We start from the raw sequence: 144,179 nt of genomic DNA on the forward strand, positions 1-144,179 counted from the left end.
AAAGGTACTTTTGTACCCTTTTGTACCATTTGTACCCTGAAAACTTTGAGCTGCCTGTTGTTACACAGCATGAATGGTGAATTTCACCTTAACTCCCGCCTTGGGGAAGGCAAATGACCAATCGTAGTTAAGAAATTGGGGTGGCCAATAATATTTCAAGGAGGGCCCATGCCAACGCTGGTCGCCCCTCTGGAAACGCCCCTGTTGAGTTCATATTTAACTGTAAAATAAAGTGTTGATCATTGAAACATTTCGAATCAGACACAAACATTTTATTGACTGATAAGGACACAAACTTATCGACAATGACGAGGACTTTTTTTAGCCTTACAACAGTTTTTTTTTTCATGAACTGAAAATACAAAGTTACAGTAAACATGCCTTTTGATAAAAATATCTTTACAAAAAAATGTACATTTCTATACAACAGTTGTCAGTTACACATCTCTACAAGCTCCAAGACTCTTGTTAAAACCTGCAACACGCCCAACAAACTGTCAGTATATTGTTTCAGATTTATTTAACTCAATAAAACCCTTTTATTTTAAAAGTCTTTTGATATTTAAAATAAAACAGGATAAGGACTATTTACACGGCAAAGTCAAAGCGAGTGTTTTAAGGTGACCCAGATAACAACAGTTAAAAGCAATGAGTTATTTTCTTGCAAAATGTTTGACACATCACCACCATACTGCTCATTAATAAACCGGCCACCAGCAACAAAAACGAAAAACAGAGACATGTAGCAGAGCCATTTCTCTTAGCGGTACTTTTGGGTACAAAAATAGTGCTAAATATTACACATTATCATCATACAGCAGACATTTATTTTCAAAGAGCTGCAGGACATTTGCTTTTATGTTTTGCTTCCCAGGAGCACCGCCACTGTTGACTTTTGTGTTCATGAATTTGTGCAAAATAATAAATTCTGTTGAAAAAGGTCAGTTTCATCAAATCAACGACAAAAACATTTAATTTTTTCTCCCCGGTGGTTTTGACTTATTCACTGAGGGGAAAGTGAGAATAAGAAGTAATAGGGATGAATACAATTATGTCTATTGAGTTCCAAAACAAATCAATAAAACCCAAACACTTTAAATAAGGTTAAAAAAAAAACCTCATTTAGGATAAATGAAATGGTAACACACGATCCCCCAGAGTAATGAAGGTGTTGCTTCTGACAAGAGACGCTGCTGTTGGATTTTCAAAACACAATTTAACACTTCAAGTGCCACAAATGAAATGTATTCTACCACGTTTGCACCTGATTGGCTTCTGTTCTCTGGGGCTGGAATGATTAAAAAAAAAACCAGTGGAAATGAATCCCCAACTATCTGCATCAAAACAAACCAAATAACTTGTTAAACTACCAAAAATACTGAATCCAATGAGTCAAGTTCCGTACATTTTGAGTTTCTACCGATGTTTGCTTAGCGTAAGAATTAAGGAAGTCCGATGTAAAGACGCCCGTGTGCTGTCAAAAAACATCCACAGGACGAGTAAGTGAGCGGTCAAAGTGAACGGAATCCTTCAAAGGGTGAAGTCGAGCAAAGGAAGAAGAGTTCAAACTTCAAACTGGGAGTCTCTCCAATCTTAAGCTCGTTAAAGAAAGACAGTTACACTGACTGCGTTGACTGTTTACATTACAGCACAGTGGAGTTATACAAGAGAATTAACTTGCCTGCAGTCACTGAATGGGCAATGATAACATCAGTGAGTGTTTGATAAGATGTTAAAAGAAAAGGTTTAGCATATCCACAAGCTTCTCAGCCTTGGGAACACATGGATCAGCAGACTGTTTTATTTGCTTTGGCTGATGCATCTGGTTTGTTCGAATTCAATTCCATCCAACCTAAATCAGGTCTGTGGGCGGTTCTAAACAAAACCTATGTAGCCTTAAAAGCAAAAAAAAAAGGAAGATAGCTGCCGCTGATTTGGAAGGTTCTGATGTATCTCTCGAGTCATAACAAAACAGGACGCTCAGAAGTTTTTGTATAAAGAGGAAGTCTTGATTAAGTACTAAACAATGATGTATTGTGTTGAACATCTAAATGAGTCGGCTGTTGGAACTAGCTACCTTTGCTTTGATTGGCTGCTGTATCCAGAAGTACTTAAGTCTACGCCAACTGATGGCGTCCCCTTGGAATAGAAAATGAACCGAGAGGTTCCAGACAAATTCCGTTGCCAAAAATTTGGGTGATAGGGACGCTGAGCTAACTAGCTTTCCGAGGTTCTTAACCTCATTAGTGCTATTTTCTGTCTGTCTTGTGTGCTTTCAACCACAAGTTGAGTGAATTTTGAGAGATTGAATCAAGTCAGACTGCACCTTTTTAAGGTGTTAGGAACTGCAGCTCTGATGTACCAGAGGTCCCAGCCAGGAATGAGAAACAGATGAGAAAAATTGGGACAGTTCTAACGTCCCATGATGACTGAAAGGGGCCCAAAAACTATCAGGACATTCGCCATTTTTCTTCCAAATATTATTTTTTATTTTTCATGGGGCCCAAAATCTATGAAGACGCCCTGGTCCCAGCTAGCTCAGACTCATTATTGATATCATCAGCCTAATTCATTTTACCAACACCTGGATCATTAGCTGAAGCTGAAAATATCCTTCCGAGTACGGCTTTAAATTAGAAACTGAGTGGTTGAAAATGGCAAACATGCCGGTTTTAACTGCTTGAGTCTGTTATATAATAGAAAAAAGGGCAAATGTGATGTGAGTAATGTACAGCAGAACGCACTGACATCCAGTCACTTGTAACATAATTCACTGTGAGTCGATGTATTTATAATGAGGTTAATTATAATTGTTCAGCCGAAGCTCAGGCTGCATCTGAAATGTTGGTGTGTTGGCAGCTCTACATGGAAGCAATATGAGCGACAAATGGGAAACTAGACGAGTGAAAAAAAAAAAAAACACCATTGACAGCCAGTTTGGCTTTGTGTGACAAGAGTTTTCTTTCCATTTCCACTTTTATTTATAGGATAGGGATAATTTTCTTTTCAATCTATCGCATATTATTTGTTATTCTAAGGCAGCAAGATCCAAAGTGCCGTACTAGATAATCTCAAAAATAATAAAAAATGGAATCAAATACCGTTTTTCAAAACACTATAAAATGAAATACATTTTCAACAGTTTCCTTAATGTTGCCTGGCGCCCTCGGCTACATAAGGCAGATTCAATTCCGGACGCCGAAGGAGATCAAGGAGTCAAGGAGGAGAAAGGGCGTTGGCTCCTGAACAGCAGCAGCGCATGTTGGGATGCGCAGGCTGAGCGGGGGAGCGGTGCATCGAGACATTAGGGCGCTGCTCCCTGGCAGGGGGCCTTTGCTGGTTTTGGCTCTCTTACTACGGGGAGCCCTTTTCTGCTTCTCAAACTTGGCAGGAGGAGGATTACATGATGGAACAGCCCCTCAGGGTACTCGTGTGATAAATGGATAAAGCTGGATAAAGTTATGCTCACAGCTATTGGGCTTATGTACGAGTCAAATCCAAAGTAGACGGCACCTATGTTTCATTCATTTTTCTGAATATCACACAGCGGGCACAGATTGTTCTGTCAGTTATTCTTTTTTTTTTTTAGCAAAAAAGAAAAAGGTTTTAAAATCACGGTTTGTGAAATTACAGCGCTAAACACATTTCATAAAAGCAGCAACGATTGATCAACGTCATATTCCTTTCCCCTCCGAATTCAACTCATAAATCAGAATAAAAAGGCTCTATTTTCTTCCAATCGGTTTTATTTTCAGGAACAGGATTAGTGAATGATTCCGTCAGTCTCTTGAAATGAAATAAAGATCGCACAAAATATCCATGAGGCAAAACTGCATTAAAATGGGTCTCGAATACATTTTCTTTAGAAAGCACATCACACTTGGGCGTCTAAATGTGATTGAGCGTCTCTTGAACACAACTTACAGTCCAAAATGGATGTCTCGATTTCCCTCAGAGATGCTTTTTTTTTTCTGCCTCTTGAAGGTGTAGATGAATTCTAATACCACCGACCGTGGGAGTCTGCCGCCTCGTCCTGCAGTGACAAAAGGAGAAAAACTGATGAAACACATCAAACATGGAGGCTGTTTATAATGCTGTAAATCTGATGAGGATTAGGCCGGGTTTGAAAGCTTGTCCAGTTTGAATGGACTCCGAAATATCTCGGGAAGTGCTGAAATATGTTGCTGGTAGCCTGAGATGCCTCTATAATCCTTCTGGACATGACTTATTGGACGTTCTATCCTCGGTAGGGCCGCGAGCAAAACATTCATACATTCTGTGCAACCTCGAGTGGGATTTTCTGGTTTTTAAATGTATGCGCTGTGAGGAGCTTTTGTGAGTTGGCTCCTGATAGAATTTCAAAACAGGCATACATGTGGAAAGGAAATGGAAAACTGGAGTGAAACATGTGGTCTCTGAGGCTACAGAGGACTGGACGGGTTTGGGGGGGGGGGGGAAGGTTTTGTGCTGGTGCTGAACTTTTTTTTGCTTGTATCTTAAAAAGAAAAATACTTTACAGCAGTGTTCATTTTGCAGACAAAAACGAGGACAAGAATATTTGTATATGATCTTTAACCAATGTGAAAAAATGACCAAGGAAGCAAATCAAAGAAATTCTGAATAAAATGATGTTAACTATTTCACTAAAGGAGTTAAGGCTAACAAATAGCATTAAATACTAACTCTAACTTCAATGCTAAACCTTTATTCACCATTGGTAATTATTATCAAAACTAATTAATATTAGTTTTAAGACTAAATTAAAACCAGATGCCAAATATAACACTGCCTTAAAGTCTTAGATCCTTTTTGGATTCCTTCCTCTCGCCCAGAAGCTAAAAATGAGACTGTAACAGAGCTTTACTCGTTGTTATACCAACTGTGTGTGAATCCTAAACACTTCTAAGCATCCCCGCTATGAGAAGCCAGCCAGCACCGAGCCAACTGATGATGTGGACTGCATCATTACCCACAACACCCTGAGAGGCCGGAGGCACAAAACTCTTTACCTTGGGCCTGGCCATTCAGACCGCCTTTCCACACAATTCAATTAAACGGAGGTTGTTTATGGACAGTTCTGGCCCATTTGAGTGCCATTATTGCTCCCTGTGTTAAATTCTGCATTAGCGTCCCTTCAGTGGAGCTGCTCTTTCAAATGTCATAGAGCTTATAACTAAGGAGATGATTAACGGATGTTTAGAGACGCTAAAGACACACTTCAGTAGCTCTGGCTTTTTAATGAAGACCGGATGTACGGCTTTATAACGAGCACTGGCCTCCAGGAGATTTAGCAGTCTTGTAGAAAACTGTTAAATTTGGCATTACGGACTCTTGTAATAAACAGAAATTTCAAATCTCTCACCTTTTCTCAGTTGTCAATATCTGATACGTGGTTCTCTATCTGTAAAAAGAAAAGAGCGAAAGTTTAATGCCAGATATTATAAAACCTTTTTTTAAACTGAGCATACAGGTCGTATTCAATCTTCTCTAAAGGTCACAGCTGATGTACGCTGAACAAGAGCAGCAATGCCAACCTGCAGAACTGTCTTTGTGCTACATTATCGCCACCTGTGATCATTGTGACCTTCATGAGAGAAATAAATCTCTCCCACCATGTCTCTGAAAAATAAGGTCTTCCATCAGTTAGGGCACCGAGCTTTTATCAAGGATAGTTTGCCCACGCTCACCCGGTTATTATGCTAATAAATAAAGCATAATAAAGACAGCATAGTCAAAAGCATGGCCTCACTACACAGCTGAACCCAGGTGAGACAGAGGACGTCAATACCTTAACATAAATTACTGTGCAGCATGAAATTCAGAATCAGAGAATATAATTATATACATTTTATACAAATTATGTATAATATGGAGCACTCGGGATGCTTTAAAGCCCCCACCTTCAGGGTTAACTTAAAGCTGAAATGTAAATTCAAAACCGTAAAAGGGCCATGTCTTTGAAAGAGGAGAGTAATTATATCATCAAGTTTAAATCCGACAATAGCATTCAAAATGCAATATAAAGCAGATACCTCTTCTTTTAAATTTAAAACATGGCTGGCCTTCTTCAGTCAATAATTAGTTTTCAACTTATTCCTGAACACAACAATTTCCAGCTGAGTTTCATATTAATAAATGAAGTCTCAATCTTCTTCATGTAAATGAGCTCAGGGAAGGTAGATAAGTTCTGAGTATTTTCAGGTTTTGTGCTGTTGAAGAAACACGCGAAGCTTCGTGATGACATCAGTGTGAACACAGAAATTGTGATGGTATTTTTTTTGGCATTTTAATGATTTGCGTTAAGTGCAGCTTTGGCATTACAAAAAAAAATGTTTCCATCCATTAACCCAGTGTATTCGGAGTGAACCTGTATTGTTTGAAGCTCAGAAAAAAAACATTACTTATGATTTAAGATGGCAAAATGAAACGTTAGAGTATTTAACTGTGAGAAAATGTGCTTGCTGTCTTAATGAAGGCCCGACAGATATGAGATATTTGAGGCCGTTACCGATATTAGGGAGAAAAAAAATCAGATATATTGGCCGATATCTTTCTTAGAGCAATCTTTGATCTTTAGAGATAGATATAAATATACACATTTATTGATCCTTCAAATGTTATCAAACACTTGTAGAAAAGATATTTAATGAGGACCAGATGTTCGCTCAACTGGAAAGTAACTGCAAATATGTATGAGTGATAATCGTTGTATGTAATTCATACAGCACACTTTGCTGGAGAAGGAGAACTGCTACAATGAAACTCAAAAGAAATGCTACTGGACTGGTGAATAAATCTGGTAATATTTGCGCATATCTGAAATAAAGTTAGCCGATACGGAAAGTAACATGATATGCTAATATCGGCCGAAAATATCGGCTGCACGATTAATCGATCGGGCTGTAGTTTCTATCACCTTCAAGAAATAACAGCAACATTAGCAACATTAGCTGGTCCTCATTTTTCTTCTTATGCCTCTGTACAGAACATGGGGCGTGCACCAACCGCTAGGCTACCTGGCTCTCCAAATCAAATCTTCACTAATTCAAATTTGCAATACCTTTTTTTTTTTCTTTTACTTTTTTCAACATTGTTTTAAAAGTAGTCCCCTGTTGGCTTTTTCTGAACCGGTGCTACTTCTTCAGTGACCTTGTGAAAGAAAACCTCTACAAGATATTCAGCATTTAAACTTCACAGTCAGATAAACTTAAACTTAAACGCTCTCTGCTTTATTTATAGCCTGTATGGGTGAGAGTGTGTGTCCGTGTGTGGGCCTGTGTGGAGCCACTACTGAGCTGGGGTGGACTGGGAGAGACTGTCAGTCCAGGCGCCCTCACCATTCACTCATGAGAAGCTGGGCTCTCTCAGATCTGTGGCCATGAATAATTCCGGAAAAAAATTTACTTTCAGAGGGCGAAGACTGTCTGCCCACTTGAGATCTCCCAGAGTGCCTTGCTCCCTGCCTCCCTGTCAGCGCTGTCAACTCGTTTTCTCTTACCAGATGGTGGCTGCCCTCTTCGTCGTAGTCGTCCTCGCCTCCATCGGTCATCTCTCCGGCCTCCACGTCCAGCGCCCCGTCGCCGGCCTCCTCCCCAGAGTTTTCTGCCGTCTCTGACACAGACTCCTCATGCAGCGAGTCGCAGTTGTCCTCGTACTTTCTCTGAGCCTCTGAGTGACAAAAGAGGGCAAAGAGAAAGTTTACTCAGCTGCCCTCTACTGTGCTACCCCGCTAGCCACACGCTAACTTAGCAGAAACAGGCCTATTTTAACCTTGGTAGCTTTTGACAACAGCTGCCAAGTTCTTGTATTTGACTCCGATTTGACAAATAACTGAGCAAAATAATAACTTAACAGCAACCCACAGCATACATGTATAGCTTTAAAATGAGCCTCAGCCTCATGGTATCATGAATCGAGTGTAGAGGGAGGACTGCTGCTGCTGCTCTGTAGGCTAGATGTTAGCTCACTATGCAAACAAAGGCTTATTAAATGCTAGAATCAGGGCGGGTAAAAGCGCACTTCAACAAACTATTCGGTCGTCCTTGGATGGAAAGCAAAGATGATGTTCACTTTTCATCATTAGCATTATTTTGAGGGTCAGACTGTTTATTTATTTTTCCCCAAGAAGCTAATGTTGGGCAGCAGTAGCTCAGTCTGTAGGGACTTGGGTTGGGAACTAGAGGGATGCCAGTTCAAGTCCTGGTACAGACCAAGAGTATAAAAGTTGCTTCAGAGAGGTCACAGGTTACATCTCGAGTACTGCAGAGGTTCCCTTCAATTCCACAATTCTACAATTCCTCCCCCTGAAACAGTGAAAATCTTCCCACCTTTGTTGGATGTGTTCTGGACTGTTTTCCTCGTATACTCTCTGACGTCATCATAAAACTTCTATCCACTTAAAAAAAGACTCAGCCGCCTGGATTGGATTTTTTAATTTCACTCATCCTGGCGTCGCTGCACTGCTTAGTCATTGTTTTTCGAACTGATTACAAAGAAAGATTAAGTTTAAAAACCCCGACAGATCATGCAATAAAGATTAGTGGTTCAGTTTCATTCTCACTTCGAATAAAATCCCTGAACAGTTTGTCTGGAGGACGACCGAGACGAGGCGTGATTTATTCAGAGCTCAGCTGTCAGGGGGGTAAAAGAAAGAAATCGCTCAGGTTCAAACAAACGATTGCAAACATTCACAATATGGTATGAAGTCTAAATGACCTTCCCACTGAGACTGAAGTGGAGGGCATCTATAACCACCTCTCATATGAAGTGAGTCAGCATGGCGTTGACAGCTGTCTGCTGTTATGACGGAGGGCTCTGCTGCTCTTATCTGCCTGTCTGTCACTGTGACTTATGGACACCGTTTGCTCTTCATTTCCTTCCCTCACTGCTTTTTTCCTTTTCCTTTTTCACTTCTCCTCTGCTATCCCCTTCTTCTGCTTCTCACCACAATCGGCTCTCTGCTGCTTCTCGATCTTCTCCAGGCGTCCCAGCAAAGAGTCGATCTTCATCTTGATCTGAGTCAGCTCCCGTTTGATCGTCTGGAGCTGGTCCGTCTTCACCGCTGAGGAACACAAACACAGAAACACGCATTTATAGCTACTTAAAGTTAGTTTCTCTTACTAACTTCATGTAATGACGATGCTTCATACAGTTGATCTCAGGCTGCACGCTGTCATCTGCTAATACTCTTAGTTTTGGGTGGCACATCGTCCCTTTGAGTCACACTTTCCTCAGGGAAGAACATCTCAGTCTGGCCAACTGCAAAGTTACTGAGCTAAAACTGAAGACCTGCTGCTTCCAAGTAGAAAGATGACTGCTTGGCTTACGTCCACCATGCTGTGCAGAGCTGCTCAAGTTTTACTCAATAATACCAATATCTGAACACACAAACGCTATGCTATACTTCAGCAGGTGCTAGTTAAATAAAACATCAACATTGTTTAAGCTTTAGGGGAGAGTTTGAAGTCAGCTGACTGCATCATCAATTCGAGGCAGACGGCATGTATCTGGAAGAGATTATACTTAAAATGTTCATGCCATAAAATCTTGATTGTGGTAATACTATTGCTCTCATCTTGTTCTAACATCTCTACTTGGTGGTTGCTGTTGTTGTTGTTGTCAAGGGTTGAGTTTGCAAATCTCTAATTGGATGCAAAACACAGGCATACAAAGTAAATGATGCAGTTTGTTGTCATGTAAAAAACTTTACTGGCTTATTTTAATTCCAAGACTTTAACCCTCACACTTTGTAACTCTCACCGAGGATTGTTTATCAGGGCGGGCTTTGATGTGAAAGCTTTTTATTGAGGGCTTTTTATTTGAAATGCAGGACAGTGGATAGAGTTGGAATTCAAAGAGAGAGATAGTGGGGAATGACATGCAGGAAAAGGAGCGGAAAGGTCGGATTCAAACCCAGGCCGCCCGCTTAGGAGGACTATAGCCTCTGTACATGGGGCTTGTGCACTAACCACTAGGCTACCGGCGCCCTGTGATGTTTCGTTTTATGGAATATTTGACTGAAAATAGTCTCAAAATAACAGTCCAGGTTGACGCCGCCTCACGCCCAATGACGTCCGCAACCCCGAACGGGAAAAGCGGTAAAGATAATGGTCTCAACGTGGAAAACAGTTACACATGAAGTGCAGAGAAACAAAGTGAGATGAAGTGCAGAGAAACAAAGTGAGATGAAGTGCAGAGAAACAAAGTGAGATTTAAATGTCAGAACAGCCGAACTGCAGAGAAAACAATACTTCTCTCTTTATTAAAACATTCTAAAACCTTGCTAAAGGTTATTTTTGAAGCATGAATATTAATCCTCAGTATGTATATACAGAGGTTTCTGTTCATTAGTCATGTGTAGCTAAAGACAGAGGACAAAGTCGCTGTGATGCTCAACACGTTTGATTAGAACTCTAATCTGTAAAAACTCAAATCAGAGAGTTTCAGTTGTATCTTTTTTTATGATTCATAAATGCGACTCAGCCTGATCGTTGCCTCAGTAGCTGAGAAACAGTGGGCGCATTATGCCCTCCCGCTGCTTCTGTTTACTGCCTCATGAATAATTGCTCCCCCCGTCCTCCTGCTCTGCTTCGGATCTCACCCTCGCTGTGTTCTTCACAATACGTATCTGAGATTTGGGTAAATGTGGCGTAACCGTATCATGTCAAAGTTTGAGTGGAAAACCTTGATATGCTAATGAGATCTGCTGTAAATAAACAGAAAAACACATCCCTCTGAAGGGCGTCACCATTAATTCAATCTGTCCCGTTCTCGACGGCTGCTGAAACGCGGGTGTGCTTCTTAGCGGCTTGAACGGAGCAGATTAAAAGAACTGAGTCCATAAAGTAATGAGATAATCTCGTTCTTTAACCCTGGGCGGCTGAAATGTGTCATCTTTTGAGCGGAGGAGGGGAAGAAAAAAAAAAAAGAAACCAACAAGACACCAGAAGTTGAGAGGGAAACAGAAAATTCTCTTTGACACCTCTCAGATTCTGTCAGTTGCTGGAAAGAGGACGTACAAACAAACCCACGAGTTTCTGTTCAGCATGCAGCCGGAGAAATGGAGACACACGGAGGCACGTGTGGGATAGAAACATTACTCAGTTTGAAAAAAATGAAGGCCAAGTAGAGTCAGGTGCATACTGTGAGGCTGTAAAACGCAGCAGGATGAATCACGTGTGCATGATAAGAACACGGCTCTATAATGTTGCACTGATGGCAGTAAGTCGGAGCAGGAGTCAAAAGATTGAGTCGCATGTTGTTTTGTGAAGCAGCCTTCGACTGTAAAGCTCCACAGAAGCAGAAAATTGACCTTCCTGGGTGGGGAAAGAGCAGAAACAGAGCATATACAATGATATCTGGACGGTAAGACACACTCCATCTCAGTATCACCTGCCTGCACTGTGTGTACAAACCATCAGCCCTGAATACACACACACACACTTCCTTATTCCAGCATTATCTGCGCTCGCTCTGGGCAGCTTACAACTCGTCCTTTGATGATAAGAAAGTGTGGAACAGTTTTTAATTTATCGCCGCCTCCAGGCACTTTTTTCCTTTTGTGCTATCAGTCCCCTAAGCTGCGGGGAGAAAACATACACATCCTAATCCACCATCGTTTCATCAGCGCTGCATCTTCAAATAGCTCGGGTTCAAGGAAAAGAAGGGGAAAGCAGCATTGTTATTCTTAATAAGCATCGAGGAAGATTTAGGGAACGAGTAATGGATCTGATTTTAGGACCTCATGATGAACTTTTCTTGACTCACAGGTCTATGAAGATTAAACCGGAGAAACAGGTTTGGGGATGGTGGATCAGACACAAATTAGACTCTTAATTGTTGTAGGAAAAGAGTGAAAAATAAGTGTAAACGAAAAGTCCAAAAGACGATGATAATTCATGATGATAACAATTGCGTTCAACAGAAAATATGCAAACCCTCTCCCTCTAAGGTCAAACCACGCCCACTGCAAATTACCGGAAATTATATCAAACCTGTTTAAAGGAGCAAAACAAAACAAATAATCAACAGAGGCAAAAATACACACGATGGCTCCTGCAGTCACGTTTGTTTAGAAACGGCAATAGATGAAGTTAGAGGTGGGAGGAAAAAAAAAAAACGATTTATGTAAAAATTGAGATTCTTCCCTTCTAAGATTCAAAATCATACCTTCCTTTTGATTTTTATGAAAAAAAATTGGGCGACATCAGTCCTTCCCTGCTAAGTGCTAAGGCTAGCTCTTTAACTCAGTAGAATGCAGAATAGAGCAGCAAGAAATTCAGCCAGTCTCACAGATGACTGGAGTATCTAATAATTCATAAATAGACTTTGAATCTCTCGGATCAATGAATCCAGAATCAAAAATCAATTCTGAATCGAGTCATGACCCCAAGAATTGAAATGGAATTGAACCTCGAAGATACTTTTCATTTTAAGAACATCATTACATCATTATGTACTCATATCAGCACTCGGTTTCAGTGAAGAATCAAATGTAGGTTCTTGTACTTGGTCCAAATAAAAGTGGTATCCCTAGTTAATGATTTCACTTTTCCTGCATTTGATATTAGAGAAGGAGTCACATGCATAATTTACTATGGTTGTCTCCAAATGCAGCCCGAGGCTTCGCAAACTAGAACACAACTCGCAGATGGATTCATCATTCATAATCTCTCTTAAACAGACTTAATAAGCTTGAAACCAAATCTCGTCTTCACAAACTGACAGCTGAGATTGTGTGTCGGACGGGGGCTTCATGTTGGGAAAAAAACAAATCTATCCATCCTTTTAATCCATACATCTCACTGCTGCTCTATGGCGAGTGATTACTTCAACAGCCAAAGCGGTCCAAATTGCACACACTGACCCGCCGTCTTGTTTGGACAGGCTAACCTTATTTTGCCCTCCAATCTATCTGGGCCAGAGCCAACTCAAACATTGATTTTTCACACAACTGGCAGGGCCAAATTAGTCTCCCAAACACAGCACAGACAGAGGAGAGAATTCATTGAGTTCGTCCAAAATAAAAGAGGATGGGAGATGGGTTTTTCTCCCCTTTCCTGTAATACCAACTGTGACTGGGTCCTCCTGACAGACCACACCAAGCTGCTCGGGCTGATAACACCGGCCCAGACAGGCAACAATGAAACAAACATTGTAGCCAATTACACACACGGTGACGGATAGAGACTAACAGAGCTGACCACAGCTCCGCAGAGATGGCCCCCAATCTTGCTTTAATTACATTTAGTGACGTTATAATGCATCACCAGTTAATCAGACAAACCCAATGAGATCCAGATGGATCGTGGATGACAGGAATAGCGCTGTTTGCATGATTGGAGCCGCTCGGTAAAGCACGGATTATATTTGTGTTTGTGAATTTGCTCTACATTGCGGTGTGGCTCGTTCTGAGCTGCTGGAGTGAATTAAAACGTGTTTTATGGTGAATCATACCACCGTTTTCTCCTCTCAGAGCTGCCGTTTGGAGATTTGCATTAAGCTCTCTCCTTCAATAAGGACGGAAAGCCATTAGCGTAATTAAGCGGTGTTCTTTTGAGAAATATTAATTAAATAAAGTAAAAACCGACAACTCCACACAAGACAAGTCATAAAAAAAAAGAACCTCATTGTACGTACGTTTTAGTCCAGAGGAGGATGATGTGGGAGGTCTGGAGGACGAAGAGGAGGAAGAGGAGGATTTGATGGGGAAGGAGGTCTTCCCACGGCGGGTGGAGGGAGCGAGCACCCTGGAACGTTTGAGGGGGATCACGGCTCTGGGAGGGGGGGCCACTCTGCCGTGGTAGTCAAAAAGCCTCCACAAAAGAAAGAAACGGTAATATTAAGACTTCATTTTGTTCACCTTTTCTTTCATTTGAAGCTGTGCAGAATTCAGTCCATCTCCTAAAGCTAAAAGGTTTTCCTCTTTCTAAAACCCATTATCTGGATATCCTAGGATTGTTATCCCAAGACAGATTTTTGGTTCTCTCTCACACAGTACACATGAAATAAAAGACATTACATTTCAAATCTACCGATATCCCTCTTCTGCAAAACTTTCCCAGCTATTTCCCATCCCCCTCCTCACATATCTTTTCCAAGTGAAGATGAAAGAAGAGGGTGCTAAATGTCAAATGAAGGTGTCAGCTCTGACCGCTCACAGTGACAGAGGACGTGTGTCAGGCCTATCAACAAGTTTGACATTTAGAAAATGTCTCCACAGATATGCTCAGTGATCACAGGCGGAAATATGACGGAGCAAACAAGTGTCCCCTCATTGTGCTTTGCGTGCTTGATCCGCTCAGCTGTGTTGATATGTTGACTATTTAAATGTGCGTCTGTAGGGAGGTTACTGGATTACATCTGACAAGGAGAAATATTTAATGAGGAACAGGAAGCAATGAATCAGGAGGGAAGTCCTACGTGCTGCTGTTTACAGCTAGCACACACGCAGTGTCAATCATAGCCTTGTTTACTTCCACTTAAGTTAAAAAACAGGATTTCTGTAATGTTACAAGTCAGCTGGAGATATTTAAAGGATTGCAAAAGATAGTGTTTACAGTGCTCTACTTTTATGTTCTTTGTGACCTGCACCAAAAACAAAGAAAAATCTTTGTATCATACTTGGCAAGAAACCTGTTTCTGATTAGCAAGCTAATTTTAGCTTGGCTAGCTAGTTTGACAATAGCTCAAAGATTTGAAAACCGTTTAACCTCCACCTCTGTCAAAAAAGGAACCTTTTGAGTAAAAAATATGATACTTTTTGGTCAATTATTTGGTAAATCCATCACTGTATCATCTGCATACAGTATGCATGCAGCTTACATACCCGGACAGGGGGGCTTATCTTTGATCCCAGCTCAATGTTGTCTTAGTGTCACACATTTCAAAGGGATTAATGTTCTCAGTTGGGTTTTTCCCATGAGTCAATATGTTAAAATTATCCACCCACAGTTCTAGCCTACGAATGTTATACTCCTTGACGCCTACAGTATAAGTTACCAGGAAATACATTGTTATAGACTGAAGACATGTAATTTGTAATTTATCTATTCTAACTCCATATCACACTTCCATCTCCAGTTGTGCTTTTTCTATATGAATTTGAAGAGCCATTGCCTCCTCTCCTACAATTTATTTCAAGCTATTAAAGGACCTTAGAAACAAAGGACTGTTGGAACAGAGGTAAAGCCCTTTACATGTGAAGGAACTATGCTAAAAGTGAAGTACTTCCTTGCTGAATCCCAAATTTCAAACATAAATGAAATGATACATACCTGCTGTAAAAATCATCCCTGTAGTACTCGTAATCAAATTCATAACCACTATGAGAGACAGACAGACAGACAAGGGAGTAAAAAGACAAAGACGAGTTATATTAAGAGCAGCCATATTGGATCAGTCAAGAGTAAACAGATCAAACTCAAACAGTTTTTTTTTTTTTAACCTGAATGGACACGCTCTGGTTTATGCCTATAGCTCAGTGCAGGTTAAGCAGCAGGCTAAAGCCAAGATGGCATGCGAGATGACAAATCAACAAAGAAGAAAAAAGTTTACAGCTGGAGATCAAAAGAAAAAAGTATTTTCTTAGACTCTGGAGAGGAAAATCAATGTGAAGTACATGCTCAGGATGGCAGCTTGTTTAGAATTCCGAGTAGAGACATAAAATACAGAGAAGCTGTTTTGAACTGTTGCTATTCCCACAATCATTTTAATTAGGATGAATGTATTACTATTTCAATTTAGGGCAGGGTAGTGTTGGTTTTTGCTTCTCCTGTGCCTGCTCCATAATTACCATATTACATCCTGGCTGTTTTTCAGCTGCAGCTATAAAATGCAAATGCAGGTTCATTTTACCACAATGCGCAACTAATAAATTAGTAAAATAGGACATGTAATGCAACAAAAAAACACACTCCTGAAAGGGATACATGGGAGGAGTATAACCTTTGTTTAAAGAAACCAATAGGTTTCACAAAAAGTGCCCAAAGCTGAGAAAAAAAATGTTCGTCACTCTGTCACATTAGACCTCAGCAAACAAGCGGTGCTTTGATCCGTTTGTGACCAGGAGATGTGTGTGTGTGTTTACGGGGCAGAAAATCAGGGTCATGCTTAATGAAGCTTCCACAACAGCTTTTCCTTTGAGCTTTACAAACCCGTGCCAGAAAAACCCCAGTCAAGGTTGGGGAGGCATCAAAAACTCAATTAGAAATTCAAAGTTCAAAAGAAAAAAAATACACAACAAGAATCCCGTTATTCAAATATGACTCCACATTTACGTCAGCCGCAGGATGTGAAAGATAGTGAATATTTATGACTGGCGCTGCACCTTTGCTTGTGAAGGAGTGCGTTAAGAGGGGCCGATCTTACCTGTAAACAGCTGACAGCGGCCGCTTGGAGCCCGCTTTAGGCCTGTATGGCTTCGGCTCACCCGCCATGTTTATGTCTGCAAAAGAAACAAACACAAAGCACACAGATACGTTACTTGTCAGTCACTGTTTAAAATACAATCTAAAAAAACAGATGAGTTTTTCACCCCCCTGTACAGTGTGTTCCATGTATGAACCAGACCATAAACATGTCTAATTTCCGCTGTACCAATGGGCATTTCAACATGGGACCTAAAGGGGGTTCTTGGGTCAGCCTCAAGTGGACACTCAGAGAACTGCGCTTTCTGTTACTTCGGCATTGGCTTAATTTTTCAACCCCAAGGTTAACAGCTTGGTAAGTAACAACACACTTTATCACAGTTGTCAGAACTTACACGCCTGTATTGACGCTATTATAGAAGAAAAATACAGAAACTTTTATTACTGGCTTAATGACCTAATATTGGATTTTAAACTGACAGACTGTATTTAAAACTAATACAAAATTCTCGATATTTCTTAAATAGCACTATCTGCAATACGACAACAAATAAAAATACAATTGTATCTCATAATTTATGATGGGAGTCAAATGTTTTATTCTTTGATTTTGATTCTTATCATTTAATCCTAAAATTCAAAATCTTAATGTTGTTTTTTTTGCTTCCATAAAACATTTAAATTGCACATTTGTCCGCATATGTGTTAGTCTTCAGATGTTATTAATAATATTCCATTTAATTTTTTTAATTTATGCAGAAATACTCTTCATGAGGACTGCCAAAGCTCTGTGCTCATGAGAGCAACGAGATGTGTTTGAAAGCTACAATATACAGTTAGTTATTGTTTCTTGAGTTCTGAAATCTTTTGTCAAACTACTTTCTTTAGATGCCCAGAATGAAGCTAGACTTGAACATCTCTTCATGACTTTCAAACACAACGATAAACATGAAGTCAGTGTTCTATAATTCGCGATAAGGGATTTGGCTTGGTAACTTGAAATCTGATGGCATCATTTACTTCAGCTCAGTTATAATTAAAGCTGCTGTGAGGAGTTTTAAAAACTTTATGCAACAGACTGAAATGAATAACGATGTCTTTATATGAACTACAAAAGCAAATGAGACCATCAGCATGAACAGAGACTGTTTTAGACAATCATTTTCAATGTTTAAAACCCCTTCAGCGAGGTAGCTGTCAGACGAGGAGATAAACAGCAGGGTGCAAAAAAAAAAAAATTTCCCAAGCAAAGATTCACAGTTAGTGGCACATCTGAGTGTTAAAAGACAGCAGTGTTAACACTTCTACAGTAAAACATCAGCAAAGAGATAAGAGGTAGCACTTGTGCATAGGGGGCGCCAAAACCGTCAAAAACAAAGTTTTTTACAGGAGCTCTAAGAAACAAACCACAGACCAGCTGTAGATCGCTCGTAGTAAAGTTGTTAAGATTTGACATTAAATATAAAAAAATGATGTTATATCTGCCGACAAATCCTCAAAGTAACTATTGAGTTTTTTTTTTAAAGTGCTTATTAATTCTGAATAAAAAGGTTAAAGGGAGGTTTAATTATTTGTGCTAATTCATAAATATCCTCTTCTCAGCATTACCCTGTACTGTTGGTGTTATAAAGGATTTCAGTTGAACACCAGAGTTTCCTTTCTGCTGCAGGGCGACCTCATTTAAGGGCAGAGCGCTGTCAATGAAAACGAATAAAACTTCCTCTCTTCCGAGCTCCTCGCACACAGCCACGGCTCACGATGGCCCTGAAGGTTCTGTGTGTAACTCAAAGCGCCGCCTGAACACAAGGGAAACATAAAAGCACTGCTGCATAATGAAGAGCGTGAAATATCAATTCAAGTTCTCAGGAAGCGTTGTGTGCTGTTTCCTCTGTAAAACTGAACTTTTCATTCTGCTTTTTTTTTTTTTGAAACAAGTAGCACACAAAGCAATCGTACTGTAGGATATATTCACTAATGTAGAGGTGCATTGTGGGAGCTGGCGACCTTGGCATGGTGCAGAGAGGAGATTAGAAAATGATATTCTTGCAGCAGGGTAGAAAAGAATCCTTGAATACATGAAAACAATGAAGAAAGCAATCAGAGAAAAACTGAAAAGCAGAATGATTTATAGCAAGCTGTGTTCGCAAATGCTACCATCGGGCGTTGCTTCTTTTTTTTTTTTTTTTTGACGGAACCAGTCAGTGATGCAGATTTTTTTCAAATCGCTATCTGTGCATTCATTGCCAAGGGCGCTGCAAGGTCCTCGCTTGTCTAAATGGCTACTGGGAGAGGAGCCAGGGGGTCAAAATGAGCTCCGTGTCCCTCAAAAAGCATTTCAAAACAGTCTAGAGACTTTATGGATGCGGTCATGATGCAGTGTACGTCTAAAAAGCAGAGAAAATCCACCAACACCTTTAACTGAACTTCCAATTTCAAAGCAGCATTCTCATCTTTATCTGAGGTCAGGGCAGAGCTATCCACACATTATTCTGAAAAAAAAAAAAAAACAGCAAGGAGGATTATGAAGACTATCGATCGCTGGGGGCAAATTGCGGTCAAAATATGCAGACAGCATTTTCTCAAAGGCAGCAGCATCTTCTTTTTTAGATTATCTTTGATATAATTTGCATTCATCTGCATGTTTATGAGCAGCGGCACACTTTGAGAGGCTATTTCACAAAACATCCAGGATAAAAAGTTTTACACTAAGAACAATAAAGCCATCAACGAGGTCCCCTTAAGAGAATAAACCCAAACCTCATCTGCATAAGTGCAAACAAAGATCACTTATAGGCACTTTCTCATTACTGTTTTTTATTTGCATGCAGACACGTTCTTGTGATCATTTCGTCCCCTCCAGCAAACACACATTGGCTCAAATTATAAATGCCTCTGCCCTCAAAATCCAAACACCAAATAAGTGGAAGCAACCCGGTCGCCGGGAGAGGAATATCCCCGGGGTGAAAATAAGCTTCTGGAAAAAGTCTGGCCTCCTTCTCCCAGTGGCTGCTCTCACGAGAAATAGGATTAAACCCCTGGTCTGCTTGTAGACTACCAACTCAGACATCTAAAACATGCGCTTTTTAAGCAGAGCTGCGTGACCAAATGAGTGAAGGAGCGTAAGTGTATACGAGTCTTCACTGAAACTGGAGTTGACCATGAACCAGGCTGCATGATAATGATGGTTTGAGCATTGATGGAAGTACTCTCAGCATACATGATACCAGAGTAAAGGGTGAATCTGAGGCTGATGAACGGAACAAGTGTAGTAAACCCTAGTTTAAACTACAAGATGCTTTGCCACCATCCCTTGAAAAAAAAAACCAAACATATATATTGAAAATACATATCCCTCCACTGCAGGCTTTTCTTTGTGTATGAAGTGTTTTGAAGGGACTAGCTGCACATCATCCTGTAAAGGCTCATCTCTGGTGCAGCTCTTAGTAGTATCCTTTGTTTCTGTGCAGCTCTAAGTGCTTAGAAAACTATTTCCATGGTCGGGGCCCAAAAACAGAGAGCTTTTAATTACCTCAGCTCGTTGGTTCTTATTTGCCATCCCATTTATTTGTGCTATTGGTTTGTCTGCTTGCTCACTCTGCAGCTCAGTCAGACAGCGTTAGAAGTGGAGCTCTCCGTGGTGCTGAACCAGTTACACTTTTTTCATATTTTGTTTAGGTCTGTTGCACTGCACTGTCTGGGCAGCGAGTAAACAAAAGGTCTCGACCTGCAGCGCTGTGAACACACACATGATACAATTTGAATTTTGCAGACGTGGAATTATTTATAGATGTGTGCTCTTGTCTGTCTCTCCTATACCATGCGTGTCTGTCTATAGATACAGAAACAAACACAGCCCAGGTGTGTCTGAATATTTAAAGGTAATAGTGTTATTTGTCTGAGGGATGGGGTGAAAGGGAAAGGGCGCTGGAGGTAAATTGCGGTGGAAAGACAGAGGCATGCAGCGTAACTAATCACTGAGGACAGACCTGTGTTCCTCCGTCAAGAAAACAAGGATCTGTGACTCCCAGAAGCAACCTGCCCATGTGTTTTATTGCTCTCATTTGTTGCCTTACATCTCTGTCTCCCTCCGACTCTCGCTCAGGCTTCCTGTTCTGCCCTCGGCCTCAACCTATTCCTCAACATCTTTTTCTCTCCCTCTCCATTCGCCTCACTCTCCCTCGCGCGCCACCCAACTCCCCCTCTCCATCCATCACTCTTGTCTCGTTTCCCATACATCTTCCTGTCTCTCGGTGCGCACCGAGGAAGCTCATTATGAGACATTTGAGGGCAGAGCATCACCTGTGGGGGCCTTTTTCTGTTTCGACACCTGTGCAGCCAAACGAAAACCTCGCTAGTCTTATTCCTCCCCTCCTTTCATTAGCGAGGGATGAATAACAGCAGAGCGCTGGAAGTCAAGCCGTTGAATAAGTCAAGGCTATAAACTGGGCCATATGGTGACATGTTGCAGGGGAATTGTGGGAATGAAAAAGAGGCTCCTTTTGAAAATCTACAGGACCAGAAAACATAAGGAGAGGGTGAGTCTGAAAGAATAGGAATGAACACCTGCAGCAGGCTATGAAACATTCTTGACGAGGGTTTGCAATCGAATGCATGTTGATTACTGTGATACATTTTAGAAATATTTATATCCCGATTAAAAAGCTATCATTGTGTTTAATTCTGGTGCAGATTAGCGAGGGTGACGAAATTTAACCGTTCGGCTAGTAGTGCCCATCCCACATAACAACACTCCTAAAGTTATAAAATAGATATCATGATAAACACTGATATTGAATAATGTAAAAAAAAAAATGAAATTGTCATGATGATGTTGTTGTGATTCTGAAACTGCAGCAGATAATATATGTCTCTCTTCCTCTTAAGCTGGAGCTGAAAGAGATGGTCTAGCTTCTCTCCCACTAACAAAACAGGAGGGAGAAATACAGCAAATAGCCCCGAGACTTCAGAGAGAAGCTAATAAGGGTCACTCAGGGTCAGAGAGAGAGATAGATTCAGACAGATTGTGTCACATGAGCCGAAGAACCTCTTTTTATTAGTGAGGGCACTGTGGTGGAAGATAGGCAGACCAAAAAAAACCCCATCTAGTTCAGTAAGCAGTGTTCCCATGTACTTTTGAAATGCTGACAATTCAATCACTCATATTTCACAGGCTTTCATTTCAACTGATGTCTACACAAAGACATCTATTGTCTTAACATGTGGATACACCTACATTTAAACTGCTTTGTTTATATAAAGACTCAACATTTCATTTTTGTAGAATAGACATTTGGTACAAACTCTTTAGACAAAAAGTTCTTTACAGTGACTGACAGGAACAAACTGTATGGCTGAATGCTCGCTAAAAGCTATAATCTGCAGGTTAGACTCTTGGCTTTTCCTCAGTTGTTGTAGAAGTTCACCAACCAAAACACAGCTGGTTCTGTTGCAGTTTGGACACCTGCTGCGATGAAGCACAAAGGCTGTAATTAACAAAAGAAAATCCCTTGATGTGTGTCAGTCATCACTTTTAATACGCTGGGGCTCTCACCAGGAGACTGACAATTAGCAGGTTTTCATTTGGGATCTTAACAAACGTGCCATTTTCTTATTGTAAAAACTAATACGATTGAGAGACTATCTTTTAGATTAGGGCAGTGCTTCTTAAACTGTGGGGCCTACTGAGTATAAGAAAACTTTTGTATGAGGATATTATCCACCTTTGTATTATAATGTGGAACAACGATTTCATCAAACTTGAAATTTGCCTGCCAGAACAAAGAAGTCTAGGCCTGTGAAGGCTGTTTCGTCATGAGCCGGGGATCCGGCCAAAGATTTCTGCCTTTTAATAAGGCAGTTTTTTCTTACCACTGTAACTTTTGCTGCTTTCTAAAGTGCTCATGATGGATAGGCCGGATCTTTGTAACATAACAATGAGTAAGGTCTTTTACCTGCTTTTGTAACATAACAATGAGTAAGGTCTTTTACCTGCTTTTGTAACATAACAATGAGTAAGGTCTTTTACCTGCTTTTGTAACATAACAATGAGTAAGGTCTTTTACCTGCTTTTGTAACATAACAATAAGTGAGGTCTTTTACCTGCTTTTTGTAACATAACAATGAGTAAGGTCTTTTGACCTGCTCTTTTGTAATGTTAACAGACAAAGAGTAAGGTATTTTACCTGCTTTTTGTAAAGTGTCTTGAGATAACACTTGTTATGAGTTGACGCTATACAAAATAAATTGAATTGAATTGAATTGAATTGAATTGAAATATCTCAAAATGATCTGAAGCCTTGCAAAAAGGGTTTCACTGGAAATATTAGATTTATAGGGCAGTCCTGCAATGCTAGAAAGCCATGCTGCTATCAAAGTGAAAAAAGTATTTTCTACCCCCAATTACCCAAAATGCTTTGGTGTTGCCTTTCTATTCATATCGCAGACGTGCAGCACGGCGACCAGGTGATTGACCGCACTAAACTGCCTCTCAGACGTATCAGCGAGGACCCTGGAATAATGAGAAACGCGTTCTTTTATTTTCCAAACAACAGAGTAAAATTCCCCTTGGACCAGAGCTGACGGCTCCGCACCACATTTGTCACCATTTTTCCCTCTGCGTTTCCTCTCGTTTCAGTCTCCTCTCGCCAACTGTCTATTCACTGGATGAGATAAAACATTAAAAAGGCGGAGATGGAGGAAAAAACAAAAAAAAAGGATGAAGCATAGGACACAGAGGGAGCCGTCGATCAACTCCTCATGGAACGAGAAACTCTGCCGCCAATCTCCCCAACGTCTTAATTAATTGAAGGAAGTAACTAATCATGCTAATTTTTTCCTCTGCCGGAGAGACGTAAAGAAAGACAAAAGAGATGGAGTGGAAGAGCTGAATCAAGCAGGCGATTGGACATGCAGAAGGTACCGGTTGGATGGTGGGAATTTCGACGTCAAAAATCTGTGCTGATTCCTGAAGTTGAAAGTTTGACATGAAGGAAATGCCGCGTCTAATAACTGAAGATCTGCAGATGAGAACCTGGCTGAAAAAAAAAAATCCAGATTGGCCTTTCATCTTTGCTTTCTGATATATTTCCAAGGCCTGATAAAGGTCATGTTGCAGGTGTGGACTAACAATGAAATAGACAGATTTCCCCCCCCAAAACCTCAGAGTGAATTACTATCAGAAATATGGCTCTGAGTGGATCCCTACTGTGAGCCAACAGGTTTCCATTTCCCCAGAAGCCTTCCTGCTCCATGCTGAATCAGACCATTTCATTCACTTTCAGACATCAGACTTGTTCTTCCTATTCTGTGCCCGGCAAGCCCTCAATCAAGGTCACAAGGCATTTCAGTCCCTTCAAACCGATACAACCCTTTATCTCTTACTCTCAGAACCGGAACAACTTTAGTTAGAAAAAGCGTTTGTTTACCGACATCTCGCAGCTGGCGAACGATGTGGACGATTTTGAACTCATTACGTGGAAAAAGCTGGCGATGACATGGGGGCCCATCTGCATATCAAAGGTGGGTGTTCTTTGAAGATCAAACATCAAAAAGTGGGGGCTGTTCTGTTTCAAAGTTCAAGATGAGGCGATGGAGCACTCATCTACATCTTTTCTGCTTGTAATCGAGATGTTTGTTTACAAACTGCATTCTCTCACATCAAATGGCGACATGATTAAACCTTACCTTAGTCACCTGCATGAAGTATAAGACCAGTGTGAGAAAAGTGCAAATCGATGAGCAACATCTTAACTACGATGTGACAAGTTCTGAAACTGTTTTAGGAATCAATTAACTCTTTTAAAGTAGTTTTTCTAAATTCCTCTTTTTAGATTTTATACATTTGTGACGGGCCCATGATGACCTCATACCAGCAAACACATATACTGTTAGGCGTCTAATCGTTGGCTGATCTATAACCCTTAAATAAAAGATCTTTGGTAAACCAGACTAGACTGTAAATATTAATGTACGAAGCCTGAGTGACGTCAGCCGTCTGTTCCTGCAGGGGGCTCTGAAGGCTCATCTGCAGCAGCCACCATGCTGGAAATCCTGTCTCAGCCTAACCTAATGACAGGCTGAGAGCTGGAGCGGGTTTTAAGCCTCTTGACGAAATATACAGAAAATATTACTTTAGTTTTAAAGAATGGCAAATCACTGCCAGTGATTGAAATGCTAAATACACTCATTCCTGCAAAGTAGAGAAAGAACGTTTTAGGAATTCAAATCACAAATTCCCAGATCCCAAGGTGAGGCGCTCGCTATAACTTATATCAGACTATAAGTCCAAAGCCAAAGGAGGAGGTTTCATTTATAATAATATTGTACATTTTTTTTTAGATTTTTTTGTGGCTTTTTGTGTCTTTATTGTAGAGATAGGATAGTGGATAGAGTCGGAAATCAGGGAAAGAAGTCATTTAAGGATACCTTTCCGATAGAACAGGACAGCTGTCATTAAAAGTAACGCATGAATACCAAGATTCCTTCAAGTGTTTGTGGCAGCGTCCGTCTGCCTGCACCCCCTCCCGAAGCTGTAAACCTAGGGGAAACACTGCTGTCCATGTTTTCACATTTGCTTCAGAATAAGGCATAATCGGGTAAGTGATTACAAAACAGTTTCTGAAAACTTGTCTCCGTTTGTTCTTCTTTTGAGGGATTTTCTGGCTTAATAAAAAATGCATGTGCTTCAAAAAATCCCATCCGCCTTCCACGCCTCTACTCTCTAACACAGACCAGTTGGGTTCACCAAACAGCCATTTTATCATTTGTGACTACGACATCTCAGTGAACATCCTGTAACAAAAAAACTGGAGCATCACTCGCTCTGTAAACACTCGAGTGTGACTTCCAGTCTGCTGTCCCGCCTCGCCGCCTCTTCTGTGTCTGCACGGACCAAAGTCGGAGGGGATCAGCTCATAATCCCCGGCCCCTTCAGGCACTGGCGGAACAGATAAAGGGATGGCATCGCTCTGAGATCACATCCCCCTGTGTGACCTGTAAAACCCGACAAGCCGTCTCACGCCAGTCAACAGCGATGCACTTCAAAAAGCGGGACGATTCGAGCCGCTGGACGGACGAACACAGGCGCAGTGGGGGAGGCTTAGCACGGCGGATCGAGGCGTGACAACAAACACCAGACACATAAATTAGAGTATTTCCACTGAGAAACAATCATGACAACCGTTCCTAATCAGGTTATCACCACTGACTTTGCTCTTCGCTAAAAATAGGCCCTTTTTAGCTCTTAAGCCTGAACCTACTACCGAAATTTTTGATTTGTCCTCACATCATGCTGCACTCAGACATTTATATTTCATTTACAGCATGAAATAAAAAGACTTTCTTATTGAGGGACATTCTTTATTCTTACTGCTGGACTACATGCATGAAAAAAAAGCTGTAATTTTGTACTCGTGTTCCAGATTTCTTGCTACACATCCCTGCATAGGTGTGTGAGAACTGAGTGCCGCGACAGAGAGGGAGATGTTGCAAATACTCGAGCTTTTCCCGCTTTCTTGCCACGAATCTTGACATTCATTTCATCCTCCCTTCAGACCGCTTCTGTCACATCTGTCGACTGATCACATTAGATCCAATTTAAAAAAACGCCATTCACCGGAGCCTGTTGCTCGAGATAGTCTGCTTCTTCGTGGTAAAAACAAAAGACAAAATCTGCCATTTTGCATCATCTTCTCTCTTATTGCACAAAAGGATCGTGGATAATAAGGTGCCATTTACTTCTCGGTGTTGCTGTTCTCTCTCTTTCTGCACGTGCAGATGTGTCACTGAATGCTCGTCTTTATTTAACACTGATTGGCTCTTCTTTGTGGCAGCAGTCCAAAAAAGCCCTTTTGCTCCCTGAGAATGTGAGCGGGGCGGCATGCTTGTGGGAGAGCCGAGGAGGAGGACTCAGGGGAGGGGGGGGGGGGGGGGCGACATCTTGTGACAACTCTGTCACATTATTTCATCATCGAGCATCGACACGGGAGGCTCATTAGGTCCTTTTTCTGACTGATAAAAATCACATTTTGAGGATGGAGTGAAGAGAGATGCTGCTAAACCAGGTTTGGAAAATTAAAAAAAAAAATCTTATACAGAAACAACTGCATCTTAGGTGGCAAATCTGAAGGGAATTCGATTGTGACGATTAATTCAAGAGAAGAGCCGAGCAGCAGCAGTTCAATAATGCATTTTGTTGAGGATAATTCGCATTCCTTCCCATGAACATGCAAACTGACATTTCTTTGGGGGAAATTGAGCTACAAGCAGGAAAGAAGTAAAGTCTGGAAAGCAGAGAAAAGTCACACTGAGAAACACATAAAACCACAACTGCCCTTGACATATGCTTTGAGGAACATGGAGGACATCTGACAGAAGATGTAACAGCCTGCCTCTTGTGCCCCCCCCCACCCACCCCACCCTCCCCTCCGTCGTCTTTTCAACATCAGCAGCACAGAACACACAAAGCAACATCTGCAGCACACACACATACACACACACACACACACACACACACACACACACATCCATTTGTCATGCGCTGAAGCTTTCAATCACGACAACAAGAAGAATCTGCAGATGAGAGCCCCGAAGAGTGTGTGTCTACAGGAAGTTTCTCTGTTGGAACAATCTTCTTTGTCACGTATCAGACTTCAAAGTCTTCCTCTTGCCTGGAGATAAAAAAAATCTCACAAGTGCGCGCCGCACACAGACACATTTATGACGCAAACAAACCTCTGTGGTGCAGAGGGCTGAAACCCCTTATGTGATATCCAAAGATTTTGGAGCTGCAAGATTGTAAAATATTTATGGACTTCAACTCAAATACTTGCAGGAATAGAGGCTGAAGGGTCTTCTTTACCCCCCCACCCCCCATTAAATTAATCACCAAAGACAACATCATGAGTTGACCTCTTCATGAGGAACAAAGCCAACAGAACAAAGATGAATTTCCTCGATGTGTATAACGGAGCTGGGATGGGTTTTTGCAAAGCACTCTCAACAACACAAGATAATTTCACTAGATCATTGCCTCCTTACTAATAAACTGCCATTATTTGTTGAATCTTGTCCTGTGTTACTTTTCCATCACGCCTATGCAGCACTGCTTTCAAAGTACTCAAAACAAGAGCTGCTGGTGCCAGAAGAGAAATAATACAATAGCTTTAGTCTCGAACTAACTCATCCAAAAAGTCACACCTACACACGCAGCTCTCCACAGTTTTATGTCACTAGCACATCCATTGTTATATGCTGCTGAAAATTCTCACTCCAACTGGTAGCAAAAAAAAATAAAAAAAGTACAAGACCTTATGTAGGAGTAAAAAAAAAAGTCTCAGCAGTTCTTTACAGTTTTGTTCTTCACCACCTCTTCCAGTCACATTCTCATCCACTCAGCAGCAAAATGTACACTTCAGGGTGAACCAGTTATTGCGAAAATGACTAATCAGGTCCAAGTCGGTCAGTAAGATGGAATAAGTAGAGGTCACACAACGCCAAGTGTTTTAAGTTATCTGTGTTTTAAGCAATGAAGGGCACATAAGGAGCTGACCAGGGTACTTAAAGTGAGATAGCTGTTGTGTTGAGAACATGCACCCGTGACTTTTAGTTTGCAAAGTAAGATAATATCTGAATCAAATTTCATGCACCAGTGAGTTCCTTCAGTGATTACACAGGCGTGGACCTGCAGACGTTTTGATGCTTCAACACTTGAGAATATCACGTTTTCTAAAAAAGATACGAACTCAGTGTTTTTCATGATCATTGGTTTCAAACGTCAGATTCTCAGTCATATTTTGTTCCCCAAACAAAGCGAGCAGAAGTGAGAGACAGCACTGTCAACACAAGGGCCTGACCGATGTGGGATTTTTGGGGCCGATATCGATAGTGTGGGGAAAGAGAAAAACCCTGTATCGATATATCGGCCGCTATCTTTCTTGTATCTAATTTTGATCTGTATAGGTGGATATACACATTTATTGTTTAAATCAAAGTCAGTGAATAAAACATTTTTGTAAAAGATATACAGTGTAAAACAGGCAAGATGGTCACTCAACTGGAAAGTAACTGCACATGCATGTGCATCACCGCTTGACACTCTGGAGAGTGAACATGCTTGTTATAATCCGTGTAGCGCCCTCTGCTGGTGACAGCCAGAAAGAGACCTGCTAGTTTAATACAGCAATACTCAAATGAAAGGCTATTTGACTGGTGAATAAATCTACTGACATCAGTGCATATCCGCTGTAAAATTGGCAGATACCGATAGTCACAGGATAAACCTAATATCGGCCGATATTATTGGCTGGCTGATTAATTGGTTGGGCTCTAGTCTAAATTGCACAAATAGAAAATGGAAATGCTGCCATGGTTTTTGTGTAATTTAGACAGTGTGCAGGAAATGCCTGCAATTTTAGGTTATTCAAATCAAGAAATTACCCAATATCCCCTAACCTGGAGCCACTGGCAGTACCTTGTAGTCTGCCAACCTTCCTGTGTTGAAAGTTCATAAACCTGCAGTTCCTTGAGTGTCCACTTGAGGCAGGCTGCACTTGCACTTCAGCATATGGGCTCAGAGGTTTGTCGCTTCGTTCAATCACTGACTCTTGATGCTAGAAATGTAAACCTCGATATGAAACTAGAATTCCAACAGTAGCGATACCTGTTTCAATACCACCGCGACAAAAAGTCATGTGCCAACCAATACTGGGTCATTTCTTGTTTTTCAAAAATGCAGGAAAACTCCTGCACACTGTTTGGGTTTGCACAATTACCTTGTTCATTTGAGACAGTCCTATTATACAGACACAATTACTGACCGTGAATTTAATTATTTTTTAATATGCTGATTATTTCACCCAACTACTTAATTAATCAAAGAACTCATTTTTCTTTGTAAAACAAGTAGAAAAACCGGTTCGCTCACAGACTATGCACATTTAAAGTGCTGCTTTTGTTCGACTCACAAAGATAATCCATTTACATTTACAAAGGGAGTGAATCTTCCCAATAGAGAGACTTGAATCAGGAAATACTTCAATAGTGCTTTTTTAGTTTCAGCAAAGACTATTTTGTCTCACATCAACCAAACCTTTTAGCGACACTGTCTAGGCAGTTTTATACATTTCTCTTCCTCATCATTAAAGTGTTAATTAATGAGATCCCGATGTGAATTCACTCCACACAAAAAAAAACAAAAAAAAAACATGCAAGTAGAGAGGCAGTAGGAGCGTTTTTACATGAAACAGCACTTTGGAGCACACGGCTTCTGCTTCTTTCAAGATGTAGGCTACACATGACTAAATATAAGATGATGGATGAACGTGAAGTGAACCTAAGACGACTGTTTTCATTATTTACAGCGACCTCGTAGCCCTGATGAGTCGACACATTTCTTGGTAATGTATGCTAACTTGAGCAGAATGAATACATTACAGCAGACAACAGAGCAGGTGCAGGGATGGCTTCACTGAGAAATAGCTTCGTGCAAACAGTAAGCAGTACAGCAGGTGACAGGACTTCTTATTACCCGGGTAAGAACACCATTGAAAGATGCAAAGACATTTTACAATGCCGAGAAAGAAAAAAAGAAATTAGGCGACGTATTTTTTTTAATTAATTTTTATTTTTAACTTGGCACCCTGCAACTGCATCTGCATTAAAAAAAACAAAAAAACACCTATCATTTAAATTGCAACATCTTTGTAGGGGCTTCAACCGAATCAAAGACCTCGAGAAGATACATTTTCATCCACGCATGAATTACCGCTCAGTATTTGCAACTTCTACCGAGCAAAATTTGCATAAACATAGCGTCTGTTGTGCGTTTTAAAGTCTTTCATGCGCTGTGTAAACTTACATCGATGGTTGCGACGCTTCCCCTTGTACATGGTCATTATGTACGGGTCCAGCTTTGCGCTCTTTCAGATTCGCCTTTCAGTCACCAGACTACAGAGACACACGGAGCGGCAGGATGTAACCGGGAGACTTTCTGACTGGATGTAATTTGGCTCCTCTGACGGGGGATCGGAGGCGCTGCTTGAGCGAGGATCATACCAATGTGTGAGAGGAGAGGGGGGGAGGGGGGGGGGGGGTTACAGAGCATCTCATCCACACACACACCAGAGGGGTGACCGACACTAATCAACTGGGATGAAGAGACAAAACAATCTGAAATGAGGGAGCCATGATCAATATGTGAACCAAACAACTGTGGAGTTTTATTTCATGACTAATTTTGATTTTACGCCCCCTCAATTTTTATTCGGCGAGTTTAGATGAAAAGAGCAGAATATGAAGCTTTCCACAGTTAGATGTTTTTTGAGAGCTTTTTTTTTTGGGTCAAAAATCATCATTTACATGTTTAAAATTCAATTTTTTTCAGATATTGGTTAGATTTTAAGTTAATTTAAAACTGTTTGAATATCCTCTAGCCTATGTGAACGTCATGTCTATCAAACTGAGAAAAAAACAGTCTGATTTAATTGAAGGACACCAGCCTAATCCAGGCTATAGGTTAATGATCTAATACTATTTTCTTGTCTAAATGAAGTTTTGTGACTTTTGGCCAAAAAGGAAATTCTTTCTAAATGTTGTCTCTTGTCATATTTCTTGATTGGAAAGCAAAAACAGTCTGTGGACTCGGGGATGGTGGTGACTAACTGCTAAGAACAGCAACATGCTCACCATGGCAATAGCAACACCAATTTCATCATATTCATTTAGCATATTAGCGCGCCAATAGTTGCTTTTTAGCACTTAAAATGGGCTAGAGCCTGGGTTTATTTAGGAGAATGTAAGGGACACAGAAAGAGAGAGCGGGCCTACATCCATGCATCGGACACAAGCCTTGCAGCAGCTTCAAAACTGGTTTGTATTGTTTCATTTACATTCAACAACAAATGTAATGAGCCACACTAAACAGAGACTCTGGGCCCTGGGCCTCCAGGCCCTTTGGGTCCCTGGACCTGTGTCCTGTCGGCTAGAAGTCCGGTTTAATAATCCCTTCATCCTTGACATGGGGAATGAATTACTTTTCAGGTCCTCCAATAGAAACAAAAACAATGTATGCATGTATTAATAATGTGGAATGTAACCTTAAAAAGTGAACTACACAGATATATATTCACTAAGTCAGTGTTTCTTCTGTGGGGACAATAAATGTCGGCTCACATTTTCATTGTAATCCATCAATATTTGGACTGGCAATGCCCCCCAGAGCACGGCTCAAATGCTAAATGAATCAGCTCTGATAGTTTTTCTGTTTTTTATTCAACTTACTATTCTTGGAATAAACGCCTCAAATGTATTCTGACTTTCTGCTTGAACTAATTCAACTGAAATCAATTAATTTCAATCCAACCTTAGAAAAAAAGACCAAACACTAAAAACAAGGGCTGTCTGTGACCTTCAAGGTGACAAAAGATTCACACGATAACGCAGCCACTGATACTTTCTGTGATACGACAAGAAGCAGATGGCAACCTGCAGCCAGCCACTCTGCAATACTCTGATTAATATCTTACCATAGGCACACAGGGACACTGGCTTAAAAATGATATTCCATTCCCTCTACAACCTCTGGGCACACTTGAGAAAAGGTGCATCTCATCTTACTTGCAAAGTTGATTGCGTTGCTAAGGAGACGGGGATAGGGAAGCGGCCTGGTTGTTGATTTTATGCAATTCATTTCACTATATTACATTATTGTAGTGTGGGTTGAATAACAACACTTCTTTTTTTTTTTGGCCCAGGATGAAGTGTGCAGTGGAAAACAAACAACTCTGAGAGTCGATTGCAGAAATTGAATCCATATTGCTCTCAGCTGCAGCAGAATGAAAAACGGCCTTTATGTTTTTACCCTGAGATCTAGAAAAGATGATCGCTGCTTATAAGGTCAAAGTCATTCAATGTTCAATTTGCTGGAGCACCAAAAAAAGGAAGGTTTGGATGCATTTCAAACATCAGCCACCAGCAATGCAAGTGAAGTGGGGACATCTGCTGTCCATGATGAATAAATACAACCACTCGCCTTCAGAAAATCAAAGTATTCAATACTAACGACATAAAGTAAGGATGGTTTAATCATAACTCATACTTTTATGTGCCAGATATTTTGATTCATTTCTGTCAAATAAGGAATAACAAACGACTTCACCTTTTTCCAACAGACTCAAGGATCTTTAGAGAACATCAAACATAATAAACACCTGAGCTTTTATGTTTTTAAGATATAAAAAGATTTTTCAATCAGACGTTTCTTTGTGAAGCGTTTTTTTTAAAAAGCCTTGAAGTTGTTGGAAAAAGGCAGCGCTTCTTTTCAGTTACAGTCCTCCCAGTCACACAGGAAATTTAACAGCAATGTATTCATGCTGGAGAAACACTTCTTCTGATTTTGTAGAGAACTGCAGAGGATCAAAGCAGAGTTTTCAAACTTGCTTTAATGTCTTGATCAGGACAGACTCAGCAAAGCAGATACTTGCAGAACAAATGTCTGGAACAAACTTGCTGTGATCAGGGGCGTCGCCAGGATGTCTGGGGCCCTTAAGAAGATATCACATTGGGCCCCTGTACCACAGCCTCAGGGTGGTTTCATGTTAGGGACCAGGGCCCGGATCCCCAGAGTGTGACTGAAATATGACTCTTAAAGCTGCTACTCAGTATTTTATGTCAAAAACAAATCGTTTGAACAAAGCATTATGTCAAAGGGGTCACTGAAGTGATTTACACGCAGAGATTTATGACATACAGGGATTTCTGTTGTGTCTTTAAACTCGTTTATTTATGGATTTCTGACCTTCAACTTTACACGTCAGTCTTTTACTTCACTCATGTTCAGCCCAAAAAGGCAGTTTTCTGACAAAACAGCTTTAAGAATATCTGCCATGCACCAAATGACACAAATGAGTAATGTGAATGCTGAACTGTTGTTTTTTTCCTCATAGTCCACTGCACAGCTCCTACATTGCACCTTTTGTACATTTTGTGTTTTTTATTGTTTATTTTTTATATTTTACATTTTTTTATTCTATTTAATATACTGTAATAGCTTCTTATACTGTATTATTTAAGTTGTTGCTAGTTCTGCTTTATCTCCTTGTTAATTGTTTAGCACCAATACACCAAGTCAAATTCCTTGTATGTGTAAATGTGCTTGGCAATAAAACCCGATTCTGATTCTGATTCTGACCAAGAAACAAATAGCAAATACTTGATGGAAAATAGCGCACTATTTAAAAGCTAAGCAAGCGTTTTGACCCCGCCAAGAATTGGTGGAGACAAAAAATGGAGATAAAAGAAAAATAAATGACTTACATTTGCTGGATGTCTATAAAAAAGCAGATTATATCATAATGTTGTGTTCATATCAGTGTTTCTCTGCTCCAAGAAGTAAAAGTTAAAGCTATTGCAGGTTGAAACACTGACTTTAGCTCGTTATTACACCACTGATAAATATTCTAAAGATGTCTGAGACACGGGTGAACACATCTCCCCCCCCCAAAAAAAAACATGGTGCAGTCAATGTTTCACAGTGACTTTCCATCATTTGAAAGCCTCTCGTTAGCAGCCAATGTTATCACCACCACAGGGGTAGTTCAACTAAATATTTTAGGTCAATCCATGTGCTGAATTTTCCTGTGTAAGGAGGGCAGGTTGAGGACAAACTAACAGCAAGAGTTAACTTAAAATGGACATTTTCCTTAAGTTGAATCTACCCTTTTTTTAAGCACTTTATGTACTCCTCAAAGCACTAAGCACATCATTACCATCTCTACGATACCTAGAACTCCTAAAAGATGTGCGTGCACTTAATCTAAAGTACTTTGCATTCTCTACTGGCATTTGAAACACTCCCAGCGTTAACAAATGACCCTCATTTAAAAGCAGAGGGATGGCGAGATGCTGCCGATGCCCAGGGGGAAGATTTTCTACATGATGGATATAAATCTGCTCAAGCCATCACATCTCATTGGTCCATGACTTACAGCCTCTCTTAGCTCATTAGACTGGGAATGCTTTTGGCACTGAGTAATTGCAAACGTATCTGCTGCAACTGCTTAGCAGTCTGTGACAGCAAGAAAACATTCTGTCCTTGCTAATAGTGGGCCTGCAAAGCCCGTACAACTCCTTTGTTTGGATTCGGTCTAATTCGATAGGCTAGTGTTGAGCTGAAGGTGTAAAAAATCTTCTTCTGCTTATTTCAATTCTCTTCATTTACAGAGAAAACTCTCTGGTGTTTTTGCATATTTCATAGCTTTCTCACTTTAGTTCTTGATATTGATGCATGAAGATTACATTCTCTCAAATGGGCACTATACTCAAACTAGGAAGGAGAACTAAGTGTCCCGTCCTTTAAACATGTTGCTACCAGCTACACATGAGCATCACACAGCAGACAACGAGCTTCAGCTGTGAATGCAACCCCAAATCTGGAAAGAAAGATTGCGCACTCTGGTGGAGAACAAGCAGCATGACAACAGGAGATTTAAAGGGAGCATCAAATTCTATTTCTATATTGTTGTTAGGTAAAATGTGTGTGTTTTTCATCACAAGCAGAACAACAGAGAGACAGACTGTAGAGATAGTATCATGCAGGCAGCCCCTATGCTGCTCTATAGACAGTGAACAATCAAACCGATGAAAGCAGCCGTGGTTATTTTAAATGCACAGGCGCTTTCTTCTCTTCAGTTCATTAAGCATTCACACAGACCTCCCCCGGATACTGTGCCTTTCACTAATCTTTTTCAGAGGGACAGCTTACTGGATGTTTTCTTTTCTCCTTTTTGCAATAAAAGATCATTATCTGTTTATCTGAAAATTATTGTCTGAACTTACAAGCAGCAGAACAACATGTTTTTGGCTTGTTTTGACAAAACACATTCAGATACCAGATAGGTTCAGAGACCTTTGTACTGTAATACATTTCCATTCATTTCAGGGTGATATGTGGCTGAAGTATCCCAGCATGCCTGTTTCCAAGAGAATTAAACACACCTGCAGAAATAAAAACGACTTAGGTTGGCCACATGTTTTAAAATGGTACAACCGATACACTCTTATTTTAATGATTCATAAAGAAGGAACCAAAGTGTTGGAAAACCTTCAGATCCTCAGCCATATATTTTAACCAAAAGCAGCTGCAAGAGCTATACTAGAGAGATCACTGTGTCAACCATGTGTGTAATTCAGACAGTGTCATGAGTTTTCCTTCATTTTTGGTAATAAAAAAAACAACAAGTAATCACCCTTGGGTGCTATAAGGACTTGTGTGATGTTGCGGTTTCTGTGGTTTCAAAACAGTTGTCAATCGTTTGTTTTTTACCAGAATCGTAGCTTATCCAAAGGTGTAAAAATCATGAATTGTGACAATGTGACAACCTTATTCACGTCTAAATTGGAGCTTCAGGTAAAGACATCTTTGGACCTAATAAACGTAAAACTGGAGGAGACAAATAGGCCAATAAATAAAAGGGAAAAACAGGAAAGCTTAATTATCAACACCAAAACTCCAAAGGGTTAATTTGACATCCTGCCAATTCAGGTCGTAAATGGGCAGGTCCACCTGACTACGTGATGATGGAACAGCCTACCTTACAAGGGGTTAATTGTATGACTTAGGCCACATAGGGCAGGTGTAGTGATACTAACACCCCTAACGCCGACCTCAAGTGGTTCGGCCAACTTTGTTTACAAGTAAAGCGGGAAATAAGAAATCAGAACAGCCACAGTGGAGACGAATGGAAAAAAAAAACACATGAAAGGATTAAAGGGACCGAAAAGTGGAGTGTATTGGGTCAAACGACAAAATCTCGCTGAAGCTGCAAAAATAATTCACAACATGGGCCTCTTTTTTTTAATCAAGGCACAAAGTCGTAAAACTGTCAAGGACGCCAATGCCATCTCAAACGGTCAGCAGGAAGAAGAGGAATTAAGAGGACAGGGAGAAACCCTGGACAGAAGATCGACTTTGGGCCAGAGAAGCTCCGAGGACCTTCAAACAGGTGAAACACAAAAGCAGGTTAGAAGCAAACTGCCCCTGCTGCAACAGTCCGATGTTTGATTTAGATGGAGGTTTTGCTTTACGCTCAGTTTTTGATGTTACGGTGTCGAGGGTGACCATGTTAACTGGCGACTTTCAGCTAAATGCAACTGTGGTTGTCGTGGTTACAGTGGGAATTGTTGGCTCTGGGGCTAGGTTAACACGGTAACAGATTAAACCCAAACACCTGCGCTGTAACTAGTCTTGTGTTCGTGTGGTGGTTAAGGTGAATTATTTCTCAGCAACAGTGATTTTGGATTTGTTTAATATCTTTGCTCTAAGCTCCACTTGAGATACCTTATTTCATTTTCTTTTCAAGTTTTTATGTAGATGTGCCCAAGAGCTCCTTCCAATAGTCGAAATGCACATAAAGCTGCAATTATTGCTCCCTTGTTGTCTAGGTGTTCACTTACTTGACCTTGTGCTTTGTTCTATAAAATATGAATGAAGCAGTCACTAGTGCTAACAAATAATACGTAATTGGTCCTGCATTACTTCACTTTGTCTTTATAGTTAATTATCTAAAAACTATTATCTTATTAGTCTTTCTTTTTTTACAGTTTGATGGCTCCAATACTCATCTCCTCTTACGCCTTACCTCAAACTACTTCAAACAAACAATTATCAAAAATCACTGATTTGGCAAACAGGTTTAATCAACATATTTCAAGCATTGGAGTTACAAATAAAGTAAATGGTTAAAATATACATATATATATGGCTACTTTAATGCTACTGAAGACACATGTAGCCATGTTGTGTGTGTAAGAAATTAGGAACTTTGCTGATGTGAAAGACGGTTATTTACCAGGTGTATGAGGAGTATACTGTCCAGAGGAGTCAGGCCACTTGTCTCTGATCCGCCACACACAGCAGCTAGCAATAAAGAAGGGGTTTGACTTCTCTAATGCACCTTGTTGCCAATAAAAAGAACTGCCTAAATGCAGCATGGCGGTACTCTTCCTTGTCATCTTCTGGCTCCTTTGTTTTGCCGAGCAATGTGACGTCCTCCCTGAAGTCTCTATGAAGTCGCAGCACACCTTCTTCAAGGCAGTATACAGAGAATGACGCAAGCCTGCTGATGCAGCGGGCCGGCTCCTCACCGGTTTCCACACACACACACCACTGTAATTCTTTCACTGCTGCAGGTGAGGTATAATCTTGTCGCTGCTGACGCGTCCTCCGGGCATCAAACAACAGCCCTGGTTGGCGTTCAAAAAGATCAACTGTGACTTCTCTCAGCTCTTCGGTAGACATCTCTTGAAGCTGCCTCTGTAAAAGATCAACACATTTAACTTCACTGTTTTGTAAAGCACATGTTATTTTTTAATTTATGGATGCTGAGTCAGTATTAATTCATACTATGGAGAAATATAGTGGGACCATTTACATAATTTAACTAGTGCTGGGCGATATATCGTAAAGCTCGATTCGATGCTTGACATGGAAAAGGGAACGTCGATTTTATTTTTTAAACTACTTCAAAGTTTTCTCGTGATAATTCGTTGCTCCTGCCGCTGAGTAGCCTCGCTCTTATAAGCGACCAACACGGAGGAGAAAGAGAAAGATGCGAGCGAGGCCGAATTACTTCCAAAAAAAAGGGTCTCATAACGCAGGGCTCGACATTATAACTGTCCCGCTGGCCTGATTGACAGAGTCCGACAGCTGATTGCACCTTCAGCTGGCGGCTTCACTGCTTCATTGTGAACTCGCACACAGATTTTTAGCGCAGGTTTTCTCGACCAAAAAACACGTTGGGTAAAACAGTTTTAAAACCATCATATCCCGACAAAAGCCGAGCTTAAATCAGCATTCAAAGGAAAAAAAATAAAATCAGCGGAAAAGTTGAGAGTGACAGCAGGACGAAAACAGAACGGAGGAAAGTTTGAGCCACAGTGACAGACAGCTGGAGGAGCTGGAACACGTTAAAGTTAAAGACTAGATCCTGGTAAAGATTAAAGTTATTCCCAAAACATCTTAGCCCTTAAGAGAGCTCCTAAAGTAAAGATCTGAGGATGAAGAGTTTCTCACAGAGAAGAAAGAAGGAGAGATTCCAGCTCTATCACATATTATTAATATGTGATAGAGATTAATATATTAATATCAGATTAAGTAGACTCTTACAGTTACCAGCATGGTGAATAAACATGAGTAAATATTAGAAAAATACACAATATTTTTTTATAATTAGAGCTCAATTAATGAAATAAAAGTTGTAATTGCCTTTTGCATCAGAATGGTTCAAGAGTAAATTGGTGACTGTTATTTTTCTAATCAAAATGTTCCTGGTCCAGTGATATATTTTTTTTATACAGTAGAGTTTTAGTTTTATAGGCTACATTTCTAAACTTTAATACGATAAATATCGAGTCATATCGAATATCGACATTAGGCAAAAAAAATATCGTGATATAAAATTTAGGCCACATCGCCCAACACTAAATTAAACCATTCTAAGCCTGAAGTGAGGTGGCCGGATAACTGCCAGCTTTCCTGTGGGACATATTTCTGCAAACAAAGTGTGATTAAACCCAATACTACGAGGATGGTACAAACCTTTGCCATCTCTTTTCTTTCTTTCCGGAGGGCCTTTACGCGCTCTTCCTCAGCTAGGATCCCAGCCTTCCTACTCATCTTCCTCCCAGTCTCCTTCCTCTTCGTCCCAGTCTCTGGCACTGGCCTCGTCAGCTTGAGCAAATTCACATTCAGGCTGTGAAAGTAACAGATGAGTCAAAGGGGGGTTTCCAACGTGTATAGACAACTACAGTGCCAACATTTACGCAACTTTGGATAACTCTTTACACCTGGGGAATAGTTTACCTCATGCTGTCCCTAGCGGCTAATACGAGTACTGCGCACTCAGCCAAAACAACGTGATAACTCTTTAACAACACAATTTTAATTACATTACTCATCACGTTTGCATTGCATTTTCCTACAAACTAATTACGAATATATTCACCGTTCACCAGCTTGTCATGCGTCTCTTAACTTACCTTATTATTCGACATGTCTTGCTCCTCTGCAGCGCTTCTCGTATTCTTCATCTTCTTCTTCTTCTTCTGCTAGTACTGTTTAATAGTGGTAGACAAGCAGCTTTTAGGTGCATTACCGCCACCTTCCGAACTGGAGTTACAAGGACTGCCTCTTGTTTAGTTTTTTAGACACATCTGAGTATAAAAAAAAATATATAAAATAATATAAACCAGGCATCTGTTAGGAAACTTTCCACCCTTAACATCTGTAGTAACTAGGCCAGCCACTGATGCATTTGTCTGAAATACACCACTTAACACGGTGACCGGTTAAAGTGAAACACATGCACAGTAAGTATTTTGTTGTGATACAGGTGAATTAATTCCCAGTTATAGTGATTTTGGTTTTGAGTCATCATATACTGTAAGACTATTTTTCTTCTTTAAAAAAACCAGTTTTAATCGAACTTTCAAACAAATGAGTTACAGATAAAGTGAATATTAAACATTGTTGTTTATAAATATGGCTTTGGAATCTTGGAATTTAATGCCCCTAAGATTCGTGTAGTCCTTTATGGTGTTTGTGAAAGAAGTGAGGGGCTGCTGCAGATGTCAAAGAGGACTGCTATATGTCAGGAATATAACGAGTGTACTGTCGAAAGTAACAAGGCCACTTGTCCTGGATCTGCACCACACAACAGCTAGGAATGATCACCTGGTATCTGTGCCTTAATAAACCATGTTGCCAACAGATAAAATTCTGAAATGCAGCATGGCGGTACTCTCCGTTGTCCTGTCCTCGCTCTATTGATCTGCCGCATGCTGTGAGGTCCTCCCTGTCTTCTCTATGAATGTGCAGCACACCTGCCTCAAGACAGAACGTGGAGAATGCCCGTAGTCTGCTGATGCAGTGGGCCGGCTCTTTTCCACTGCACTTACTCTCCAAGTATGTATACATGTCCCTGCAGTTTACACACACACACACACACACACACACACACCACTGTAACTTTTTCCACTGCTGCAGCTGGGGCAGAAACTTGATGCTGCTGATCCGTCTTTAGGGCATCATACACCAGCCCTGGCTCGCGGTCAAGAAGACCAATTGCAAGTTCTCTCATCTCTTCAATAGTCATCTCTTGGACACTCACTCCTTGGCACTGCTTCTTCTCTTCTTCTTCTTCTTCTTCTTCTACTGTTTATTGGCAGGTGGCAAACAGCTTTTAGATGCATTATCGCCACCCTCTGAACTTGAGTGATGATGGAAATTATATTTGTATAACGAATGGACTAAAAAAATGTCTAGTCTTTACCAAAAGTCTAAATAATCCCAGTACCCCACATGCCCCGAGTTAAATTGAAACTATATGTATAATATATAATTATATGTCAATGCCTTTGAGACAAGGAAAAAGTTTGCTGAGAAGTAAGGTACATGAATATTGGGACAGGAAATATATGATTGTGCACGGGCCTGCTCATAACAAATGCAAACAGAAGTTGCTCTTTAAGAACAACTTTTTGTTACAATTGTAATGATGGTTAGTGCAGTATTATTCTCAATATGAATGTGATGGATATGTAAAGGTTTGAAACAGACAGACAGTCTGATGCTCTAATGTAGAGCGGCCAGATTAACTTTATAAGACTGTTACATCGACCATGATTTATTAAAAAGTCTTACAGAAGAAAACAAGTCCAAAAAGTGTTTGGGAAGTCATTTCTTAGCTATATATTTACATAGAATATACAAGGTGTCTGCTATGTTAATGTTTGTTGCATATTGGAACTCTATCAAAGTCTAACAACAACTCAGAAACACTTTTACGAACTTCCTGGCTGCAAACACAAACAGTCTACCCCACAGAAAGTGTCAACCCCAGAAATAGAAACAATATCTAACACCTCCAAGTTTTAAACTTTCGCTGACTCGTTCCCACCGCTCTCTTTTTATATTTCTGATACTGATACAAACTGAAGAATAGGCACCACCTGTCTGTCTCCGTGTATGTGGGACGAAAAGAAAAGTTTGTCAAAAAGAAAACACCTCAAATGAAAATGCAACTTTTGAGTCACGCAACATGACTCAAAAGCCTTCGTCAAGAAGAGTTTTCATTTGTGTACAAATAACTCTCTTACAAGAATCAAAAATAACAATGGTGGGCCTTACAAAGCATTCATATTTCATTGCCTTCTGGGAAAATCCTACAGAAGTTACAGTCAACAAAAATAGAAGCAACAAACGTAAACCTAAAGGTGCTACAACAACACCCTCTGTGTGTCTCTTGCACGTTTTGTCTTTGCACAACCTGTAGCTGATGTAGAATCATCTCCTTTTTTTCTCCACAAGGGGTCACTGTTGATCAAAATCATAACAAAGACTTGAGTGAAAAATGAATCTACTTCAACACCTGCATCTCCAGTTGAGATGAAAACCTTGTTTGGTTTCTATTTAGTTCACTCTCCTTCACTTCAAGTGTACACAGACATTTGCTAGTAAAAACTGCTCGATAGTAAACGACTTCTCAGCAGGAAAATATTCCTAAAAAAAGAAAAACCCTTCATGCATTAGTTCAATATCAGTTGTCACCACAGTATTCAACAGTTCTTGCTGACTTCTGTGATCACCATTTAAATAAATTATCAAGCATTTAAAAGCTTAAGATGAAAACAGTGTTTCACAAAGAATAACTTAAACAGGCCCTTTACTTAGAAAAGTGGCTTATCCAACGCCTCATTATGCTATACGAGCTCATTTAACATTATGGGGCTGTTGCAGAATTGCAATATGAAAAGAGCTAATGAAACTTCAAAAAATACCTCTAAAAGATTGATAAATTCTCGACATGGACTTCTTTTTAATTTATCTGCCCTAAATCTGACAATGCTTTGTAAATGATAAAACAGACATAGCAGAATGAATATAGTTATTATAGTTGTACTTTAAATGGAATATTCTAATCTAATATTTGGCTGTTTCTAGGCTGTCAGTATGATGCATATTAAATCAATACTTGTCTCCAGTATTTAAAGGGTCACACTTGAGCACATTAACACCCAGCAATCCAACAAAGCATTCTTTCCACATAGGTAGTGAATGAATAAAGCAGACAGAGTTTGTCATGGCAGTAACAAGTGGTAATAACTGCTGTGTACCACAGTGTGGTGCTCAGTGACCACGGAGTGAAAACGTGTCCTCTTACACACACACACACACACACACACACACACACACACAAACTCACTAACACACACACACACACACTCCAGGATCCATGATCTTCATTGACTCCATATATGAGGAGTGGAGACCGACTCTGTCTTGACCTGTCATTTCAGACCAAATTAACACTTGATGAATTTCCCCTTTTGTTATAACAAGCGCTCGTCTTGGCCGCGGCTCAAATCTCTTCTGACAGGACGGCTCCCACAACTCAGAGTAATGAAGGCAGCCCATCTTCCCTTGTTAGATGAGCTGCATAAATACAGACACAGCTCATTAATAATTCTGTCACACAGGTATAGGCTGCGGAACAAACGGGGACACACTTTACAGCTCCGGCACTCCAAGTCCCAAAACTCATCGGCTGCAAAGGGCCTGATAGGCGTGTTTGGAAACTGTGCGCTTAAAACATAGCGCTTTAGATCTCGGTACTAAAACGACTACAGAAGAATCCAGCTTTGACTTTTTTATTCTTTGACTTCCATCTACTGTTCACCAACGTATGTCCCTGATTTATATAATCATTACTTTTGCAACTTGTTTACCACGACTTGCTTCTCCACCAAGGCTACAGGCTAATGAACAAGTGTGAACAAGCCGCAAGGAGTTGTCAAGGTCAGGAATGCACTTCAAACCAGCTGCTATCTGTTTAAGACAGCCCCTCCTTGTGTGTGTATGAAGCTCTCGCTTGTCAATTCTTCCTCTGAGACTCGGAGCGGACAGCTGTGTGTTGCTCTTCCAGTCTCCAAACAGCTGCAGTAGACGTTTGGTCATCCTTACCGGCTCAGTGTTTTCACCTTTTCACTGAGCTTTAAGAATTTGACTCTTGTGCAAAAAATGAGTGTCTGGCTGCTTTGTGTTTTTTATCAAATCTTCTCTGAATATGCAATATATTCAGGAGACCTTTTTATGAGGAGGTCAACTCAGGTAGAAGTCATTATCCCGTACTGATTCCCTCCTAATTAAATCTATAGCAGCCACAAAGGAGGAGGTGCAGATAAAGGAGGTGAAGCTGAGTTTGAGGAGAGATATTTAAGCTTTCAGATAAGTCAGATTGTGCAGAACAGGCGTTAAAAAAAAAAAAATCAGGACTACGGTATGTACCAGATGTTTTGTTTTTAATCACTGAATCTCCAATTAAACACATGTCCGCATGCGGATCTTTAGTCAGAAAGAAATGGTTGCCCTCTCAGCAGCAGCGTAATCCCTCTAACTGCTCCCCCACTGCCCAAAAATAGCACACAGGCTTAAGGTCTAAGAAGGCCAAGTGGCCACTTTTGTCATGCACCAGTGCTCTAAACTGTGCTCCGAGTACCTTGTGATGGTTATGGCCCGGCTGTGAACAGTATCTGGATGGTGTCAGAGAGGTTACTTGTAGCTGCAGCTAAATGCAAAGTGTTGACTGCAATAAACTTGAGGTAGTTAACCGGCCATCACGCACGGCGCGACCTTTACCGCACAGTGGAGCCCAAGGCTGGGTCCTGTCCTCCAGCTGTGAGTCAGTATTCCACACTAATAACACGACGGCATGAATCACGGGCCCCGCTTGCTCTGCGGCGTAATTGGCGAGGAGGCCTTGTGAGTAAGACGACGGAGGAGCGAGGAATGATGGGAGCAAAGTAGCGTGAGGGAGCAAGTGGACGGGAGGGAGGGAGGGAGAATAAAAGAGGAGTCAAATGAGGGAATGTGAAAGATAAACACATGAAAGAGCAAGAGAGCGCTCCAGGCGAGGTTATGGGCTGTTTTTAATGTTACTTTGTTTATACTGTCCATCTTCATTCAGGGGAGGGGGGGAGAACTCCCTAGTGAGTCTGTCACTGTGATTCTCAACTTGCACGCTAAGCAGGGGGGAGTCAGAGGGGTCGTGCCTCAGAGCCCTGCAGACATGACAAAAAAAAAAAAACCACCTCTGGGGTTGCGGTAATTATCACAGCATGTGCAAAAGTGACTCACAAACCATGACGCCCAACCGTCACTGTCTCGATTCCTCTACGTCCACCAGCCTGTGGTGCACATTGACGATTACAGCGCAAATTAAGAGACCATACGTGACCGCTTAGATCATTTAGTACGGAGTGTTGTAGGGCAGATTTCCCATTACGGAGGTCTGTGTCAACTTTGTTACACGGGTCTGTCTGTTTAGCTGATCGCTCTGTGTGCAAAGGTCGCGCTGCAGTGGTCTCTGTCGTAGCGAGACTGCACACCTGGCAAAAACACACAGCTTTTTTTTTATTGAAGTATTATCTCCCAGCATGCACAAGTCGAGCATCTGTACGAACACTAATCCTGCACAAAAGGCTCGTTACTCTTGATGCACGTCGCTGCGACTCCTACAGATAAAGTCAGAGTGAAGCCTCTTTAGTTAATGTGCTTATTTAAAATATGCTAATCATAGCAGGGAGGAAGTGCCGATACAGAATGTGCAGTTTTTTCTTTTTTCGGCTTTAGAAGAAAGTCTCAAATTGCCACCAATGATCTTTTCATTCAAACCCATCCTGTGTGCATCAGCATGCACTGAACGTGAACCTCTCCCATAGTAAACAGCCATCTCTCGATTATGCGAAGGGAACAATTATCCGACTCCGTTCTTCTTCACTGGGCCAAAGCCTCTCCCCCTCGCCGCCTGTGTCTCTCTATCTCTTATGTAGATGGATGTAATATTAATGAACACATCTTAGCCAGGATGCTTGTTAGGCTTCAAGCTAATCCTGTTAGTTTGAAGCCTCTCTCACTGTCCCCGCTGCTCAGCTCAGACCGGCCCCGCCATCACTTTATTTATTGACTGCTGTGAAAGGAGAAGGAACGGAAAGCTTCAGGGATCCTCGGTCGGCTAAAAGGGGGAGAAACGTAGCCGCAGACTCAGAGGAGAGGAGGCTGGCAGGTCAGAAGGAAGATATGAAGACAGGGATGAAGATGGATGTGTGTCTCTGCCTACTGACGCGTGACGGCTTCAGTGGCACATTCCAGATCCTGTCATGACCAAGGGTTACCTCTGAAAGAATTTATTACTCGATACTCGACTACCTTCAAAAACAAATTAGTCGTTTCAAGAATGTATGTGTTGGCTTGTGTGCTCTGTTTATAGGGCTTTACTTTCTCACAGATTAACCCAAACATGAACACACAAACACAAAGCTGTATGTGAAATATCAAGGAATAAAATAGATGCATTTTTCACTCCTAAAACCTAAAAGAAAAACCCAATATAAGACAAAGTATTAAAGGAAGAAAATGCAACATTTCACTCAAAAATAAAGCCGAATCAAGTCTGTAAATGTCTCTCTGAGTGAGAAGCTCGAGTCCCGCCTGCTGTATTGTTGTCAGGGCCGTGTTAACATCATGTTCATAGCCTCAGCTTGCACATTCACACTTGGCAATTTTCCTTTTCCTTAAATATGACGATATTTAAGGACGATATAGGAGTCTAGTGGTTAATGTGCGCGCCCTATGTACAAAGGTTATAGTCCTTAAAGCGGTTGAAATCCGACCAGTGGCTCTTTTCCAGCGTGTCATTCCACACTTCTCTCTCTCTCACCCTGATTTCTGACTCTATACACCGTCTTCCCTCAAAATACATAAAGGCATAAAAGGCCCACAAAATAGACCGTCTAGCTGATCAGGAGACTTGTTTATGATAATGACATGATAGGTTTCATATAGGTAGCACCGCCCCCTTTTATGTGAAATGAGCTGGGTGTATTCGGTGGATAACCAGTTTGGTATGACAGCATTACTCATGTCAGGATTAATGATAACAGAAAGATATCTCGGGTTATGTTGAACTAGCTTCGTAGTAGAGGCCCCAGATGGCTATCGATTTGATATTTTTGTTTTGGTTCTTTTGCTTGCGCTGAGGAGGCAGATTTCTCAGAACACATTAGAAACATGGCTTTCACTTAATAATCCAAATTGCTGCCTGTCAGACTAAAAGCCCTCCACCCTGCATCGCGAGAGCTTTTCATTTTTAATGATAAATATTGTTTTAACAAGCGTGGCGCTCTGTGGCAGAGGTGATGGAAAGTGCAATATGGCGAGAATTAATGATGATTCGTACATTTGTAATCAGCCTGGTAATAAACCTGAAGTGCACACTGTATCAACAACTGTGTGACAATAAGGAAACAAACCTGCAGGAAACAAAATCACACAAACCAAAACAAGCCGGTTTTCTGAATTTTAGACATGAGCATATGCACCCGCCCACGCACTCACGCACATAACTCAAACACACACACATACACGCTCACACACACACACACACACACACACACACACACACACACACACACACACACACACACACACACACACACACACACAGAGCTTTGAGGAGCCCACTGAGCCCTGCACTCTGACTCTGATTCACAGCTCAGTGTTTCTCTGTCTCCTGAACCCAGGTTTCTAATCAGAGAATTAGCTGCAGTTTCTCCTGCCAAAATCCACACAGTAATCCATCTCACTTTGTCCACACTGTGGCTCATGCCCCACTAAAGCATTTGTCAGAATGCATGAAAGAGAGAAAGAGAGAAAGAGAGAGAAAAGAGGGACAGAAAGAGATCCTGGCAGCCGGGGAAATGTGCTTTCCTGGCTTCCTGGGTGGCTTTATTAAAGCCTATTAAGTGCACAATGAGAATCTTTAAATTTCTTCTGTATTGTTCTCACAAAAGGAAACACAGTCTTATATTCTGAATACGCCACAGCCCATATAAATCCCCTAGCTTGGCTATACTGTTGATGTTACTGTATTTCCGCGCACCGCTCTGTACCTGCTGTTATGGATGTTTTTGTCGAATGCTGGGTCAGGCCAACTGTGCATTCGACGTCCGGCAGAGTCTCTCGGAGCGTGATTAATGAGGGAGGAGACGAACAACCAGGGTGCATTCTAATCACCCACAAGGACAAGAGAGAGATATGGAAAGGAAGGAAGAGAGAGAATAATAGAACAAAGACAAAAAGAGAGAGGGGAACGCGGTCATGTTTAGAAGTGTTGTCGCTCTGGTTCAAATCCTTTTTTTTAAACCGAATGAAGCACAAACCAAAAATTCTCTTTTGACATCTGCTAGCATTCATAGACCCCACATACAAGCACACACACACACACACACACACACACACACACACACACACACACACACACACACACACACACACACACACACACACTCGCACATGCTCTGACACGCTGAATACTCACACAGCCTCAGCAGCAAACACGAGGACATGAAAGACACAGAGGAGGCCTTTTGGGGGTTAGGGTTGGCACGGCTTAGTCCAGTGGATCACGAAGAATTGGCCCTTCTAGTCGCATACTGCAATACCCACAAGGCCTCTCCACCCCTCTCTCATGACTCTTCATGCCTCTGAACCTGGCTCTCAGAGTAAAGTTACTGAGCTGTGCCGTTATTGTACACATAGTTGGAATTATCTATGCAAATTTCAAAGAGAGAGAGCGAGCGGTGAATACTAATGGAGAGTGATAGAGAGAGAGAATTACAGCAGCCAGGTGGAGGAGATGCAGGAGGATAGGTTTGGCTCGACATTAAAGAAAAAAAATCCCCCTTGGGTATTCACTTATAATGTTAAGCCTGTGATATTCAGAGCTTTTAAGGACTCTCGGATATTTTGTGAGGAAGTGTTGCAATTTATGTTACAGCCTCATGTTTTCCTGAGTTCCACATTTCATTTTTTTATATTCAGAAAACTGGAGGCTCAACACAAAACAGCGAGTTAACAGGTCTGTGATCAACCCTGCATTTTGATATACAGGTATTAGATATGATGGTATAGTTTTACCTTTTTCATAATTATGATAAAAAACATTTGTCTGGCAGAGAGAGGTTTGCCTTCGTTTCCCCCCTTGTGTTATACTACCTTTTATTAAATCAAACAAGATATTATGTGCTTGGTTTTTAGCTTTTCAGGGGATGAATGGGGGCTTTCGATGGAGTGTTGCTAGCTCTTCCCAGTCTTTGTGCTAAGCTCAACAGAGCATACCAGGTGCTAACTCTCCATTTAACAGACAGGTATGACAATGATATTGATCCTCTCATGTAGCTACGGCAAGAAAACTAAAGAGAGTCTTTTCATTTTGACAGTAGGGCAATCTTCTTACACATTTCCATTCCTTTGTTCTCAGAAGCTAAGCTAACAAAGTCCGGGCTGCAGCTTTAAAGGAAGAATGTGTGACTTTTTGATCCAGTAGATGTCGCCCTAGAGCTGCAGCATTAAACCAAAACTCACCTCCAACCCCTCTCCACTCGCGTTTTCACAAAGTTATTAAACAGAGCGCACCACTAAGCACAAGTGGCGGATGAAAGTGTCCATTGCTCGACCTGCAGATGCCCGTGGTCTGCATTGTTTTGTTAGCAGGCTAATGTTAGCACACTTTGGCTAACTCATAGCTCCATATTGCATACAAATTAACACAAAATGACCGTGATCTGATGTAAACACAGCTCTGACAACAATACAACCGGTGAAACTCACACTTCTCACTCATTGTAGACAGTCATGACTCAGAGAGACATTTTTTTTTTAGGATAAACTTGATTTCTGCTGAATTTATGTGTAAACTATCGCACATTCTTCCTTTGACCAATCTACAATATGCTTTCCAAATATACAACAGAAGGGAATACAGCTTTAAATCAAAACACTTCTCAATATGAGGCGTGTCAGTGGATCAGTCTGTAGAGACTTGGGTTGGGAGGGTCGCCGGTTCAAGTCCCGGTGCGGACCAAAGTATGGAAGTTGGTCTGGTTGCTGGAAAGGTGCACGGCCACGATACGAGTACTGCCAAGGTGCCCTCGAGCAAGGCACCGAACCCCCAAGTGCTCGGGTGCTGTTTCATGTGCAGCCGCAGTCAATGCATGTCCATAATTTCTGTTTTGTGCAGGTGTGTGTATGTGTTCGAGAAGCACGTCTCTCAATAACAGAGTGTAAACCAGAATTTCCCTCCCGAGGATTACAATACAATTAACAGCACACATTTGAACATTATATCAGGCCTTAACAAAAAATGAAAAAACTGGGCATCAAATATACAAAAAGATGTTGCACCATCTGTTTTTGGCGAGCTATCAGTAAAAAAAAACAAATCTGCAAATACAACATATGCCGCCAGTAGCTGTATTTTTTACACTGCCAAGATTTCCAAGAACCAGTGTGGCGAGCAGCTCTCCCTGCACACTCTCCCTCTACCTGTCCCCTCTCTGCATCCGGTGCTCTTTGCTATGCATCATGTTGGCCCAAAATGACGATTGATTGCAGTGCCACTGCCTTTGTAATCCGCTTAGGACGGATTTTGCATCTAAATCACTTTATTATTTATGTGCCTAACTCTTGCCAATGCCATTTGGAGGCAGTATGATTGGTGATCCATCACACATTATCCTTCACTGTGGTCATTAATATTGTAATGGCACGGACCTTCAGCATGAAACTTTCAGGTGGAAGGGAATGCAGATGTCTTCTGGGAGAGCTACTCAAAGCAGGAGTCAATAGAGTGAAGAGTTTCAGGTGTGCTCGCTGCCACACGGACCCTCCAGAGATATTGTTAGTCTGCCCTCTCTCTGCCATTAACCTCTCTCTGCTGTTCTCCTCCTCCTCTAACTCTGCTTCCAGGTCGCACAGCAGCTAGTGTCTTCATACATGGCCTCTCAGAGAAATATCGGATTCTATTCTTCCATTGTCCCTTTTCCATCAGGACTTCAATCACCACCTGTCAATCACACGTGTGCTGCCTTCAGGCGGACACACACAAGCAATACCACACCAGGGCATTGTCGGAGAAAAATACAAAAAGAGATGGAAGCTCAACTAGCCACAAAAACATCAAGTATTGATGCTATCATCCTTTTTTGATACCAAGCTATTACAACAATACATCCACGGTTCATTTTACATTCATAGGACTTTGATACTTGAAGAAAACTCCTTAAAAAGCTCCTGATATTTCCAGGAGGAGATGTATGTGTGAACACACACTGCCACATTTTTCACTCTGACTTTACCCAGATTTTCACCTGCCAGACCCCTTGTATGCCAACAATTCCGAGCGAGCTGATGTGAACGCAGCCGGATATTATCTGGAGAAATTCACAGTATTTGAGCAGCATTGAGGACCAACATATACAAATGTTGATAATGAATTTAACTGACCAGTAATTCTGGTGATGACTAACAAGACTGACAACATTTAATTGCCTGATTTGTCTCTTTCTTTTATTTTTTTTATCTCTCCCTATGCTCATTTGGATACCCAAGCTTGAGTATCAGTCTCTTCAAGACAAATTCCTTGTATGTGTAAATGTACTTGGCAATAAAACCCTATTCTGATTCTGATTCCAATACCAACAGGCTTAAAAAAACCATTATTGGTGAAAACACATGAGTTCTTAACGAATGCTGTGTTGAGCAAAAATAGAGCTCATCAGTAGTTGACAGTCTGAGAATAGAGTGAAGTAAGTGATATGCATTAAGAAGAGGGGGAGGGTTTGAAAGGCCTTGAAGGGACACGTTGCAGATAAAAGTAGTTTTGCAAGTTCAACAGTGTGCCGGAGATTGCTTGCATTTAATTTTAGGTAAATGATGCATTCAAAAAAACAAAAAGTCTGGAATAGGAGAAATGAAACCTCATTTTGTGGTTGAATCACAGTGGTTTTGTTCTAAAGAACAAATTAAGACGCCCACACCTCCACACAGCCCTGCAGGAATGTGATGGTGTCTTATAGAGCCGCAGCACAGCAGAGCGTTTTCATTCCCAGGTCATCAAAAACCAAACACATAGTCATAAACCTGTGGTGTCTCATACAGATGCACAAATGACTCTTTAGACTCTCTTGCAGACGGGGTGAAAGGAGAGGATTGTGGCTAGAAGCAATATACAGCTCTGGATGTTCCTGTAGCATCTGTTATGTGGTGTCATTGTGTCGTATACATGTAGATCTGGAGACTCAGCAGTAACATGAGCAGGTTTAGTGCATGCTGGGACAGCTAAGGGCAAGAAATCTGTCACTCTTTGCGCGGATGGCAGCCCGCCGCGTCCTCTGAGGAGCAAGGCCATAGAGATTCAGCAGACAGATCTCAGTGGGCGAGGACGGAAACTGCTCGGATGCATTTGAGGTTCATGGATGCCAGTAATCATCATGTCACTGTGTCACGAGGAAATCCCCCCAGTCAGCTTTTAGCCAGAGGGAAGGAAGCACACAAGGAGACAAGTGAGTTGTAGACGTGTCGTGTGCCAAAACAGAGCAGCGACCTCAGATTGTTTGTTTGTGACTTTAACTCATTTTACTGTGATTGGAGAGAAATATTAACTATTTTAGCCGCAAATGAACAGAGACTGGTATGGTGTTCTTAATACAGAACATGCAATACACTCATTTTAAGAAGCATTTAGATAAACTTTATTAACATTAGATAATGCAACACAATAAGGTATATGTTAGAATTGTTTGTTATGGCTGAGTTTAAATGGAAAAGGTATCCGACCACCAACACGTTCCTTTAAAAGCTGTCGGTGGTAAGGATCTAGAAGCAAACATTTTGCTGACTTCATATGGTTAGGAGCATGTCTGGCACAATTTCTAGTACAAGTTATTTATTTCCTGCATACTGACTCCCAAGTCAGCACACTATGCACATTTTTGTACCTTATAGGAGTAAGTGGAACACAGTCTGCATTTGAATGTTTCAGCACCATGGAGAGAGACAGGCCAGTGTGGAATATAAAGAAAATGCGTAATGTATTAAATCTCTATGATTTTTCTTAAAGGTGATTTGTGTTATTTACACGGAGAAAAAACAGATCTAGCAATGTTACAGTTTCCTCCACTGCCAAAGCTTCCAATGAGTCAGCTAAGGTAATGCTTTTGTAAGTGGTCAGAATGATGGCAACCGAACGGCAACATGGGCTGCTACTTTTTACTAGTCTGTTGACTGTTTAATCCGCTGTAGCGGGTTTGACAAGGTTTCAATTTGGGGTGCCAGTCAAAGTCAAGTCTGACAAATAAAAATGAAATGCAAACAAAAAATAGTCAACCTGCTCAAAATATGACATAAAACATTCAAACAAAACAGCAATGCGAGATCAAATAAATATATTATCACATGTATCAACCACACTGCAAATAAAATGAATGTGCGCAATGTGTGTGCGCGTTTCACATTCTGTGTTTCTAAAGCAAAGTTCCGATTACATCGGTATAAAGTGATTTTTTTGCAATTTTAACACGACTGCTAAAACACTAAACTCTCTGCAACAGAATTAAATGGGAAACAGCATGCGTTTCAAGGATTCAGCACCAACTAGGGAGACATAAAGGCTTTAAAATCCATTTCTAAGGCTGATGGATGTTTAATGACTTTTTGTTTTAACTCACACCTGAAAAACATAATTGCTTATTTTATAAAGTGGTGATTCATCTTCACAAAAATAATCTAAAAAACAAAATCTGCTTCCACTTTTATAAATTCTAAATACCACAGAGACAGCTGTGGTTCAAAATCATTTGGTAAATGTTAACCTTTCAACTGTATACTTTGTAGTTTTTTATACTTAATTGCTCTTCAGACTCTTTTTTGAGTTTTGAATGTTTTAACACAAACAAAGGATAGATTCTGATTTCTGCTCTGCAAGACTCAATATCCAACATCTGTGTTCCTGTGGAGGGCTTTTAGAGAAATACATGTAGAGACACTGCACTTACAGTCTGCCAGAATTGCATTCACATAACTGCCATTTAGTAATGATTGCTGTTCTTACAATCGTAGATGGGATCTCATAAAGTCCGATTCAGATCTGATAGGGTAATGAAGCATCCATTTTTTCAACAAGCAGAGGGGGCTGGAAGGTGCTGCCAGCTGTGTTATTATAACACTTCTACATTCTTTCATTAGCTGTTCTTCATCCATATCCCCACCGACACACACAAACAAACACACACACTGACAGTCTAATCTTCTGTGTTGGAGCCAGGCTATGAACTCTGACACTAGAGTATCATTGAGTGCACAGATTACTCATCACCAGTGCGTCTGAGCTGCTGGATCCAGAGCTGTATAGCAGCAGCCATGATGTGATTATTCCACTGACCTCTTTTCCAGTGACCACTGCCAGCAGAAAACCCTACTTTACAAATGTTCCTCTGCCTCCACAACAACATGTTGGGCTTCTTATTTTTTGGGCTGTGCATAATCTTAGTAATAGTTGAAAAACGCAGTCACATTTGGATGCCAATTGGGCCAAAAAAAACAAAAAACAGCAATCTGAGCAAACCAAGAGAAGTCATCTCTGGAGTTAAGGTGGAATCAACTCACAGGAAAAAAAAACAAACCTTAAATTAAACGTTTCAGAAAGTAAAAGACCGATCCTTTGCAGAGGTGGTTCTATAACTCTAAATCATTATGTGTGACTGATTAATTTCTGTGCCATACTAATAGAAAAAGGATCAGCTTGGGAGGATAAGACGGAGGCTGTCTTTAATTGTCAATTAAGAATGTATCTCCCAGTCATACTCCCCGCCACACGGCTTGATTGAGTGATAACAATGAGGGCAGGATTGCCTTGCTGCAGGGTCGCTTTGAATTGAACTCTGGAGGATTAAAAATACCTCCGATGATGTTTGCTTTCTCAACCAAAAAACTTGCTGTTTGAAACGAGCAGCCAAACCATTTGCAGCGAGAGAGAGAGAACACATAAGAGGCTATCATTACGGATACGGGACAGTGCTCACTGATGGTTTTGGATCTGACTAGTGACCAGGTTATTAATAACTGAAGTGTTTTTTTTCTGTCCTGCTGCTGATTGCAACATCCATAATGCCAAATATCAAACTAATGGAAGGCTTGATGAGCAAAAAACACATTAGCCAACATAAATCAGGATAAGAGAGCTCATCATTGCATGCTTGTCTTCACCACCATGGAACAATCGCGATTCACGAATTGTTTAAGAAGGATATACCCAATGGTGTATAATCAGGAGATGTGTCTGTTCAGTGAAAGATCTGTATGTTAAGTACAAAACAGTAACATTAAACACCTTTCTTTGCAGGCAGACAACAGGCATGCAAAAGAAGAAACCATATAGTTCTGCTGGATAGCTTTTTCAAAAAGGCCTGGACAGTTGAGACAAAACCATTTGTTTGATTTTTAGGTTGATACATTCAGATTTTGAAGAGTCCTGCATTTGCCCCTCCCCCAAGTTTTCCATTTTGTACCGCACATAAGTCTTGTTAGTCACACCTAATGCTCATCAACACAGGAGGTAACAGTCAAGGGAATACTGTTTTTAGCTGAGGAATGCCCTTGAACCGGGTTTTGTTTCCTTCAGTTGTGTTCGTTATCTTGTATAAAACTTTCCTTCTTTCACGGCCAACGCTACCCGCCCCGAGGATACTGTATAATGGAGTGGCAGAGTGTATGAGCAGTTAGAGAGATCATCTTCAAGCCAGAGGACACGAGTTGAAGAATGCGTGTCTCATGGAAATGTACATGAAGACTTAATTTTCACACAGAGAAACAAAGGCCGACCCAACCCTCAAGCCTCCCAAAGATCAGACCAAATTAATTCAACAAAGATTATCAAATAACTGACTAGTGTAATGAAGTGATCCTTGCCAATGTACATCTGTCATCAAATGGCAACTGAACTGGCTACGTAACTCCCTGGCTCACTTTTTATTCTTTGTTCTGGGTTCTACTTTCTCTTAGGTAAGTGGGTTGCAGTTGTCAATTCCCATTTGCTGCTGTGTAAGGCTTGGAGATTGCTTCTAGGGGATACCACAGCTCTATAAAAACCTCTGCCCAGGCCCTTTGAAGTCTTACACAAAGACACAAGCATCTGATGAGCTTGTGTTTAAAAACCCTTAAGCATCTCGGAATCTAAAGCATTTGGACTCGGTCTCAGGCTGGGCGGACTCCAGATTTTAAATCAAGACTTGTCAAGACCAACACTGACCGGCTATTTTTCCACACTGTGGTTTCACTGTGATTAGAATGAAAACCTCTCTATCTAAAAGAACGAATAACTTAAATTAATTCCCAATATATTATGATTGAATTAATCGGTTATGACTGCAGCCCTCCCTGCTGTTACGGTCTAATTGAGCGACACGCCCACTGCACACAAGATGATGATTTTTGATTGATATTCATGGTCTTGGTCTTGACTGGACCAATCTTGCTTGAGAAATGTTGTTAATTTTGTGAAACCACCATAGTTTGTTTCAAGCGAACTGTGCATGTAATACCTCTGATGGGCTAACCCTTGAGTTGAGCACAGTGCAGATGCTAAAGATTGACTCGTGTGTCGTAGTAAAGCCAATATTAGACCTGGGAACTTACTGGAGGGGACTACGTCAAAGCTTAGATTCTAAAAAAATGTAAACATATTCTACATACACACAACAATTCGCTCCAGTTCCTAACAAACCTTCATCATCCGCTGCTCTCTTTGATCCAATCATTCTGGCAAGTTTAGGTTCTTATACAGACACGGTGATATTTCTACTCTTGACTATTTGGTACTGATGTTCCCTGGTTGAAAAACCAAACATGCTGCACTTCCTTGCACCTCCACCTCCACCCTTTGCATTCCTTTTTATGTTCTGAGCCTGCATTCCCACAGGCGGGATTATCTACTCTCCCCTAACCCTCTCTAGTTGAGCTCGGTGTGTGACTCTGGGATGTGACGCACCAGAGCCTTAATTCCAAATCTACTGTGCACATACGCTGCATTCATATAATAATATATTCCTTTCCGGCACCTTATTTCCATCATGCACTGCTCCTTTTGATCATCTCGTAGTGGTATTTATAGCGGTGTAACATACCAGAACCTAGTTATATATTTGCACTCTTTCAACCCCAGACCCCAGGATCTCTTGTGGAAACATACTGAAAGGATTCACTCAAAAGGTCTCTCTCCTATCTGCAGTGTCATCCAGTAATGACCATTTTAAAGCAGCAGGGGGTAAAACTTTGTTTTGCTCTTTCTTTTCAATTCAACCCTGGACTCCCACATATATTTTACTATGTAAGGCTCAAGACAATGCACTCGACTGACTAAACCTTACAACATAGAAAAAACATTTCACATTCAGCTTTTCAAAAAAACAAACCATTGCAAAATGCATGCACAGCAAAAACTCAGCAATTGCACAGCATAATGTACCTGTATCCCATGCCACTTAACATATTCTTCTCGGCACAAGCGGTGGTCCCAAGAACATTGACATGCTTTCCAAAGTTTCTGGCTGGTAAATGTTAAAAATCAAACTCAGCTAACATACACTAGTGCATGGGATTCAGTGGGGATTTTCTCCAAAACAGCGTGACAACAATTACAGACACTTCAGCATTTGGGAAGCCAAGGGAAGTTCTAAACTGAAAGTCTGAGATAGGCCTGAGGCATTTTGAGTTCCCAAGAGAGACAATCCATTCCTCTAGCACAGAACAGGCTTTAACAAAACACTGGATTTCAAAAGGAAAGTTTTTCCAAAGTGCCACATAGACTTACTCTTACTGGCTCTTCATGAGTGTCTCAGGTTTCTGCAATGCAAGCAATACGGACATTTCTCACTAAATAGATGGAAAAACAAGTGACAAAGCAGACTCACCAAGAGGCTGTCCGGCGATGATGCGCGTATTTTCTCCCGACACAGCAGCTCGGGCGTTCCTCTCGTTCAAATACTGTACGAAGGCGTATCCCTTGTGCACAGAGCAACCCACTATCTTTCCGTACTTGGCGAAGATGACCTCTATGTCGGTCTTCTTGACGATGGCTGTGTTGAGGTTGCCGATAAAGACTCTTGAGTTGAGGGAGCGAGGATCATTCTTGTTGGTCACGTTGCTGGTCTGGGTTTTACCAGTCATTCTCCTCCAGTTGCCCTCCTGGGACACAGACAGAGAGGGAGGGGAGGACATACCTTTAAAAGTTTTGGCCAGGCCAAGCCCAGGTAATCCTGCCAAAAACTCTGGAGCCCCAAAGTCTGTAAGACACTATGAAGTAGATTATCCTACTGTAAAATGTTGTACGTTTTGCTCTTACATGCTGTTAGAGGTCAGCTACTTAATAAACTCTGATTATACTGAACTTGGCCCTATGCACTTTACTGAACTTGTTACTTGACACCCTTTACATGTAATAATGCAATGCTTTAAATTAAAGCCTTTAATGATGTATTTTAGTGATAGATGTTACTATGTGCTGGTTGTTGATGTCTTTTGTCTCTGTTTTATGTTATCGTGCTCTTAGTGCCAGACAAATCCCCCTAGGGGCAATAAAGGTTTAATTTATTCACCCATTCATTTTTAAGAGCCATGAAATCCAATAAATGAATTTAATTTTTAATAGTTATTATTACTTATATCAATAGAAGCACTAAAGTTCTAAATACTTAAAGGGATAATCCAATACAACTCATTAGAACATTTTAATTATGTATTCTGATTTTCATATTGCATGCTTATAGCCTCTCAGGTGGGGTCAATAATCTTTCCATTTGGCTTTGCCAAATCCTGCTGTAGAGTGCTGTGATTTGCTAGTACTATCATGCTGGGATTCAAAAGGAAAGTCAATAGTCAAACAGACTTCATCCAGCGGACCACTGTTTGAAAAACCAACGCTGGATTAACATCTAAACCCAAACCATAAACCTTTCCAATATTCTTACCTCATACCTTTGGGATCTCTAAACCTAACCAAGTGCAAGGTTATTTTTTATAAATCAGCCTCAGTTGGGCTTACTTTGGATATGAATTGTACTTGGTCAGGTCTAGAAAAAAGATCATCAAGATCAAAGAAGAATTTGTGATCCAAAACATTAAATAAGCCACATGTAGGCAGGACGTTTTTGGGGAAAAAAAGAAAAGAAAAGACTATGTATTTGCTCTTCAAAGTGTTGACTTTGACAAACATCAGTTGAACCCCACTGACTCAATAACTTTCAAGAAGTAGTTATCTGCATACATTCATATTTAGTCTATGGTACCTGTTAGCTCGAGCACTAGTGCAACAACAATGTCAAAATTATTTTATCAAGCCAATCACCCGCTGCTGAAAATGAAAAACTATAGATATTGTCTTTAACTATGTCTGTATTATCTTTGCAAGGAACTTACATGAGACATAACGAGCCAACCAATTCATCTAGATGGTTTGTTAGCTTGGGTGACTTTGCGTTGTTGTGGGATCCAAAGATGTTTTTCATTGCAATCGCACCGCTCTGAAGAGCAAAGACTTGCAGTCTTAGTCTGTGGTTCCTCTGGACAACAGGAGCTACAATAGCTGGCAGTTCACAAGCCTGCTTAGATAAAAGTGGCCATTTTTGGGCTGAAAAAAAAAGCAATGATGGCATCTCTACTGCTCTTTTATCAGAGTAAAACTTACTCTGATAAAAGAGTAACTAATACAACAAACTGAAATATGGTTTTTGAAATAGGAATTGTATGACCAAAATAATGAATACATATTAGAACATTAAATAACACTCAGATTTCTGCAACAACCTGAAAAATGGCTGCATTTTACGCCATGATATCATGTTTATCGTAGTATTTCTTATTTATTTACCACTGCCAAACCAAATACTTTAAGGCTCCATAAACCACATTGTTAAACTTGAATCAATGAATTTAAATTGACAGAGTTTTGATGATGAAGGCTTTTCTTAATGAAGGTTTACCTTATCTCATTCTCGTACAAGGTCACTGGCCTGTCAACTGCTTACCTAAGCCACTTTTCCTGCACGGCCTAAACGCTACCAGTGCATGGCTGAGTGAGAGAATTAGAGAGAGCAACAATATGTGAATGTCGCAGCAGGCTCCCTCTGCTTTGTGAGAAAGCAAACACAGTGGCTGTCAGTGGGGAAGCGTTGCTATCTCAATATGCATATTGTTGCATCCCTAATGCTTTGTGTGCCATTTCACTGATCACAGAATGCGGAGGCTGTAATTCATGTTACAGCTTTATTCCGTTTTTTTTTTTTTGGGGGGGGGGGAGGGAGCTGTCAAGTTATCAGTGTATATTGGCCTCAGCTTTTGTAGGTCTCCTCTGCAATTCTATGCCCGTGACCTTTTCTTAACCTGATGTTAGCTTTTGTGAAAGATGAGTGGCTGCACGATCACGCAAGTTACATCTCCCAAGAAAAGGATGCACTGTTGAACAATTCAAGATATGCATTTAATTACAGTTATCACAAAGTAGATGGGTTATACATTTATGGATGTGTTTACAGATCCCACACATTCCTCTTTGCTTTCGCAATGATTTTGTTTTTTGTACTTGCACTATGTTTAATTTTTAAAGCTTTAAAATTCCGGTCTGTGTTACAATTGATTTTCCAAAACGTATAACATGGCAGTATTTAATACTTTGAAATATTGTGAAGAAAACACAGAATAAACAATATTTGCCTCCCTTTGGTGTCAGTCCCTGACACATGGTGATAACAATTATTCGGCTTTGAGACGAAGAACTTGAAGAATGGATCCAATCCTTGGTAAATAGGATTAGTAACCAAGGTAACACTAATGCTGTTGGAATACAGCGTAGATACACATGCACACATTTTTCCTGATCAGCGCCCCCCCCCCCCTCCCCATTTTTTCCATTCAAAGAGGATTGCAATCTCTTAGAGCCCAGCCTCCTTGATGTGAATCTGTCCTCTGTGTCTTTATAGTTTCATTCTGTGTGGAGTTTGCATGTTCCCTCCTGGTACTCCGGCTTCCTCCCACAGTCCAAAGACATGCTCGTCAGCCCTGTGGTTGACCGGCGACCTGTCCAGGGTGTGGCCGATACTCAAGTATAGGTCATGGAATCAATATCTGGGAAAACAATCTGTAGCTATAGTTTAAAGTACTGCACCAGCAAACGTAGTGTTGTTTAGCCAAAAATCAATTATCATGGGTTGTGCCAGAAGTACACCAAGATAGTTTATAATTCACAAACTGAGACGTGGTTTGATTCAGTCTCGAGGTCGTTGCTCTGCACACACAGTAGATAAAGAGGAAACCGTCCAGTCATCCAGGAAATAGGAGAGCAGCCATGTGATTTACAGTGCGGAGAATCTCTGTCAGGCATCTATTACACCTGAGACTGAGATCATGCTACACATTCAGCTGCTCATTCATGGATAAACAACATATTATTTCACTTGGCAGCACATGTTTTCAGCATTTACCTACAGTATGAAGCTATTCGCTTTCCCCCTCGACTGTTCCACACCCAGCATGATTGCCTGTCGATTCACGACTCTTTGGGCTCACTGTTTACAGTACTGCAATGCTGTGTGTTGTTTCTGCTGTGTGGGTGTTTGTGGGAATAAACCGCTGCTCGCCCATCTCTCAAGTGGCCTTGACATTTATCAGCAGCAGACAGAGAAAATGAACGTGGCGAGAGCACACACACACACATGTGCTAACTGAAAATTAACTCCAAGACAACCACCTAACGGTAGTTTAAACCCACTATGTGACACCCCTCCCATATTGACAAGTCAGAGGGAACGTGACAAATCAGTGGAGAAGCGTCAGATTGCCTCTCTGGTCAGATAAATCAGGAGCGGGTAATGGTCACGGATCCCTTTTACCGCTCCTGACTGTTATATTTCATGTTGTCTTCTCTGTTGTTTTCTTTAAAGCCGAACACTAATTTATTCCATCAGTGGTTTTCCTGCTGACCTTGCTGTTCAGTTTATTTACAGCCTCCATTAAGCTGCTCATCCTATGGGCAGATAGCGTCATGAGGAGAAACATGGGAAAACAACACAGGAAGTGATAGGCACCGGGAGTGTAATTGGCAAAATAATTGTTCCGAGGACCTGACATTTGTTATCAAAAAACGCACAAAGAAGTGCTTCATCCCAGAAAACGCAATCCGCAAACTGCTTTTAGAGGGAAAATGATGACCCCGGTGTTCAATGCCTGCTCTTTTAAAAATGATTACAGCTTCTACCGTGCTGCCTTTTTGTCAGTAAAGAGCAGAAGACAGATAAGTCTTCATTTTCGCTTTCATGCCGGGGTGGTCGTGTCAGAAGAGGTGTCACATTTTTCTAAAGGTGGATGTCTCCTTTTTGGAATGAAACGCCGCTCCTCCGGCATCACTAAAAATCCTGGCGTGCTTTGCCTCTGATATGAAATGAAAAAGCATCCAAATCTCATGCCTCTAATAAAGCAATAAGGTTGAGGTCAGTGGTAAAAAGCACCAAGGTTGTCGGGCTGACAGGCCCGCTGTGTAGGGATAGCGCCTGATTGAAAAGAAAAGGAGTAGCCGTATTAGCGAGCTGTACCTCGCTCTGAGAGTCATTGTGCCTCTGCAGACAGGCTTTTAAAAGGTTGTTGTTCGGGTCCGGCCACCTGTCTGATTTATAGACATTTTTTTCATGCAGGGGTGGGGGGGGGGACTCATTGAATTGATTCCTTTTGTAATTTCCTACCACTCCACAACTGTACATTTCTCTTCACCACGCCTCAGCCACTCTGCTCTGATTGTTGCCGAGGCAGCTTGACGGGCTGGAGAAGCTGCTCGCTGAGACAGAACAGAGGAAAGGTAGCCGGATACACCTCTTCCAATGCTGTTGCTGCCATGTAGCGCAGGGGTAGAATAATTGCTTCATGGATCCCCTCCATTTATATCTCGTCTCAAAATGTGTCTCTCTGCCTGGAAAGCAATGGCAACAACCAGAAAATAAATTCCCCTCTATTTGTAAATCAATGCCGCTCTTTGTATCGTGGGCTGCAGAGTATTTGCAGAGGTGCAGCCGGCCATAAATTTGTGCACTTGGGGAGGTTTGGTCAGAGGGCGAAACCCCTTCCACCTGAAAGAGACAAACTTTAGCCCCAACATTTTGTCTGATTTGAGGCTTAAAGGAAGAACATGCGACTTTTCACACTTAAATGCAACAATCTGATATAATGATGGTCACATAGAGGTTGCAAGAGATGCACAATTCATGGAGCTTTCAGTGGCTGTAAACTATTCTTTGTGATTACACCCCTCAGTGTTTATTATATTCCGTACAATACTTGGGTTGTTTACTGTATAGTCATGGTCTTGAGAAAAACACATTACCATATACTGTACCCCATAAGTTTTTTTTTTCTAACTTTATTACCCTAGCCCTTCTCAGCAGGGTTTTTCCTCTTCTCTGCAGCAAACCTCATTTCACTTCAAGTAGTGATGCTGTATGCTCTGCAGCTCCACCTCTCCTCGCTCATCCTCCTGAACTCGGTTCTCAGAAAATTCATTAACTATTAGAAAGCCCAGAGCAGTGATACAATTAGCTAGGATGCAAATGGAGCCATTTCTCAGTGGGCCCTCTTTCACCTGCAGTAGGGAGATGTGCAAAACTGAGGAGGAAGAAACTCCTCTGTGTGTCTGAGCATGGCGGACATGGCGTGATTGATATACAAGTGGATTTTGTCATAGAGCGGGGGGAGTCTGCTGCTTGTGACGGACAGGGGAACACTTCAACTGCAAAGAAATGATTTCATTTCTTTCCGGGGTAGCGTACATCTGCACAGAGTTGAAACTAATCTGGTCAAACACAACGAGTTGTCGGGCGCAGAATAGATCAATCTCTGTCTGCTCTTAATCCTATTTGATCGGTAAGGATAGCACCAGGGTGTTTTATGACATAAAACCCACTCTGCATGATTGTTTTGAAAGCTTCCCCTCCACTATAGAACATAGCTGCAGAGGAAATTTACTCTCTCTCTCTCTCTCTCGCTCTCTCTCTCCACAGTGCACTGAGATATTCCCCCTCTTCTTAAAGGCAGACAAATAGCATCTGTTTCTGTGTCACCAGGCTCAATTAGGGTGTTTACGAGCACATCGGGCATATGTCTTTAAGATTAAACCAGCATTTAGGCAGTGGTAGAAAAATGCTGCAATTCTTCATTTTGACTAAAAGCAACCAAATCAAAATTAAGAAACATACTTGAGGTCAGGTGGCATCGAGTGCATAACTACTTTATAAACTGTTTCGATTGCAATGCATCATGTTTTATATACTCTTCAGATGTTTCAAATGCAAATGATTTTTTTCAAGAGTGGAAATGAAGCATAAAGGAAATGCAGAAGTACATGTGCAAAGTGTTTTTAAGTGCACTCTCCCAGGAGTGAACTGTACTTTTCACCTCTGCGCTAACACTTTCCAATAATAACTGTTCCAATCCAATTTCTCACTACTACTACAACTACTTTCTCAAATGCAATTACATTCACTTTAACTCTCTAATTTCAAAGAGAAACCAATGCAGACTTTAGCCTGAGAGGCTGCAGCTCTGAATACGCTGAATACACTGACAGCATTTGATGTTCTTCTGCTGTATTTACTCTACAGATAAAGTTGTTTAGGGCAGCTGATATGAGCAGTATAATTACAAGTTATTTTGTAGCTAAAGCTATGAGTGCAATAGCTGTAACTACTCTAAGACTAACCTTAAGACTTAGGTCAAATTTGCTGCGCTCCTCTTGCAGTAACATATTTTTGGCACCAAAATTGACTTATTATTATCCTTCCATGACTTGAACTTTGCTTCTCCGCTGTTTGGTGCCAGGCAGGTAGTGTACAGTCAGTTTTTAAAAGCCTTATCACTACAAACAGCTGCCGGCTGCCAAACACAAAACAGTGAAGTTGCAGCTCCAAAAGCCAAGACAATAAACAGGAACACACTGTAAAGTAGAGCTGAGGGGAGCTGCAAAGTGGGGTGATGATTCTCTGTGGGGTTTATACAGGGAGACCTCTTTTAAACAGTGTATTCATAGGATCCTTAAATAAAACATTTTTGGTTGTAGAAGATTGGTTGGACTGCAAACACAACAGGCCACAGACACTTGCTGTGGGTAGAACTTTATATGTTTTGGATTTGTCAGTTTCTTTGGGCTCAAGCTAGAAACTAGACAATCATTTAAGTTCCTGTGAGGAAATTCCAGTTTCTGTTTACATTTCTTTGCAGATTTGTCCTGTACATCTGTATATAGTGTTTTTTTAAAGGTCACATATTATCCTCCTTTTCAGGAAGTGTAAGAAAAGTCAGAGGTCCCCAAAACATGTCTGTGAAGTTTCTTACCAAAAATCCACTCTGATCCTGATATATATCATGCCTTTAAACTCCTCTATTTCAGCCCAGCTCAGAGCAGACTGTTTTTTGTGTCTATAGCTTTAAATGCAAATGAGCTGTGTCTGACCACGCCCCCATGTGAGCTTACATTTTTTTATGATGTAAAGGCAGACACAGACAGCAGAACAAACACCTAGCTGTGGGAGTGTCCCCCACCTGGGGGAGGGGTTACTGCTCTTTGTGATGTCACAAAAGGAAAATCTCCAAACGGCCTGTTTGAGCACACATTATCTGAAAAGTGGAGCAGGCAGAAGACGGAGAAGTTGAACTTTTCTCATAATTGGGGGTTTGCAGACAGACTAGGGACACATGTATTTAGCATAATATGTGACCTTTTAAAAGTTTTTCTTTTAGTCATCTGAAATCTTTTGCCCCTCCCCCTGATAATCAAACTTGTCACTGATGGTCTCGTCTTTTTCTGTAGGTTATAAAGAGGCATCAACATTAATTACAATCTTTTTCATAACCACCTAAACTCTCCTCAGAGGGGCTTTTAATGGCAGTAAACTAAATATGTCAGTTTTGTTTCAATAAGGCAGGAGGGAACTTCTGCATCAGATTGTTATTAGTAACCAATACCTCACTTTCCTTATTCTGCAGAAACTTTTTAGTCATGATCACTAAACTTCATTATACATACAGGCATACCAAAAGATGCTGAATTATTGCAGAGGTATGCCTTGACTTGTTGGGTCTGTATTGTGTTCGGCCGCTGACCGTTCTGCTTTCCTAATTAAATCTGGACTTTTCATCATTAGCGCTCCAAGTAGCAGCAGCTGGGACCAATTTTTAATAGGGGCAAATTAACATTTGTTAACATCTTCTCTGCAGGAGAGGTTAAAAAAAGTCCCAACTCTTCATTATGGAGCATTAATCAGTAGTTAAAAAATTGAAAACACAAACTGCAGCCAAGGCTCATGGAGCTGAGCAGTGCTGTCTTTCTGCAGAGAGGAGGATGTTTCATTTAATCTTGTTCTCAGCTCCCCACAATTAACAGTTTGCAAAAGAATATTTCTTATTTATGGTCACCCCTGTGAGCCGCTCTCTGCTCAATAGGCTGTATTGTAAAAGGATGACAAGCAATTTTTTTGGCTTCAAAGGCTTGGCAACAACTCAGTGGAATTTAAATGACCTTAAAATTCACCAGCTTTCATTAATGGAATTACTCTGCAGAAAAGCCGGAATATTATCTGTATAATGTCATCAAAATAAGCTCATTTTTTGAAATTATGTGCACTTTGCTTATTCTGCACGCCATGCATATTAATGTTGTGTTTTTTTTTTCGTCCAATACCAAGAGGTTATAGGAAAGCGTTATTTGGCATTGCCCCCACTCTGGTGATGTTGCACGGAGGGGCTGGTCGGCCATCTGTAGCCTTCCCATCACCCCTGAATCAGCAGAGTTAAAGTCTAGCAGAAGCTGACCTTGACAGTGGCACTCATAGACTGTAAAAATAAGATGGACAAAACAACTTCCCACTGAAAGTGAAGTCATGAGATTTGGAGGTCTGCCTACTGACCGGCCGTAGTATACTGTAGGTCATCAACCCCACCTTTTGATGACACATTATTTCAGCCTATAACAGCCAATGAGAGCCTTTGTTGAAAGGAGGTGCCTCCCCATTTTCTGACGGCCAATTGCATGTGACTGTGCCAATGACTGGCATCTCTAGTAGCTAATGAAATTCTCTAAACATGAATATACTGCTTCTATCAATACTTCGGGGGGATTTCTAAGACGACTGATTTAAAGAGCAAATGATTTTTAGAACATCTATGAAAGTATTAATAAGTTGGTATTTATCCCAAGATGGGTTATGAGCCATGAATTGGCTAAAACAGACAAATCCATTTAAAATTAGACGTTAAACACCCCCATATAGCTGGAACGGAATGATCCTTGTGCTCAACTATGAGAGTGGCAGTCGACTGAGGCTCTGACGAATGAATCGTCAAATACTGATGTCAATGATTGGCGGCTTTGTTGACAATTGCAGCTCCTGCACTGTTCTTTTTTTAATGGATTAGCAGAGTTGAGGAAGAACGCCAAGAGGAAACGGAACGATGAATATGGCTTTCTGTGCCATTTGTGGTAAACAGACTGTTTAAAAGCAAGTGTTTAACCTTTTCATTAGCAATAATCCAGCACATACTATGGTTTTTAGTTATGGGCAATATGGCAGGTTAGGTTTAGGGTTAGGGTTAGGGTTAGGGTCAGCTGTTTCCCCTCAACATACCTGGCTTGTTAGCTTGTTCATTGTTTGTCATGCATTGATTTTTTTTGACAAACAGCGCATAGGAGCCAAGATTAGCAGTTGGTGGGTCAATAATCTCACTGTGACTACGTCCTTTACAGACACAGCATAGACTGCACCTTTCCAAGTACTGAAAAACCTGGTTTGTGTACAGATTTCTGCTTGTAGGGGTGCTTTGGATGCACATAGAGGCATTTTCTGCTCCGGGTCTGCTGTGAAGTGCAGCTGGCACGTTCACACCGCAAGCAACACAATCAATCAAGTCACAGGAAATCCATTAATTTCATATCGAGGCGAGCCGCCAGGGAAACTCAGCCTACACATGCAGAGTTGGCCAAGAAAATTTGGCCATGTCACTCCTTTGTGTGGCCATCAGGCTTCAATGAGCAGGTTTTTTTTTTTGTTCTGCTTTGCCGTTTCCAATGTCACTTTCATTTTTATTCATAATCCTTTCGCCTGCCAAGTGCAAGATGGATGAGAAGTTTATTCTAGTTATTCATCGTCCCCACAAGACAGGAATAAACATCTCAGAACTATTGTTATTTAGGGCAAGGGGTAAATTGTCTTCTACAATAGGAGTTTGTCAGACCATATGTGATAAATAAAACAAGGAAAAGTATCTGGGTTGCTCTCCTTTCTTTGGACTTTCACAGAGGGAGATGTTGATCACAGAAAACCGCATTGACAGTTCTGAGTAAAGGCCCCTGTACGATACGAATACTGAAGACGCTGGTTTGAAACACCCCTCAGATGGACTTTGATGATACAAATCTCCATCATGTTGTGTTTATGCTTCTGACTCTCTCCCTCCTCTTATTGCCAGGCTAAATGTTCAAAGGAAGCAGGAACTTTTTGTAACGCATTGACGAGGAGAGAGAGGGAAAAAAAAAAACTTGCATCGCAAACTTCAAAGAATCCCAAACACTTCAAAAAGCTTCTTCATGCTTCGGTGACTAATCTTCAAAGTCATGCCAAGGATTGGACTGATAGTGCCGCTGTGTATAGCAGGTACAAACATCCTTGTCAGTGCCACTGAGCTGTGAGGTGCAGAGAAAGGGAGAGGAGATAAAACGGAAGGCTAATTGAGACAAAGTCTGTCTCTCGCCCGTGTGAAATACAAAGCCCCTGGCTCAAGACATTTGGTAATTACAACTGCCAACAGTCAAATGAACACGTCATTAGAGGTTGAGACCAGACATTAAGGTAAACTCGAGAGTTATTGGTGATCCTGGAGGGTTGACTCCACTCATTACATTAGATCTATCCTCGCTGCCTTTTTGTTTCGCAGTAATCTCGAATGAATTATCTGGAGAAAGATGGCCTTGATGTTACACCCGGGGAGAAATACTTCTTATAGACATAAAATACTAATGGCCTTTCTGCAGTCCCTCCTTCTGCACCTGTTCAGTCAATTTCAACCTACTAATAGGCATTGAACGCAGCCTTCGACCAAAAGAGACTGAAATAACTCACCACCAAATGACTCTAGTTGTTTTTAGCACTCCTAATGGCTCTGTGTTTTATCCCTGCAGTAGGGTAGTGGTACAGCTCATAAAATCTTCTCTGTGACCGTCTGTAAATGGTGAGTGATAAGTATATGAAAATGGTGTCGATGAATGCACTGTAAAGATGTTTTCCTTAAGACTTCAGTAACAAACAATAAAGCCACCCACACTAAAAAAATGTAACAGAACAGAAACCCTGAAAGCTGAGATCAACGTCAGAACCTGCTTCTGATGTGATGGGACCATTACGGTTTTGTTATTATCCTTTGTTTTCACAATGGGTGGCTGTGGCACAGTGGTAAAGACGGTCGTCTCTCAACGGAGGTTGAGGGATCGATCCCGCGATCGAAGGTTGGGAGTTAGATCCCCAGCTCCTGCAGCCACATGTACGATGTGTCCTTGGGCAATACACAAGTTGCTCCAGCTGCTTCAGCGACTATTGAATGTGTATGAATGGGATTAGCTACTGATGACCACTTTACATAGCAGCCTCTGCCATCAGTGTGTGAATGGGTAGGTGTGCCCTGTGGTGCTTTGAGTAGTGAGAAGACTAGAAAAGCGCAATACAAGCTAGTCCATTTACCTTTTACAATTAAAGAGTGCTTCAAACAAGGCAGGTTTTTGGCAAGACAAGGCTAAATGATCTGTTTGTTCTTATCAAAATGTCCACAACAAAGGCATAATGTTACTGAATATTCATAGTCAGGGTAAAAACAAAAAACCCTGTATTGGTGTGAACTGTTCACAGTGCACTAATTAAATTACTTAGTAAGGTTTTGAAAAAAAACATCTTAAAATGTTAAGCAACACTGGAATGACAGTACGAGTGTGCTAGGTTTTTGTAAGTATCCAAGCAGTGAAGTGTTCTGCCTCAAGGTGCAAAGCAGATTCCAAGAGCGCTTTGTAAAAAGGAGGACGTGCCCTTTTGTCATCCTTGCAAATCTTTTTGTACGAGATAAAAGAAAGTTGAGATCTCGAATAAACAACCAGGAAATACTTCTACTCATCATGAAACCATGATCATACAAGGTTTACGACGAATATTAGGAAGGTGCTACATGATGGTTGTACATTTCTTGAATCCTGTGGCTCAATAGCAGTGCAATCTTCACTGAGAAACCAAGCCATTAATGTTGTTTTCCTCTGACCTTTCATTGCTGCCATCATCATTTCCTCCATTCTTTCCTCCCAAACATAAGCAGGCAAAGATAATGAATGTGCTGCAGTTTTACAGAAAAACATACAGACTGCATGTTGATGAAACTGTAGAAGGTCAAACATAGTACATTGTGTGCATGTTTGTACATGTATTCTTAGCTTTCCATAACTCAAGAATAATCAATTAACCTTCCTGACCTTCTTCTTTATTCCAATCTATCTGAGAAACATACAGCTACCGTATGTGTGGAATCAAATATTTCCTTGAACAGGGGGGAGTAAAGTCAAGACAAAAGGAGAACTCTCTAGGTGTCCGATCCAATTGATTTCTCTCAATTTAAAATGTACATATCAAAGTGGGCTCTTGTAGCGAAGGGCCTCTTGTATTGAAGGGCACAGTTCCCCAAAAATCAAAGGAGACTTAGCAGACCGGGCATTTAAGGGGCTGAATCTCAATAACCCATGAGTCCCCGTAGAGCTTCTACTGAGAATGTGACACATCTCCTATTCTCAAGTATGTTCCCAATCTGAATCCCAGACAGAGATTCAAAGTGTCATATAGATGGGGTTGTCACAAAAGCAGAATTTTAAATATGATGTGATGCTTTTAAGATAATAAGATATTGATACCTGTCAGCTGATATTTTGAAAATTGCTGACTCAATTACCAAATTTTGCATGCACATTTCTGCAGACTATGTCAATTGCACAAATAGATCGGCAACATTTTGAAACGTGTATTTGTTCAACTTAGTCTGTGTCATTACTCGTCCTCAACAATAGGGTATACACCCATTTTTAAAATGTTCCATCTCAAATATCGCTCATAATCATAAAGTTAAGATGGGTGGTAGTGTACATTTCTGCACAGATTCTGGCCTCTGTCTGCTTTCTCAGATTTTCCCATCATGTTGCAGTTCTTGTGCAGTGGTACGGAGCTCACAGCAAACAGTCCACAGGTCAGGACTCGATGCAAACCCACTCCCCCTGGTGACATCACTGTGACCTCCAGTGCTCTCTATTCATTTGTAAAAGGCATAAATGAAGCGTTTGAGTCTATATAAGACGCCAAAAGGACTTGAGAAACAGTATTTGATGACCTGTGACTTTGAATTGACCACTGCCGCTCTCTCTCTCTTTAGCTTGCAGAATCTTTGGATTAAGATGTGACTGGAGTTCTGTTTCTTTTTGAAAACACTGGTATACTATTCTATTGAATGCAAATATAATGGAGATTGAATCGTTGTTTAACAGTTAATATCAAAAAGTGTCCAAGTATTGAACATTTTGAGAACCTTAATACAGATGAGCGTAGACGCAGACAGAATATAATATGCCTGTGTGAGGGAAACTGAATATTCAGGAGCATAATTTTAATAGGCTGGCCTCATGTGGTGACTCCATTAAAAATGGCACCCAACCTTCTCTCTGTGTAACATTTCATCACGCCCACACATTTCACTTCCCATTAATTGAACAGGATTCGTGTTATAACAGCAAAGTGAAATTAAAGCCATCTCAATATTTGCAGACAGCCTTAATGTAATCCAGAATAAAGAACGTCGGAGACACTAAAATAAGCCTGATGAAAGGGGCCGATACCTCACTGACTCCCTTTTGTCTTCTTTTAAATGTGCAATACAAACTCAATTGCAGCAGATAGTAATTGATGCTAATTAAACCTATTCTCAACTAGACAAAAAAAATCACAGCTCACTTAGTGTGACCGGTAATTGCAGGGCATGGTTGCAGGTTTTTAAAAGCGTTAGCTAGTTAGAGCTCAAGGGAACCCTAAAGCGGCCTCCCTGGGCAATGAAGCCATCATAGTGCTTCATGAAGTGTAGCAGATTTCTTTTTCTTCTTCTTCTTGCCCCGACATATTTTTGCGTTCACCAAGTCTAGTGACGTGAAGTGTAAGAGCTGCAGACTTCAGTTAAATGGATCAGAGTCTGAGGTTTGACAAAAAGAAGCAGGTTTTTTGAACACCCCAACGTTCATGTGCTTTCACAGGTGTCAAAACACACTCTTAACAGCAAAAAAAACCCACTCTTGTACACAAATATGGCAGACATTAAAGCAAAGGAGAACCTCAGATGGCGGACTGTTGCAATCTTTGAAGTATGAGTTTTGACAGTTTGACAGCACATGCTGTCTTTTGTGCCGTGCAGGAGGCTTATGGAGTCTGTCTGCTGCCCTCGTCACTTCGTCTCCTCTTAGAGCAATAAAACGCACGCACCATATGGCTTCATGCACAACACCTCACAGGCTGGAGAGGCTCCACTTGCAGGAGACAAAACAAACAATATATATATAGAGAGACATTAAAAAAGAAATACCAGCTCTGTGGGAGGGGAGTTACATTATGAATATGAGACTGAAGAACATCTTTTTAAAAATAAGACCTCAAACTTGAGGGAATAAGTGACACCTCCTCTCTGAGAATGATTGATTCACAAAAATAGCTCAGAAGTTTCAGAAAGGAGGTTTTAAAACATCATATCAGAGAATTGTATTTGTGTCTGAGAGAATAATATGTGTGAAATATTGAAAACTTCAAGCACATGAGACGCCTGAAGTCCTTTGTGCTCTGTGGCACCGCGCTGGAGGACGTGTGAGGATTTAAAGCACAGAGCAGAGGCAGAACTGCATCATGCACGACTTGATTCATGACCGTTTTTATGAACGATGATATTGACAACAGCAGCACAGTGAGTTTTAACCATAGACTGTAAATATTAATGGACGAAGCCTGAGTGATGTCACCCATCTGTTCCTGCAGGGGGCTCTGGAGGCTCATCGGCAGCAGCCACCATGTTGGAAATGCTGTCTCAACCTAACTTTCAGTCAAACTAATGACAGGCTGAGAGCTGGAGCTGAGGCGGGTTAGTTACATCGCGTCCACCTGTCAATCAGGTCAGCTACACGCCTAACTATGGATAACATGTATCGTTTTCAAAATTAAAACTGAGCCGTTTTTTTAAAATCACCCCCCGTACAGTGTGTGCCCGTGATGTTAATGACTAATCAGACCTATTTCATTGTTGTACCAGTTGCCTCTTGTGTGAGTGTGTGGTTTCTGGTGTTCCTGGAGTCAGCTTCAAGCAAACAGTCGACGAATTGCAGGATTTTGCACTTCTGCATTGGCTTTATTTTTCAAGACCCGATGTTGCCGCTTGGGTTTTACGTCAAAAGCAAACAGATGATTTCTAGATTGTAGCAAACTCTGGACCGAAAAGATGGACATCATTTCTCCTTAAAAGAAGCTTATTAACACACACTTAGTGGCAGGTTTGAGGAACATGTTTTCATATTGCAGTTTCGTACCAACTAAGGTGTGGTATTACGTGTTGATTGAACCAATAGAATGATTTAATACGTAATGTTTTTTTGCTTATTTCTGTCAACTGTTGCTTATTATGATTAAATTGTTAACAGATTATTTTTTTATGACACTCCAGGTCATGCTCTCTGTTTGGTTTGTTTGTTTTAGCTGATTTCTTTCTTCTTTTCTACTCGCTTTTATTTGTCTCTCCTCTTCTATGCTGTGAGTTTGACGCCACTGTAAATGAGGGAAACCTCAGTGTCTTCAAATAAAGGTTTTGAATTGAATTGATGCTGTTGTACTGAATGTTAGCAATGACTGTCCTGATAACAAACACAGCTCATTGTAAAAAAAGAACGGCAGTCTAAACTGAAAGTCTGAGGAACTCAGTATAAAAATACTTATAAATATGTGGTTTGACTCAACCGAGTCTTCGTCAGGACATATTTTTTTCCCCCTATCTTCCTCAGCAGGGGTTTCTTTATAAGTAGAGAGCTGCCTTACATTTAAGAAATACCATCTGGTTGTGTATGTAAGTTGTGCTCAACAATACGTCGTTATGGCAACTATTTCTCATCCCCAAAGTGAAATTCATCTTCACGTCCCCCCACTCTGAATGAATATTTCTTAAAAATGACTCTTCCCGAACATCTCTATAAACAATAAAAAATGTTTTATGGGCTGTGGTGAAAAAATGTTGACGCATGAAATCTTATCCTCAAAGATTAGGGGCTCTCTCTCTGTCAAATACTAAAATAACTTGAGGTGAAGTGAACCGCTAAACCTCTGATCCTCCTCTCTCTCTGTCTCTGCCTCCCTCTCAAGCCTTATCACATCATCCATTTCCTCACTTGTTTGTAGCTTTGAGTGACACCTCGTACTCTGCCTTATACAATATCTGTCAGATTGCATTATTAATGCTGATAGAGCGCCGGATGAATTGTCATGTGCATAAACCGGTGCGGTGCAGGAGGGGTGGCACAGAGGTCACAAAATGATCAAAGAGTGGTGAGGAAGTAGATGACAGACGAGGGCGTTTGTGTCTCGCCACGCCAACCGCAGCGAGTTAAAAATACACAGATAAACAGCTTTTTTTCATGGCGGAGTGAATCCTGTTAATTTCTCGTTGCTGGTGGAGTAACAACAAGTATTACACAATTATAAGCTTCCCTTGTAGATTCTCCTTTTTGCCACTTGACGCAGCGTTTACAATCCTCAAATCACCACACTATGAATCACCTTAATTCAAATTTGTTTCCTGTTATTTGCCAAGTTATGATAATGAAACTATAAACATTCATGTGATAATCACTGCGCAATGATTCCCCTGCTCTGCCTCGCAGAGTTGAAGAGGATTAAGTCTGGGTTCCCTTCACAGCTAACCCAATAATATGTATGACAGAGCTGCAGGCGGCTTAGTGTTTACTGCGCTCACATCTCTCCGAGGAGCTCGGACGCACTGCACAGACAGGCCTGATGTTTTTCCCTCCATCACCTCTGCTCCTTCTCACTCTAAATCACTCCTGACACCTATACTGCACTGCACTGAGCCCCCTCCTCCACACTCAACATTACATCTCTACCGTCAGCTCCACCTGACTGCAGAGGTTTTTGGTTTGTCTCATAAAGTGAGTCAACACACACAAAGCAGTTCTTTGCCTCGGCCATAACAAGCACGATGCGGTCTCCTGTGGAAAGAGCAGCCAGGAGGACGCTTTAAAAGCCTATTGTCGCCGTCCTGTTAAAAAAACGTGACGTCAATTTTTCATGAGCTCAGACATGGTTTCAGCTCTGTGATAATGCACTGTTCAAATAATGCCCTCGGTTTCCAAATGGTTTATTTAGCTAAATTTGTGACTCTGTTTTCCCAACCCGTAATGGAACACGCAAGCCGGGGGTTTTAAAAATAGCAGCACTATAAATGTTAGAATCTTTTGACCTTATTATCTTTTCTTAAATACTGCTGGAAACTCTGGACCCTCTGCACCTTCATTAAAATACACTTAACCTTCATTTACTACCTCACAGTTCACGACCAGTATCATGTTGTCACCATGCCGATGTTGTCGTATCACAGATACATCAGTACATCAGTATGGACTTACATATACTTTCCATTATTTCATTAAAATAATTTTTTTTAAGAATGTTCAACTTTTTAATCCAGTAGATGTCGCCCTTGAGAACCATTATGAAACCATAACAAACGACTATTTAGCTGCACCTCCGCCACACTAAAGCCTCCGCTCTCCTCCAGCGATACCCCCTCCAATAGAGTTCACACAAAGAAGTTGAGCGCAAGCGGCGGACAAAATAGTCCTTGGCTCGAGCTGCAATTGCCTGTGGCCTGCATTGTTGTGTTAGCAGACAAATGTTAGCGTTCTTTAGTTAGCTTTTAGCTTCACATTGCATGTTAAATCAGCCCCACATTCAGAAAAACATCAAAGTAATGTGAATGCTTAAACTGTTCTTTATGCGTTACATTAACGCCCACTGGACTTTCCTTACATGCACTCTGTGAGTAGGTACACACTAAGATTTTTTTCTCATAGTCCACTGCACAGCTCCTACATTGCGCCTTTTGTACATTTTCTGTTTTTTTTTAAATATTTTAAATTTTTAAATTCTATTTTATATATTGTAATAGCTTCTTATACTGTATTATTTAAGTTGTTGTTAGTTCTGCTTTAGTTCTTTGTAAATTGTATAGCACCAATACACCAAGTCAAGTTCCTTGCATGTGTAAATGTACTTGGCAATAAAACCCAGATTCTGATTCTGATTCTGATTCTGATTCTAATTCACATGGAATGATGATTTAAAAACGCTAACGTGACATCAAAATAAGCAGTGAGTATGTTATTCTTCTTTTCTCTAGTCCTTGACTAAATCAGCTTTAATACACAAGGGGAGGAGCCGGCCGGCCGTCCTGTCCACGTAAACATGATGGAAACATGGCTCCAGCATCAACACAGCCATCAGGACTCAAGCTTGAGATTCCAAATTGGTCGGGTCCTATTAGCTTAATTATTTGTAATGATGGATGAGTATTGCTTTTAAACATGAGATTTTATACTCAACGATAAAACATTTGGGTTAGGGTTGTTTTATATGCAGTACATTTTGTATCTGAACAGTAATGGTTGGTGTTGACAGCGGATTCTTGGCAGCACTTCTCAGGCAAGCTTTGTCTGTGTTTGTATTATAGACCATTTAACACTTTGGGAAAAAAGGTCAAATCACGTACCGTAAAAGGCCAAATAATAATATTTATAAGTTTATAAAGAACTGACTTTATCTAACCCACTCCAGACTGAACACAAAGTGTAACTGCAGCAAGTCTTCCTGCATGTCTAGCTTGCTGAGGGAGTGTTTGGGTTGTTGTCTGTCTTCCAAGTTAGTCATCACAAGTCGATGGTTACATGACATACATTTTCAAGTCCATCACTCCTGACAGCAGCACGGTGGTTATTTCAAAAGACAGTGACAGTGCACACCAACTGAAGCTTGAACATTTCTCCTCTGCGTGACAAAAATACGATGCTTTTTAATGAGTGTTGAGGACGAAAAAAAAAGGAAGTGCGGAGTGCACTTTGTCAACGTCTGACGTATGCCACAAGCACACAAACAACACAAGAATTCAGACTTTGTCTACAGGGACTAGAAGTTGGATCGATTTCTGCTTACCTGACATAATGGAACAACAACAATGGATGATTATGGTCTTATCACAAATGCATCAAACTCCAGAGAATGTCCTGATTTTTTTGGGGGGGTGAGCTGCATGTATGAATACAAACAGCTGCAATTTCCCCTCCACTTTACCTGGACTTTTTTCCTGTCAGCCCTCCTGTAAAAATGTCCACGTTATATCAGGGTGAGCAGATGTTACATCTCATCAAGAAGTATTCAGGAAAACTCACAGGGAGCGAGCGTGTGGGGATGATAAAATTAATATTATTACGGTGTGCGTCAGGTGGGATCGTCCTGCAGCAAAGTAGCTTAATACCCTTTTTGCTAGCCAGTATGTTCCTCTCTCCTTGTTTGTTCACACTGTGAATACATCCTAAGACTTATCAACGCTGCGTGTTTGGACATCATTCACAGAAAAGACTTCCTGCTGTGAGGGACGTGTGAACAAGCAGGTCTGGAAGATTTCAGGGGCAGGCTGTCCTGAAATTCTCTCGACATTTTCAGGAGTGCATGTGTGCAAACATCTTAAAAGATTTGTTCTTGGGGAAGTCCTTTTTGTTCAGGTACAAACTAAGAGTGTCCTAAAAAAGTAAGAAAACACAATTGTGTGTTGTATGTGTTGGAGGATTAAACCATAATCAAAGAAAAAATATAAGAGCTTCAATTAGCAGTTTTGGCATAGAAGTCTCAAACTCTCTGCTAATGCATCATTTCATTCAGTTCTGAACACAAGGTGATGAGTAGAGTGCTTTCACAGAGACTTTTCACTGTTCTTGGAAATGCTGAATCTTGGTCATGAACATTTTTAATGACAAAGACGACTGGCACCCCGCTTTATTATTCAGTATGCAGAAGACATGTAATGACTTTCTCCTTCCACTAATGACTCACCCGGGAGCTTATTGATGAAAGTGTATTTGGATGTAATAGACGGGAGATGAAAGAGAATTCGATGAGAAATACTCTGCCTGAAATTGAATGTCACTTTGACAACAGCATGAATAACATAACAAAAAAGTGTTTTTCCTTTTCCATTATTAGTTTAGCTTGCTGTCTTTGGTTTTGACAGCAAAAAAAAAAAAGTGTTTATTTGTTAGCTTTCCCCCACTGAGGGAAAAACCTGATTTGATATCTAATGGAAATGTTCGAGGTGCTTTTTGCATAGTTTTGCATCCAGATTTCCATTTTGTGGAAATATATTTGGTACCTATTTTTGAATACTTTGCAGTACACATAATTGCTTTGTTGTGAATGGCCGATAAAAGGCAGACGACAGGCAGCTTTGAACAGAAACTGTGTACAGTATGTTGTCAGATGTTTACAAGGCAAATTGTAGAGTTGGTGTAACGGCACTTCAGAACAATGGGAAAATGTTTTTAGATGTGAAATTGCCATGCGCTAGGCAAACTGATGCTAAGACATATCCACACAAGTAAACAACATGGCTTCGACTAAATTCTTCTTTGAGAAATTCTTTCCTCTTTGAGGTGGCCATCGGATTTCTATCCCCTGGCTCCACCCCTCAAACTCAATGTCAGAGTTGCTGCTAAAGCACAGTACATGTTATTGGTTCACTATAAATACTCAAACCAGCAAATTTGTTCCACTCAAATAATAAGTAATACAAATTAAAATAAGTAAACAAATAATTAATGGGTTGAAGGTAACTTCATATTTAATTGCTTTTTATGAAAATGATCACACAGCAGTGCTTTTTATTTGGAGATACTAGTCAAAGAAATACATTCAGCAGATATTTGAATTAGCATGTTTAAAGTTATCTGTTTGACGTCAGAGCAGACAGAAACAATAAATAGCCTTTGGAGCAAAGATAACCTTTTTTTCTGCACGCTTCTAGGGCCTTTCTGACGTCAACTGGATAATCCTTTGCATTCCTGACCTACGACTCCTGCCGGATGAAGACCTGGGAGAAGACAGGAGCTGAAAATCGTCACCTTCAACATGTGTGGTGTCACATATCCAGGTAATGTCCTTGTTTTCCTCAGACTTGGCCAGTAGGGGAGTTGGAGAAATGCCAGTGTATTGATTTTATGGTGGTTGTTAAGAGTTGTAACAGAGTTGTTAGGAGCAAATTATTGTTTCGGCAGCCATTCAGCCTCCAGCGTGACATACTGTACAGTTTGTGTCCTCTTTTTTTTTTCTAACATTTTGTCATTGCAGTCAGTTGAAAATATTGAGTTTCCTGTCCTTTGTGCGGTTGCTTTGAGTCTGGATCGTATAGATTTTTCTTCTCTCTGATGTAACAAGGTTGCAGGAATTTCCACGACATAGAAAATGTTTCTTTGCTGGTGTTAAGTTTTGTCACTTTTGATATCTTTGCATGCACGCTTTGGGAAACCTGCACACTCTCACAAACTTTTAACTTAAACTTTAAGAAAACACAACTCCTGCCAATTAGAGATGGGAATAAGAGTAGTGTGATTTCTCAGTTTGTGTGATGCACAGATGCATTTTGGGTATTTTTGCTCTCTGTCGACCTTGTTTGCAGCCCAGACAGCAAACTGTATGCTTTCAGCTGCATTCTGGGTTTTAGCTTTTGTGTTTGCTGCTAATGGTGTCTCGTAATGGAAGGTTTGGATTACACCCAGTGTGTGCTCAGAAAGGATGGCGAGAGGCTCTGAGGTGCTCGTGTGTGTGTGTGTGAGTGTGTGTGAGTGAGTGTGTGTGTGTGAGTGTGTGTGTTAGGGGGTCTGAACACCTCAGTGTCAAGGTTTCTCTCTTCACTCCAGCAGATCCAAAGTGAAATGAGGTCATCTTTGAGCGTTGCAAAAATAAAATTCACTGTAAACATGACAGTCATGTCTGAACATGTCTCAGTCAAACATACTGACAAATAAGGAACGAGCTTTGTTCTCCAGTGAAGACATCGTGTAGTTTATGTTTGGAAACAGTGAGACTCGTTTATTTCACAGATATTCTATCTGGACTGAGATGTGTCACCTAAGCATTATAGATTCAGTAAATAATAAAGGAATATACAGACCCTTGTACTTTATGAATGTGTAACTCATATGAATCCAGTCCATGTAAAAGGTTAGTAACATTATGTTAAAAATAAATCCTTGTTTGGTTAGTCACAGTAAAAATATAATATAGATTGTTTCAGCTGTTCTGGGTCTGGTTTAAGTAAAAAGCCTCGAGTGTCCACTTGAGAATGGCTGCGGATTTTTACTTCAGAAATAAACATGTTAGCAGCCTGGTACAAAAAACAATGTTGGTGTCTATAGCTCTTTTCTTTATGGGTTACATCAGCACGGAGGTGAATTTTGGTTATAACCCATCTGCTTTGATTACATTAACGCTTAGAGTTATGCATACATTTGCATAATTAGGGGCGTGTCTGAGTTGACTGACAGGTGGGCGTGTTGTTTACCAGGATATTTAACGCCTGCCTCAGGTCCAGCTCTTTATCTGTTATTAGAATGACTGAAAGTTAGGTAAAGAAAGCGTTTACAATATGGTGAACACCGTATTGGGATTCAAAACTCTGCCTCAGAAACCAGTAGGTGATATCACTGACACTACGTCCATGTTTTATACAGTCAATAGAATGTTCCAAAACTAACAATGAATGTCTATTTAGAGCTGAAATAATAAAGTTTACCCTGCAGTCCTAAATTTGGGAGTTTTGGCTCCTAAAAGTAGAAGAATAATGAAAGACAATCTGTAGTTATTTTCACTTTTCCCTCAATTCAGTGCAAATCAAACCACGTTATCACTTTAATAGGACATGATGTGGATAGGAAACTATTGGCTAAGCTGATGCAAACACAGCCTGCTCCGACCTCCACCCCAGCTGCAAGGAAGTGTGGACAACAGGAACGTCAGGAATACAAAGGAGAAATCCTTCCTGCATCTTATCCCATCTCCCTTTATCCCATTTTTCTCAACAATGAGAAAGGTCTTTAAACTGCTCTTTTGTAAAGCGTCTCGAGATAACACTTGTTACATAAATTGATTGATTGACTGATTGATTGACTTTAGCAAATAGTTTTGCAGTACATCAAGTATATTGGAAACTATAAGAGTCCTTAGAGTAATCCCTCCTGTGTCTCTTTTAAATGTGAACTACCACAGGATTTCCACTGGAAGAAACAATGAACCAAATCATACTTTTTAAAATATTTAAGATATCATTTAAAATGGATGACAAAAAACATGTTTTTAACAATGCTACTTAACAGTGGAAGAGGAAAGGTTTGAATATTATTTTTCTAATGAATTTAGCTGTTGGTATCCAAAGGGGACGTATACGCTCGTCAAAACCCAGCTGTGTCTCCAGATGCTACGATCTTTATCCCACAGTCAGTAATCAAATGAGTGCTGAAATATGCTGTTTTTTGTGCCGCTGGGTCATGTTTATATGCAGGGTATATCGTAGACTCAAATATCATGGTTGCTGGAGTAAAAAAAATATTTTTCTCAGACAGATACTGATGCTGATGAAACCAACCTTCAGAGCTGGAACTCTCCTGTGCGAATTTCATTTCCTAATGATACAACAGAGCACGTATGTGGGAACACACGACAAAGTTTGGAAATGAAATATGAGAGCAGAATGATTTTTAAAGGGCAGAATTATGCCACCTACATATTCCAAAATTTTCAGTGATTACAATGTGAATGTTGCCAATTTTGATTCCTCACAACCTGATTTGAACTCTTCTTGCCTACCAGGGGCGTGTCCAGACTTCTTTGGGGCCCACTCTGGGGCACTGACTTACTGTATGCAAGGATGGCATGAAAACACACTTAAATTAAATTAATTTTTTACTCCCTCTATCCCCACTAATAATATGTACTTGTAAGTAACACAATTTGGCAACATATAAATCTTCTCAGCTTGATTCTTTCGGGACTTAAAGATGTACGTGCAAAGTCACAATTTTAAGTACTTAAGTAAACTCTTGTACGCTGTCTCAAAATTTTACTACATTTACATTTAAAGAAAACTACCAGCAGCCTGTTGGAAAGCTCAACAGAGTAGTTTATTTGGACTGAAGTCCTGCCTCAAATTAAGCTTACCAATTATAGATTTGGAATTTGGGTGTGGCACCTGGGTGTCCTATCAGATTTCAAAGGGGGGCCATGCCACCCCTCTAAACACACCCCTGTTGCCTACAGGAGAAAGATATGAACCATTGAGGCTTTGACTCGTGTTAAAAGGCAGGTGTTACAGTGTTTGTGCTCGATAGTGATGATAGTTTGGTAATGCTTAAACATCACCTATCACACTTTTAACTTCCTTTAGCATTAGCTGTGTCTGTCAGTTTGAAGCTGAGTCTGAGGTCAAATGTATTATAAAAATGTTTTTGTTGCACCATGTAATGCCTCATTAAATCCCTATTTTCCTTGTACTTCTTTCATTTTTCTACATTGTTATTCAAAGTCAATGCAGAAGCTTCACACTGAGCTGTGCGTTTCTCCTTAAAGAGATCATCAGTATTAAAAGGCTGACTGAGATATTGACTCTGCAGGAGAACGCCCTTGGACATCTGAGTTTTCTCTGCTGGGTAACTAATACAAGTTGAAAGAGTCAAGTCAAGTTAAAAGTTTGAAAAAAGTTTTCTTATTCCTCTTTTGTCAAGAGTGCGATTACAAGATCAACATCAAACCCATGTGTTTAAACTTTTGGACCAGAGTAGATTCGCGTAGCCTTACTTACCCTAACCTATGCGATAAGAACATTGATAACATTGATAACATTTCATTTTGCGTCTAATCAGCTTGAAATTGTTTCCTAGGAATATAGTAGGAATGTGGATTGATTCATATTCATCAATACTCACTTGGGATGGCGTTGTCTCTGTGCTTTAGAGATGTGTGGTGTGTATGATAAGGTTTGTTCATCTTTAGCAATAATTCGGTGAAGTTTTTATGAAGAGTGCTTGACGAAAAATAACTTTTTAAGAGGCCCTCTGTGCAACAAAGATATTTCAATAAAAGCCACAGAGGTTTCCAAAACAGGATCGAGTGAGAGCAGAAAATGTTGACTCCACGAGAAGTCATTAGTATTTTATAACGATGATAGCAGCAGTCATTTTCTGCTATGAGACAACAAAAATCTCTCTAATTCCAGGATAGGAGCTCATGAAATATTTATAAAGCCAGGCACACAACAGGATGTGTAATTATCATCAGACACAAGAGTACACAATGGCTGCAATCAAGCCACTTCTGTCTTTCTGTCAGTCAACCCCGAGAAAGGTTAAGTTCCCCCTCCTACTCCATTAATTCCAGCTGACCTTTCCGGGGATGATGTCTCAAACGCTGCAAAGTTTCTCCACATTTCTAAACACTTATTGAATCACTCAAAAAACAATCAGTGCCGGGCTGTCTAAAAATAAACGTTCTCCTGATGTTGTGTGTGCAGCGCTTTGCACAAACAGGGAGCCCTCTGCAGAGAGTGTTGAGCCCGGATGAGACGATGAAACATCCTGACACGTTACTATGACACTGGCAGGGATCCAAAGCAGGGGAAGAGACTTGAAAGCCCAACAAGGCCATGGAAAACCATCTTGAGAGTTTACATGGAGTATTTCTGTTCCTTTTAATGTGTTTATTTCCCATATGAGACAGCGTGATTCAGCACTGACTCAAAAGTGTTTTGCATTTTTCAGCTCGAGCTGCAGAGGCAGTTTGTTGGGGGAAATGAGGTACGGCTTTGTGTTACAAATTTGGACTGCAGAAATGCCATCTCTGATCAGAACTGTAAAATATGCATCACTGCATATGCAACGAATGCCTGATATATCGCTTTGTGACATTGTGTATGAGTCTACAGAATATGGAGGTCAGAATTTGAAAGTTATGTAACAGCAAAGTTTTTCGTTCAGAGCACAAACATGGTTGTAGGCCTGGTTATAGACTGAACAACTGGCACACTCACAGATGGTGAGAAGGAAACTTTTTCCATTTATATTTTTCCCCATGGGCCAAAGCAAGATATGGGATACATAATTCCTATAAATATATTGTAACTTGAACCCTAATGACCTCATATGTATTCTGTTTTCAAATCCAATTCTTTTTAAAGATAACAGAAACTAGGGGTCACCTCAGTGCCTTACCTTTGATTGTACCTATGGATTTGAGGCTTTATCTTATCTGAATGAATAGGAAATCTTTATTATAATGTTAATCCTGACAAACATTTATCTTACTGTATGGCCAGGATAGGTGGTCCGCTGCTGCAGTTGAATCTGGATCAGTTGCCTCAGGAATTGGGGAAAAAAAAAAGACTTGTCAACCTTGCAAGCAGGGGCGTGTCCAGAGGAGTGGGGCGGCATGGGCCCCCCTTGAAATCTTATTGGCCACCCCAGGTGCCACCCCAAAATCCTTACCTATTTTTGTCATTTCTTTTATTTATTTGGATTTATTTTTTCAACCAATCAGATTTATTAATAATAATAATAATAATAATAACTTGGATTTATATATTTCAAGGAACACAAGGCCGCTTTACAATGGTAAAAAGGAGACAGCAAAAAAACACATACACACACACACACGCACACGGACACACTCAATGGGGAGGGGGATGGGTATTAGCTGAATGCTTTGGTGAAGAGGTGGTGTTTCAGAAGTTTTTTGAAAATGTCCAGAGATGCGGCAGTGCGCATTTCGGCAGGGAGAGAGTTCCAGAGGGTGGGGGCGGATTATTGAATGAAAATTAGTGCAGTTTGGACCTCAAATGGTACGAAACATGTGACAGAACAAAGAGAAGGAACAAAATCAGCAAATTTAAGAGCACTTCATAGACTTTTTACACCTTTTTTTTCCAGTCACATGCTCGTGACCCATTAAAAACGGCTCCGCGACCCGCTTTAAGGTCCCGACCCACCAGTTGAGAACCACTGCTTTAAATTGTGACTTAGGATACACATAATGTTTTGATTCCTCAAAGAATTGAGCTTAGAAGATGTATATGTTGCCATGATCTTGTGTTACTTAAGAGTAAGTGTGATTAGTGCAGACAGAAGGGGTAAATAAATGTTCTTTATTCATATGTGTGCACACAAACTCCAGGCCACCCCTGCACAAGTCAGTACCCAGTCCAAAAAGTCTGGACCTGCCCGTGCCTGCAAGAATTGTAGAAGATAATTTTTGACGATTTTAAATACATCAGCCATTCTTTTTTTTAGTTTGAACCACTGGTATGATATCTGTATAAAATGGTGGCCTCCAGCTTTGACTCAAAGGACACTGAGGTCATGTCCTCAGTGGTTGCTATGATTTTGGGGGCCGTTTTGTTTTTTCCCTTTATTGACCGAAGATGGAGTCTACCTTCTGCTGTTGAAAATTTAGAATTACTTGCTTTTTTGGGTTGATTCTAACTCTACTACTGTCTTCCGCATTTGCTCATAAATAGAGAGATGAAAGCTCCAGATTATGTATTCATGGTAGAGTGGGAAAGCCTTAGAAGCAGTATTTTGTCTTTCATGTTGGGAAATAAAATTAACATAAAGATTAACTACGAGCAATGCCAAGAAAAAAAAAAAAGAATCTTAAAAGCGACAGAAAAACGGAGACTTAATGTTATGCATTCTGGGTAATATCATCTAAGGGTGATTGAGGTTGTGTCTGAAGTGGCATGCTGCCCCAATATTTTCGAGATCATACTTTTGACCAAATAATTTTTGCAACATTTGTGACTGGCAATCCTTGTTTACCAAGCACATGATTTAAAAGATGCTCGTGCAGGATGTCTATTGGGAGAAATGCAGACTGATATTCCATCAGCTCCGTCAGTGTGCTTTATTTAATTTGTCAGGGTGCTGGTTTCTCTGAAGAAAAACGATTTGTCTTTGGAACATAACAAACAATATGAATACAAAAATGAACATAAACATCATTATCATATCATATCCGTTTCATTTATCACTTTTACAAAGTATTTAAAGCAATTTAAAACAAAAAACAAAAAATAAAGGAATGAAAGAGAAGCAGAAAATATAAGATTGCTTAAAATCTGTCGCTAATAACTTTTGGTCTTTATTGATTTTGGCGCCCCCTGTGGTGAAAGCGGAACATCTCATCTCTGCAGGTCTTTTAATGTACTTGTTAAAGTAATACTTTTAAAGGCACAGTATGTCAATTCTACCATCAGGGGGCTCTCATTCAAAACAATAACAAAAGATGACATCGTGGCTCGCAGGGAGTCATGGGAGTTCTCTCTGCTACTCCAACCCAACCCCCGATGAAAGCGAACTCCGAGTTGATCAAAGTCAGTATGAACTGGCAAAACAGACCTGAGGAAGGACTTTATGTTTATGACGTTTTTATCACAGCAGCACATCGATTTTTTACTCAAGTTGAAAAGAAAAAAAAGAAAAAAAAAAAAAAAAAAAAATATATATATATATATATATATATATAATAGATTGTCAGCTGCACTTTTATCCAGACGTCTGTTAATAGCCATGAATAAATCATTGATAGAGTACCACTGATTAGAGCTGGTATGTCATTAGCGCGGCTAATGTTCCTCCTGTTTCTTGCTGTCCACATGGACTGTTTCTCCGTTAAACATCAAGACCTGCTGATACTCTGCTTTAAGTCTGAGTAAAACAAACTGTATTGCTGAACAACTTTAATCCAAAGAAGATAACCTCTGCATGTATGTGAGGTATGGAAAATCCCAGGAGCCCTTCTGGCACATTTCGAACATGCTCATGGTTATATAACTCTGCCCTGGGTAAAACCACTCTCTATTTAGTACCCACACACCACTCAGAAAACATAATGACTCTCCATTTGATCTGAATTATTCCTTCATAGTGCTCTCAAGCCTTCGAGCCTCTATGTTAAAGGGCTTTTCTGCTCATTTTTATGACATTATAATAAAATTAGTCACAAAAGAAAATCAGAAAAGAATTCCTCTTTTGAGCTCCCCCCTACTGTCTCATTTGCATTTGTGTTCTTTCAGTTCACTGCGTTCCTGTCACTGCTATGAATTGTGTTTTTCTGTGCTGTAACGTCAGAACAATTTGATTAAATATTTGGAGTCTGATACAGAAAGATGTGTTTCAGAAATTCTTCACCATCATCCTCTCTCAAGCTTAAGTTTTGTTTTCTTAAATAATATGCTTATTTAGTAATACAACTTAAGAAAACTGTAGCCTCTGCTCATTGGGAGCCTGCATGCTCAACCAACTGAGCTAAACCAAAGCCAGTGACCTACTACACAAACAACAGAACTTATTGGGTGCCGCCAACAGAAGCAGCAGGCATGTGAAGAAAGCAATAACACTATGGCAACACATTAGGCTTGACGTTAAACTCTTTCATTATGTGCATGTGGTGTGTGTCCAGCTCTGTGCTTCAGTGCCCACACAGCGTTTCATTATCACCACAGCAGTAAGTTAACTTACATGCTAAGACACTGGCGGCCTGATGTAATACAGGTGTTTTGTTGTTATTGTTTGGGAAATGGGATGTTTAACATGCGTCAAGTTTTGGAAGAATAAGCGTAAATGGGTGAAAAAAGATTTTAGAAGTATTGTAGACTTTAGAGCGTGACTGATAAATCGATCGGCTGATATTATCTGCCGATATTGTCCTATCACAGGTAGAATAGAATAGAATAGAATTACTTTATTGATTCCAAACTGGGAAATTGTGGCGTTACAGCAGCAGGTTACCAAACATCGATATCGATATTGGTATCTGCAGAAAAGTTTTCTGATTTGGGTTAATCTAAAAGCTTCTTTTTTCAGAGAGTGTGTAATGAGAAATACAATGCTTGGGTTTATTTATAAATGGTGTGATAACGTAAGATTTCCACCAGAGCCACTGAGGCTTCATATTACCTTAGAATTATCATAACGCCCAAATTCAGTGCAAAATAAACTTAACAAAAGGTAAGTTTTGAATCTCAGACCTAGTTGTAAAACATTGGTGGATTTCCCACCTTAAAATCGGTATCGTTATCCGCCTCTGAAATCCAGTAATAGGTGGCTCTGTACTAGACTCCCACATCTCACCATGTGTTTCTTTAAACACATGGTGAGAGACACAACCGCACCACCTTCATCTTTTCATCCCTGCCATTAACACTCGCAGCTACACCTCACTGTAACAGCATCTCGAGACACATTCAACCTCTTCAACACCTCCTGCAGCGCCTCACTGCTCGTCATTGTGCTGCTGGACACTAACAATCTAACACAGGCGGCTGATGTTGGTAGAACTGTGTTAAAAAAAAACTAATAAAGCGCTTCAGGAATGGGTTACTCACAGATGGAGGAGGAAAAGTTGGAAAATGTGCGAGGCTTCGGCAGATGACAGTATGCACAATATGTGTTTTTCTGTGCATGTATGGCAATGAATGGAGTTAGAATTGGTTGCTGCTTCGCCCCATATGCAAAACCATCTGTTGACTTTGGGATTTAAAGACAATAAAGGAAAGGGAAAGCAATTTAAAAAGAGCCCAAAGACATTAGTTCTTGTTTTTCTAAGAACTAACTTTATGTTTTCACAGTAAACATGCTGTGTGCTGAATGTATAGGTTACAAAATCTGATTAATTGCTTCAGCTTACAAAACAGCGTCCTCCATATGTCACTGTTTAGATCCTGCCCGCATTGTATTGCTAATAAATTCATTACATCTAATGCTGTTAAACACTTTGGATTTGCTTGTCATCTGTGATAAAGCGATTATCATTTTTTCTTCGAAGCAAAAAAACCACAAACCCTAAATCTGGCAGGTCAATCACTTTCCACTCTTCTGATTGTTTCACACGGGCAGGATGATGTTTCTGGATGCCATGTCTTATCTGTCCTGCTTTCCTGAGCGCCTGATTCACAGCTAACACAGGGAGAAGTCGCTTGCCAATAGATAAAGAGAACGAGACGGACAGCTAAATAATCAGCGGGCAAAGACCTGGCAGTGGAATGTAATTACCGAATGAATGGACAAAGCATCTGTCTTTCCGGAGGCTTCTGGTGGGATCACTGAGGAGACACGGAGGGGCAGCGCTGTGGGGAGGCTGTAACTGAGAATATAGGTGATGTGTTGGGAAAAAGGTGAGAGAACAAAAAGGAACAAGAAATGGAGAAGAGGACTGAATGTTTCCCTGAATCACAATAAATATAATAATATGCACAAAAAAGTACAAATATGTTAAGTCACCAAAGTATTTTGATTTAGATGTGGGCCAGAAGTGGATCCCCTATTAAAGAGGTCATATTATGCCCTTTTTGGGGTTCGTATATTTAATCTATGTACCTACTAAAGTATGTTCACAATAACTAAAGTTCTAAAAAAGTGTCTGTTTTCATGTCCTGCCGCTCCACGCACCGGCTCGCTTCTGACTCTCTCTCTAAGGCTCTGAAGTGCCCACGTTCAGAGTCCCCATGTGTGCCAAGTCTGGTCTGATTGGTCGGCCTGTCGGCTCTGCCGTAATTGGTCAGTTGCTCAGCACGGTTCTCAGAAATGTCACGCCCCTTTTACCATATTGGGAATGCAGCCACTCTGGCTCCGAGGGCCGGGGAGCAAAAACATTAGCACCTTAGCACTACTGTGCTACCGCAGGCATATCATGGGCGTGCTACAGAAGTTAATGGGCGTGCAACATGAGCTGCTGGGATTGCCACAACGAGCCAATGGGCTTAGATCAGTGATCTCACACTGACAAGATGTCACACTGGCAAAATCTTTTCGAGGGGGGCTAAAACCGAGCGTTAGATGCAGCTAATGCTGCAGTTAACAGGAGGACGTAGGAGAAGCTGCGTTTCCGCGTACTTGCACATAGATGTGCCTAAACATGCACAGGACACTTGGAAAAGACACTAAAGAGCATATAAAACCAGAAAAAGCATAATATGGGACCTTTAAAAAAAAAGGTTGTAGTCATTGTCTATGTTGAATAGTTTTACTCTGTTATGACTCATCATCTGTATGATGCAAACGGTAGATGAACAGCACTTCTGACCACATGCCTCCCACACAATCAAATGCAATGCAAGGCCACTAACAGGCTAAGACATTGGATCCCAACCTAAGTGGCGGGTCCCACGATAGGGATGGGAAAATTGATCGCAACTTTAAAGCGTATATGAACATTTCCTGTAAAAAACACAGTGCCAAAGTCTGAAATAATTAAATGTAAACAAGCAGTGCTTTTAATTGTATTGGCTGGAGGCCTTATGGTATGAATTATATGAAGCTCAGCTAGCTAATCAGCAACCCTCAGAGTAGTTGGTGACTTTTTAGAGGTGAAAGAAAGCTGCTTTTTGGATTTACTTTGGTTTCAGGAGGAACATGTAACAAACACAGGTGTTCTGTAAAACGTGAAAAACAGCAAAAGTCATAAAAAGTACAAGTTATAGCTGATATGCTTAATGAGTTTATGTATGACACTTCACTATGTCAATACTGAGCAATGTTATCACACATCACATATGTCTCTCATCATGCAGGCCTATTACAATAAACCCTAACATTTAATCATGTTTCTAATCCAATTTTATAACCTGATGTGTGTAGAAATCCTAAGAGTTAAGTAATTTGTTTGTATTATGGTCAAGATTCTGATAAATAGTGGAAACAGAACAGCGGTTCTTAAATGCATTGTCGTTTAAGGAGGTCGTGTTTAATTTAAGAATTTTAGGATCTATTACGAAACACGAGTAATGTGTTCCTAACAGCTCCCTGTATAAGAGTTTAATGTTTCATAATTCATACTGCAGTGGTGAGAGGTCCAGAGGAAAATTAAGTTGGTTTTAAGCGATCCTGATGATTAAGTTAAAAGCAGTGCTCCCCTGGGGCTCTGGAGGATTGAGACACTGAACAGCAGTGTCCCTGGTTGGAGTTGGGCTGTGACCCTTGTTGCATAAAAACTGCATTAGTATTTAGATTTAAAATATGCTGTGTCAGTGTTAAAGGAGCCCAACAGTTATGTTATAATAAAGCCGTACTGGATCTAATAAAACGCTGTCACTGGGTCAACTTGACCTTGTATTCCTTTGGTGCATCGACACACGCTTAGTCAATCTTAACCCACTGATTTATTTACTTACTTAGACTACTTTGGGTCGCACACTGGGAAGCGCCCCCCTTGGCTTTAGTTTTTTTTAACTCCTCCCTTTGTGCTGAAGGAAAAAAGTCCTGAGCTCATTATTTTGAAGCAGTAAGATCAGAAGTTATATCATTTCTAACTAGATCCATGTACATTTAAAGGAAGAATGTGCAACATTTTATACATAAATCCAGCAGAAATCAATTATATCCTCTGTGAATGTCTCTCTGAGTCATGACTGTCTACAATGAGAGAGAAGCCGCTGGCTGTATTGTTGTCGGAGCCGTGTTTACATGGACAGGATGGTCGACTTCTCTTCTTGTGTATGAAGCACATTCTTCCTTATAACAACAATATATAATGTTCATCATATGATGATGTGTGTGTGTGTGTGTGTGTGTGAATTTGGATGCAATATAACTCTCAATGAAGTGTTTTAATGTTTGTTATAATGGGGCAAAGAGGGGAACTCCAAATATTTGGATCCTTATGTTATACTAATATTTTGGTTTCATCAGGGTCGACATTTGAAAGTTCCACAGAAAGGCTTCACAAACTCGAGGCTTTTATCTTGCTTACCGTCTGGCTTCAGATTTACAGATGTGTGATGTCATAGCAACCACTATCTTTTGTTGCACCAAGGTCTGAGCTGGGTGTACCAGGTCTGTCTGTTTAGTGGGTCTCTGAGCGTGCACTCTCCAGCTGGTTATGAACCCCCCTAAATGGTTTGTTTTGTATCTGGAAGGTGAAATAGTGTCTGGCTTTCATCTGGCACTACATCGCTGAATATTGTGTTTCTGAGATAGTTCAAAAAAAGGGAAAAGAGCCGTACAGACTGTCAGCTCAGGAAACACATCCTGACCCACTAATCTTGAGAAACAATAACAGCTGAGGTTCAAGTTTTCAGGTGAAACTCCGACTACTCAAACGTTCTGGGTCTGTCAGTCCGCTCTCTGTGGTGTGTTTGTGTTTTTTCCGAGAGAGCGTTTAACTGTTGCTTCACACATTTGCGTCCTATATTATTTTCATTCTCTTAGTCAAGAATTAATTGGAAGCTGAAATTGCTTTTCAAATTGTCTCAACTTGCATTGACTGACCTAATGAGTTCAATGATTACGCTCGGTGGGAAGAGACGCCTGCCTAAATGATGTGACTAATTTGAATGAATATTTCAAACCCATGTCTGCAATTAATTCCATTTACATATGTAATGTGTCTGCTTGATTACTTAATTATGTTTGTATTCCCTGGTGATGTCACTGACAGGTGTCTTTTAGAGTATTTTGAAATAAATGGGGGACCAAACAGATGTCCTGGTTCACTCTTACCAATGTTGCAGTGCAGACATGGAGCGTGTGGCTGAGTTACAGAGCTGTCGAGCTCCTGCAGCTCCCAACGACTTTACATCCACCCCTGACAAATACATTTACTGTCATCCGCCGACCTGTCAGAAACCGACAGAAATGGATTTTCCCTTGAAGGTAGTTTCCTATGCTCTAAAACATGAGGGGGGAAAAGAAACGTAATAATAAAAAAATAAAAACTTCGCTGGACTTCATTTGTTTCAAAGATTTGGGATCATGTACTGAAAGATTTAAAGTAGCTCTGAATTTATTTTCACCAATATTATATCAATACTGTATCATTAATATTTGTCGGATTGTCATTGGTTTTTGTCTTTTCTGTAGGATTCTCTTCCTCTTCCACACTCCCCAAAACTTGGGAAAACCCAAGAGGTCTTTGTATAATAGCCAGCCAATCATAGTTTAGTATTTTGGGTAATGGCACCTGGGGTGGCCAATCACATGTCAGGGGGGGCCTAAGCCACCCCTAATCCAATCCTCTGGACACACCCTGCATTAATGGTTTTCACCATGTTTGAAATGTGATCTCAACCTAACTTTCAGTCAGATAAATAACCAGCTAAGGCTGACAGCCACAAGGCACCCACCTGTCAATCAACTCTTATTTTATGAAGGTAAAATGAGCTATTGAGACCAAGCAGTAAATATGTTTCCGATATTGTCTTTGTCCAATGATGATTAACCTAGGCTCATGACGTATTGGAAAAAAAAGTGTTTGCAAAGAGAAGTAAAAGCTGTAATAGCCGCCGATATCTGTGAGAACACGTTGCAATGAGCTCCTTGATTTCCTCTGGTGTCAAAACCTGGAGAAGAAATCGATATGAGGAATGAAGCCTTATTTACACACGCCACCTGATAGACTGTTGCTCACTGCAAGATGTCAACAAGCTGTTAATGTTTCAGGAGACGATTGCTTTCTGGTGGCTAAGTGGGGAATTTAATGATTGGAGCTCTATTTATACCCATAACGTCCACTGGTGAGCAGGGTTACATTTTAGCCGGACAGATGTTTTTGTCTTTTTTTAAAACTCAGATTTAGTCTGAGTGGGCCTCTGTATAGCGTGAGTGTAATCAGGAAGGCATTTGCCATTTTAATCTCATTTTGATGAGCGTGCCATGCTGTTCAGGTTGCATAATTGCAGAGACTTGAGCATTGCAGATAAAAACACAAACTGGGATTATACATCTAATGGTTTGGATCACTTTGTGTACTGGTTTATATAATTATAATTTTTTAAAGGGAACATTCAAAATGCCTGCATCGCTTTCTCCACCTTAGTAAAGGTGTGGCAGAACAAAACAACATTTTAAAACTGTGCGAATCCCTCCAATAAAAGAAGAACCTGCATCCATCCGTCTGCTGTAGTCCGTTTAAGCTTCCCTGTCAGGCTCAATCAAAGTTTGAATGTGGAGTGGAATACATTTTTGCCATCACCAACCGTCCCTCGCCACCCCTGAGTGAACCGTTTGTTGAGAGAAACATAAAAGGTTTGCTCAGTGGACATGTTTTTGCCCTCAGGGGTACACAAGCTCAATAGCTAGCTAGCCGGCTAGCCGTCTCTCCCTGAGTGCACCTGTGCTTTCCTAGTGGCAGACACTGAAAATTGAGGTCATGATCCTCGTGAGTGTGTCAGCCAGGATAGCTCCGTGTTGAAATATATTTTCTTTATTCCTCTGTTTCAAGGTAGATCTCCTTGAAATGTCTATTAAGGGTATTTCTACATATGTACTATCTCTATTTCTAAGAACATGAAATGTAACAAATATTTTTATTCCTTTTTATCACGTGAATGTGCACCACTTAAGCACCATTCATCTTCTCCATTTCTATGTGGATTTAGTACTCAAGTATCTAGAGCCATGTATCTGTATAAATATATACCGCACTTACAAGATTGCACAGCTTAAGTGAACTCTTAATACATTTGTTTTTAAGCTTAAGTGGATTTTTGTAACATGGATTCACTTGACAAAATAGTATTTTTTAAATCCTCTTTTAACATAAAACACAGTTGAGTGTCAAGAAAGTGACTTCTGAGTTTCGTAATTGAATTCATCAAACATTATCACTAGGCTAAAAGGAAGTACAAAAATATTTAATTTGGGTCTAAATATTTTTTTTATTGCTCAGAATTAAAGGTCACATATTATGCAAATTACACTTTACCTTGTTCTAACGTTAATATGTGTCTGTCTACAAGGGTTAGGGTTAGGGAAAAGTCCATCCTCTCCGTCTTTTTTCTGCTCCACTTTTCAGAAAATGTGTACTCAAACAGGCTGTTTGGCGATTTTCCCTTCATGACATCACAAAGGGCAGTAACCCCTCCCCCAGGTGGGTGACACTCCCACAGCTAGGTGTTTGTTCTGCCCTCTGAGTCTGCCTTCTCACCGTAAACAATAGGGCAAGGAACGAGAAAGCCAGAGCCACATCCCCTTAAAGACAAGGGAGTGGTCAGACACAGCTCATTTACATTTAAAGCTACAGACACAGAAACAGCCTGTTCTGAGCAGGGCTGAAATAGAGGGGTTTATAGGCATGATCAAATACAGGATCAGAGAGGATTTAGAACAAGAAACTTCACAGACATTTTTTGGGAAGCTCTGAGACTTATTCAAACTGGTTGAAAAGTAAGTATAATATGTGACCTTTAAAGGAGATCATCTCAGGTATGGTGTAAGATTCAGTAATACCTTCAGAAAATAAGACATTTAAATTTGGTGATTAAAATTCCTGGTTTCTTCTTAACAGTAATCATAACAACCATGTCTGTCCAAATACTGACAACCAACATAAAAATGTTGACCTTTCTCCACCATTTAGCAATTTTAATATAATCCGTCTCTGACCTTGAAGGGAACATTCATTTGTGTGCAGACATTATTTGACTCTATTTCTGGATACAAATATCAAACATCCAAGTTTTACATCTCCTGTTTCTGCCTGCCTTATATCATGGATGAATTATGAGACCAGGGCGCCTCTGGGTACAGACATATAGAAGCCCTCACGACCCCCCTGGACACTGTAGGAGCCTGACATAAACTGAAAGAGACACAGAATGTATGACATACGCAGCGCCGTCGCCTGTTTCTCATCCCTGGGGTTGCTTTGTCTATCGTTACAGTCATTTTGCGTCTATTTGTGGTTGTATTGTCTCTTCTTATGTTCCATTTGTGTGTTTTTTGCTGACACTTTGTGTCTCTTTATTGTGACTTTGCATCCCTTTGTGGTTTGCTAGTATCGGTTTGCAGCAATTTTGCGTCTCTTTGTGGTTGTTCTGTCTCTTTTTTTTGTTCCTCTTTTGTATATTCATTGACGTTTTCTGTCTCCTAAAAGGTGATTTGAATCTATTTGGCATTTTGCATCTCTTAGTGGTTTGCTAGTTTTTCATTGCAGTCAGTTTGTGTTCCTACAGTCAATCTTTTTGTCTTTTTTTTTGCCAGTTTGTGTCTCTTTCCCAGCAGTTTGTGTCCTTTTGTTTCTCTTTAAAGTCACTCAGTATGTTTTAGTAGTCAGTTTTCGTCTTTTTTTTGTCAGCATATTTCGTCTCTTTGGTTAAGTTTGCATAAATTTGCATTAGTTTGCGTCCCTTTTTAGGTTTTTGATTGACTTGTCATCAAGATTGACAGTCCAAAAACAAAAGCTCTAGCCCAGGACGGCTAAGAGGTCATAGAGCCCTTTCGGTCAACCCTGCATGCCTATGATAAGTGTCAAAACAATATCAACCCTGTCAATAAACTTGCAAATATATCCATCAATACACGACAGGTGCCACACACTTCATCATGTCTGTGGAGACAGTGGGTTTTTGGTGCATCCAGCACCGGTGCCGAGCAGGTGAGAGACAGCTGAGGCCAGCAGGACGACAGCGAGAACAGCTGATCCCTGCAGAACCAGCCTGGAGCTGACCCAGATGAGGACGCTCCACTGTAATCGTGGTCCCTGAGGTAATCTAGGCAGGACATTATCTGCTCCGCTGCTTCACTGCAGCATCTGGAGGGCTCTGCCACCTGCTCTGGAAGGCCTCACACCACTGCTTTGCCTCTTTGTTTTATTTCAGCTTTGTTTGTTTACTCTCCTCCCTCGGTCTTGGGGAACATCAGACAGCCACTTAGACATATCAGACGTGGGCCTGAGACACGCGGATCGAGTCCTCGTCTCTGTTTGTCTTGAACCTTTGTCTCCTCTCTGAAGCTTCAGTGTCCTGATCCTCGATCTTTAAAATAAATTAGACTCTTCCGCTCTAATTGCCTCGAGAAATACTCTTCCTCTTATCTTGTAGCAAACAAAAATGATTTCCCCAATTACATGTTTCCCATGCACAATGTTCCTACACTTATTAGATTCATGCCGGGGTCAATTTTAAATTGCCAGCAGTGCTCACTTTTGCATCTTAATGTTAAATTAATTAAGTGCGGCTTATAGGTTGCCTTTAGCAACCAAGGATGTTTTTAAGCCTTTTATCCAAAGTGCATTTGGATTTTTAAACTCTACAAATTGACCTGTGAGACCTGCTTTGTTGTTTTATATGTTTAGTCTTTTGTATTTATTACCGTAATAATGCTGCTTTTAGCATTTTAGAGTGGCCTCCATTTTTTTTTACCTCCCTGTTAGAACTATTTGCTTTACTATATTCTGTATTTAAGAACATTTTTCAACCTAGAAAGACTTCATTTTTCGAACTGGTGGAACAGTTTGCCTTTTTCGTCCGCATTACTCAAGTTTCTGCTACTCCATTTAGTGCTGAATGGCTGTGGCTGTTTCCAGGAAACCTTGAAAGCCTTTAAATAAACTAATGTGAGGCGACCAGGTATGAGGCAACCACGACGATGCTTCCTTGTTACAAAGATTCAAATATAAAAATGCACAAACATCTTACATAAACTGCATAAACCCTGATTCGCCTCCCTGTCTTCCTGTTCCTCCTGTAGTGGTGTGAGTTTGTAATAATCGTATCATATCCACATTGTTTCATGTGATAAGTGCTGCATTTCTGCCACATTTCCATAATTTTTTTTCAAACGTGAGCGGAGACTTTGACTTGAATCATCTTCAGTGCGGTCATCTTCCTGCCTCAGGGTTTAAACTTTAATGATGCAGCTCCGCAGATGGATGTGAGAAACATGTATTAAAATGCCAAAAAAATTAAGTGTGATGGAAACAAGCTTATGTTGCAAACTCCACATCTTCTAAAAATCACAGTTTAATGACGGGGGGGAGGGGACGCTGCTGGGACGCTGCTGCAGAAAATGTCATGATGTGAATTTTTGATGTATTCCTGCAGAAAAACAGTGTGTATCAAGGGCGGCGAAGCTGAATCTATATGTAATCTAAAAACTAATCCTGAATGTTTTGATGCTGCTGGATGTAATTTGATGAACAGTGTGATTAGAAAAATGTATTGAATATGTTAACCGGACCTGAGACAGATGTGGCCTTTGAGCTATCAGGCAGGCTGGATCGATATCTGCACACCCAGCTGACAAACAGCATAAACTCCCCCCACCCACCCCCCACCCCCCCTTTGGGAAAGAACTCCACTGTAAAGTGACATGTCCTTATCACACAGCATGAACCTTCGCTCCTGCTAAAAATAGAAAGAGTAATTCCTCTGTGGATGTGTTAGCTCTTGATAAGAAAACAGAGAAGGTGACAGCTGCTTAATTGCTCTTTTTTTTTTTTTTAAACCAACCTGTTCTCACTCCCGAGTTGTCAAAAAATGAAGCTGCGGGTTGAAATCTAGCATAATCTGTTGAAGCCGCCTTCTAGCATGTTGTTTGCTTTGCTAATTATTACAGGTAATATGTTATGTTAAACAAACACAAATTTAAGACTTTAATTCAGGAACCTAAGGTTGGATTCCTGTGTTTAAAAAATAGAGATGTAACGGTATTGTAAGTTTCAGGATATTGCGAGAACAAAAGTGTCTTGATAGCGTCGTGACCTGTGGCGGTATGAAACGATAGGCCATCTGAATTTCAGCTGCAGTGAAGCAGAGCTGAGGGAAGTGCGAGCTACATAGACCATCGTCCTTTGAGCTCCATTAGCTGCCTCAGTTTAGCGTAAATGGCGGACACCGGCGTTTGTGAGGAGGGAGAACAGAGAGACAATTGTGAAAATGTGGATGCTCCAGTTGCTTTGACGCTGACGTCTGTACGTCAACCGTCTACAAACTCTGCTCTGAAAAAAGGGCCGTGCTACGTAGCGACTTACTGTAAACTCCACTCCCTTCAAGAGATCAGCTGCTTTTTCGGTGATGAATACCGTTTGTTTCTGCCACATCCAGAAGCTTTTCTATCCCTCCGAGAAGATCTGAGATTGTCCCGAGCAAATCCGCCCAAAAACTAAGGTAATCCTTGATGATCTATGTAAACATTTTAGTGGAATAGTAGAATTTCCGTTGTTAGCTCACTCGGCTAGGTGGATGCTACCATCCTGTTGACCAATCAGAGGCTATATCTAAGATCAGCTGACATGTTAGGGCCACTGAGAAGCCGTCACAGCCTGCTCTGTGACTATTTAACTGTTTTCAATGGATTCATCATTCATCTTGTTCTAGTATCATCTGTGCTCTTTGTACAAACCATGTAATGTGTACATTGTCCTTTGAATTGAATAAATACTTTTACACACTCCCTGACCTTCCAGTGGGACATGTCACACTCCCTGGATGTCCATTACTGGCTGTCTTCACTTCCGTTTTTTCTTCTTGTGCACTGATTCGCTTAGCTGAAGAGCCAATCGGAGTGATTCCTCTGACCAACCGCGCCGACCGACATGTCAAATTGGCTGAAAAAAGGCAGACGGGGGGGGGGGGGGGAGACAAGGGCGACAATCGATCTCCTTGGTGTGTCAGGTCAAATACCTTCCCTGAATCAAGTTACAAAGACTCTCAACCTTTATCACCAAATGTTACTGAGATCAAACTGAAATGAGACTCTCTCCTGGAACGCCAAACAAACAATCTGAGTCTGAGCATGTTGGCTCAGGCAGCTCATTTAAGTGATGCTCTATAACTCAAACCGTTCCCATAATAGACACAGGAAAGTCGTTCAGCCCTGACCCTGATCTTCAGATATGGGCTTAATTGTCCAGAATATTAAGTGTGAGATCCCTTCACTTATCAAATTAACAACTCAGAAAAGGACAGTGAAGTACTCCTTCATGTGGAACGAGTTGCGTCAAAGGTAAGATGTTTGTCTGTTAAAGGGAGGAGAAAACATGGCTTCATTTAGAGAGTTTAAAATGACATGCATGCCTGTTTTAATTTAACCATCAGGTCATTTAGACATGGCCGCCCATGAGTGTACAGCCTTCACATTTAATTAAAAATGTAAAATACTCATGTAAATCACCTTCAGTTGAACTTTCTGCACTCAAGAATAAAGCCTTTATAAGTTTATACTCCATGTGCCCTGGATTTTGTCTCTCAGGCTACATGAGTTCAGTGAGCAGAGGTTTGATGGGGAAATAAAGGTTACTTCCCTCCTCAAGAAAATTTACATAACTGCTGCATGGTGGCGCAATGGTTAGCTCGCCTAACAGCAAGGAAGGTTGCTGGTTCTAAACCCTGTCGGACAGGAGCCCAGTGCATGAAGACATCATGACGGAGTTTAATAGCCAAAGACATTCCACATTTATCTTTTCCTTAATTGTTGAATAAATAATTCTAAACTAGTATTAAGTCTCTCCTGATTGAAATATTCAGTATGGTGTTATGGACCTGTTATGGTGAAGTAACAGGTCTCAGTCAAGGACGCTTAAAAGGATTTTAAGTTGAAACAGTGCATTAATAATACAGTGATTTATGTTTTACAGTAAAATTATATGTTTTTTACGATACAATTATCATAGAAAGCTTAATTACAAGCATGGATTTGTTAAATATAGAAAATGGAAGTCACTTCCCTTTTTTTTTGTAAACCTTTTGATGCTCACAGCACTACCGACACTTCCAGCACTAAACCTCCTCCCTTTAGATGAGTTATGTTTGAGTGATGGATTAAAAAAACAGTGGGTTTAAGTGGGATTAAAAAAAGAAAATTTAAACCGAGCGAGAGCTTTCACTGTTAAGTAAGAACTTTTTCAAAAGTCTGAGTTAAAACCTTTGATTGAGTTTGCAGCTGCCGCACTCTTGGTTCACATCGGGTCATAAAGTGAATTCATAATCAAACTTTCAAGTACTTTTGGGCTTTTATAGAACAAGACGCACAATACAACGACTAAAGCCTCCCTGCTGCTTCTTATGCAGCTTCAAACTTCTCTCAGACTCCCTGCCAATGTCTTACAGTGACAGAGAAAAGGGGAATACAAACTGAATGTGAGCAGGAACTCAGATTTGTTTGGGCTTTTATTCCACACATTGTTGAGCTGCTGACAGTTTGATTGTAATGTATGCAGTAAATCTGAAGTAACACCGAGGGGAAACAAGCAGGACGAAGGTGAAGCTCGTTAAAAAATACGACAAAAGTTGCATCTTTGCTTGTAAAATGTTTGTAACAGTGTTCATACCAAGTTCTACTGAATCCATGTCCCTTTCAAACTACACAACATATGTATAAAATATGTAATCAACTCATTAATTACGTCTGAATTCATTGAACTGTTGCTTCACACCAACGAGCGTGCACACACATCCCCTGGTTAAGCACATGCTCGGTGTGTACAAGCTGCTCCTGCGTGATGTTTTATTCATGCTTGCAGAGGTATATCCATTCAGGAGCTATCATATTTCCTCCTAAGTCTCCGGTGCAGCTCTGGCTCGGCCCAGATAACAGGGAACCTGCCTGGAGGGGAGACACAACACCGCAGGACGTGATAGAAGCTATCATAAGGCTTAGCAGGAGGCTTGTCCAGCAGCTCGTACCGACAGTAACACCTCTCGACTAGAAGCGTTCAGACATGTCCATGTGTCGGGATGCTGTGATTGGAGATTTGGAAGGCAGGAATCTAAATGTTTCAACAAATCTGGAGTGAAGGTTTGCTGCCATTAAGAGGATTTTAGAAATGTGACTAATGTGTTATTTATTTACAAACAACTAACGTGCAGTAGAATCCTTGGTTTAACTGAATACAGCAAATGCTTTTGGGTCAATATAAACAGAAAGAAAGTCACTGAAGAAGTCGCTGAAAACATCTTTACAAATTATAAAGCTGTAGTTAAAGACTCAAAATAAAAAGCTTGACAATAAAAGTCATTTTGCAGCCCCAAAGTTGGATAATTAATTGTTTTCCTGGAGGCAGTTTTTTTTTTGCATTTGCACCTTTTTTTTGGGTGGCAATCAGATTTAAAGCATCAAATATTTGCTGCAGAATCAAACTGTTGGGTTTAGAATCAGAATCAGTTTAATTGGGTGGGTGTGTTTGCACATACAAGGAATTTGACTCCAGTTTTTTTTTTTACTACTCCCCAAGTGACATACTCTACTAAAACCTTTAAATAATGAAATGTTTGATAAAGGTATCACAGACACCTAAACCCTAACACTAAACCCACAACATACAGACCTATGGGTACAAAGGTATATTAAAATGTTCACACATAGACAGCAAGTGTAGAAGAATACAATATTGCAACGTAGAGTGAAAAAGTATAGATATAATTATGGATCAGGTTGCTTTATTTTGATTTGTTGATATAGATTTGTTGCCTCAATCCTCTCATTACTACACGTGTGAACCTATTAATGACAACTGTGACCCTGAGGGTCTTGTGTGCAAGCCAAAAATTAGATGCAAAGACCATGACGGATGTTTGTTTTTCTACGTTGAACTACAGGGCTGTACTGTTTCTGAAACGTCTCACAACTCCAAAGCCATTCAAATTTCCCTGAGGCTTTTCCCCTACATTTACTTTATGGCCTGTATGGATTTAAACAGGGCGCAGGGAAATCAATACACGATAACGACTTCTTCAATACAGAAAAGAATGTACTATCTTAACTGCTAAAGTTTACCTCCCTAGTTCAGGGTGCAATGTTTATCAATATTCTATTACAGCACTTTAAATAGCAGATTCTGAGCTGCTTTATCAGCTTGTTAACTGACACTGGGACTTAACAGTCTGATCACAGACTTAATGATCTACTGATGTATTTTATAGGCCTATATTGTTGCACTGAATGAACCTGTGTATTCTTAGACTGTATACATATGGATCAAAAATTAAGGAAAGTTTATGTTGCACACACTAAACTCCTTTAAGATTGCACATAATAGGGGTTCAGGAATAGTCAAGAAAAGTGGAATAAGGTTTATGGGTCTCTGTTGAGCAGCTTTGACTCCTGTGAGACTAAACTTAGGGACACACAGTGACGTTAAAAGCACAGCAAAAATACCTCCAGTAGCCATGCTCTCCTCTCAGTCTGCATGATTTAGTTATGTTTGTGGTTCGTGCAGCAGCACACCAATAATCTGAAGTTAAACCTGCCTCTTGTAGGATTAATTCACTCTAAGTCCTCTTTCAGTGGCTCTATTCATGTTCTGCAAAATCAGATGCTACAAATCCAGGAGTATTTGAGTGCAGGGCCTGCTGAAAGCCGATTTGAGTTTGTGCAGAAATAAGGAGGGCACTTAAGTGTAGCATTGTACTCTGCACATTGACATATAATCGTGCAAACTGTGGTCATCCTAATTATTTTTTTCACCTACTTTGCAGGAAAAGGAATGTGTGATTTCTGCCCCTTTAAGTCGACATATGCGTTGAGTTTGGATACTTTACATGTAGGAGATCGTTACAGTGCATCCTTCCGAGGGACCCGAATGCAGCTACTTACATCTTTTCCTCAGCTGCGACGGCGTGAAGATTGTTGAACTCAAAAACAAAGAACACACTGTGATCAAGCGACATGTGCGTGATTCCCAATCCTCCTTCTTCAATTCTTGATCACGTCTCGTTATTTTTTGTCTCGTACGGATCGATCAGATCAGGTAACCTTCAGATAACATTGATAAAAAGAAAGCCTTCACCGATAAGCAATCTGGCCAGCCTTGCGAAATAACACGTCAGCCACAGGTGCATATTTCTGTCACCTCATTCTTTATTGTAAACACAGAACTTATCCACTCATGTATTATGTATACCTGCAGAAGGGAAAATGTCTGTTCATCCTCGTTGAAACAGAAAACAAAAACGCATTGAACTCCACCAAGAATCAAAACTCCCCTCGTCCACCCAGCATCATCTAGTCAAAAAAAACAAAAACGATAACATCCAAAAATACTTGACACTGCCACCAGCAAAAGTATAACGAAATCGAAAAAAGAGAGAAACACAAAAACAACAAACCTGTGAGCTCAGCTGCAAGAAAAGTATCACGTTAAAACGTCTTTAAAAAGGAGAAAAGAGGACCAAAGTAAAAGCAAGGGTTGGATCGGTGAGATTCCACCGAGACACCAAAATCACAAAACTCGAAGGCAACAAACAACACTGCAAAATGCAAACCAAAGCATAGCAACAGCAAAAGTCGACAGAAAACAAAAAAAACAAAAATGTTTCAAAACCACCAATAAATGTGTGAAAAATCTCAATACTGACAAAAGCTGCTTGGTTTCGACCCTCGAAACAAAACTGCAACCAAGTCAAGGCTTTGCTCAAGACCGATCTGGCTTTTTTTTTTTTTTTTTTTTACCCTCTTGGCACTCTGGATCAGAATAACTGCATGCTAAAAACTTGAAGCCTGGATGTGAAAAACGCTCAAAACCACCATGTCAATGCTCAATTCAAACACCAGCAAAAGGAGGAAAAATAAAAAAAGGGGGGCAATTAAAAAGACAAAAAATGCTTACAAAAAAGCCATTGGAAATGTACTCACCGAGCGGGAGTAAAATGTTGCAATAAAAATGTGATATGGCTCAAAATACAGTATGGCGGTGCGAGCCGAAATGCTGTGCCTTTTCTCTAGATCTCAGCCTCCAGTTCTGTCATGTGACTCATTCAGCCCCGACTTCCAGCAATGAGAGACCAGTGTCGAACAGCTGATGCTGAATGCTCTCCTAACGGCTTGGCTCTCTCCAAAAGTAAAAAGAGGTAGTCCTTCTCATCCCACAGTTATGACTGAGCTGCTTGTGTGTTTTCCCTCCGCTTTTTTTTCCCCCCTTCCTGTTTTAAAGATGCAGAGCTCGCGCCAGTGTCAGCAACCACACATGCTTTCGTTTCATTCAAGAAGAAGAAGAAGAAGGAGCGGAGGCTTTGGCTCTCATACACTGCACGTTCCTGTACTCTTATGAGCAATGAGGGGGGAGGCGTGTTGGGTTATTAGAGTGGGGGTGGTCACCGGTATATGCGTGTAACAATGAAGAGAAACGCGACGCTGTCCGTGGTGCTGAAAGTGAGAGCGTGCAGCACGTCCAGAGCAAAACTAAGAGCACGATCATACGTGATGACATGTGAGCGCTGTCCATGGTGCTTCAATTAGGCGACACAATCACGCCTCAGCCAGGTGCTGCCCGAGGTCCTGAAACGAAACAAAACGTAGCAAAGTAATAAAACAACGGGCATGACCAGACCTGTCCATGGTGCTGGAATTGAGGGAGTCTAGTCCAATGAAAACCAAACATATCTATCAAAAATGATACAATGTTACAATTCACAAAATCAGAGTTCTCTGTTCAGTTCTAAACACTGCCTACATGTTTTCAACTTGTACAGTCATACAAATACATTATTATACATCATATTACATTATTTTGTCACTGCTACTTTCACATTAGTGCAATGACTACTACTTCACTGCACATGTCCCTTTGTGTTTATGCATCTTCCTGGCCTCCATGGTTATGATAAGCAGATAATCCTACTGCCTAACCATCAACTATTATTCCAGATTTTAACTGTTGTCCTGCTGCTTTATTGTCATGCTCCGTTCTGCTGCACTATTGTACTTTATGCCGACTAAACATGTATTTGTTTTTTGCCTTAGGGCTGATAATAGTGCAAATACATCATGGGGATTGAATACAACTGATGTACACCCCAATAGGTTACTATGCAAACTGAAAGAGTTTGAAGTAACTGTTAATGACACAATCTTTGCTTAATGCATTAGACAGAGATAAACATTTTAAAACTCATTGGCCGAGGTGATGAAATCTAGAAAACAATGCATAGAATAGAGATTTTATTTATAAAGCACATTTCATATAAGTCAGCTGAACGTGCTTTACATTGATGATTGAAATAAAGGAATACAAGAAACAAACAGTTAGTTCAACAATCGTGAACGAGATACAGAATTTTTTTTTAAAAAGTACACATCCAATGCAAATCAGAGACGTCACATAGCAAACACAAAAAAGACATACCGCACATACAACCAATGACACAAATGATATCTTTTGTGTCTTTGGAATACATTGTGTTTTCTTAAAGATAAGTTTAATTGGAAGAGCCTATTGAAGTTCTAGTTTGATTGACTTTTGAAGCCAATCAATGGCGGTTGCCATATTGGACCACGTTGTCTGAAACTAACTTCGGTCAGCTTAGTAGCATGGAAAGAGCTAGAGCTGAGGTGTGCCTTAAACCTACTGACTTAAAAATACAAGCCACACCCCTTATTATGCATACCTTCATAAACCTTCATAAAATCCAAACTCAGTATTACTCCCTCCCCACACACACACACACACGCACAGGGTTAGTGTGCCAATAAATAAATAAGGTATTCAGAGTAAATTCTTTTTTTTTGTTCTTTAACCAGGTTGTAAACATGTTTATTTCTACTGTAAACTACCATTGTAACCAATTGTGTTTAAAGCAAGGGTTGTCCCATTTCTAATAACCACACAGTAGTATCTTCTTCTCACATTCAACCAGCCATGAAACTAAGGGAATGTATTATATTTAGGACAAATGTCAATCACTATCTTGCTTGTTTAAAATCTTCAAACTTTGCCCGTGGTGTCAAACCCTGCAGAACTTAGCACATGTAGCCCCTACAACAGTTTGTATCCCTGTCCGTGGTGCTGAAACTGAGAGCATGATGGAACAACAACGTCAAACTCTACATGCTCTCTGGCTCTGTCCGTGGTGCTGAAACTGGGTGGCTTTCACTCCGTACTCAGCCTAAAAGTGTCTGTGTGTTAGTGTTTGAGTGTCAGGCATCAAAGTTAGAGACACATTGAATTGATTTATTTATTTATGGCCCAGAACCCAAAGAGGAGACTCTCCTGGTAGGTTTTAATGCATGTTTTAAACATACCAGGATGATGTGACTTCCTGTTAAAATCCGCTCTCTCTCTGCATCTCATTTTCTAAATAAATACACACGAGAAATGTAGGCTACTGCTGATTGGGCCAGACAGGAAAGTAATAATGTGTTATTGATGCATTACCGTCTGACTGCAGTTGTCAGACAAAATTCAGTACAAGTTCATGTAACACTCAGCACTGGAGACAACTGTCACCATTCATTCATCATAGAGGGGTGGGTGCACTGTTTCCACCTTAAGCACTGTCTAATTTAATTTACTTTTCACATCACATCCACGCCTTCAGGAGGCACGATGAAACATGCTTTACAGTTTCTAGAGAATACAGTGGATGTCCAAGAACGGAGATCAAACTTTCCTTTGAGCCAAATCTAGCCCTCAGTGTGTTTACCTCTCCTTTCATTCTGCCATCAGGGCGATAGGGACATATTGCACCTCACTGTTGCTCCATCATATTCGGTGTTGAATATCGTCGGTGTCATTGCACATTGGTCTCTGTGCCTTTAAACCACACTTGACGGTCATCTTGTTTCCAAGCAGGACATGTCACAGCGTAATTATCAAAGCCTGAGGGTGTTCATGACCTAACTAACTGTTGATGAGGTGATTCAGAGAGCTGCAGAGCTCTAACTTTAGACTTGGATGGTGAAGAGATAGAGGTCGATGCTGACATGTAGACAGTGCAGAGGTGACAAAGAAATGAAGCAATAAACTAAAGTCAGAATAGTTCATTAAAATCCAACCCCTACTACAAAATAATACTATGATTGATGCAAGACATTTTTATTCACTATTAAAATACGTTAACGTAGTATTTGCAAAAAATCTGTTGAATATGACAAAAACCTGAATCAGCTCACTGATGCTCACTGACAGACCATTTTTTTCACTCCTGTGGGTTTAACCAATTACATTTTGATTGACATCTGCCTGTCTCAACACAGCGACAACACACGAGACAATAACTGTATAAAGGTTGTCATAATGTTCCATACTTCAGTACCTTTTCAATATCACTTCTTTAAAACAATAAAATCTGTTATTTAATGATCAATTGTATCACACATTACATAAACTTCAACTGTATCATACTGTTTAGTTTCTAACTGTTACACACATATGGCCTTATTTTACATAAGTAGAAGGCTTTAATGAGTTTATAATCCCAGTTGTTTTAAAATCAGCTTCACCAGCACTTTACTGCTGCATAACTTTAAGTCTGCACTGATGGAGAAACACTAGTGAATAAATCATGTACTTCTCCTTCGACATGACTTATACATGTGTTAGCATAAACATGAGAGATGCTGTCATGTTTACTGTAATGCAAGCTCAGATTTCAGGTCTGTGCTGTTTATCAGCCTTGCTAGCTTCATAAGAAGGAGACTTCCAAGGTTAAAGGAATGTCCTTCATGAATATCTGAAATAGGAAACATCAATCATTTCAACCTTTTGACATGTTGGGGGGCTCTTTTATACCATCAGCAGCCCCTACATGGAGAGCAGGAAGTTATACATTATCCAAATGTATATTACATTGGTTGCGATACATGATAAATTAGGTGTGAAGCTTAACAGAATCTTAATACATGGCTTCTTTTTTTTTAAGAAGACCCAGTAATAAAGCACAGCACAGGGAGCACTAACTAAAAGCCTTTAGCCATAAGAAGCCAATAAGAAGAGTTGAAAACATGTGGGCATTAGAGCCTGTCCACGCATCCAGCTGTTTCCTCTGAAGATGCATGGATCAATATTTGTGAGTCCATTCTTATTTGCAGAAATCTGGTTCAACATGCAGCAAAGGAAAGATACATTTTGAAAAAATATAGGAAATAGTGATTTTTGGTGGATTTTAATATGTAGCTACCTGATGTGAAATATTCTGTTTTATCTAGTCCTTGACTAAAACAGCTTTATACGCAAGGCCGTCCCGTCCAAGTAAACATGATTTAAACACGGCTCCGCCAATAGTGCAGCTTCTCCATCATTGTAGACAGTCATGATGCAGAGAGAGATTTACAGAGGATATACTTGATTTCCGCTTTATTTATGCGTAGAATGTCACACACTCTTCCTTTAATGTATATGTACCTGTATTCATAGGATATTCATTCCCTACTTTAAGCTTATGCCAGAATGTGCATGTTCCTTTAAAGAACAAACAAACAAAAGAGTTTATTTTAATTTCCTTTATAAAAGCAAAGAGAAGATTTGTATTCTTTGATTACCATTTTGTAAAGAAGGGTGCAGAAACAGTGCAGGATATTGGAATGGGAACTAAATGGAGCGTGCAAACATAACCACGAGGGGATTTAATGCTCATTACAATGAATGGGTTACATCCTCAAGTGTAGAGCTTCAGGTGGAAGGATTATATCGAATAGCTCAGAAATATCCTGGAAGAGTATTAACTTTTTTTGTGTTTCCCGTACTGCTTGTATCAGAATTGCAATAAGGCTTAGTTTTTTTTTTAAGTGTGGAAAATGTGTTGCCTGAGCTGGGTCAGTCAGGAAAATGTCACCCAGGCTCATTGAATGGATCTCCCCTGTGCTTATGTGGCACATTCTTTTACATTCCTCCCTCTGTCCCTGTCAGAAGCTGCTCTTTGTCCGAGCTGACTGACCCTCAGCGGCCTGCTGGGACATAAGCCAGGCTTACTGACATGACAAGCAGTCACCCTGCAGACAATCCTTGTGTTCAACTTCGAGAGGTCTTGCAAATGTGTAAACTAAAAATCACCAGCCCCTGATAGCATGTAAGAAAAGGTTTCAGACCTACTGTGAAGGGTTTACTTCAAAATATTAGGAGACGAGTGGCTTGTTCCTCATTATGTTTTCTGCTGTCGACAGTGAGGGTGATGGCGTTTAACTGTTAAGTCAACTAAACGTTCAAATGGATAGTATTTACTTCTCTATAGAGGTTGTTATCCTGCCTTTCCTACACTGGAGACTCACTGGAAACGATGCATGTAATCCAGCATTTTCTTCTAATTGAGCTTATAAATAAAAGTGTCACCTTCATACAGTTACATAAGAATGTAAAGACCGACAGAGACACATTTCTAAAAACTGCTAATGCAAAGCCACCATTTCCTCTTGTGACTGCTTTACATTAAACGTTTTCTTAAACAAGAGTTGGCTTTAAATGTGGAGCCAGTTGTCATTTTTCAAACAGGGAAAGCCCTGACAGCAGTCATTTATCTAAAATGCATCTACAGAATTAGACTTAAATACTGTAGGCATGGTTTGGCAGTAGATCAGCCTTAAATATTGGAAGTTCTGGTATAACAAGGAGAAGGAAACCCACTCAGTAATGTTAGGAGACGTCTCTGTGAAAGCTTCCAGTTTTTGTTCAGTTTCCCCATTCCCACATCAAAAAGTTCATCTTCTGTTGTACTTTTGGAAAAATAGATACTCAGTAAGTGTCATATTTTCTTGTTCTAAATCCACTCTGATCCTGTATTTGATCATGCCTATAAACCCCTCTATTTCAGCCCTGCTCAGAACAGGCTGTTTCTGTGTCTGTAGCTTTAAATGCAAATGAGCTGTGTCTGACCACGCCCCCTTCTTTAAGGGGATGTGGCTCAGGCTTTCTTGCACCATGCCCAATTTCTTAGTGAGAAGGCAGAATCAGAGGGCAGAACAAACACCTAGCTGTGGGAGTGCCACCCACCTGGGGGAGGGGTTACTGCCCTTTGTGATGTCATGAAGGGAAAATCTCCAAACGGCTTGTTTGAGCACACATTTTATGAAATGTGTAGCAGGCAAAAAATTAAGAGGATGGACTTTTTCTCATAATTGGTGGGTTTATAGACGGACTGGAGACACATATAAGTGTTTGAAAAACACGGTGAAGTGTATTTAAATGGTTGTGATTGGCCGGACATGAATGAGGTCAGTCTGAATGGGAGGGGGACAGATAAACCAAAAAAACAAACAAAAGAAAATTAGTTAGCAGATAACCGGTCACTAAATCACAAATGAAGTGTATCTCAGTTATATTAATTTTAATCCACTTTGAATAATATTATATTTTCATTGAATCACATTCATTTTTTACATCAACCACAAGGTTCAAACACAATAAAGCACTAAAAAAAGGGAGAGCCCCCTAATGAACCGCTCTTTTTCTATTTCAGAGCTAACACATAAGTTATATTTAATTCATCAGCGTTCAGATAATACAAAAGACCGTCGCGTCTCAAAGAGAAAAGCAAAGTGACACCCGAGAGCTGCATTATTCTTTACAGGACTGCATGCTCTGCTATCTCTGTTCTTTTGTTTAACCTTCAGCCGGGGCTTATGGGATCCAGTCCTTGTAGAGTTGTGAAAAAAAGGCATCTTATTTTAACAAGAGGCGTGTTGTTATTGAGAGAAGATAGTGTGGTGTATGTATTAATCTTGTGCTGCAGCTCTGTACACTATGTTTCTCTCCATTAAAAGACTCCTTTTTACATTAAAAATGACTTTCATTGTAATGAAGCAGACGTGAGAGCCAGTACGCTGTTCGAATTAGACAAACTATTTTCTTGACTTTCATTTGTACAAGAGGAAACGGTATAATTAAAGACACAGCCAGATATAGATGTATCAGCATTTTGAGATATGAGGCATAAGCTCCTGAGTCATACCTCTTCCTAAAGTCAGGTAAATATAGAGGGAAGCTTGTAATGTGGAACTTGGCTCTGGTATTATTATATCATGCTGATTAGTCAAAAGTCTCAGGGGATATATTTTCAGTTCAAGGTTTATATTATTCTAACAGAGGGCAAGATCATTTTTATGTAACGTTGAACCTGACATTCAGAAGGTCACACTTCTTTCTGCATTTAATTTAAGATGTTTGATGTACCAACTAACTCTATGACTTTGCCTTAAGAACATGTACTAAGGACACACTGGCCTGATTTCAGAGACAGGTTTTCCTCTGAATGGAGTAGAATATCAGACATACCTGTAATAACGTAACCATAAAGTCAAAAACCTTTTACTTTGATTTCAAGTGACGTCCTCTATAACAGTTCAAGGTCTTTTCTGTAAATACATTTTTTTACAGGTTTTGGTAAAATGTCTGCATTTATTTTTAATGGATGGAAAATGGACTTTCCATTTCATCTCATACACCGCAGCTCACTCCAACCCATTCACACCCTGATGTCAGAGGCTGCTATGTAAAGTGACCATTAGTATCAACTAATACATTCATATATATATATATATATATATACACACACACACACACACATACCGCCGATGAAGCAGCCAGAGCAACTTGGAGTTAAGTGTCTTGCTAAAGGACACATTGGACATGTAGCTGCAGGAGCTGGGGATTGAACCCCTGACCTTCTGGTTGACAGACAACTGACTCTACCACTGAGCCTCAGCAACCCCTTTGATGGCCCTCAACAGTTTCACATGTGTCTTGTTTGTGTCACACCTGTGTCCAATCCAGTCTATTTAGAGTCTGTGTGCTGTCTTTTCATTTTCTGTTCATCATATGTCAAACCTTCTCTGTGTCTCCTTGTGAATGTTTCTGTGCTCTAGTGTCTTTTTGTTTCTCCCTGTGTTTGAACATCTACTTTGGACCTTGCTACTTTTTGGAATTTGGACTTTGTTTTGCCTTTTTTGTTTTAATAAATCGTATTCAGGTTGGTTCTACACTTGGGTCCTGTTCCTTGTCATGTAAAAATTGCGACATCACCCACATTTATGACAATTATGAGCCTAATAGCCAGGTGAAAAAACAGTTTTAGTATTCTTATATCCATTCATTTATCTGCAGCGATAAAGGGATGGAGTTGTCACTGCTCCACAGCCGGACTGTGAAATTGTTCTGAGTTAATTTTTTTTCTCATACCTTTGCCTCTGTGGACAGCATTTGGTTGTTTGTCTGTTTGCTTCACATGTACTGGAGTGGAATAGTCAAAGTCGTTCTCATCAAGATAACAGTAAACAGTTGTTGTAATTCTCATGCATACCGAGGCGCTCTCCTGTGTGTTGTCTGGCTGTGAAATGAGACCCAATTACAGGCGTTCTGTATTCACTCACACTGTGTTTTCCTTCCCCTTCAAGTAATTCTCATTTCAATGTGATGTCAAGAGAGATAAACAAAGTATGAATTGATGGGTCTGAGATTTAGACACAAACAGAGAGAGTCAAATAGTTGGCCAGACAGATGCGGAGGCGTACACAAAGACAAGCGTGTTGCATTCAAAGTTTGTACATTTCCTGACAGAGACATAAGAACACTGTCTTTGTTCTAAAGAGTACTGTCACAAAAAAAGGATTATATATTGATAAAGTTTATTTTCTGCGGTAAAAGTGAAAGAGCAAAAGTTTTATGTTGTTACGTAATTTTACTCCTTTCTACATGTTATTAGGAGGGAATTGTCTTGAACCTGATCAATCTGCCTCCCTTCAGTTCTCACTAATTGGTCATGATAGGATAGGATAACACTTTATTGATCCCCAGAGGGGAAATTCAGGCGTTGTAGCAGCAAAAAGACAGTAGAAGAGGTCATACAAAATAAAAAATGTAAACACAATAGATAAGATAAATATAGATTAAAAAAATAGGTGGTATAAACAAGTACAATATAAATGGTGAAATTAATAGGGCAATTAGACATTATGTGCAGTGATAAAGGGACAAGTGATGATTATAGTGTCTTAGCATTGCTTCTGACCCTGACCACGCCCTGAGCACAGAGTATGAACTATTAACATCAAACCGGAGATACAGGGTCCCATGTTTTAAAAAGGTCAGATTGAAACACTCTTTTGTTCACCAATCAATCCTAAAATTGAATGTGGAGCTGAATCCTCGATCAAAGCACGTTTAGGGCCTCTGGGCATTTGTTTGGCGTTTGAGTGTTGTTTCAAATGTTTATATCTTCAGTGTTGTGTTGTGTTGTGTTTGAGTGTTGTGTCAAATGTTTGTATCTTGAGTGTTGTGTTGTGTTTGAGTGTTGTGTCAAATGTTTGTATCTTGAGTGTTGTGTTGTGTTTGAGTGTTGTGTCAAATGTTTGTATCTTGAGTGTTGTGTTGTGTTTGAGTGTTGTGTCAAATGTTTGTATCTTGAGTGTTGTGTTGTGTTTGAGTGTTGTGTTGTGTTTGAGTGTTGTGTCAAATGTTTGTATCTTGAGTGTTGTGTTGTGTTTGAGTGTTGTGTCAAATGTTTGTGTCTTTGTTTCCTGTCTTAATTGTTGTGCCGCAAACGGAGCCGCTGTGACGCAAGGCAAATTTCAGACTACGTCTGACAATAAAGTATTATCTATCTATCTATCTATCTATCTAGTATGTTGACAGCAGCAAGTTATGTAAACAGCTGTGAAGAAGAAGCAGTATTGTATCGCTGTAATGAAGAGTGCAGTTATATAAAATAGTGTAATATGATTTCATGCAATATTAAAACAATATAATGAATGTAATGTAATATAATATAGAATAACCATATAATATAATGAAATATACAGTATAAATTGATGCTAAATAATACAATGTTAATGATAATATTAATGAAGCCTGTCATGGGGGTAGTGTTTATAGGGGTGAAGTTTGTGTCAGGACAGACTGTTATATGTTGTACAGTCGGCCATGATACAGATTTATACTTCCTCATATATTGTGATTCATCTTGATACTTTCGTATACATCCTCGAATACACTGGGGTAAATCTTTTTACGTTATGGTAAAACCTGATCTATATTGATGTCTAATTACAATAGGTGTTTTTGGACCAAACAGTTCTGGGTACTGTTTTGAAGTGGAACTATCCACAAGAGAGTTCCCTGAGAACTACACACCATGGGAACTTTTTTTTTTCTGTCTGCATTTGCCGCCCCCTGATCTACTGCTCTCCCGCCCTATGGTGCCTACTCTGAAGCAGGAGCTAAAAGGTTCCCACTAAACAAGGTTCTAGGGACTAAGATAGTTCTTAGTTCCTGCGGTGCAGAATTAATTAAAAAAAGGAGGGGGGTTCCAACAGTTCCTAGAACTATATGAAGGAGTTCCTGCGGTGCGAAAATGCCTATAGTAATGCATTGGCATACGTCTTGATATTTCTTAGTACTGATTTAAACTTAGAGTATCTAGCCTGTTTGAAAATGTAAGATATTGAAATTTGTAAGGGGCATACCAAAGAAAGTTGACAGAAGAATACAATCTTAAGATACTTGAAAACTCTACTAAATTACAAAGTCTTTGTTCTTTGTTACTCCCAAACCATGCTTATTCATAACTCTGCCATGCCGTAAGATTATAGTTCCATTTGAATTGAAAGAAAGGAGTCCAAATGAAACATTTGTTCTGTTTTAAATGAGTTCAGTTGGTGACGAGAAGCAGGACAAGTATTATCATCTTTATTGCCGGATGAATAAAATGATCTGCTTTGTAAAGCAACAACCCCATCCAAACTGAAAAGGTAAAAAGAAAAAAGTTCCCCCTGAACAGATGCACACACCTCTTCTGCACCTTCCTTGTTAACAGCAGTCACATTAATTGTGACATCACATTGGGACATTTCCATTTCGGTGTGACCGCCACAGGCCTCCACAGAGACTGAGCAGCGTGACCTTTTCAGCTCAGAGAAGCAGGACTCTCCTAGCCACTACATGGCCAGGTGCATTGTGGGACCGACAGAGGCTGATTGTGCTCTTTGCCTCACGTGCCCTTTTGATAATTAATTAACATACGTACATGACAGTTAATTTGTTTTTGCGCAGCGTTAGTGTTCATCCGTGTGCCATGCCCTTTCTCTGTGGCATAATCACATTCACATTAGAGATAATGTTTGGCTGAAGGATACAGGTAGGGACAGCATCACTTTGCATTTTAATAATGGGAATCTCTTTGGGCTTTTTCACAGATGCTAAACCATTAAAGTACTTTGTTCAATCGCAGGAGCATGAAATTGGTCCAACTGTGACTATTAGGACTAAATTGCATTTTGCTAAAACTGTATCCGTTTACAGGCTTTAAAATTGTGACAAAAGTCCCCTTATTTGCTGCATATCCCAGTTTGTGCATCATTGTTTCTGCAATTTCCCCAGAATACTGCAGTGATGAATATCACAAAGGGGCTTAAAGGATGCTGAAAACAATGACACTGTTACATCAAACCCAATCAAACCAATAACACTGACTGTAACAAGATTTCTTGTACAAACAGATATTTGTGGAATGATCACAGCCACTAAAAAACATTGCAAACAACTGTTGCAGTGTTTTACAAGGCCATTTATGAAATGTACAGACATGGATTTGTTATTCAAGCCCTGTATGTTTCCCGTTTCTATGTCTGCCTGCAAATGTGAAGAAGAATCACCTGGGATGTCTTAGAATGATGTATTGAATGTATTGAAGACCTCTGCATAAGTCTCTGTCCTCTCCAGTGCTGCTGCCTCTGTGTTGGGAGCTATCAGCTCCAGAGTAAGTTTTTGTTTAAGGCCAAAACTTAAAGACATAAGAAGACACTCTAATATATTCTGTGGTTATAATTTAAATTAGGCATCAGAAAAATGTCATTGAATTCATGTTTATGAACATTTTCCATAAGATGCACAATTCTTCAGACATGGTTTCTACCATCATTCCTGATTTTAAATGTTTGCACACTATTTTATTTTTGAAAGTTTATATCTGATTCATATTGTATCTGCTTCTGATCGTTACATGGCTTGATCTCTATGAAGACAATCAAATACAGTGAAACCAGAGTCTGATCAAAACATTGGTTTGAAATGCACAGCTCATGTTTTTCAATACTTGAAAAGACATTTTGACCTTTTACATTCTTCCTCTCTGCCATGTTGCGCTGACTTAAACTCCTTTTCACATAAAACAAGGAAAAGATGCCAGCACTTAAAAAAGGTTATTTATATGTTTATTTTGATGAACTTTGCAGAAAGTAAGAGAGTTCATTTGGTAACTGCTTTAATGTACACTATCTATTGTTAGTATGGCTCTGTTGTGGCTGCAGGAAAGAGGAGTATCTAGTACATTTACTTGCAAAACAGACCCTGAGGTAAAGAGGGAGTGATAATGAGGTCATGCTTTACACTCTCTGAGTCAAGGTGAAGTGTGAGGGTGAGTTAATCAATTATGCAAATACATGGAGGGAGATGATGCTGAATGCTTGTGTATTAGGATTGTGCAAGATGTTATTCTTTTTTTTTACCAAATTAATCAAGTTATCTACTGTGTTTATATTTAGATCTTAGCTCTTTTTTTCACCTTGCAACCCTTCATTTGAAATGGATTAACCCTCAATTTAAAACCCTTGAGTCTTGGTGGGACCTAGAAAAAAGAACTGAAGATCTACTCAACCACTGCAATGATAGATTTATAAACAAGATCTGCAAAGAGGGAAAAGTTGGTGTGTGTGTGTGTGTGTGTGGCTTCATGCTCCCTTGTTTGGGCCAAACTTGAGGGCTTTTGGTTTCAGTTTGGAGGCACAGGTGCTTCTGGAAGGATCCCTCCCATAAACATCCTTCTTAATCAGATTCTGCAGAGGCTGATAATGAAAAAAAAGGCCAGTGGTACTTTGGCAGCCACACAGGGCTCCCTAATACACATTCTCTTGAAAGCAAGGGGGGGAGAGGGAGAGTGTAAAAGAAGCTTGCCTGCAATTGTTCCTTCACATTGAACCTTGCAGTGGTCCTGATTGGCTGGTGTCTTTGGCATGTGAGGCCTGCAGCTAGCTGACTAGCTTCCAGCGTTAGATGTGTGCCATGAGCCCATTGGCTTTGAAACAAACCAGCCGTAATGCTGAGGTCTTGAAGCATAACCACTAGGACTTGCAGGGGGTTGTACTGACATGATTTAAATTTCATGACCTGTAGACTTGAGAGAAAATATCCGTGCAAAGACTTTTTTTAAAAAGGGAAAGAAAGGGAAATATGTTTTTTTCTATTTTAGCTAGAAATTGATATGTGAGATTCTACTCAATATTTTTAATGATCATCAATTAATAAAATAAATTAGAGTTCCTGTGAGGAACTTTCAGCTGGTGTTCATGTTGGAGCCACATGTGGACAAAATGTCTAATCTCTGAAAAAGAAAAAAAACTTGGCATGCATTGTTACAAATTCAAGTAAACTGAATGCTTTGTGCAGAGGTTAAAGTGTCAGTAAGTGGTATTTGTAGCTGCTGAAAGGAGATGTTGATATTAACCCTCATTGTTTAAGAAAATGTCAAATATCTTAGGAACACAACGTGCAGTGCCGCTCTTAGGAAACATAAAGGAGTAGTACTGGACCCCTGGCTCTTCACCCTGCCCTCTTTTTAATATCATAATCAGTAAGATGTTTTTTTTCTCTCCCACCACAGTGCTGTTACACCGTCATTAAAAACTTCTACAAGGACATATTCTTTCATTTTACTCTTTGAAAGCAAAACTTTTCTAAAGCAAAATATAAAGAAAAATCCAACAATGAATTCTTAATGCTTTATTCATCAGAAGTGTAATTATTACACCCATGTTACCGCAGGCTGTTTCATTAAGTTAAAAACAGGGACGGTAGTAACTAAATGTTTTCATCAAGCCTGAAACTTTTAATTAATGATAGTCTTTTGATGGATTTAATACTTTTTTTTCTACAGGCCACCATATACACACCGTTTAATACCGCTCGATATAGGGACATTTCAGAGAGGGAAATAAGTTAATTATTGTGTCTTTAAAAACTCACAAGACGGGGCGCTGGTGGCACAGTGGTTACTGCACGCGCCCCATGTATGGAGGCTGTAGTCCTCAACGTGGGTGGCCCAGGTTCAAATCCGGCCTGTGGCTCCTTTCCCGCTTGTCATTCCCCACTCTCTCACTCCCTAATTTCTGACTTTGTCCACTGTCCTATCTCTCAATTAAAGGCACAAAAATAAATCTTTAAAAAAAAAGAAAAACTCACAAGACCAGGAAATATTTTAAAAATTCATATACTTTCACTGCATGACAAATTCAAGTAATCTTCTCTTCAAAATTATGAATTTTTCAACAGAGAACACCAATCCACTTAACTTCTGCGGTGTGTTTTTTCCCCCAATTTCAACTGTGTGCTGATTGGCTGCATAACAAATCCTTGATCTGAAAACCCATGAGGGACATTTTCTGACCTACTCTCTCTCTTTGTTTACACAAAACTAGCTGCTCATAATGTGAGTTTTGTATTTAAAGCACTGAAATAAAGAGGCAGATGCTGACTGTGGCTCATTTTGTCTCTTCTTTCTCCGCATAAACAGCCGGTTGTGAGAAGACTGCTGCATTAACCCATCAGGGATTTGTTGCTCATACGCTAACTGCATGAATATTAATTATGCTTCCAAACTATATGTTACACACACGAGGCTTAGCATGCATCTTATTATCACTTAAAGCTGAATTCACAAGAGGATTGGATGGAGTCAGATTGTATTCACACTTGTTTTAAAACGAGATGTTAGTGTAAAGAAATGTTGGGAAAACCCAAATTTAAAGCCTCGTTTTGTTTACTCATGCAACATAAGAACACCATCTTCTGTGCAATATTTCATGGAACAAAAGTGCCAATGACTTATTTGTCTCCTCCACAGGTCAGATCAGTTTGCCCTGGAGAAGAAACAAGTGCAGCAAGCTACAAGGTAACAAACTAAAAACCTTCATGTGTCAGACTTTTAGAAAAGTGAGGTGTAAAAGCAAAGAATGCTGCAATGTATGAAAACAAACTATAGCAACCTTCAAGCAAAGAATTGTTCTTATTTTCCCGTGTCTTGATGAAATAAACATTACCAGCTCTGCCTAGGTGATGTGAAAACCTTGTGCCAACATAATATAAAGAGATGGAGGAAAGAGAAACAACCTTGTTCATAGGTTGGAGAAAAATGTGTTTGGCTCCCTTGAATGGTTTTTGAAATGTTTATAAGCCAACAGTGTGTGGCGCAAATATTCTGAATCTATGAAGGGATATGTGGCCTTTAACTCATCTGAAAACTGGCTTTTGTGTCGCCATACATTTACAATAATGTCGAACCACATACAATTTCAAAGCCAGAGATTGCCACCTTATGCGTGAGACAATTTCTCTATACATATGACACCGTTCATGACCCAGTGATTAGCTTCATCATAACATTAACTGCTGCAAAGCTGTGTTATTTGGTCAAATGTGCATTAAAGCTGCCGTAATAGATCTGACTGTAAGACACAAAGCTGTGTTTAAATGAAGCTGTTGGAGAGAAGATTAAGAAAACAAAGTAATGTGAGAAGTGGACAGTTGAGATCATATTACAATAAGCTGATAATGAGGCCTGTATGTCATCTTACTACTCTACACTACACCAGACACGCCCACAAGACCTGATGTGGCCCCTGTAAGGACACGTTAATGGACCCTTCCAAATAGTATTCATTCATGTCAACACACGCCCCTGATCTCGTTAAAATTCCGGCTAGAGCTCTAATTATCCCAACTTCTGTAATGCTTTAGAGACTTTTGTTTCATGTCAGTATTTTTGCCCCATTAGGCAAGGTTTCTCTCCCAAACGCATATTCAAGTTAAGGACACCTACGATGCAATTCAGACATTCTGACTATACTTTCATAAACTGGCTGGTTTCATTTGTAGGACAGCGGGTCCACATAAGACCACTAAAGGATTATTCATAAAATATGTACTTTTTTTATAGTAAGTAATTGTCAGAATTTGGGTTTTGAAATAAACATGCCATTTTAAGGTGCACAAAGTTTTTTATGCTCTATGGGTGGCTCGGTCCAAGAAACGTTTCCCCCTTTCCACCCCCTCTGTGGGGGGCCGTGCTCTGCAACAACTTTTCAGCCTGGGCTGTCTTCACTGCTGGGCTGTCTGGGCTGTGGCTCAGTTGGTAGAGTGTAGGTCGTTGTCCAACTGGAAGGTCGGGGGTGCGACCCGAAGCTCCTGCAGCTACATGTCCGATTGTGTCCCTGGGCAACTCATTTAACCCCAAGTTGCTCTCGTTGCTTTGTCAGTGGCGTGTGAATGTGTACAAACAGGAGTTGTTTCTGACGGTCACCTAATATCAGTGTGTGATTTGGAAGGTGTGAGATGTGGTGTAAAGGAGCTTTGAGTAGTCTGAAGACTAGATAAGCACTATACAAACTGAAGTTCATTTACCAAAATGAAATTATGTCATGATGTAATGTTTGTTAATTATGGTTATACAGAAATAACAAACCGTCTAACCGTATGATCCACAACTGACCAATCAGAATAGAGTATCGTACAAAGCTGTTTTATAATTGTAAATAATCAGATCACACGCACTGTATGGAACTTTGAGATGATTTCACAAGACTCCATCTATTCCCGAAACCTGCGTCTTCTCACAAGAACCCAGAGCACCCACCCCACTGCTATAGATTTTTGAGAGTAGACGAGTGTGACCTACATGTCAAGTCAAGTCAAAATAATTGGTGTTTCTCCTTGTGACTGTTCGAGTCGAAGGGCTTTAGGGTATCATAGTACAGAATCATCAAGGGAAAAACATCCAGACACATGAAAGAAAAGTGAATGTGAGGGGATATGTTTTTTTCCAATGAAGTCATATAACGTGTTTTGTTTTTCTACGATTAGTATTCATGAATGTTCTTTGTTAAGATTTATGGATTATTAATACTGTGCTCTTTCATTGCATGTTTAATAATCTGTCATAACAACGGTTGACCTTTCTTCAACGTAATTGAAGAAGATTTCCTTCGACCTCTTTGCTTTTTCAAGTCCTTGCTCTCTTGCTAGTTTGTATTCCTCACTGTGCCTCCTCCTGGCATGCACATGTGCTATTTGCTTTACTCCCCGCTGTGCTTCAGTTGTTTGTCATGCAACGATGAAAGCCCCGTGCTGAACTCTGTGCAAACCCGCTGTCATTTACGTTGTCTCTTGCTGTGAAAAGTTTTGGCTTTAAGACATCTCAACCACTGATTTTTGAGTCTCTAAAAGGACAGCAGATTCACTTTGTCTGTCTACAAACGATTAATTATTCCTGAGACATCGGCTACTAATGCTTTGTTTGGCTTTTTTCCGCAGGCAGTCATTACATGTAGGCAGTTGTGTTTTACTCGGCTATACAGTCAATCCCTGGCTTACTCTATAATTAGCTATAAAATAGTTTGAACAGACTATAAGCTATAGCTAACTGTGTCAATAGCTAGCTCCTATAATCATAATTTAGCTTGTCAGCAAGTTGAATATTAGCTATAAAACATTATCATTAGCCATCAAATATTTGCTTGCATATCATTAGCAAGCTAGATTGAAAATGGCTATTGCTGGCTAATAGTTTGACTTTAAGCTACATAGCATTATCAATAGCTAGCTAATTGTTTTGTTAACTATGCTTACATCTTCAGCTAGGAAATGGCTTAGCTACCAAATCATGTTACACAAGGCCTCTCCACCTTTCTCCAATTTAAAAAAACAACAACAATGAAACTAGTAAATTAAACACATCCCAAAGCCAGTGCGCAAACTGAAATGATAACTTTTCTGCTAAGCTAGCCAGCAACAGTAATCAGGTTTGGGTTAGATGTTTTTCCCTGTCATGGCTGGATTTAGTCAGGCCTATAATGCCTCATGGCTTTATCTCCTTTGCTAATTGTTTTTCACCAAAACACCACGTCAAACTCCTTGTATGCGTAAAACAATTCTGATTGAAAAAGTTTAAAAAATGTCAAGTATTCTCTGTCATCAGTATTTAAACACTTCTTAGATTTGTGACTATAAGGCTAGACGGCTTTCTCATTAGTCACCTGTTTGGTCTCCGGTTAATGGCTTTTTCTCTGTGACACTGTTCAATAAATGAAACAGCAGCTCCTTCATTACCAACTTACAGCTTGAAAAACAACCATTTCTATCTGGATAGGGAAAAGGTCATAAACAAGAACAACAAGCAGAGATGCACAAAGCCCCGGTGACAGAAAAAAAACACCAGCAACATGGACAGAAATACAAGTCCAGGCTTAACCACAGGTGGATCGTAACTTGTGCATTAAGAACAAATACGATTCATTGAGAAGAAAGATAATTATAAGAAAATAATGCATTTTCTGCCCAGTATTTTAGGGTATTGTATGATACTATTCCAGCCATATTCAAGTCTTCACTTTACATGTTTTACATGTTTTGACGTTTTGTGCATTACAGCTTCCCAGTGGACCAGGCTGGTGTCACACAGTGTGAGAATATAAGGTGATATCTCTTTAATGTCCCAGTGCACTCAGATTTTAATGAACTGCTTCCTCCTCCTGAGAAAATAACAACACTGACAGTTAAAGCAGCGTGGGGCAGAAATTTTGAACATTGTTGTTTTGTTTGTGTCATTCTCTCCCCCAGAAACAAAAAACTTTTGAGGAGTGATTATGGGAAATTAAAAAGATTATTTTGAGTCTTTTCTGAGGGAACAATTGGCACATTGTTAGGGGATGCGGTGCATTTCTTAGGGAGCATACGCCTCATGTTGTGCTTCAATTACCTTCTCTAATTGTCATATAAATAAAGCAAACAAAGGAGGATATTTTTTTTTTAATAAGTACAGGGACGGTGTTTTTTGGATTCAAGTTTTGTCTGAAATAAATAGTTTGTAATCATAAGACTTGAATAAATTCAATTTTTCAAACAACTGGGCTCATTTTAGTTTGACATCCTGTTTTTTATTTGTTCTGAAGCTTTGACAATCAATTAAAACCCAAAACCTACAAACACCATGAATGAGAAAGAAACTTTTTCAAGGGGAAAGAGGGAAAAACATCCCATGAGTGATAAGAGCCAATGTGATCCATACACTGATTGGATGAAAAGATGTGTAATTAATTTGTCTTTTTCTCAATCTCATCGCCTGTCAGGCATCCCTGTGGCTTTATTATTTTGCCATTAATGACAACTCGCAATCAATCACAAAGAGTTTCTTAACTCCGCGCTGCTTGATTATGAACTGCTCATCTTCTCGTCCTCAACAATGAGTAATTGCCTGAGATCAGCTCGGGGAGCCTGTGACAAATGAAGGTTAACAAATGAGCACTCTGAAGTATCTCGTCTAAAAGCGATTAATAACACTGTGACATCTCGAGTGAGGAAATCAGCAGGAAAGCAGACAGAGAGGCATGTTTATGTGGTCAACATTGGAAACACAAAGTGTGTAGACTGTGATGGGGCGCTGGCATACGTCTGAGATTTCAGTGATTATCATCAATGTTCCACAGATGCTGCTTGAAGGAAGACAGAGCGAGTAAGGAGCAAATGTGGAAAGAGATTTTTCTACAAAGGCCTGGTATGGACTGAGAGGAAGCTCTGATAAGCCTCTAAAGACACAAGCCTTTGCCAGGACTTCACTTTGCTGAAAATGGAAACACTACAGACAAGAAATGATAAGCTATAAGGAAATAATCATGCTTTTATCGTTTCAGCGATAACATAATGGAAGCATCAATCTCAGCACTGCAGATATAAAGAGTTAAAACACCCTGGATTTTGGTCGATCAAGGGGGGGAAGGAAATGTAATTAATGTAATCAAGCAAGGGTGAACAACTATGTAGCATTTATTGTTTTAGTTCTAACTTTTTAACTGAAATACCTGGAAGGATGGCTTGTAGCAACTCGACAATTTTCCCTCCAGGTTTTGAACTCTCAATGCCACATCTGTGACCACTGAACTATTATGTAAAGGAAATCATGTTTGATGGCACACTTATCTGAAATGTCAGTCAGAGATATTTTTGGGGAGTGAAGTGTGTCAAAAACCTCAGGAGGGTTCCCCGGCTGCTGTCATGTGACAAAAAAGGAAGATTGCTCTACTTCAATCAATCAATCAATCAATCAATCAATCAATCAATCAGTTTTGATTTGAATAGCAGCAAGTCATAACAAAGATTATCTCAAGACACTTTACAAAAAGAGCAAGTCTGGTCTGTACTCTTCATATATTTAAAAAAAAAAAAGACCCAACATGGATCCACCATGAGCACTGAGCAACATTTAGCAAAGTTACAGTGGCGAGTTAACAGGTATAAACCCGTCAGCCGTTTGCTGAGACTGTGTTGGGCTTGGGCAGTGGGATAGATGCAGAATTAAGAGACACTGTAGATGGAGACAGACAGAGCAACAACAACAACGCAAGTGAAGAATACATTTAAAGCTTCAATGCCAGTAATAAAGGTTAATGCATGTGTAGAACTGTATCAGCGGTAACCCAAAAAGTGAAAGACTGATCGGTCTAATGTTAACATTCTCAACTACATTGCCAATGAAATGGGGAGGAGAGATATTGGCAATTATAGCAGTTGAAGCTGATCACCTCTAATATTCAAATTAAAATGTGTTATAATAGAATAGAATTACTTTATTGATCCCAACTGGGAATGATATTGATATAATGATAATAGACGTAAGGTTTATAGCTGTAGTAGAAGTCAGGCAGATCCTCAGCAGCAGGGCGTCCACACCAACGATCCAAAGGAACCTTTGAGACAAGAGAGCTCAGGAACTCCTAGAAAGATATATATGGTTAGCAACTTAAATGGTACATGACTATTTAAAGTTAGTGACATGCAGTCATATGATATTAATGCATACAGATAGAGAGAGAGAGAGAGACAGAGACAGAGAGAGAGACAGAGAGAGAGAGAGAAGCTCAATGTGCCTGGTCCCTGAGCAGACTATCTGTCGGTTTCCACAGGATCCGAGTGTGCAGTGTTCTGTCTCCGCCATGGTTTTCCTCCGTCAGATGCCACGCGCCCCCTACCCATACTTGGTCAGTTTCTGAAGCTTGAGCGCAGCCAGCAGCTGGACTCGGGGTTAGTTCGACACAAACTCCATCTCATTACATTTTCAAGAATAAAAAGTGCCACTCCTGCGTTTGGAATAACACACAGGATATGTGATTTATCACAAAATGTGTCCGATTATTACATAATGCGGTGGTACATGCTTCCAGGCTATTAAGAGCTTTGTAAGTGGGAAGAAGAATTTTAAATTCTATTGTAGATTTTACGGGGGAGCCAGTGCACAGAAGCCAACACAGGAGTAATGTGATTTATTTTCCTAGATCTAGTCAGTACACGAGCTGCAGCATTTTGGATCAGCTGAAAAGTCTTTAGAGACTTCCCAGGGCAGTCTGATAAAAAAAGAGGATTGCAGTTATCCAACCAAGAGGTAACAAATGCATGTACTACTGGATACTTCATTAAATATCATTAATAAATTGAGGAGTTTAAGCAGAAAAAACATTGGACGAACACTGTAAATGATCTACCATAAACCTTGTAGTGATTATACTAAAAATTATACAAAAGATCCATGAAAAGCTATTTCAATCATTAAAAAAAACAGCTGTAGAATGTCTTATGTTAAAAGGTATAAAAGATAAAAGTGCTATTGAGGGAAGGAGAGCAATTAGAGTCGAACATTAGTGCTTTAACATTTCTCATCACTGTTAATGGACTTAATATTCCTCCTTTGCACCCTTTTTCAAATGGATGTCTTTGATGAAAAGGTAATAAAGAAATATCAGAGTAATGGATTTTAGATGATGTTTTCCATCAAACTTTCAACACAAAAAAATATGTTTGAACATGTCTTAGTGGAAACATGAATGTATCTATGTTTCCTTTGATTTCTGTATAATAATATCTGCTAAGGTTTGTGTGTAGACCCGAGAGCAGACACGGCAGCAAAATTGAAGGGTTTGAGGTTTTATTCCAGGGCTTGGCGTTGGCGGAGGGGCTGACTGGCTGGCTGGTAGAGACTGAGTGGAGGAGACTTATGGAGCTAATCTGGTTCTGAGGCAGACAGAGAATGAGTTGAATTGTTTGATGGTGCAGCAGGCTTGAGGAGATGACTCCGGCAAAAAATCACTTCAGCAGACTGAATAATCTGCCGATGAGTCGATTCGAAGCCAGGGAATGAGGCAGACGAGAAGATGAGTAGCAGGTGTGAGTAGTCATCAGGTGTTTGATTGAAGAAGCCACGCCCTCCAGAGGCACACACACACACACACAGGCAGACGAAGGGGGGGGGGGGACACACACGAGGGAACAAGGAATACACAGGAAAAACAAGATCACAGCCAGAGCCGTGATAATATCTGTACATCTGTATTACTTATGTAAGGTTACTTTTGATAAATGATGGGGAAACTTTAATGCAATGGTTATATTTAAGAGCATATTCTATATACAGCACAGACATAGTCTCAGTGATGTCACCCCTTGGTTTTTCAAGAGGCATTTTAAAGCAGTACGACGTTAGCTGCCATGTTGGAAATGTTACCTCCACCTGATTTTGAATCACTTTAGTAAGACGTGGGGTTCAGATGGACCTTAACCCTTCTAGCAAACAGCTACAACACTTCCACCTTTCAGCCAACTCGGCTTTAATTATGGCAATTCATGATAAACTTATAGGCTTAATAAAATGTAAACAAATGACTTATAACGCCCTCCCTATTGTGTACCAACAGAGAAACAAGTTATTGATTTCAAATTCAAATCAGGCTTCAAACATGTTTATTTCTGCTGTAAATAAAATACATTTTAAACTTTTGCAGCCAGCTTCAAGTGGACCCTCAAGGAACCGCTTTTACACTCACTGTGCCATGCAAATTTAAATCCATGCTACAGAACTTGCAAAAAAAATGCAAGTAATAGTAGACAGAGTTATTGTGCAAATCTTAAGCACTACAGAGCCTGCATTGATCTGTAGCCCAAACCTTGCTCTCCAAGTCTTCATGTCAATGTGTTCTTGGGGAAGATAACAAACACACTGAAGTTTATGAGACTGTGTTGAATGGCATTTAAGAGCTACAGTAATTTTAAGACTAGGTGCTCTATAAGTGAAGCCCATTTAACAGTATCCTTTTCTCTGTGCTGTGTAGTCATTTTAAGTAATTTTCCATTGCATGATGTAATTCAGTACATTATTGGGGGAGAGTTACTTCACACTCATAACTGTGGATTTAAGCAGAAAAGCATACAGATTTTCAGAAATATATTGTCTTATGGTTAGCAGATATTTCTGGTCAGTATATTCTCTGAAGCCATGAAAAGCAGTGGATTTATGAGCATAATAACGTCTGAGGTTTATGCATCAGCTGCCCAGCTCAAGTGTCCCCTGTCAATAGAGGCTGTGCAGGATGAATGAGTGCCCCCTCTGCTACAGTATGGGCAAAGAAAAACGTCTGACAGAGTGATGATACTTAGCAGAGTGAAAGCAGGGACAGGAGCTGTGAAGTATCAGTCTGGCTTTCAGCACAGAGTTGGTGACTCAGCAGCGGCCGGCAGTGGATTTCAATAAATCAAAACGCTAACTGGACTCACGGGGTGGCCATGGCTGAGTGTTTCTCATTACAGCAGGGTGAGTCAACAGAGAGCTGAGTGACAGCCTGGAGACGGGCCAGGGAATTATCTTCAGACGTTCGAGGCTGTAAGCAACTTTACTGCAGATTCCTTACTTTACCTGTTTTCCCACAATGCATCAACATTCCTCTTTGATTTGTCTCTACGGTGAAGCCCTGTCCTGGATACTGTCCACAACAGGTTTCTCCTTGATGGTTTTGTAGCAGGAACTGTGAGTGCTCTGGCCAACAGTTGAGTATTTAATACAAATGCTGAATCCAACTAGCAGAAAAAGTAGAATTAAAGTAGTTTGTAGAAATATCTCCAAAAAGCAAAAAAAATGGAAATTCTGTTTTGTCATCCATTAAATGTTCATCTAACGTGAAAACTCCTCAGAAAAAGGATTATCCTTTCACCTATTAATAGGCCAAAGGGTGGAGGATGTGTGACTGAATACAGTCTGAAGAGAGCATTTGTTTTGATCTGAAAAAATGGCTCTGAATGTAAAATAAGCCTTTAACATAAGGTTCATCAAAATGTATCATATTGTGCTGAAAATGTATTATAAATCATTTAATAAAATGAAGCATAATTACAGTTGCAAATTCTGGAAAAAACAAACTAAAATGAGCATTTTTCCTTATCCAGTATCACTGCAGTGTCTCCAACAAGAGGGTATACTCATCTGTACCAGTCATAACTGAGACAGGCTTTAGGTTAACGGTGGTCTGCAGATCCCCAGTGAGTGTCAACTTCCCTTAAAGTCTCCTTGAGCGTGAGAGACCGAACCTTTAATTGCTCTGCAGCTCTGTGCTTCCCCTTCCACTCTGCACACTCCGCTCTCTGGTGGTGGTCATACATATGCAGATGAGACATTGTTCTATATATGCAATAGGGATACATGCAGAGAAAATGTCTGTATCTGTTTATCATTGAATGGTTAATGTTTGTAAAACTTGTCCCTCAATCAGAATAAATCTACATGACTTAAGAAAACTTCACAGTCATGCTATTAGACGGTGCTATACTGCAAATCAGCTTATATTATTACAAAGCCATATAAACAAGCGTTATTGAAACTGACCTGCATAATAAACTATGTAACATTAAGTTATACTGTCCTGCCTTTCAGCCCTGACAAAATCTATTTCTCTACATAACTTAAGTGAAGGCAAAAGAAGCCGTGAACACCACTGGAGGAAGCAAACAAAATTACAAGCTCCACTTACGTGAGCAAACATAATTAACGGGCACCGAATCTGACAGTGCACCTGTTCTGGTCCTGAGAAGCCGTCCTGCCTGAGGAGTAAATCTGCTGCAGATCTGCCGCCTCTATAATGATGCTGCTGTTGTGAAATTGTAAATCATCTCATTGTCTCAGTTGTGTGTAAAATGGGATTCCTTTTTCTGTAACTTTCTCCGAGCACAAACTCACAATTTGACCCTTTGTTTTTGGTGAAAACCTGCCCTCATTGCTCACCCTCGATGGCTTCTGTGTTTGTGTGCACATACAGTATATGGACTTGCCTGTCTGTGTGTGTGTGCATGTGTGCATGCGTGCTCAACACTTGTCTATAACGAGCTCGTGAAATCTTCCGGACTGCTCTAATAGCTGCATTCTAAGCCGTACCCCGGGGCTAAAAGGGTCGCGTTTTGTTGGTGTGAGCCGAGGCGAGCAGGAGCGCTTCACAGCCTGCAGCCAAGCCATCTATCAGCACAGCTTAGGCCATCGCTACTGCTCAGCACCATGTCTGACACGCGCACACACACACACACACACACACACACACACACACAGCCCTGGCTGGATGAAAACGCAGAGACAAATATAAAGTACGTGTTGGGTTTCATTATCTAAGAGCAGCAGAGAGGGGAGGCACAGCAGGATCGAGGCACAACACAGCCAGTCGTATTAAATTCTGACATTTCAATATGCTCCAAAAATAGCTGCAATTACTTATCTCCCCTTAGATTAATAGATGCTTTTATTGCTGCTTATTGCTAGACTTATCCATTAGCAGTTCTATACAGAATACTTCACTTTAAAGTTAGCAAAAATCTGATCCATCTGTACTAATATTACCTACAGTATGTGATGTCTTTTTTTTCTAAAGAGAGAAACTAGTTCCTGACTGTTATTTACTACAACCCATATCTGTCCGGCTCTGAAAATGCCAAGCTCATTACCATCAGCCGTTCCCGACTTGATGAAAACTAAGCCTTGATTCCAGAAGAAGCTGGTATGAGAGAGGGCGAGGATTAGCAGGCTGTCAGCGGGCTGGAGGAGGGTTCAGACAGAGCCCTGCGTAGCTGTCTGTGCCATCAGAGTTCATCTTTATTAAAGGATCTAATGAGGATTTGCAAATATGGCGTCACATAAATCACACGTGATCTATGTAGCTGATAAGCTATGACGTTTCTTTTTCTTTTGTCCTTACATAGAGATATGAGTTACAGTGTTTGGCTCAATTGACACTTTATAAATCTGTTGTCATAGATTTAGACAACTTCTGCTTTAATCACAGGTCCATAAATTGAGACTGGTGTTGTATTTCCCTGACTTTTTACAAAACTCATCTTAAGAAAATATTTTTATGTCGGCCAATAGATCTTTATGTCGCGCAGAAATTTGTGTGGTACTAATTATTACCAGAAACACAGTAAATCATGGTCGGCCAAACATGTTTGTCTTTTTTATTGTGTTAAAATGTGAAAAAAAGTGCTAGTTAATACAAAAAATACAAAACATGGTGGTGGATGAGAGTGGATTACAGAGGTATCACAGATAAAGAAAAGGTCAAATCAGACACACACACACACACACACACACACACAGAAAATGAGAGAGAGAAAAAAACACAAGAAAAAATAAGAAGAATCATGTTGAGTACAGGGTTCTTCAAGAAAAGGAAGATTGCACATCACCAAGAGCTTGAGTCACTAAGATTGCAGCCACTAATAGCTCCAGAAGTCGTGCATTATTTGCTCCCACTATCTGCTCTGTCTCCAGGTCTAATCCACTAAGCATATACACGGCTGAAAGGTTGTCCTGCTCCGTCCGGTTTGCTCTTGTTTTACGTCTAAATGTAAAGGAAAATGGATGTCTGCACCTTTATTCTGCATGGAGCTGCACTCTCATGCTGACAGAGCTGTGTTGTCCACATTAAGATGATGAGCTAGGAAGGAGGGGCTTAACTTTTTCAAGGTTCAGTTGGTAGAGTCGCTTGTCTCTCAACAGCTCCTACAGCAACATGTCTGATGTGTCCTTGGGCAGGACACTTAACCCTGAAATTGCTCCCGTTGCCTCGTCAGCAACTTCTAATGGTCACTTTACAAAGCAGCCTCTGCCATCAGTGTATGAGTGTGGAGATGTGGCCTGTGGTGTAAAAGTGCTTTGAGTAGTCAGAAGACTAGAAAAGCGCTATATAAGCTCAAGTCCATTTAAAATGTACCATTAGAAATGCAGCCTTCTCTCTGAATGGTGCGAACAAAGGCGTCTTGGGTGAGGGGGGGAGGGGATTTCTAGCATTGTGTGTAGTGGCGCCTGACCACCTCTATGCATGTGAAGGAAGTGTTGAGCTACTGAGAGGTGGAGTGATTTAACACCTGGTTATTTTAGCAGTAGTTATGTCAGTGAATAATCTTATTATAAAACCATGCAGAGGCAGAAACAGTTTGTGTGTGACATCTCTTATAAATACGATCTTGCTGGACTTACCTGACAGTCTTTGCTTCAATCTAACTGTCAGCGTCATTTTTGTGAATTCGCTTTTTTTTCTATGACTCTTAGTTGCATAGAATGGGGCCAGTTTTCTCCAAATAAATGCAATTTCCTTTTATATCCCATGTAAGAGAGTTTTTTTTTTTATCATACACTTCTTCTTTGGCACTATTTGAATCTCCCAACATCAAAATCGGAACCCGGCGGTGTCTCCAACATGGCTTGGTTTCAGCTCCTGGAGATAACCATGCTTAACTTGCAGGGCGAACACATGTTTGTGGCATCAAGGTGACAATGGCTTTCATTCATACCATTCATTTGACCAATGAAACTACATTGAATGTAAACACTGAAATGTTTAGTGGTCAAATCCTTTCTTTCTAAACTCTTCAAGCCTTTGTCGCCTCATATGAAAGATTGAAGAGGAAGAACCATTAAATAAAAACAGCTAAACCAAAGAGAAAAAAACATATTTATTGAAAACTTTCCACAAGACTTCATCCTCTGCGGCCAGTACATATTGAATTTGCCAAGATAACAGAGGCAATTAAGGAGAAAGAGGTTTTGATTTCCGATATAACTCTGCGCTTTTATGTAAAGCCTGTAAAATATTGCTGCTAATTCATAATTCACAACAGACGCTCTTTACCACAGGCTTATAAAATGCTTAATCCTGCAGAAATAATCAGATAAATCTTCACATGGAATCATTTCTCCTTTTGCAGCACAGGCCTGAATAATCCTTCAGTATGACAGCAGGACGTCGGGAGCGATGGCCATTGATCGTAGCTGTGATTGTAAGGAGGCATTGGGTTGAGTCAAACAATCACCTGCAATTACATTGATTGGATGAATCTCCGATATAGAGTGGCACGGCTAAACAAAGAGGAAACAGTCGGAGACTCGGGAGGACAGTGTGAGACGATGAATGATTCACTGCATGTTCTGCACCTGTAATTTTGTTTGACAAGCTGATGAGGCGGCGCTACGTGCGACCACTGCATGCAAATGTGACAGCGTTTTTACCAACAGTGACAACATAATGCACTGCAAGTTGGTAAGGAGGAAAATAGCGGGTGAAGGAAAGAGTTTTTGACAACCTCAGGATCTGGCCTCACCCTGTTAGCGTTTAATTAGATGTGAGGAAGTTCAAGCAACCTCACATTATCTGACTCTACATGTGAAAGAAAGGTGGAAAAAAAAAAAACGCTTTGACAGCTCATGTGGGTGAAAATGACCAATTTCTATTCATCAGTGACATAATTCCATGCCTGCGTCCTATCTTCCCCGCACCTGTTCATCGCTCACATCTGTGCAAGTCACTCGCTCTGTCCAAGAAATCACATCCTGTCACCCTCCAAGACTGAAACACTGTCTTCCCTGTGTTTTGTTTCATTCCTTTCCCAAGCATCTAAATCCTTCCATCTGGACGAGGGACATGCGTGACGATTCATGCCAGTTGTGTAGACCAACATCCAGCATCTTAACACACAATTGGATAAAACCGGAGCACCATTTTACATCTTGCAAGCCTTTCACATATGCTCATGTGTAAAATGTGATTTAAAAATTACTGAATTGACCTTTTATTTTTCTATAAAGCCAATACAGGGAAATGTAAAGCCTGAGTAGAAAACTGTAAGAAATGATCTCTTCCATTAATTCAATTAAGAGTGTATTGTTGATTTCTAGATGTAAAAACTGGGTACAGAAGAGTGAAGATTACTGATTGGGCTTCCGTGAAAAACATCTCCCTAAGTCTTCTAAGTTCTTGCACTTCAAAATGAAGTAATCATAGTAAAAGTTTGGACCATATAAGGATGATCTGCCCTTATATGGCTGTAATCAGTTGTCATAAGACCCAAATTGAAATAAGACAAAACTGCCAACAGTGCTGTATTTTATCAGCAAAGTAGGCCAATGTCATCATATTAATGAATGCTTCAATGACTTAACACTGCACTACTTATGAAGGAAAAGTGTCTAGTAAGGCTATCACACTTGCATAAAACTCCTGATATGTGCAGGAGGAGCTGTAAGTGTGAAAGCAATCAGAGGTGGTTCAGGTGGATGGTCAAACAAACACGACAAAAGGTCATCATTCCCAAAGTGACACCAAAAGTGAAAAGTAAAAAGACAGTTATGACGCCAATAAAATGTGACATCAGTTACTTTTCTTTTCTTTCATGGCATAGTTTTTTTTGTTACCAAAACCACAATTTATTTTCTGTTTCGGTGCATCAACCTCATCAAACTGACAATTTGACAACAACGACCATGAGTTCATGTGGTTACCATGTAGACGTGTGTCACACTTTCTGGCTTCTCTTCGTAGAAAACCTCTAATAATAGCGATACTGTTAAGAACTACCATCAGGCCATTGAATGCTCTGATAACATCTGAAGGGGGAGACGGTACGTACTGTTCTGTACCATCCATGGTAATGTGCCTGAGCAATATGCTCTCCACAAAGTGTTGAAAATTAAACCAGCTGCAGCACATTACTTTTCCAGCTCTGCAGGAAATGGAGGACATTAACTCTTGAGATGCATTGTGGGTAAAAATAGGCAATTCTTCTGGTTATTTTGAGTCATTTGCTTTTTATTTATCCCTGACACACCGCAACACAGAAACAATATAATCTGAAAAAGGTAGTGTGGAATTCTATTATCATAATTGAGCATAATTCTGAAGGATTCATACTATATTTGATTCAGCCCGGGAACGTATAGATCAACAATCTAGCCTGCCGGGAATGTACTTAAAGAAAACAATAAAGATCTGAACAAACAAATTCTGCAGAGGACAGCTTAGACTACTCTTATAGACACCTCCTGATTATTTGGCTATTTATATTTAACATGGGGATAAACATAAAATACTTCACCAGCCATGTTGAATTAAAATCTCAGGAAGAAACCTCCCTGGAAACATAAAACCTGCCCTAGTTCATGAAACTTCTATTGATACATTATTTTCTAAGCTAGCACTTAACTCATTTAGTGGTGTGTTGAACTGTTGAATAAATCCACCTTGCAAACACTTGACCCAGTAACCCACAGTTAAAATGTCACTTGAAGCCAATTAACTAACAGACTCTGTCACCCATAACTCTACAATATTTTACGGACGTCTTGACCCATTTCCTTTTTGGAATAAATTGTATCTGCCTCTGCTAATGAATGTGACCTAGACCTGACTCCTGAACTGTGACGGCTCTGAACAGACTTTTTCTCCTCCAGTAGACCCGATGCGCAATTAAGTCCTGTTTGACTCAAATATTAAAGTCTTTGTCCTTAAAAGTATTTTTCCAGGCATTTTGATTAAAGCACCAAAACAAATGTAATACATTTATTATTTGCAATAATTCAACATACACTGCAAAGTGACATACAATATGGGCTTCCTGGATAGACATGAGAAAAAATAGATAAAATGTAAATTTATGCACAGAAAATGTAGATTTAATTAACCACAATTTATTTCAGCAAACAAAAAATACAAACTCTTGGTAATATGTGCAACACTAGGGTCCAATACAAAGTTCCCCAAGGAGACAATAAAGTTGATTATTTCTTAATGCTTGGCCTGGCATGGTATGGTATCGCATGGCATGGCATGGCATGGCATGGCATGGCATGGCATGGCATGGCATGGCATAATTTTTGTAATGAAGCTCCCATAAATTTCTGTTACTTGTCCGTCTAGCCACAGAAATGATAAAGCATTGTTTGTACGGCGTGCTTTTATATTACACAGACAGGACTTTTAAAATAAATTCTGCACAGTTGTGTAAATAATGTTGAATCATTTATAAAATGATGAGGCCGAGATTTGTTGAGTTGCAAAGCACAATACAAAGTCCTGTTGTTAACTCTGTGTGTGTGTGTGTGTGTGTGTGTGTGTGTGTGTGTGTGTGTGTGTGTGTGTGTGTGTGTGTGTGTGTGTGTGTGTGTGTGTGTGTGTGTTTCCTGCAGGCGATTGGTTGCTTGTCCTGGTTTGCAGGGTGATTGAATTGGCCGTGCCAGCTACGGGACTACGTAATGAAAACAAATAACAAATGTTATCTCAAGACACCTTACAAAAAGAGCAGGTCTAGACTGCAATTGTTGTTCTTTTATTTACATAGACCCAACAAAAATCCACCATGAGCACAGCACTAAGCAGCATTTAGCAAAGTGACAGTAGCAAGGGGAAAAACCTCCTTTTAACAGGCAGGCAGAAACCTCGAGCAGGACCAGACTCATGTTGAACAGACATCTGCTGCCTCTGTGTTCAGCTTGAAAAGTGAGATAAAAGGAGATGCAGAAAGAGAGAGATGGATAGAGATAGCCCTCTAATATGGTCTTGACTGCTCTAAAGGTCAGTCTAACAACATGGTATAATAGGGTATCATATTACCGTATTGTGTTGTGGTATCGAATAGTATCATTTTGTACTGCTGTATTGTATAGCATCTTTTGGTTTTGTTTCACTTTGTTTTGTAGTTCACGTTGCACCCATGAACCCATTGGAGTATTCTGCTCGTCTCATTCTGTTGGTCCCTTTAGATAAAGTACATCGAGCTCACCCGCTCTGTGTTAATCAATCATTTGGTTGCTTTGGAGGTCCAACACAGTAAAGTAAAAACATTCAAACCATCCTCTCCGCTCTTTGTTTTTGAACTTCAATGGGTAGTTCATCATTGTGAAAAAGAAAACCATCTGCTGTGGTATTTGTACAGCGTGCTCTGCTGCTTGTGTTTGCAGAAGGTAACTCAAAGAGAAAAAGAAGTGGGGATGTGAACGGGGATCAGAAGTTCAAGCATTCTTGACCATGCAATATGGGCGCATTGTCCTTAATTAAAGTACAGGATGAAAGGCAAATGTGAGTCACTTTCCTTGAAATGATTTGACACAAGAGCAGAACCGTCCCAGATTAACATAGACAAAGCAGACCAACGATTCTTTCACATTCATTTTGGTTTCTTTTAGTGTCCAAGGTTATGTTATGTAATAGTTTCTGAGAAGGAATTGGAAGAATATTTGGGCCAAGACAATGCTTCGGGCAACAGCAGCATTACGTTCTGTTTATTTCACACCAAAAAGCTGAGAAATCCCACACTGAAGAACATAGTGCCCATAGATGATTATAATGTTAACATTTTCCAATGGATACTAAACACTAGTGCAGCACAGACTAATGCGGTTGTTAGTAATTTAGGAAGTATTTTCCCATCAATTTGCCATCCATTCCATTATTAATGGGATATTTATATTACAAGCTAAATTGCCAACCTTATGCTAGCATTGTTAAATATTCAGCGGATCATTATAGCCACTGAGATATATTGGCTGGGCACCATGAACATCCGTCCTAAATTCTGACATTCACCAAACAGATGTGCAGATACTTTAAAAGATCATTGTGGAACTCGAGAACAAATATGAGGATCACAACGTCATCAGAATACATCCTGGAGTTGCTTGAATAACCGACATCAATTTCACAGCAATACATGAATCATTTGTTGGGGTATTTCATTCTACAACCACAAATGTCAACGTCACGATGGCACTGGAGAGGAAGTCTCCGTGTTACATAAGCATCAGCAGGATTTATACTCTGGGGATGATAGATGTTGAAAGAAAATCTCAGGGCAGTCCATCACAGTAGATTAATCAGTCAGGTCCAAAGTGGTGGACCAACCAACAATACCATTCCCAAAAGCGATGCCTTTAGTTTGTTGAAGAACCACATGTGGTGAAAGAAACCCTTAAAGAATTCAATCTAATTCAGCTAACAGTCTCAAGTTTCTAGTTATTGAGAGCCTAAATAGTTGTTCTAGATGAATAATTTGTTCCTGTAAACAGTTGATTGTTGCCTCTCCATTTCGCCGGCGATTGATTGTGGCCCTTTAAAGAAGAAGCAGCTGAGACCGAAGGATTTAAGGGATCCAAAAGTCCTTTCACAGAAAAAAGACAAGACCTACTGTACATTACATGTACTTAAACAACTGTTCATCAGTTAATTTGATCATTCATATAATTGCAATGTTATGACTGGTAACTTAATCAACCATTAATATGAAGGAGATTGGGCTTTTACCTGCCTCTGTTGAATACTTAAGCATTAACCAGAACCACGACTGAGAAGGCCAAGCTTCATGCCAAATGGACAAATAACTATTAATGATTTTAAATGGCAAGCTAATCATTCTGGAGAGTTGAGTAAGAAAATCAGTATCAACAATAATCGGTGACAAAGACCCTCTTATGTCTGTTAGATCCATTACTAGTTTCACATTTATATTTAGCCATTGACTAAATCATTGTTCTTAAACATAATAATTCAATCACAGTAATTGCTACTTCATATAATTCACTCAAAGAACATTAATATGGCTAGTGGCAATATACAACAACCTACACTTTATAGGAGAGGTATAACGTTATACATTCCACTTTACATTAATAAGACATGTAATGGTCTCATATTGATGGTGAATAGACATAAAGCTAGACATTTTCCTGGCTGATGAGAGCCGTTGGCAAGTATTTTGCTGACCAACAAGCCTGTTGTGCACTCAGCTTAATGAAATGAATGGACCTCACCGTGATAATGTTAATTTAAATAACACATTGTTATTTGTTCTGGGGCTGAGTCTATTCGTAATTTTGGATGTATCTAGTGAGCAACTTGCTTTCTTTCATCCCACATATCTTTACTTCAAACCACAGTCTAAAACATTTCTATAAAACATCGTCATTTTCTGCTATGATATTAAAGCTGCATCAAATTATTTTTGTCTACAAAGGTGCAGAACAAACAACTGCAACTATTGAAACTGGAGCCTTGATGCATAGAAGGCTAATAAATAATGTAAGACAAATATTACCCAGTCATGATTTTAACATATCATTACTAAAACTTTGGTTCAGTTGGTAGAGTCAGTCGTCTCTCAACCAGAAGGTTGGGGGTTCAATCCCCAACACGTCCAATGTATCCTTGGGCAAGACAATTAACCCTGAATTACTCCAGCTGCTGTATGAATAGGATTAGTTCTTTCTGATAGTCACGTTACATAGCAGCCACTGCCATCAGTGTGTGAATGGGTAGGTGTGACCTGCTGTGTAAAAGTGCTTTGAGTAGTCAGAAGACTAGAAAAGAGCTATATAAGCTCAAGTCCATTTACACAGGCGAAAAAGCATTCGCATCGCCATTAGTTCTTCTTTCTTGTCCATACATGGATATTCGGTCACATTTGGATTCTAGTTTGGAGCACCAGTTCCTGACCAACATATCTTTTATCCTTGGCCTGAGTGATGTTCAAATCTCCCTCGGCTTCATGTTGACTTTGGCTCTTTGCGATGTCTTGGCAGGCCGGGATATGGGAGCTTAGAGCTCCCCATGTTAAGAGCCACTGAGACTCAGCCATATGGACCATCAAACAACGAGAAGAAAGCTGCAAAGCAGTGCAGACCAGAGTGTTGATACTCATTGGTATTGGTGGTAGAAAGAAAACCATCTTATATTGCATTTGGTTCTGTGTTAACTGGTCATGGAGCTTTTATTTCCAGTAAAAGAAAGAACAAGTTCTCACAGATCTTTTTTGCTGATAACCTGCTTATTTGGAACCTCTTGACCTGATATTTTGATGCACTGATATTCCATCACTTGCATTTTAAATGCCAGTGTAGGTGGCCATTTGTATCCCATGTGGACTGAGAGAAATGTCAAATTTAATACCGCTCTAAAACATCTTCCCTGACTTATGAAACAGCACAAAGAAAACACATCTGCATGGCAAAGTGTGTTTTTATTCTTGTCCTTTCAACGAACCTATATTCTAATTTCATGATTTTCTGGATTTAATACCCACATTATAAATATTTAAGCTCGAAATTTGTTTAAGTGTATCCGTGTGGGCATGTTGTCAACAGCAGAGGCACAACAGAAATCTAATATGAATAAGCTTCATTGTGAATAAAGCAACAGAGACGCTTCAGTGCTGGCTGCATAATCCAGCAGTCCCAGAAGCTGCTCTGGTTTGAATGAGGTAAAGATCTGCACAGAGTTGTTAAATCAATTAGTCAGAGTCTGGCATAATAATTGCAATATAGCCAGATAATGTCCTGCCCCCCCCCCAAAAAACCTCTCTTTACCCTTACTGCGTTCCTCTCTTTGGCTCCGACGTACCTGCAGGTATTTGAAAGAGGCTGAATCTTGAAAAGGAAGGAGGAGAAAAAGGAGGCAGACGTGTCGTTGGTGCTGGAACATCAGGGCCAGTCTGTTAGGGCTGTCACAGTCTCAGCCACTTCTCTGTTATCTGTGCCGAACACATGTCCAGTCGTGCTATTACACACTCACTGCTAATGGAGCATAAGACTGAGATGGACCACCCATTCACTGTTGGCTCCACCGCTGCTGCTCTGCCTCTAATGCAAGTCTTGGCTGCACACAGACAAACAAGTTTCTTTAAAATCACACACTTTCTATGAATTATAAATGTACTTTTTTTTGTCAAATCGATGACAAACTGCCCCTTATTTGACTGGTGGAGGGAAAAAAAACGATTATTTCAGAGAGACAGACGACAAACTGCTTTGCTGGAGGCAGAATAGCTGTAATAGAAATGCTAATGTCCTCCGTCTATCTGATCACGTTCGGTTTGAGTTGCATTCTCTGGGTGGCAATTTGACTTATTGGACTTTCCTATTTTCCTTCCTCTCTGTCTTTGTTGCTGCATCTAATAACATGGTTGGATGCTGAGAGAGGGCTGCTTAGAACCTGACGGAAAAGCAACTCGATGAATTTGATGTCCCTCAGTCACACAGAGAGAGAGAGAGAGAGCTCTCGCGCACACACACACACACACACACACACACACACACACACACACACACACACAGGAGAGCACATTTATTTCCTCTCATCCTTCCCATGGTGCTCTGGTGGGTTGGAGTCGCTCTCAGTAAGTGCTGGGCAGACATCAGGGAAATACCCTGGACAAGTTGTGAGCACATAAGAGGGTAGCTAGAGATAAACAGACACATTCTTATGGGGAGTTTTTTTCCTCCTCTTCTGGCCTCCCTGTTCATTCTTTGTCCTTTACTTCAGGGATCACACCACAGCAAAAACCTTTGAAAATAAGCGCACACCTTTTTTTTTTTTCTCGCTAAACACTTCATATGATTTCTTGTTTTTTCCATCCAGAAAATGTTGAATACCGAAGAAGTCATAGCAAAGTATTTGGGGTGTGCCCAGGTTCAAGTCTATATGTTTTTAAGCTTTTACTCAACGGTTTGGGAAACATGTGGCCTGGATACAAACTTAACCAAAAGGATGTCAACTTTTTTAAATATTTCAAGCAGGAACCACAATCTCTCCCTTACCTTAAAGAAACAATACGTGGAATCCCCCGCCAGGAGGCTCTCAATCAATACTACAATAAAAAAAGATGAGGTCGAGGCTAGCGGGGAATCATGGGAGTTCTCTCTGCTACCCCCCGTTAAAAGTGAACTCTGCATTGACCGTAGTGAAGAGGAACGGTCGAAACGAACCTGATGAAGACAATATGTTTACAGACGATGTATCCAAGTATAATTTACATGACGTTATTTATCACAGCAGCAATTCCCGCTTCCTTATGCAGAGATCTTAGATGGATGTTTCCACGGCAACGATAAACATAATGTCTGTGATGTATGGAATGTATTGTAAAGCAAAAGTACAGTTTGGTTTTTTGCTCCCATGGTGCCAGAAAAGCTCCTGCATGATTGCATTGAGCACATTTGTTCATTTCCTGATTATGGGAGTCATGTCTAATGTAAATTTGCATAAGCCAGTCTGTTTTTTGCTTTTCTTTCATACTTGTTTACGTTCTTGTGTGTATATGTAAATAATTATGTGCCTTTCTGGGTGCATACATTAGCATTCTTTACATATTTATTCAGATATCCGTTGCCTTCTAACCACCACTGGATAGATGAGCTTATAATTAAACAGTTTATTACTCTTACAAACTCTGTGATGAATTTCCTATTTAAATGCTTACTATGCAACTGTCAGAGCATATTTTTCTGATCAAAACGAACGCTCTTTTCAGACACGTCTCCTTCATCACTCAGCTCCCCCCTCCCCTGCAGACTCCACACTTCCCCCGCCCCCTCCCGTCCCGTTTCACTTGCAAGTCTCTTTGAGGTAGCGAGAGCAGCAGGCAAGTGAACTAATAAACATCTTACAACAACGGGTGCTGGTGGCCTAATGGTTAGTTTGTGCACCACCAGCGTGCAGTCCAGGTTACAATCCGACCTGTGGCTTCTTTGCCGCATGTCATTCCTCTCTCGCCCTGATTTCAGGCCAAGATGGTTCAGTTGTTGTAGGACACATGCAGTGCGAGTATAATATTTGCGTTCTGTAGGTCGAGGTCCAACGCAAGTTTGTGTCCAGGGCCTGTGGTCATGATAATCTGTCCATGCCTTCCCATCACTGTGTATACAGAGCTCAGAACAACACATCCAGAGGGAGTTTGACTCCTTTTTAAGAATTCATTCCACAATATATTTTCATAGGGTATCTATGATTTTTGCTATATTAAAATTCAGAATGTCACATAATAAACCTTTCAGGCTCTGTATGATCTTACTAAAGCCTATTTAAGACATATGCATTCTCTTCTCTCTTGTATCAGAAAATCTTTTTAGTTATTTGTCAATTTCATTAGCCTTCAAATTACATTTTTTAAGGGGAATCAAGACCGTCTTGTTTGTGTGGAAAGGCTGCATTTGCATTTTTTGGAAAGTTAAACATAGTCCAGTGAACGTCTTGTAATCCAAAATAATCTGAGGAAAAACATAATTGAAGATCTGGTGGCTTCACATTCATCACAGTTTCAGAACGATTTCTGTGCCAAGAAGACCACAGCGACCAACTGCACTAAACACAATATAGTGGGGGAAAAAGAAGACTTAGTGGATGACAGTGACCAATGAGCACAGCTTCACCCTTGCGCTGAACCCCGAGTCCATTTAATGTGCTTTTTCTTTCTTTCTTATCATGGCTCAGCATGCACTCCGATATGCTGTAAACTTGATCAGAAAGTCCACATTTACCTTACCATAGCTGTGAGACTTTATCAGAAAAGGTGGCATTGAGACGATTGTCGAAAAACAACAAAGATTACAAACAATGCTCCTCTTAGTATCTTTCTGAATCTCCTTGCAGGGTTTTGAAAAGCAGCAAGAATTTGAGATGAAGAAAAGAGTGGAGCTTGGATGTGAAAACACCTCCTGCTTCAACTTAAAAATACACAGACTGAAATTTACAAGAACAGAAACCAGCTTTGTGAATACCTTCAGCTGATATGTCCTCGCTAATGTGAGAAAGATGCTGCTTGCTGTCAACTCTCTGAACAATTAACATGCCGACAAATATCAATGGCCAAGCCTTTGTCAGAAACTTTTCAACACTACTTTTGGCTACCTACAGATTCTCTTTAGGCTATACAATAGCGCTCACACAGCTTTAATATTGATGTATACCACATGATTTTGGGAGAGAGATTCGAGCTTCAGGCTGCTTCTTTCTATCCTGGCGTTAACTCAGGCATGCTGCGGCAGAACAAAGCACCACTGTTGGTTTTTCATAGATAAGCCTGAAGACTTTTGAACATTTCAGTTGTTTTATGGAAGAAAATCAAATCCCATCAATGATAATCCGGGGCCTGCTTGAATCAAAGGTAATCCAAAAAAGGCTGCCAGACGCTGAAAAAATGGTGAAAATTGCCAATCATGCCATACCGGATTTTCTCAATGTGCAGTAATCAAGTGAGGTTTAGCTAGGTGATTTTATCTGTTTGAGCTGTTTGCTAATATATGTCATGCCTGCGGCTTTTCTCTCAAATGGACCGAAAATAAGATAATATTGCATGTATTGTGCTAGCTGCTCTTGGCATGTCCAACATGGTGACTCTGCATTGACTCAAAACTATTTCAAATATCTCACTCACTTCATGACGTGTCACTTCATGGAAAATGGCTTACATGAACATGAACGATATACCTCAGTCTGAAAATCAGGCTAGCCTCATTTTAGAAAGCAGTGTGGCCTTGATCATGATAGTAGAAGAAGCAATATTCAAAGATAGGTTTCTGTTAGCAATAAGATAACAAATCACCATCTTCCTATTTTTGAATGATACAACTTATTAACCAAGAATTGTGAATTATTTATGCAAAATAGATGATCCCATGACATCATCAATGGGGTGTATGTATATCAAACACAACTTTGTAATTAGCTTATGAGCTTATCAGGTTTTCTGTCATGAGATAACTATGCTTTGTTGGAGTCCATCTTCTGTCACTTCTTATGCAACTTCATTGGAGCCATTTTCACATGTAGTGCACTGGTGACTCAGAGATATTCCCCAGAGACAATAGAAGAATAATTATCACTTCTGTTCCTGGTGAACGCTAAAGTGGTGGTTCAGGAAATCTCAAGAGGCCCACCAGTGCATAGAGCCAACACGCTTTAAATGTGATAAGACAGTAAATTGATTTGCATGATCCACTTATGATATTCAAACTCACTGAGCTAGTACCTGAATGAACTTTGAGACTGAAAGTAATGGTTTCTTAAACTCTGTATGTTGTTTTTTGTGAAATGGAGGAAAGGAACAATAAAGTACATCTTACTTTTAATTAATGGATTGTACAATATAATCATAACAGGCATTTTTTGACATGTTTCTAACGACTAAAGATAACCCTAATGTTTTACAAAAGAACCCAATATTTGCGCCTTTTCTTTCCTCTGTCAAAGTCTTGTTTTTTAAGAAGCTTGTTTCCATGAATAGAACATTTTC

At 40.2% G+C, this 144,179-nt stretch overlaps 1 protein-coding gene and 1 long non-coding RNA gene across 6 annotated transcripts; both read right to left on the reverse strand.

Annotated features, from left to right (window-relative positions):
• Window positions 1-250: 250 nt before the first annotated feature.
• Window positions 251-104,277, reverse strand: LOC109983752 (RALY RNA binding protein like). Of its 5 annotated transcripts, none has more exons than XM_065948796.1 (10): window positions 103,883-104,277; window positions 103,152-103,252; window positions 57,222-57,495; window positions 16,369-16,444; window positions 15,276-15,323; window positions 13,639-13,814; window positions 8,945-9,061; window positions 7,499-7,668; window positions 5,363-5,401; window positions 251-4,033 (listed from the first exon to the last, which is right to left on the reverse strand). In XM_065948796.1, the coding sequence occupies exons 3-9, from the start codon at window positions 57,475-57,477 to the stop codon at window positions 5,369-5,371; spliced, it is 876 nt and encodes a 291-aa protein (XP_065804868.1). In that variant the 5' UTR covers window positions 57,478-57,495; window positions 103,152-103,252; window positions 103,883-104,277; the 3' UTR covers window positions 251-4,033; window positions 5,363-5,368. The 5 variants fall into 5 exon arrangements, with proteins under 5 accessions (XP_065804868.1, XP_020489252.1, XP_020489251.1 ...); XM_020633596.2 differs by having other exon boundaries at window positions 103,357-104,277; XM_020633595.2 differs by having other exon boundaries at window positions 103,152-104,277.
• Window positions 37,038-39,495, reverse strand: LOC109983753 (uncharacterized). Its single transcript, XR_002277971.3, has 3 exons — window positions 39,399-39,495; window positions 38,959-39,112; window positions 37,038-37,674 (listed from the first exon to the last, which is right to left on the reverse strand). It is a non-coding gene; the product is annotated as an uncharacterized lncRNA (long non-coding RNA).
• Window positions 104,278-144,179: the final 39,902 nt, after the last annotated feature.

Source organism: Labrus bergylta, chromosome 20 (genome assembly GCF_963930695.1).
Source record: "Labrus bergylta chromosome 20, fLabBer1.1, whole genome shotgun sequence".
Lineage (NCBI taxonomy): Eukaryota > Metazoa > Chordata > Actinopteri > Labriformes > Labridae > Labrus > Labrus bergylta.

Bases quoted from the DNA above. Each gene is read 5' to 3' on its own strand.
- LOC109983752 (XM_065948796.1), bottom strand. From the start codon at position 57,477: ATGACTGGTAAAACCCAGACCAGCAACGTGACCAACAAGAATGATCCT. The intron at 16,445-57,221 runs GTGAGTCTGCTT...TTTCTTTTGCAG, and splicing joins CATCGCCGGACAGCCTCTTG to ACATAAACATGGCGGGTGAG. The intron at 9,062-13,638 runs GTACGTACAATG...TGTGTTCCTCAG, and splicing joins ATCCTCCTCTGGACTAAAAC to CGGTGAAGACGGACCAGCTC.